Raw genomic sequence first — 137,582 nt, 5'->3', positions numbered from 1 at the left:
GTGGAAATTTTTATTATTTTGAATCAGCAATTTTGTTAAAATATTCCCCTGAAAGCATTTGTTCTAGTACATCTTTTTTAGTTGACCTTCACATTCACTTCTTCCTCCTGCTCAAAACCCCATCTTGAGGTGGTGGTACCTTCCTGCTGTTACCCATCAGAGTAGTCTCTCTAAATCCTGCTGGCTCCTGCTCTTTGTCTCCACCTCCCAGCCACACTTTCTAAAAGGAAATACTGTCAAATGAGTATTAGTGTCAGACACATTGATTGGATTCTCCTATGTGAAAATAAATCTAACAAAGTAGTCTTACTTCATTTGTACCCCGAGCCTTGTGTTGTTTCAGTGTAACAGTATGTGTCTGTAGGAGGATGATTGTGGGGGCAGTGACCTTTAGTTAGAAATATTGCAGTGTGCCTTCATGCCTAGCCTTGGGACAACAACTTTTTTTTTCTTCCCCTCTTTCCATTCTGGTGAAATCTGGTTTCAAATTATGTTAAAAGAGTTAAGGTTTCTTTTATTCTTGATGCTGTCCCAAAGAAATATGTTCCATTGGCAAAACCACTCTTCATTCTTTAGTTACTATTAAAGAGGGTTTTATTCTTCCTTTTCCACCTTTTTTAATTTGGCAGAATCTCCTAGACAGAAAACGATGATCTGGTTAAATCTAAAAATGTTGTTGTGGGCAGAGCACTCTGAGTTCTGGGACACTGTTACCCGATGTGTGTGTCTGATGTGGCTATTATGAAACAGAACTTGTGTGTAAAACTTTCCTCAACTCTTTCATGAATGGTAGTCTCCCTTTGGGGATTAAACTCTCATTCATTGCAGTAAATGTTACGATTAAAACCAAGCACTATTTCAGGATGAAGAATTGGCTCTATCTGATCAACTTTATGTGGCATTTGCCTTAAAGTTGGAAGATGCTTCACACAACCTTCACTAACAAGAGCAAGTGGTGATTAATGCATCTGTAAATTGTTCTAGTGTTGTGTTGCCTTTTAAATTACTTGAACAGAGCCAGCAGTAACCCTGCTGCGGAGTTAATAACTGTGGAGGAGCAATGGGTGCTTGATGTCTTCCTTCTCTGTAAAAGTTTTGAGCGTGTCTGCAAGCAGAAGTAATGTTTGCCTCTTACTGTTGGTTCTCTTCTCCACTGCTTTAACTCAGCAGTATTTCATTTCAGCAAGAGATCCAGAGTCACCTGTACAGAGGCATGAAACTTCTCTTTTTCTGGGCTTTTGGTAGCATTCACACTTGGATGAACAGCCTCTCTGCCAGTGGCAGCTCTCTGAAACTCAGCTTAAAGAGGTGATCCAAGGGTAACTGCATGGGAACCTATTCCCATAGCTCAGACACCTGCCAGTCCTTTCTTCTGGATTTATGCACATTATCTCTAGATTGGTAGTCGGGTTTAGATAAAAATCAAGCCAGGTCTTTTAAAGACAAAGCTGTGTAAAGATGTTGTAACAAAGTCTAAAGCAGCTTTAACTTTTCTGGACCTTTTCATGACGTAACAGAATGAAACGGTGAAACATAATCTGTACAAAAGTACTTGGCACAGATTTATCCATGCAACTTTTCTCTTGTAGACCTCCATTCAAGGGCCTGATACAACATCAGTTTTGTAGTGGTGTAACACTGTTACCGAAAAACTTTGGTTACAACACTGCTGACTTTTTCTCACTGTGAAATTTCAGTGGCATAAAACGAAGCTTGGTAGCAAGAAATTAACCCTTCTTTTTAAAAGACAAGCTCTCCTTGTGCCTTGGGGAAATAATTACATGCAGGTTTTAGTTGATGACTGATGATTGAACCATCCAAACATCAGAGGAAGCATATACTAACTAAATGTCTCAGTAAATTTAAGGACAACTAAGTTTTCTTTACGGAGTGAACAAGACAAGGCATCCAAAGTCCAATGAATGAAAAGGTGGAAAATCAGTGGAGAAATGCTCCTGTTAGATTACTAGGGTGGCATTGAATAAAAATGCAATATTATAGATTACAGTTCATATTGAAAATCATTGTTTTAGCTGGGAAATTATAACCACAGATTTTTGTTTTAAAACACTGCTTGTAGGTCTTACGATACGATTCCAGAAGTTCAAGGTAAAGGACTAGGGTGTGCTGAAAACAGCAGAAAGATTAGATGGAAATTACCAGATTGTATGTAAAATAATAAATATCCTGCAAAGACTGCATTTCACTTGATGCATGGTGTACAACAAACACCATAAACCATAAAAATCTAACTTAGGAGAGCTAAAAATTTTAGTGATATCCCTGTAATTGAGATATACATTGAAGCAACTTGTTATATATCCAGGATAAATGTTAGAAATAATTCAGGTTGAAGCTCTTTGATGAAAAGGAGAGAGCATTTTTTATTGTAACCTTACACAGGAGTTGAGTAAGAATATTAATGTGGGTATAGTTCTGGAGATATATTAGCTGTTCTTAAAATTTGATTTCCAGCAACCTTTTTATGCAAATGCTGAAACAAAACCATAACTGTATAAAATACTGCCTCCCTGTAGCACGTAAAGAAATCCGTGGCTGCAAAATGATACAGATCTATTTTTGTGGTTGTGATAATTTGTGCAGACACCCTGCAAAGACTGCTTTTTAATATTGAAAAAAAGTTTTTCTTCATCTTCATAAGTATAAAAAAGTGTTCTGGACCAAATTTACCCATGGCATAAGTGAGCATATCACTATTCTTCTCTGTGATATGTATCTGTGAATTTAGGCTCATGATACTGAGACGTGCCCCTAATCTACATGTCGTTTCCTTGTTCCTGCCTTCCATCTCCTGGGATTTGATTTCCTCATTCAAAACAACTGCAGATTCCCATCACTTCCAGTGGAGTCAAGTGGAGCAGGATGGAGGACATTTTCTTAATGTACTTATTTAAAGACACTTGCGACTTAATAAAAAAAAAAGACCTCAAACTCAAAACCAAAGAACAAAATCTGCATCCTGCAAATGTGATGGGCTTGGACAGGTGGGATGCAGTGGGGTGTAGTGGGAGGGAGATGGGGGAATGTGAGTGCATAGACAGACTGAGGAGATGAAGGAGATGGCCTGGGAGGGAGCATGAGAAGGCTGATGAAATAAATAGTGCAAAGGAGACCAGAGGTGGCAGGAGAGGTCAGCTGAAATACCCACCTGCCTGGTGTGGAGGGGTTTGATATGCTACATGGAGCTTCCCTCGCATGGAGAGTAGGGGACCATTATTTGCTGCTTCCCTTTTGTAGTGAATATTGAAGTTGAACTCTTTATTTACATGGTGAAGTTAGGAGCCTTCCTGGAAAAATAAATGGACATGGTAGGCAAAGTCTAAAGATACACATATATTTATTAGCGCAGCATAATTAATGGAGGCCTGACTTGTGGTTTATAAATGCTTAGGATGGGCTGTACTGAGGCTTTCACTTGGAGTAGGAGGACAGAGGCTTTTTGATAATCACTGTCTCTGTCAGTTCCTGCATGGGAGATCATATTTAGCTTAACTGGCTGTTTATTCTAGGTGCCCACATATGCTGCTTTATAGCTGATTCTGACTCTCTCATCTCCCATGTAATTGTACTCCTGGCCTTTCTCAATTCTTGGTTTTATTGTCCCAGATCTGTAACTGGTTTCACCTAAGTTTTGCTCAAACTACAACTTCTTTTTGTGAAGCTGAGCCAGAGAGGAGATAGCACAGCACCATTTTGTAGCTTCAGAGATTAGGGCTCATCTGAGGTGAGCAACAGCAGGTGGAGAAATGTGTGAGCCTATGCCCAGCTGGCAGCTGAAAACAACTGAGGCCCAGGGATACTTGGCCAGTGGAAGGTATTCCTTCTTGCCTCAGCAGTTACAGTCCAGCTAAGCAGGGAATCCAGTTGCTGGTTCACCCAGATTTAATTTGCAGTTTTTTGAAAACATCCAAGTGAGCATTATATGTTTGCAGGAACAGCAGACCTGCACACTCCTCTGCAGATGTCTTGGCAGCGCTTTCCTCAATATGTCATTGCAGGAAAAATTGGCCGTGGCTTGTACTGTGGTGCTTCTCCTCCTGCTTCCCTCATTGAGGACAGTCTTAGTGAAATGTGGTTTTTTTGTTACCATTGTAACAAAACCTGTGGTGTGCAGGTTTAAGGTCCTAGCTTATTTATTCTGCTCTTTCTCCTGCCCTAGGAACAAAACCAAAAAAAAAGAGGGAAGTTCAAAGGTGGAAGAATGGAGAAGGCAGAAAAGGTGGAAAGGCTTAATAAAGAGAAAAGAAATGAGGACAGGAGACGGATGAAGAGAAGAAAGCCAAGGAGTGGAAACCACACACATTGACTTCAGCTGTAAGCTGCAGTGGAATAAACTATTAGTGTTACGCCTCTGCCTAATCTATTAGAGTGTGTATCTTTTTTTTTAGCGTAAAGTATTTGGATTTGTGATTGTTTTGAATAATCACAAAGTGCTAGCTACCTAGCACTTGTTGTATTCATCTGTATCATTTGTTCTTCAAGGTAACTTAACCATTAGAGGTTTTATGGCTTACGAAGATTTCTGCAGACACATCACTAAACTGAAGACAAGCTATTTACAGGTAAGGGAATCTTGGCAGAAAGGAGTACCTGACATTTAAAAGGCTCCATCTGCCTTCTTATATGAATTGATGAAGACTTTGCAGCCTAAAAATATTGCACGTCTTTGTTACTGCATCTCTCTGCTATGCTGCAACCAGCTGTTGAAGTCAGCCAAAGTATTGTACTCTGCCCTCACAAATGTAGCACGCTTACATTCCAGGTTAATTCTCACCATGCCATGCTTTACTAAGAATCTTTAGATTTGAGCTGTTTAAATCTCCACCAGCAGTGAATTGCCATGATTTCTTGATCTGCTAATGCTGATTAACATTTTAGTGGTACTTTCCATGCAACATTTCAGCACAGAAAAAATCAACAGATAATAGATATGAAGTGATTGTTTACCCAGCTTACCTTTAAATCAGGTGAAAGCCTCAGCCATATCAGTTGGTCCCATAAAATGCAATTCTAATATTTATTTTTCTCTATCCATGCCTCTTCTAACATGGTCTCTCCTGCTGAAGGAGCATAAGAATTTTATGATGCTTTTAAATCTGTGTGTTGTCCATCTATGTCACCACACTGCACTTTGTCTTTTAGCATTTTGCTGTGGGTCTTTCTTATATTGGGAAATGTTTTGTGGCATTGTTCCAGTCTCAGAGAAACCAGCCCATGGCCTGCAAATCTGAATCAATTTAAGCAGATCAGAGAAAATGGCAGGGCCTCACTATCATGAAACGAAAACAAAGCAATGCCAAAACCCTGCAAGAATGGCGTAATCCTATACATCACTTCAGGAGAGATGCTGGGGGCAAAGGTAAATTCTTTAGAAGGCTGGGACAGCTGGTAGATATATGCAAGGGATTTGTGTGCTGTACAGCTTGCTTTATCATACATCTGTAGACAAGTTTAAACACAACTCTTTTCTCATCTTTCTTATACTTTAAGAATAAAGATTCTCTGGATTTTATAAATAAATTTTGAGGGTTGCAGTTATGCAGTAAATGTTCCATCCTGTCATTTCTAATTAGCAAGATATATTTCTGGCAATGCCTCATTTTACTGCAATCATTCCTTCATATGATATACTATAAATCATATTTATGGCACAGTTCTCCACTCAGAATGAAAAAAGTCTTATGTGTACATGTTGTTAGGGGAAGAATATCACCAATGTTTCTTTGCACAGGGCTTGTCTGTACAACTCTGACATGCATGAACAGTTGAATCCACTCTGCTTGTCTGAGAAGGGGTAGTTAACGTCAGATTGCAGATCCTTAAAAAATAATATTTAAAAAAGGGTAGCAGTGTTTCTTTGAAACAACTCATCCTGTTGGGGGATCCAGTCCTGCTGACAAAGGGTCCTGTTGATACAGCTTTTTATGGGATGGGTTTTTGGGGCTTGGGGGAAGAGTAGTAGGAACAACCTAGTCAAGGTAGGTGGCATGAGAAAGGTTTTATGCTGCTTTTGTTCCTATAAGTCACTCTCCACCCTGAAGTTTTGATCCTATGACATCTGTGCCATAGGGACTGAGTGTCAGAACAGGTCTGCAAAGCTGGATGTTTGCAGGCTCTTCCTGTCCTGGTGTGGTTGTTTCCTCTGGCACGGAGGAGCATGCTACTGGTTGCAGGGTACCAGGGAAGTAGTAAGAAGGTGCCAAGAGAGTAGTAAGCAAACTGCAAAAAGATGCCTGGCTCTGTATGATGTTATCCTTCCTGTTGTCACTTAAATCCAAGCAAAAGGGGACAGAATGACAGCTTTTCGATCCTTTTCCATGTGTCAGAACTGATGGCACAGACCATTAAGAAGCCCGGAGGAAGGTGATCTCCTACTGGTACCACAACAACAGAAGTTCTGGTCTACTGGCACAGCTGCATAAAGAGAAGCATTACACTTCATCTGCTTTAATGCATGTTGCCCTTAATCTCTTCAATTTGACAAGCGTATTTTTTCCCTCTGGTAAGCGAGCTATTCCTGCAGCTTGTAAAGATAAAACTGATGACCATGGTTTTTACATTAACCAAAATCCAGATGTGTTCAACTATAATTTTGGCATAAACCCTAGGGCAGTACTCGACCCCTTACAGGAACAGAGAATGACAGAATGGTTAAGGTTGGAAGGCATCACAAGATCGTTTTAGACCAAAGCCCTTGCTCAAAGCAGGGTCATGTAGAGCAGCCTCTAGGATTGTGTCCAGCTGAATTTTGAACAGCTCCAACAATGGAGACCTGCCCGAGTGTGCTATCAGTCTTAGAGTAAAACAGGGTTTTTTTCTTATGTTTGAACAATATTTCTTATATTTCAGTTTGTGCCTATTGTCTCTCGTCCTGTCACTGGATACCACTGAAAAGAGTTTGGCTCTTTTTTCCCTGCTCTCATCAGGTATTTGTACACATTGACATGATTCCTCCTGAGCCTTCTCTTCTCCAGGCTAAACAAGCCCAGCTCTCTCAGTTTTTTCCCCTATGTCAGATGATAGAGTTCCTTAATCATCTCTGTCACTTTTTGCTGGATTCACTCCAGTAGGTCTGTGTCTCGTGTGTACTGGGGAGCCCAGAAGTGGACCCAGCACTCCAGGCATGTTCCCACCAGTGCTGAGTAGAGGGGAAGGATCACCTGCCTCAACCTGTGAATGGTGCTCTTCTTAATGCAGCCCAGGATACTGCTGGCTTTTGCTGCCACAAGGGCACAGTGCTGGCTCTTTGCCTGCTTGCTATCCACTAGGACTCCATGTCTTTTTGTGCAAAGCTGCTTTCCAGCAGGTCAGTCCCCAACACACATTGGTGCCTGGGGTTGTTCCTCCCCTTGTGCAGTACTTTGAACTTCCACTTGTGGATTGTCATGAGGTTCCTGTTAGCCCATTTCTCCTTTCTGTTGATGTCCTTCTGGACGGTGGCATAACCATCTGGTGTCAAACACTCCTTCATGTTTCTTTACATGGTTTTGGTTTCCTTAAAGAGTATAAAGGCTTTCTATAGGCAAAGTAAAGGTTCGTATTAATGTCCAGATTAGATGATCTTCAGAGTATTTAAAATGTATAAATGAAATACATTTCAAAATAATATATTCGCTTTCACTGAGCCTCAGGAGAGATTTTCTTTTTTAATACTTGTAGCTCATAGTAATGAAAGTTATGTGCACCAGAAAGACAGTGACCTTATTTGTTTCTTGTTAAAAATAGAAAAAAAAAACCCACATTTTTCCAAATGTCTGGTCAAATAGGAACTTGTCTTGGAAAAATTTCTATGGAATACTAGTGTAGTATGAAATGGAAACATTTAAATAATGGCAAAAAAAAACCCCAAACTTCACCCGCTTATGTAATTTTCTATCCTAGTAACTTTCTTGTAGCAAAGCGTGCCTTGTGTCAGAAGAATGAAAGCATAATGAAAAGTGCTTTTGTTTCATGTTTGATTTCCCCTTTCTGAAGAATTAAAATAAAGAAATTATTCAATCTTTCCTGACTTTGGGGCGAGAGACTTTGAACATGTATGAGGCAAGTTGCTTATTTTCACTCATAGTTTTGTTATTAGAATGCAATTTGTTATTAGGGTTTGATTACACACTGGTATAGAAGTAGATGGAAGAGAGAGTAAATTTCCTCAGATACAAGGTTTAGGTAAGAAAGAATGTCTTTGTGAGCTACAGCAATGTGTCTTGTCACAGAAAACTGAGTTTTTGTCTTTGCTGTGACCCAGCAGGATGTTTTCATCAGAGCAGGTCGGGAAGGAAAAACACACAGCACAGCTTGCAGGGCAGCTTCCAGGTGCCCATGCAGGGAGCTGGTAAGCTCACCCCCATGCTCCCAGCTTCTACCCCAACCGTGGCCTCTGCATTCATCCCTCCTTTTAACCTGACAGCCAGCTCTGTAGCAAGTCAAGAGCATGCAAGTATCTCTGTCAGAAGGGCACATCTATTTGGCAGTCCGCAACCCAAGGGGACTTCAGTCCAGGTCCCCATTCAAGGAGTGGCTTTAGAGGAAAGAGCCAGAAGGATTAGAAAGAGGATCTGCGCAAAATAAACAGCATGTGTAAGGAAATGTACTCATTGCATTACACCCTCTAGCGAATCCTTTTGCCTTCTTCCTTCCCATTACATCAAGATGAATTTTTCTGTGATAACTTTTGCTATCCTAAATAACTGCCTGTATCTTACTGTTCTCAGTGAGAAGGAATTCCTTCAGTGAGAAGGAATAAGAAGTATTAGTCCGATAAATGTTATCTCCAGGCTGTAATTGTTTCAGTCAGAAAGCTTGTCAGTTTTATACTTTTCCTGTAAAGAATGTAGGGCTCTACAGAAATTAGCTGAATGTCTGGAGATCGTATGTAATTGATGGGAAAGAAGCATCTCTCTCTATTTTACACATGTTCTTCAGACCAGATAAACGGTCTGGGTGTTTCTCTTTCTTCACTGCCTTTACAGAAAGTCAGGCAGCAAAAACTTCTATGCAAAAGCATAGGCCTGACACATAGGGTTTTTTGGAGGCTAGCATTAGGCTGGATTTAAACAATGCAGCGTTGAAAGAAATAAACTCTATGCATGTAAGTAACAGGCACCATGACCATCTTATCTCACAAGTCTCCGCTTACAAGGAAAAGACATAGAGGGACACATCTACACAGGGTTTGCAGACAGATGTGGGCTTCTCTGTCCATGGAACGTGTGAGCCCGATCAAGTTTAGGGCAGGGGAGCTGCACTACACAGCTTGGTGCTATGCTTAGGCTCAGGTAATCTATTTTTCACTAGGCTTATTTGCAGGTATCCATGACTTTATCCATAAGACATCTGCTCCATAGTTGGCTTACGTTTGACTCATTTGCAGCAGGGACAGAATTCACTCATAACTGTCTGGATAAACGAACCCAGAGCATCTAAGAAGCAGTACAAAGTGTACAGCGGAACCATTTCCTAACTAAGGAAGTGGGTGGTAATGGGTTCCATCTGTAATTGCAGACATAAGTGAAGAGAAGAAAAAGCATCAATGGTTTCAGGAATGTTTAGCTTTTTTTGGCTGTTCTAATCTGATTCTGACAGGCTGATACGAACTAGTATACTGAGGACTGTGGATCAGAAGGAATCCAATTTTTCTCTTGCAAAATGTAGCTTGGCATAGGAAAAGTCTTCCTCTCCAAGCAGTCTGTGAAGCATAGTAAGAGTGTTCACAGAGGAAAAAAAAAATACCCAGGCTTTTTTTTTCGCTGGATGTCAAGAGTGTTATGGGTGATAGAAGGAATTTTTGTGGAGTGGCTTTAAAGGAAGTGCTTAGGAATCCCATCAGAGGCATTCATCTTATGAATGAGGTGTCTCCTGGGATGTCTTCTACAAAGTGTTACTGTATTTTTCTCTTTGTTCTGTAGACCTCTTTCTATTACTAGTGGCTGCTGTCCCAACACACACCTTTACCCTGAAGTCCAGTTTTTTCATACCAACTCAATGACATGCAAGTGCCATGACTAAAACCAGAAACTCAGAATTGTAGAGCATTGCTTCACAGCACAGAGCGCGTGCAATTCAATGAACTTGCCTAAGAAAAGTGCTTTAAGACTGGTGCGCATCATTCTGCATATAGAATACATTGTAACTAGAAATTCCTCCGTGTACAGAAGAATTGCTAGGTATGGAGGTATTTATGTTTTGTACTTGCCTTTGGTTTACCAGGTTTGCACCAAATATATTTATTCTTGTATCTCAAACAGAATATTTACCTGACTGCAGCATACTTAGAAATACTAGGGATAATGAAAATAGACTTAGCTCTGCTGCAGATCTGGAGGTATTTGTATTTGGTGAAACAACAAATATGAATTTGAATTAAGGTTGTGCCATCCGATCCGTAGAAATGCTCTGTAGGAGATGCAGTATAGGAGGGGATACTGGATTACTTCTAAGTGAAAGAGATTGGAAGTTTCTCTGAAAATGTAATGAAATATAAGATAAGCCTGGATGCAACTTCAGTTCCTTACTACCTCTGTTAAGCAACACTTATATTCTTCATAGCCTTTCTCAGTTAAGAGAAATAGGAACCTCCAGGATGCTGTACAGCCTTGATCACACTGAGAAGTACCTCTTTATTTTCTAGGTAGGGTTGTTGGAGTGACAAAGTTCTTAACTTTCAAATGTTGTCTGTGTGCATAACAAGTCTCAGGCTTGCACTTATGCGGGTCACATTCTGTGACTGAATTTCTTGCAAAAATGATACCTTTAGAAGTAAGCAAGCTGGCTAGAGAAAGTATTTGATGTCTTCTCTGCTACTGGTAGATAATTAGGGAAGACTTCTTTAACCACAGAAGGCTCAACCACAGAGACACTAAAACATTCAGAAAGGACCAGGATTTAGGAATGGACAGTCTTCCAAGAAGAATGGCCACTCCATGTCTGTACTTTCTTTGCAAGAAAAGTTTTGCCATTGCTGGCTTCATGCTTAAAAATCCACATGTGATGGCAGCCTTCCTGAAAAAAATGATGTCAGTGGAGAGAAGAGGTAATGGAGAGACTGGACTGATCACATGGCATGAGGAGATGGTGCTAAGCAAAACAGATCAACCCTCCATGGCCCTTTTATTAAACGGATGTAATCTGTAAAAGTGTTTTAAGTGCTAAAGTGGGGTTCATGGTGAGAAAAGGTAAAAAGACCATTGTAATGACCACAGAAGAGAATCTATGGGTTTTGACTTCATGCGCTTTAGGAAATAAAAGTAGAACTGCGTAAGGAAAAGGACATTGTGAAAATGGAAGAACACTTTGGTAGGGCTTGGGGCCTTGACTGTTTTAACTGCGTGATCATTGTACCAAACAATAAGTCCTGTAGTCTGCAGCTGTTGTCTTGTGGAAGGTTGTGAATCAGGGTGCTGGTAGTATTAGTGCTCATAAGCACTGGGCTTCAATTACAGTTTTCAAAAAAATAACCAAGGGTTTTTATGTCCTCTCCTCTCTTCAAAGGAGCAAAACCAGCTAGCCAGACTTTAGGTAGCTAAATGTCTTCTAGCAAGGATGCAGCGTATATGTAACAATCACCTCGTTAGTTATGGGAACAGACTAGTGGTAGCTAAAAGGACAAATTACAGGACTGGGGTCTATTGCTACATTCCAGAAATGCTGGACAGATAGATGAATGTTTGACAAAAGAGAAAATCCAACTGCTGGGCATGTGTCTGAATGATCTATATTTAGGGCAATAGCCTGGGACACAAAAACTCACTGTGTTTAAATTACAACTTAATTTGTTATGATTTTTAAACATATTGCCACGTTATTTTCTGTTAAAGGCATTATGCAGGTAGACCTTTTGGCTGTTGTTTAGTAGCGCTGGTAACTGCCAAGTGCCACACCAAATGTCTTATTCCATTTCAACAGAAGGGTGTTAGTGAAAGATTAAATGTATTACGGGATTTTTTTATAGAGAGAGGATTAACAAACCATATACAAAGAAGTGAGCTAACAGTGAGAACTATTTTGGTTTTCAAAATAGAGTACGATATGTAAGTATATCCAGGAACATTTGCTTTTTTGGTGTTAAGAGAAAAGAAGGGGACATTCAGTGCAGATGTGAAGTTTGCAAATTGAAGACTGATGAAGCCTAATGCTTCTTTTGACCAAAAATGTATTTAGGCCTTGGAATTCATGCCATGGGAGGTTGTTGGTGCTGAGAATATCACAAGATTCATAAACCATCTGACAGAGTTACAGGGTTAATAAGAACATTCAGGGTTGTGGTGGTGATTTGTTTAACAAAATATTAAAAAATCAGAACGCTATTAAACCACATTCTTCTGGGTTTGAGACAGTCTCTGTTAGAAAACAGAAATACAACCTCTCTGATGTGGGTTTTCTTACTTTCCTCTGAAGTACCTAATGCTTGTTGCTGCTTGAAATAAAGATGTTGGACAGTTGGATAGATGCTGGATTGATTGATTTAATAATTCCTTTTCCCTATGTCTCCATTCATTGTATAATTTTCACAGACATTCATTTAAAATGATCCCTGAAACAGGAGATTTGAGTCCTTTTTCTTTTATGGTCATTTATATATGAGTATGCAATGCCTAGCACGTGACGTTCCTGTTGGCATGTTGTTCTCTGCCAGACCACTGTCACAGTAAACCAAAAAGCAGAGCTCATCTCATATGCAAAACTTAGAGCAGTGCAAAACCCAGATGTCTGCCTGAACTGCTTCGGCCTCTCATTTCTTCTGTCTCCACTCCTAACAAATTCCTGAGAAAGAATTGATTGTATACATTCAGCTATTTCATAGATCCCCAATTGCTATGTGAAGCAGTTTCTCACTAATGAAAATAATGATAAGAACAATTTGATGTGGTGTAAGAGGCTTTAATAATTGATTTGATCTCTAAGACTGAAGATTTCTGACAGAAGCCTCGGGTGCAAGCTTACTCTTCAAATGGTTCTGTGCATTCTTACGGATTTGAAAATCCTGTGAAACACAGTCTCAAAGTTCACAAAGCTAAAGCAGGCTCCACTTCTGTGGACTCCCACAACCTTCCTCTGCCTTTGCCTCCGCTGTGTCGGTGAGGTAGTTAACAGCATCATACATGGCCCATTTTTCAAATTAAGATTAGTCTTTACCAGTGTTGGCTTATTAAAAATATAAAAGTTATTGCCTGTCTGCTCCTTTCTACTCATCCTTCTGTCTGTTCCTCATGGTACTGAATTATGTTTACCTGGCCAGGCTCCTTTCCTGACTTTACCCCAGGACTTCTTTCCCAACCCTGTCACTGTAAGGAAATCCCCTCCCCCTGCTACTGTGGAGACCTCACTGTTGCTGGTTCCTAAATTTTTGTCTTTTTGCAAGTCATTGAAGGAATCTGCAGCAGCTCATCACTACTCCTGTGTTGTCTTTTCTTGCAGGTTGTGTTGAGCTTGCTTTTGCTGCCTTCTGTCCTCTCAGTTGTTGGTGTAGGCGCTCTGGCTTTGAATGGGACAGAGAACCTGGATGCTGGATACAGCAAGGAATAAATTAAATGTCTCGGGCTTCCCTCAAAGTGCAGCCATGTTGCAGTTAAAATCCCAGCATGGAGCATGAGCTACATAATGCTTTAGGGGTGTTCTCTGGCTTTACCTTTCAGTCACGAGCCATTATGGCTCTTGACCTGTGTCTCCCACAAAAGCAAGTCTTGAAAGGCTGTGCTAGATCCATTAGTGTCTACATAATCAGTGTCCTATAATAGGAGGTCAGAGATTAAAAAGTATTTTGATCCATGAGGATGGGAAGCCCAAGCAGTATAGGATAAACCATTTCTATTTGCCTCCTTTCTGTGTCAAGGAATTTCTACTATTCTATAATTCTCATATTTTCACGATTTCTGTTGAGGGATGTTAAAAGCAGTCACACCTCCAGCACGTTTGAGACCAGGGAATCCCTCCTGCCCAGCCACTGGAGCCCTGCTCAGAGACGCGCGTGTGCCCGTCCCAGGCCAACGGGTACAGCTGCTGCTTTCCCATTTCCAGCACTGGGGTCACTGGTGCTGAGCTCATCACTCGCTCCAGGCCACCCCAGCAGCTGATGTTCAGGACATGCACCGTTCCTGCTCTGGTGGCTGGCAGCAGAGACCCTCACCTGGACTGAATCCAGGAGCTGGCGCCATATTCACTCATGCCTGCCATGCTGGTTATGGGCACCTCGTCCTTACAGCACTTGCACAGGATAGAGGGTGTGGTAGCTAAGAAAGGATTTAATAAGCAGATAGGATAGACTGTGGTGATCAAGTGCAGGGCTTAGTCAAGCAAGCATACTGACCAGTGATGTTTTATGTGCAACCGGCTCCCTTTATATCCCTCTCTGTCTACTCCCTGTCTCTTCCTCCTCCGTTCCCTTCCCTAAACAATCCTTAGTTTTGACATAGTCCCACTGAGCCCCTTGGAAAATCCCAAATCCGTGTGTTCCTCTTGCTTCCATCTTCTGATAAGTTACAAAGCCCAAGTTGGCCTTTTCCAAATCTAGGACTGTAATTTCTTAATGGCGCATCGATTAGTGACTGGAGACTTTTGGTCTTTGGCATTGCCTCTGCCACTCCTAGTCTATCAGGTTTGTGCGTCTGTGTGTTCTTGTTTATTGCTTTCCCTTCTATGTGGTATTCCCCTTGCCATTGACAAGGTCCTTGGTCGGATAACCGTAATGGAGCAGACACCCTCACCTTCCAAATAACTCTTACAATTTCTGTTCTTTTGTGATCTCATCCTATTAGTCTCAGCACCTATAGCTGTTTTAAAAACTTAGGTAACAGTATTATCCACTGAAATTTGGAACCAGGTCTTCAGGCAGATTTAGAAAAGAAAGGTTAATAAACATTATGATTTTGCATACATTTTCAAACATTCCTCCAAAAGTGTATGGAAAGAAACTTACTTAAAACAAAAAATCAGACGGCTGCGTAACTATATTTCAGGACCTGGAGGACTAAAAAGCAGTAAATACCATGAGACTTAACAACATTGAAATGGTGTATCTCCTGCTAGCAAATATCAGTATTTCTTCCTGTGTTACATATACAAAGCCATACCAGTTTTAGGACCATGTGTTTTCTCCCAGTACAGTCCACTTTCCCTCCCCAAATCTTCTTTTTCAGAGACTTTTTTTCCCCTCAACACGGATTCACAGCACTAGAAGTCTGAGGCGCAGAAGTGAGGACAGTCTGTAGCAGTGGAAGCTGTATGCTTACAGCGGGGCCATTAACCCTCATGGCTGCTGCTCCATCCAAAGACACAACATCCATGATGCTGTTGGTGCTGACGGTTGGGGCGGAAAGGAACCTGGAAAAACCACAATCTCCTTGGCCTGCCTTTCTCTCCCAGACCCTCTCTGCCCCAGCAGCATCCCAGTAAGCACATCGTGTGTGTGTGTGTGGGCGTGTGTGCGTGTGTGTGATTCGCACTAGGGGACCTCTTTGCACACAGAACTCCAACCTGCATCTTGGGTCATCTTAGGTACCACGCTGTAATATGAAGGCCCCTCTATTTTACTATCTCTACTGCCTGTTTGTGACATTCAGCACCACTGTTACTCTGTCTCCTTCTTATTGTATGCATCAGTTTTTCAGATTAAATCCTTTCCCCTAGACATATATTTCTCCCAGACGTGGTTTCACCAAGCTCTCACCCTCTGCTTTTGATCAAAGGCTCTTTGCATGATTTCTCCCTTCTGACTGGTGGTTGACATTCCTCCTGGTTTAGTAACATCTAAAAATTACATTTGTGTGGTATCCCCTTACTTCTCCTGATCAAAATACATACTTTAAATAAAACCAGATTTACACTGATCCCTAAATCTTCCATTAGCTGTCTCCCCTGACCTCTGTACTTCGCTATTTATCATTAACCTTTCCTTGCGTTCATGAAGTTTTTCAGTCCACATGACTGTTTTCATGCTAGCTGTCTCGCATTAATTTTGCAAGTGAGATTTTGTAAGGCAGTTTGCTATAATTCAAGGGTGGTATTTGCTGCATTCTTTTCATCCACTAATCTTGTATTTCTGCCAGAAAGCAGTCACGAAGAAACAATGAACGTAGTGCTGAAAGACAGAAGGTGCAGCTGAGTTCAAGATGTGCAAAATCAGGAACTCACAGAGTAATACAGTAGAAACACTGTTCAAAGCTGAGGCTTCCACTTATATGCATGCAGAAGTGTTTTCCTTCTGCCATTTGTCTAAATACACTCTGTCTGTGTGAACTATTGCAAATATGCCAAAATAGCAAGTAGCGTCGGGAGAGATTTATGGTTCCCCTTGACAGATGGAGCAAGTATATTTTTCCAGAAGGGGGAAGAAAATGATGTAACTGAAATTTCAAAAATCACAGATGCTGTTGAATAGGAGGACTCTGCTCCTGATGCTATACGACAGGTTTTTTGGAAACGCAGAGGGTGAAATTATTTCACCTGATTTTAAAGGTCTCAGCTGCCACTGGAGAAGATAAGGATTCTATTTTTAATTTAGATTTCCACTTTAGCTGAAGCTGAATCAGGCCTGTTGACCTCAGGAAGCAGCTTAGATGCAGATGCCTGCATTTTATACAGCTGCTATTGATCAAATGAATCTGCTTCCTGATGTTATTAGAAAGGAGGAGCTCGAGTTGCCTGTTTTACCCCATGCTATGCCAGAACAGAGAGAACAGGAGGGGTCTCATTTCTTACACCTAAGACATAGCTTTCCACTGGTCACTTTCCACATTAGGTAAGCTATAGGTGGTATTACAGATGTTGCTTCAAAGTGCTCCTCAAACCAATTCATCCCAGCACATTTTATGCGAGAGGTAAACAACAGTCAAACGCCGCTTCCTGTGCTAGTGAATGGTGCATGATCTGTAGGGGCTGCTGCTGCCTTCACATATGAGTTTGAGGTAGGGCTGGAAACCTGTTTCCCCACACATTTTCACAGGACCCAGACACAGAACAGGAGCTGCTGTTGCTACCATTATAAACATAATTAAAAATATTTCTCATGAGGGTGGCACATAAGCAGGTGAAACCTGGGAACTGCCATCCTTCATAGATTTGTTGGACGCCACTAAAAACTAGTTTAAAGCAAGCCTTGTCACCAAGAAGAACGTTGCCTTCTCCAGCATTTTCTCTTCAGCAGACAGTGTTGCCAGGTCCTGTAGACTTAACATGAGGGTGTAGAGTACTTGATTTTTTCTTTTAAAGCCAAACTTCTGATGACGTTTTGTCCATTCGAAACAAAACCTTACTGCTTTCTGGCTGCTGTGCCAGTATTTTCTGGGTCACAGAGACGTGTCCTGGAGCTTATCAACAATTCAGCAAATCAAGATAAGAGTCAACTATTTGTCACCAACATAATGGAGCCAGTTTTTTCAGTATAAGTGCCATGGGAAACTTTCTTTGCCAGAAGACAATTGTTGCTTTGACTCAGTTTATAGAAGTCCATATGGCCTTTTGCATTTTTTTGTAGTTGATAAGGCCATTGCAATTTAGACTGTCATCTCAGTGGAAGGACTGAGTTAATGTTTATTAACTAATCATCACCAGTTCATAACTCCCTAAAACTGAACATTGCATTACCTCTGACATAAGCTCATTCCAGGCACCCTTGCTGCATGATGTAAGGCAGTCATATGTAGCTCCTTCATTTTTATGTATGGTTATCTGTTTTGTAGAAATATATGGCCCTGTGGTTTTATTATCTTTATTAAGAATAATCTTAATGGGAGAAAGAGAAGATGAATGCATATTGAAATAACATTTCTGTATCTACTATTAACAATGTAATTAGATGCCTTTCAGTTTTTCATGGGTTCTCTTATGTGCGATGGTTTAGCACAAGCCCCTCGTTGTTCTGCAGCTGTGATGCTTCCCCTTATCTATGGGAGAGGTGCACTGGGTGTGGGAACAGCTTGGTCCTCTTGATCTGTTTTGTTCAAGCTGGCAGCACATTTCCAGTTGTGACAGTGGCTGGATGATGTTGATACCTTTCCTTCTGTGACTGAGACTTCTGTTTATCCCCCCAAAAAAACCCCAAAAGCAGCAACACTGACAGAGCCAGTGCAAATCTAAATCCCTAAATACCAAAAGAAAGCATGATCCTTCAGGGGTAAAAGTAGTTAGGAAATAACAGCGGACAAGGCTGCAAAGGCAGCACATATTTGTTTGCATTACATTTGCCTTGTATCTTTGCTTTTTTTGTCAATGTAGTGCTAAGGTGCATTATGTCTGTCTTTCATCAGGTGACAGCGCCTGTGTGCAACCACAGTTATGTTGAACACTTAGAGGCTGTCTTCTGTACCATCTACTATATCATTTTTTTTGACTTTGCAGAAAAGCACTTTGGCTGCCTACCTCTCAGATGGTCATGGTCCATCCAACTTCACCTACCGCATTTTATTATAAAATAGATAATAAACCCATGAATTTGCACCAAGCTGTTTTATCGATGACCCTTCCTTGTCTTGCTCCACAATCTCCTGGATATTGATGAGTGGCGTACAGATAAGGGCAGGAGTCTGCACTACCAGATCTGAATTAAGGTGTCACTGAACTAAGCCTTTAGTGGTAGGCAATTGTGGTTACATACACAGCTACATTCCCAATAAGGATCTTACTATCCATACTGGGACAGAGCACAGAAGAATTTGTAGATTAAAAAAAAAAACCTCAGACTTGGATCTGCTCAGACTGGTCAGATTTCATGTCCCTGCTCCCTCTCCAAGACCAGATGCTTGTTCTCAATGTGTGCCTTTGAACCAACACAAGGAAAACAGCAGCTGCCCAGCCTACAAGTAAAGCATGAATTGTGGGGTGGCCTTGATCACCTTTGACAAATGGCCATTGAAGGGTGGGTATTTATACCCAGGCTCAGTAGGTTGTTTGTTCAGTGATCTTGCTATTAGTGCTAAGGAAGGAATAAATGAGAGCAAACAAACATTTGGGCAGGATATGCATTTTTATGAGGTTAACTCATCCTTAGGGAAAGAAGGAAGGCTCCGATCAAAGCATAGCCTTATTGCAGAAATCTGACTGCAGGGGTAGTTTCATTTGTGGAGGATTCAGTCTCTAGCAGGCAGCAGCGTTGAATGATTTAAGAGACCGGCCTAACAGAAAGACAACACACAGGAAGGGGTTACCACTGCTGTGAAGTTTAATAGTTCTGAATTAAACTGGTTCATTTTCAAAGCAGGAAATATACTACAGTGTTGACATTTACTGCCCTCTGGCAAGAACGTAGTGGGTCCATGTGGTAGGGTTTACTTTTCTGTTTTTTTTCCCTCCCTAATAAAAAAGGGAGGAAACCTCTTTTTTTGTTTTACCATTTGTTTATCTTTCACATATCCAGCCAGTAATGGGGAAAAATGCTTGGAAAAAGTCGCAAAACAGGGTGAAACAGAGGGACACTACACCAATTGTTAGGTCTGTTAATGGATAAGGAGGTGTCTACACAGCCAGATAATCAGCAGAAGGGCTGGATATAGAGCCTGATGTCCTGATTTGCTGTCCACAGTGCTCTCTTCAGAATGACCCTTTAATTGCTACTTTATAAAATATCCTCACATAAGCTTCCTTGAAGGGATACTCAGTCAAACAGCAAGAGTATACACAAATTAATATTTTACATTATTTTCACTGAAATCAACTGGGAAAATATCATTACCAGGTTTTTGCTATATTAGAATTCCTAATAATACAAATTATTTTACCTGACAAATTTTGGAGTGAAGTTTTGGCTCTCCTGAAGTCAGTAGATATTTTGCCATCAACAGATGAAGAGAATATTCTGTGTGCACTGCCTGCCTGAGGCAGGTGACATTCAGATACAACTGATTGTGTTATGCCTAACTTGTTCAAAGTCAGAACCTAAGTCATGATTCCTCATTATGAAAACAGAGTTTCTGTCGTTCCTTTTGCTTGTGCACAGTGCAGCATTTTCCGCTTCTTTGGCATTAAACTCTGTAAGACATCTGTACCCTGTAATTGGCAACGACTCTTGTTTTCTAAAAAAGGGATGAGGTAATCAAGTAGTGAGTAAACCAGCTGATTGCTCACCAGAGAGGCCTAGCAGGGCACAGGAAGAAGAAAAGCGTATAGATCACTAGATTTACAAGTAACTAGATGAAAAATTGTATAGTACATCTGGGCATGATAAGTCATTGCTATATAAGGCATTCAGAAGCCTGTTCTGAGCTTGTTGTTTGAAATTATTTTGCTATTAACATACCCATGCGGAGTGCATGGATTAAAAGAAATCCTGCTGTCTCCAACTGTCCCATTTTGCCCTAAGCACATCATCCAGGACTTTCTTGCATGTTCTGAGGGGCAGGTCCCTATGTGCATTAATGAGGCAACCTGGATCCCGCCATTCACCTTGGACTGGTGAGTGCCAGGCAAATGCTGTCTTAATGCACCACTGGGCTACGATAGCGCACTGTGGCTGCACTATGGTGTTTTGTGGTTTTGTTTTTTTTCAGGATGTCTGTGCAGAGAGGCAGCTTGGTAGAAGTTATATTAAGGTGTTAAGATTACACTGAGTGGCTACCCAGCCTTCTTGCCAGACCCAGTTGCTCATGTGCACTTCCAATAGTCTTCCTCATTAGTTGATGGATTAGCTTAAGAGCTTACAAAGGTTGTATCCAGAATTATGAATTTACCCACGTTCACATTACTAAAGATTCCTTTACTCCTTAATAAACCATCTGTTTTTAGGCACTTTTAGAATGATTTATTTGGGGGGGATTTCTTTCTGTGTTTTTCTGTGTTTCAGAAAGCACCTGAGAATCGTTGGTATTTTGGGGGATACTCTTTTCTCTACCTTTTTTTTTTTTTTTTGAAATGCATTGGCTTACTTTGAACTGCATTGATGCCCATGAAGACCTCAGCAAACATATTACAAATATAATTTGCTGTAGTGAGATAATGCATAAAAAAGGAAGAAAGTAATAGAAAAATCCTCTTCTCTTTTTCAAGAAGACAGCTTTGACCCAAACAAGCCTGCTTCAAACTGTTACCATGTCTGCAGCATCTGTGGAAAGAAGTTTTAACATATTCAGGGCACAAAGCTCAGGGAAAATGCAACGCATGGTGTGTGTGATCTTGGTAAGAATACCTTGCTGGCAGCTCCTCTGCAGCGTACCTCAGTGTTCTAATAATTTTTAGCTCTCACAGTATTATGTAGCAGATCTCTCAAAATGGGTAAGCTTGGCTGCCGTGTCAGCCCTTAGGTTGCAGTGGGAACGCCTTGAAGCACCAGCACCAAATGAGTGATCAGTGATGTTTAATTTTGCAGAAAAACTTGTGAGTTCTTCACTAGCTTTATCTTCCCCAGGTAAGGTTTAATATGCCCTTTGGGTAAAATATATTGCAAAAATGCTATCTAAAGTTGGCAAAGCTACAGTGAGACTATCCTTTGGAAAAGGATTGGCTGATGACTAAGCAGGAATATTTGTATCTGTTTTTAAAACTAGTAAAACTAATACAGCTCTAGGTGCAGTCACTGTTCTTTTGAAGACAGTTCTCCTTAATTCTGCTACGCTTTAGTTGTCTTGGATTAGTAAAATTAACAGGTTACTTTTCAACAATTATTTTACTTATACCTTCACAAATCGTTCCCTTTTCAGTTCATAGATGTTCATATATTTTTTCACATACATAAAAAGAATGAGAAAAAATATTTTCTAAGATTAATGATTTAGCTTTAACTTTGGAGATTTTATGATAAAAAAGGCTCAGAGTAATTATCATCTGAGTTAGTCTTACTACAGTTAGTCTTACTACACAATCTTTTTTATCAATAGCTAGGAGTAGTTATATGCTTATGCAGCATATGAGTCAAGAAACTATAGTTCCATAGCAAACTATATATAAACTATAGAAAACTATATATAAATTACAGTATAGTATATATAGTAAACTATATATAAACTATAGTAAACTATAGTGTTTAGAGATTGCTTGGAAGAAATTTTAGTCTCCCTTTGCATATGTTAACATACGTGTGTGTATATGTACCCTAAAACTAACTGGTTGTGCTTTCTATGCTTTGGAATTTTTGTCTTAGTCCTGTTAATACTGGTCAAGTAACCTAATCTCAACAGTCACATACTTTTTTGGACATCTTTGCAGGGAAACCATCAGTTGATTTGGCATGGAGACTAACCTTTCACCCCTTGGGGTGGTCCCTTCGGGACATAAGAGAAAGCACGTAAGTGGATTAGGGCGTGGAGGCTTACATTGCTGACAGTGATTTCTACAAGCATCACATTCTTAGGGTTCTAGCAGGAGCACATCCCTGCAAAAGTGAAAACGTACGTCTATTTCCATGCTATTTTTGTTCTGTTCTGCTGCCTTCTGAAACCAAGGTTTTCTGCTGCGTTCATATCCTCAGTGCGTAGTAACATCAGTGAATGTGACTAATGAAAAGCAGTATCCTAATGGTGTTTTAAGCACTAACGGCCAACGAGATGGCTATTTCCTGGCAGTTAATGGCCATCTGGAGGAGATCTTAATCTGTCTGGTCATTAACCGCCAGGAAATGATTGACTTGGAGGTTGTTACTGCTCTTAAAAATGAAATAGATTTTTTCCTTCTCACTCTCCTCACCATCATGCCACTGGCTTGCAGTCCTTAAGTACAGTTTCCAGTGTGAAATTTTTTCTTGATTACTGAAGTTTTTTTAGCTGTCCAAAGTGTTTTTTGCACTTCATAGAATCACACAAATGGGATCCCTGCCTGAAACAGTCTATAATGTGAGGCTACAATTCTGCATTTGTATCTACATAGGAAGAACAGCGAACTGGCGTGAAATTATGTTTAACTGAAGGGAGTTCTATGTACAAAGAGAGGTTTTGATCTTTCAGATACAACTGATCGATAGGCTGTGATCTTTGCAGAAAGGATATCTGTTGCAAGAGCAGACAGCAGAAAGCAACAGGAGAACGATAAATAGCAAAAATTGTTACCGTGGTCTGTCTTAAGTAAAGTGAAAATTACCATGAATAAAAGTAAGAATTGCCATGGCCATCTTTGCCTTCACCCCACATTTTTTTTCTTTATCTGCTATATATTTAGATAAATTCTAGTGCACCATTTAAAATTTTTTCTTTGTTTATTATGATAGTTATTTAGGAAAATCTGCATTTCTACATCTCTCCATAAGAACTTGCTTTGCCAGGCTGCCTACAGCATGCTTGATAATAAACTTGAGGTTGTGCTGAGCCCACTGCCTATCATCACCACGTTGCCTTACTGGTTCTTTTACTCCCCCATTTGTCTGTGCTGATCTTTGTCCTAAGGGAAGATGAAGCCGTACTATAAGTTCTCTAGGACCTGCAGTCTTTTTGCTTTGTATTTGTACAGGATGTGGCAAAGCTGCATGTGGTTGATGCCTGAAGACCTAGATGTTATGTTACTGCAGAGCTGCTTGAGTAAAGTTGGGTTTGAGACTTAATGGACTTATGGAGAGAGCAGAGAGGCATTAAAAAGATAGGATTACTTAACAAAAAGATAATTATTCTAGAAGATGCAGGATCTAAACGAGACCCACAGAAGCAGTCGTTAGAAGAGTGGGTCTGCCCCTACAGAGCATTTCAAGATGCAAAACTGAAGAAAATCTTGACTGACCCCCATCCAAAAAACCCTCTTTGCCTGCACATCTTATAGTGTTCCTGGAATTATGAATAACTGATCCCAATACAGTATCTGGATGCAAACTATTTGATTTCTTTAGTTTGTCAGGAAACAACTATTACTAGAAGAAACAAAAAAAAAACAGGGAGGGAGACTAATTAATTTTTTATAATGTCTCAGGACATGGTGTTTCATATGTTAGTTGCAAATTATAATTGGGTCAGGAAATTAAACACAATGCTTTGTAGAAATGTAAAAAATGGAGTAAGCTGGAAGAAAAACATTAAATAAAAATATCTTTTAAAATATGATTTTAGAACAGTTATGAGTACACTTGAAGCCACTTGTTGAAAAATTTATGACTGCTCTGGTATGCAGATCCCACTCCACTTCATCCTCTCTTCTTTATTTCACTTTTTATATTTTGGTTCAGTTTGGCAATAAAATGGACATATCAAAAAAGGTTTGGTAAATCAGTTATAATGTGTAAAAGGGGAATTTAGGGTGGACTTAAATATTCTTGCCTCTCATACTTGTGCTAGAAACTCCAGTGCCTCCCTGATGGAACAGCTCTGATTTCAATAGGCTGCGTAGCTTATGTGTGGCAATGTTTTTTTTCCGTATAATTAAGAACACATTTACAAATAAAACCCAAGAAAGGAAGGAAAGAATGTTAGGAGTGATAAAATTACAGACTTCTGAATGGAAACTCTTTGAAGGGCGTAAAGTATAGGTACTTCTTAATTTCAGAAAGGGAATTTATAAGTTTAGTTTAGTTATGATCTCTGTGTTTTGTGTGTTTTGAGACTGTGCATTTGGTTACAGTGTAAGACTGCTAGCTAAGGCCAGTTCCTCAACTGGTTCCGTCCTTCATTAGGGAAATATCTAGTGGTGGTGATAGAGATTGTATGGGTAAAATTACAAGAATTACAAAAATTACAAAAACATCAAAGAGCTTCAGTTTTTAGCATTATTTAATACTTGCTTAGGAGGTAGGCAGCTCCCCCATTATTTGCCTGGACCCAGGGTGCCCTGTGGCCTTTTCTGTTCCTTGGCAGACTCTCCAGTCTGGAGTGATGCCCTATGACCGAGGCAGACTGAGGCATTTGTCACCAGTGAAAAGTCTGTCCACCATCTCCGTCCCAAAATAAATGCTCTGGGAAGTCTGTATGAGCCACAGGAGAAGGAAACAAACCTCTTTGTGTGAAAGGGGATCTGTAAGACTACAGCCTAATCTTCTGGTGTTTTTAGTACAGAACTTTTCACTCTTAAAAAATACAAGTTTGCCTTTCCTTGGTCTGTGTGTAAAATTAAGTCTTAGGGTGTGTAATGAAATTTGTTAACCGTCAAGCAATTTAGAGTTGATTAGGCTGCATGTGCATTACATAATACCAGAATAGGCCTTTTCTATTTTAAATATGAATGAGGAGGATATATTGATTTCATGACTGTCAGGCGCAACAGAAAACAGAGACTAATTATGTGACAATTCCTAGAAATCCTCAGTAAAAAAAAGTAGCCATGTCAGACAACTTCTGACATTTTTCCATACTCATTATTTTTGGGTAATCTCTAACCCTTTTCTCTGCAGAGTGAGGCACCATTCTGCATCCTGTCTTGTCTTATTTTGATGCCCTGATGTAAATGACCATCGTATGAACTGGAACAGGTTGCCCAGAGATGTGCTGGAGTCTCCATCCTTGGAGATACTCAAAACCTGACTGCATGTGGCCCTGAGCACTGCTGTAGCTGCCCCTGCTTAGGCAGTCTCCAGACTGCCTTCCAACCTCAAAGACTGTGTTTCTATTATCTATTCTGTGCTGTAAAGCAAATATTCAAGCTAATTCCTCTTGCGCTTTTTCCTGGTTTCTTTGTTGTTTTCCATTGTTAGACTTCCCTTTAAATGCATGTAGACCAGACCCAGATGTAAAACACCCAGTAAAACTCCTAGGATGTCCCTTAATTTTAGAAGTCCATAGCAGAGGCCTCTGCTGCAGAGCTGGATGCCCTAGATGCTCCTTAGAGTATATCAAGAGATTTTTAGGGTTATATTCACAGGTATATTTTTGTTGTTTATTTTAAGAGAGGATGAATAACCCTATAAAGGGTTTGTTTCTCTCCATCAACTATAAATGCATCCAAAAGCAACTACTTCAGATAATTCAAGCTATTGGCATGCTTTGGATAGTTTTGCTGAGTTTTTACCAGTGTCTTTTTCCAAAGTTTCAACTATCATTTCTGCTCACCGTTAGTGTCTGAAGTTCATCCACTGAAAGGGCCAGGTGAATGGGATACGTCACTTTGTTATTAGAATAATGAAACAACATTGTGTAATCTTGCAGTAAATTCTCATCTTTTGAGGTTTCCACACCCAAAACTTTTCTGAAATATCTATTTTTTGTGGGCAGTCTTTTTTTTTATGGAAAAAGTAGGCAGGTGTAATACAGTTGTTTATATATTTTGAAATATAACAAAACCTACCTAATAGCACTGGAATGCATTGGATACATTTACTGCATGTTTGTAGTACTAGATTAGGTCTAAATTTCACAGAGCATTGCCATTGTGAATTTTAAACTCAATTTACTTCATTTTTATCTGATGTGTATAAATAAAGAGTGTACTGCAGGCAAGGTCTACAAGAAGTTATCTACAAAATGTGCTCTGTTATTTTGGCTTTGTGATTCCAGTAGAACTATCGCTGTAGTATTTTGATGAAATATTTAATGAAAAAGTTAACAAAAGCAACTGCGATATGATCGAGTACATAACTTAGCTCGGGAATTTGTCACTGTCTGGTGAGACAGTCCAAGCTGCCCTGCCCAGGTAGAACAGAGTCTCTGCTGAAAGATAATTTCTTGCCCATGTCCAGTAACCACTGTGCAGCCTGGCACCCATGGAGGCCCACCTGCTCTGTTTACGGACAGTTAACTTTCCTGTCAAACACAAGTATAAGTAGCTGAAGTCAGTCAGCAGAGCCCTGGAAAGATCATGCCTATGGTCATGTGATATATGTGAATAGTCTCTGTGAACACAGAGGGTGACAGTGTTCCTACTTCTCTATCGTCCGGGCATTTATGGCCAGTTCAGCCTCAGCTTTTCCTTGTTGCTGTGTATGGACAGAGTCTTGTGAAGCCTCCTGGGGTCTGTTAGGAATCCTGTGAGGAATATGTATTGTGGGAGGATAGCATGGGGGATAAAACAATAATGCCTTGAGGGCTCCCCGAAAAATTGCATGAGCTTTGAATAGCTTTTAGACCTTTTTAGAATTCTTAAAAAGAAATGTAATTCTCTGTTAAGATAGATAAATTTGTCTCGAGGGTTTTTTCTTTTGCTTTGTCTGTCTCCTAAAAAGGACATGAGCTCAGCAGCAACTTTTCCAGGAATAATCCCTAAATTGTTCACTTTGAAAAGAAGAAAGCTCTACCAGAATTGCAAGGTGATCAAATCCAGCAGCAGCATTCCACTGAGGAAAAGGTGATAGAGAAACCTCTGTCAGCATTTCAGCCTAGGCAGTCTTCTGCTGACCTCCTAACCTTGTTCATTACAGCTGAATGGCCTAATAATGTGACGGTCCCTCCCAGTAACCAGCTGCCCTTCTTTTATTCCGTTGCAGAGAGACAAATGCAGGAGGGCCTTGGGGCTGTTATACAATACTTCAGGAAGTTCCAAAGAATCCTCATTGCTTTTCTTTTAGGGATGACTGAAGTATATTTTGGAAAACTTAAATGTCTAACTTAAATGCACTTACACAGTCTTTTTCTTTGGCGGAGGGATAGAAAGAAAGGCTTTTCTTATGTACATCTGGAATTGCCTCTTAACTAGAAATATTTCCAAATAACAGTAAGCCAAGTAAACACTCACTGGAAAAATTACTTTACTGTGTTTTTATTCCTAGTGGATATTTTCATTGGTTTTATTTATTCAAGTTCTAGTCACATCACTTGCATGGATGAGATTTCATAATTGCTACTGATTTCTATAAAGAATTTTTTTTGTTGTTGTAAACCAGTGTGATATAATGCTTTGAACACCAGCATTTGCTAGTGAGTATCAGTCCAAGGGTGGCAATTGCCCTGGTTTGCCTGTAATCCCTGAAGACAAGTGTAGTATTTCCAGTGAAGGGTAATATTGCTTAAAATTTTAATTCTTCTAAGTTTCCCTTAATTTGTGTCACTATGTGACTGGTGATAGCAGCAAGCCATGTCTCCATACATGCTATTAATTTCTCTCCTTTTTCAAATCTCCTGTTGTTTTCTGAAGAGTTCATAGGTACATAAATACTTAGAGAATACAGAGAAAAATGATGCTGTGCTGGAGCTGTCAAGCAGAAAGGAGATGCAACTGCTGTCCATGACCTCCTTCCTTCATGATGGGCGTTACATACTTCTGCTCAGTGTACCTGAGGACGTGTTCTAGATATTAACCTCAAACAGCTCTAGCTCAGCCAGATTTCTCATCTCTTTGTTTCTGTTTGATATTTTGGCTTTGCCTTTTACAATGAACTTTTCTTTTTCTGTTTCCACATTATGTTTATACAGCTGCCATTAAGCTTCTATTACTACAGCCATAATGTTACTAATGTAGAAATCTCCCTCAACTACTACTCCATTTATCTAGGGTGTAACAGCTAACTTCTGAGGAACAAAGGAAAGTGAACTGGTTTTGAATAGTGGTCCTATTCACCTTCTTACAAACTAGCTTCTAAATATGCAAACAGTATTTTCCTTCCCTCCTTCTTCCTTAGCCACACGCAAGTACAGGATGTGTACCTGGACTTCAGGATGGACAAAGAAGTCAAGCACACGCTGCTTTCTTAAAGGTAAGAAGCTTATTATTTTGGGGGGGAGGAACAAAGTGGGAGAAGAAGAGGAAGTTAATAAACTGGATGTGATTCATAACAGGATAAAGAATTTCACCTTTACCGGGTGAAAAATATCCTATTTTTATAATGTTATACATCCTCAGTGTTTGGAAACATATCAAAAAACGCAGTTACCTGTTCCCAAATTCTGCTTCCAGGACAGAACAGCACAGTGCTTGATGGGAGCTGGGTTCCTGCAATGGGAACAGAATATCTCTATTGATCTAAAACATCACTCAGGATCAGATCAAATTCCACTGAGCGAAAATCAACAGGAACTGGAACATGTAATTCCAGCCTAGTAGCCGTGACTTTGAGATGTTGGACTGGAGAATTGGAAGATACTGGTTACCATCAAGAGGTGACTTGTTTGGAAAGAACTTTGTCCCTTGGAAGGGTAACCATTGATTAACAGTGGAGGTGATTTTGTAAGGTTTTTGTTGCTTCTGGATAACGAAAAGTCAAAGTACACCAGCAAGAGGACTGAACTTCTTTGTCTCAGCTGCTAATGGACTTAATGAGAGAAGAAAATTTGTCTTCTTTATAGAAAAGCATGCCCTTTTATTTCTAGGAATAACATTCAGGTTCTCTGATGATTCAAAAAACCCTCAAGTGAGAGTTTGGGCCTTTGATGGCTTTGGTGAATGCAGGCTGCCTAATTACCGCTAATTAAGCTTAACAGTGCCACTTGGTGAGAGTTAAAAAAGGATGCAAAAGTGAGATGTCTGCTATATAAAATTGTAAGTGAGGAGGCATTCCAAATACCTTCGTACATACCCACTGTATTAATGTGAGGGTGGGTGAATGAGTAGGTGTTTGGGAGAAAGAATTAAACACAGTCAGCTCAAGTAGTACCATTTTTCATGTGGTATTTCAAATGTGTTGTTTCATTGCTTCTTCTTTATTTGGCTTCTGTATATTTGTTAATTGTCAGACTGCAATTGGAAGATTAGTTACAGATGCTAATGGTAATCAGATATTTTCATGTATAAATCTACTACAGATGGACTTTGAAAGAGAAACGGTGTAGGATTGTGATGTATGTTTACCTAATAATATATGCAAATAATGTGTAGTAAAAAATATCTTGTTTGCCATTCTTTTAGGTAGCAAGGAAAGACCCTTACTATGTGGAACATATCTTTGGTGTCAGTCAATTCACATTAGTCTACCCACCGGCCAGCTTCAGAGGGACTGAAGGAGATTGCTCACAAAAAAATTACGCAAGTGATAATGCAAACTTTCTGCAAACAGCGAGGGATGGAGACTCTAAGAGCCCTCTACTGAGGAAGACTGCAATATGAACTCCACTCTTACTGTTCCCATGAGAGAAGGTGTTGCAGGTGCCTTAAAACCAGAGGGAAAATGTCACTCAGACTTTGCACTTCATCAGCATCAGATAATTCCCATGCGAGTAAATGGAAACAATAAATAAAGAGTGATATACATCCATTAGAGACGAGTTTTCAGGAATGAGTTGTTTTAGTTGCCTGGGTAACTCTTTTAAACTAGACACATCTAAGAGTTAAGCAGCTGGTCAGTGATTTTGCTCTCACAGAAAGCAGATGTTTCTGCACAGTGCAGGAACAGCAGCAGCCAGTCTCAGGGTTTGAAGGCAGTATGTTCCACGTGGCTTGGACAGAACCCGGGGCCACATCCTGCAGCCCTCACCCATCTGATAAGCCCTCCCCTTGGGAGCAGTCCAACACTATGCTCTAGCTGCAGCAGTCAAGGGTTGCCCTCAGGATTAACAGGATCTCAGCAATGCGTAGTTCTTTCACACTTGTAACACATTACTCCCTGCTAGCTGTATAAAAGGGAACTCACTATTACCTATTGCAGTGGGTTTGATTTGCATAAGAAATTGATCTTGTTTGCCGTATAAGATTTAGTAACCAGCTGCTTTCATATAAAAGGACAGATGAGGGAGAAGATAATATCAAGCATTACAAGCATGTAACACCACTGATGAACTCTTTTGTCTTTATACGCATAGGTTACAAATTACACACTAGAAGAATAATAAAGATGGGGAGCTGCGCCTAGTGAATCACCCCAAATTACACATTATATGAATTATATAGCTATGTATGAATAGACCTATAGTTGAGTGGTCGGGGCTGTACTCAATTGCTGTAATCAGCATTCCACATCTTGGCTTTGAATTGCTAGAAGAATGACTGGAGGTGGTCATAACGTGTGAAGTAACAGGAACCTAGTGAGCAAATACGTTAAATTTAGCAAACGGTCAGAGCAACATGGCTATCCGTGAATGACCTTGAGGTCATGAATGAGTTAGCAGATGGTTGCTCTGATTTAGCAGGTCACTTTAATCACAAATACACTTGCTTAACTCTTCTTGTATAATGAAGTTTCTGCATACATTTGTACCTAGAACTGGATTTTCTAACCCAGCCCTCTGTGAATGCACAAATGCAGTAAGTGGAGGGAGCTGAGTAGTATTCTAGTTGCTGTAAAAGAAGACACTTTTGACCTGTTGTTTTTGAGGTAAATTCAATGTCATGGTGATTTTGAACTTAACAAACATGAAGATACACTTCATCTTTTAAAATAGTCACCCTGTGTTGCTTCTGTCTCTGCACACTACCATACCCACAAAAGATTGCTTAAAAAAAAGCTCAGTGAGAATTGATGCAATGTCTTACCTTAGCAAAACCTAAAAAGAGAGCAAGGTTTGACTTCATTGATACTTTATTATATTCTTTTGCATATTCTAGCTAAAACTATTGTTAATTTGGCTGCCAATGTCTTTAAAAGAAATTGCATCCCAATTATTGTTTGTATTTCAACTTCACAGCATGGTGGGTTTTTTTACTTTTTGACTAAGTTTTCCCTGGGTGTTTTATCACTCTTGCTGTACTTCTGGTTGTTTGTTACTTTTGATGGTAGACCTGGTGTGTTGAAGCAGAGAAACATTTTGCTTTCCATTTGCCACAAGCATTCTTCAGTGAACAACGTCCTGTAAAATCTAGTTCCAAGATCTGAGGTATTTTAAAAATAATTTATATAAATACTTAAAAGCACTGAACAAGCTCCTATAAATTTTAAAAATTATGGTGAGAATACTTTCCTCCCTCTTTGCAGTCAAAATATCATAGTTAGCAGTTAACTTGTGATGATTTAAAGTGCAGATAAGAAAAACACAAATACAAGCAAAACCAGATAAGGTTGATTTATTGCCATTGCTCAAGGTGAGAGAAATGCAAGATCATGAAGCAATCCCATGCAAAACAAATATGTCAAGTCCTTTCACTTTTCACAATCAACTGTGCTGTTCATCTGATAGGGAAGTTGGAAGATGTTTCTTTAACCTGAAGTACCTTTCTACGAATAAATCCTTTGGGAGGATGTGGTCCTGTTCTCTAGGGTTATACCATCCTTGGACATCTGAGTTGATGTAACACTCTTCAGTCACCCTGGAGAACGGTATCAGCCAACTATATCAAGCCAAAACCAACAGTCTGCAGTTTGGCTTGGGGAGCAGATTGTGTGGCATCCAAAATCAATATGTAAGGTAAGCACGAAAGAAGTGGGTTAGAGCTGGTGTAAACATATGTTCATAAATGAGAGGTTGGGTGAGGGATTTAAAGTCTGTAGTGTTACTTAGGAATCAGGACTTGATTTAGGAGCTAATTGCAGATGGAGATAAGTTATTTTGAAAGGGTCATGGAGGTTTTCCTAATTATGTATTTCTAGACTTAAAAGTATGGGAGCTGGAAAAAAAGTAAAAGAAAATTACTGAGGTATACCCTTCATTTTTATAAATGATTAAGTGGAAGCATAATAGAATGGATGAAAGGGGAACAAATAGGCATTTGGAAGGTATAGAATAGAAGAGATGACATTTTTGAGAATTTCAGAACTTAGGTACTTCACCTCTCTCCCCACTGTCAGAGGTGATCACCAAGAACCAAACGATTCCTTGCACACAGCAAGGGAAGGGAACGTAGAAAATGTGGTCAGTGTAAGTTAGTGGGATTCCTATCAGCTGATTTAGTGCAGATATATTCTTGATGCAGTAGCAGCTCCCAAAAAGGAAATGTGATATTTGTTAGCTTGTTAATAGTTAGCGAATGGGTAGGTATTATTAACATATGAATGTTTCTCACTGTGGCACTCATTGAAAATTTGACGTACCAAAAATCCTTTTAGTGCAAAGTTACAATTTGAAGGCAATATTAATTTGGCTGCATTGAAGAGTAAAGCATAGAGCAATGTGCAAAGGACACACCACACTTAAGAATTTGATTAATAATTGAAAAGAAAGTCCTTCTAAAGCCTTCTAACATCAGAAAACATACACCTGTTGTGGAGTACCAGAATTCAACAGATGTGTATGTAATATTTGGTATAGCATCTCCAGTGAGACTACTATACATCTCAGATAGTAAACCACATCTTCTATTAAGTGTAATTACTTCTCCCAGTAGCAGCGCAGCATAGTTCAATACAGAACAAAAGGTGTTTCCTTATTTCTAAGTAATCTCTGCTGCAGCCTACGTGGTTTTGGTGTGACTGTGAAATAAATGTAGTTAACCATGGAGGGAAGCTTCTAAACATGAAAGCAATATGTTAGGCCAAAAGAAAGAGATTGGATCAAGTAGGAAGTAAACTGACCTAGCGGGAAGTCCTTTGCTAGAGATTAATGTTACGTGACAGCAACTAAGGCAGAAAGTGGGGTTATTAGAAGTTATTTAAGAAACAGACAGCATGTCTAAAAGCCTAAGGGACCTGCAGAAAATTTTGGAAGACCTCATTTACCTTGAGGGAAGAAGGACACAGGGTTGAAATATTTCAATTCAGATAAAGCAAAAACTCCAGATGGGATACTTTGTGAATTCTGTAAGAAGTAGTAAGTCATTGGCTTATTTGGCATAATAATTTAAAATGTTTCTAGGAAATTGACATTTTCTTGGCAGTATATGAGAAGCAGAAGAAAAATGCATCTGGAAAACACTGATTTTACTACATGGCTGAAGGACATCTGAAGGAGTTGCTTGCAACCCTGAAGACAGAATCTATCCATATCTGGGTTTGTCACCGTAGACTCGCTGTAGAGTCAGCGGAAGCAGTCTAAAGTTAGAGGAAACTAATCCAGTCATAGTACCAGTAATTTCCTTGGACACTGTGTGATTTGGTTCAGCCCAAGGAGTTTCAGAGGTTAAGTTAGACTTCAGATTTTCAATGCACAAGAATGCTAGGTTCCCCAGAGCAAAAGCTGGAACTACTGCATTGATGTTTACTCTGGTGTGTTTATTCAGAGCACATGCGTCAATGTGCTCATGGACATATATGCATAAAACTGAGAAGCAGCACATACAGAGCTGCAGTTCTCTGATAGGGCTTACACACACACACAAATGTACCCTTGGCACTGCCTTTGACAGAGGTGCTAGACTCTCCTGGGGAAGTTGGTCTTTGTTAAAAATTACCTTGCTGACTGCGAGTTGCAAAGCAGTGTTAAGAATACCCTGAGTCTGTTACGCTGCCTCTTTTGTGTCTGTGAGGTTTGAAAGAGCAGACACCTCTGTAAACCTCTTATTATGCATCCCTCAGATGGCAACTGTACCTAAGGCTTACAGACATTATCCGAAAAGGCATCTCAGCCTGAACAGCTCACTGTCCAAGTCTGTGAAACCTCTTGGCCCAGTTCAGTGCGGTCCTCTCCGTAAGTTTTTTTAAAACTCTGTAAACTAACCTCGGTTTTTGTGTCTCACTGTATTTCAGTGCTGACACCCTTTATTCATACCAAGTGTGGCAGTGGGTATGTTGGTAAATCTCTGTATTCAACTCTCCTTAAGGCTTCTGTTCAGCTTTTGGAAAATGGCATTCTGGCAAATGGCAAGATGACAAGATTTGCAAATATGTGAGATGCTGCTCTTAATAAAAACAACAAAAGTCTGCGGTTGAGCAGAACAACGTGCCAGTGGATTGACAGCTCACTGCTTTCATTTCCTCTTCAGCCTCTGAGTACTGCTGACACTGACGTGCTTTAAAGAAAAATGCCCGCAGAACAGGTTCATATTATGAGATTATTGTTTACATGCTCAATGTCATCTATCTGTTTTGCCACCTGCTGGAACTAATTTAGGACCCAACGCCCTCCACCCTTTTATCTTGGTAGGGCTGCACGCCTGCACAGTGTTAGGGGAGCGCAGGGGCCACCCACGGGGAGCAACCTGCGGGGAAAAGTACCCCCAACAATATGCTTTCCAGCAGTCACCTAGATTTTGTACTGCAGCAGCCTACTGCTTAGCTCTCCTATACTCTCTGTGTAGTAAATGGACGATTAGGATGATCAGAACACAGGGACACAGTGTTTTGAAAACTGACTGCAGACAGACAGTTTTCAGGTCTGCAGTTTTAATTCCCTTGTTGAGAGATTTAGGACAATCTATAAGTCTGCACTTCCAGTCAAAAGAAGAAGCAGTAACCAGAGTTTTAAAACATATGCTGGAGTTTAACTGGTCTGGTCTGCATGTCTCGAGATACTGGGAATTATTGCTTAGTCCTCATCACTGGAAGAAGGGAAGGGAACCCAATGGGGATTAAATGCAGTAGCCAATGAAAGTCATAGTCTATGAAAAGATTACAATTAGAAATGAAAGACAGCCTTTCTGGATAGCTTTTCTTGTGTTTTTACAAATGTTTAGACAGCCTAATCTACCCACATATTTATAACAGCTATTTTCAGTGAGACCCTTATGAACTGTACTGTTAGTTAGCATTCTTGGCCCAGGTTAGCGATGGAAAATATTTCTTATCTGATTTGGCTGTATTTATAAATGAAAGACATGTAAAATACATATTGTCTTTTGAAACTTTTCTGATTTACAAAAAATAACGTGGTTCTTTATTTGATTCGGATCATTCCACATCAGGAAAATTGCCTGTGAACATTTATGTAGTTGTCTTTGATCCTACTCTGCAACTCTTTTGTAAGCGTTTTATGTATAAATAGCAACACATTTTACATATGTAATCTAGGTTTATATAGCTAGTTTTCTGCAGTGTTACAAACAGGCTTCAGTGTCTGGGGATACAGTCAAACCTCTGCCACACAGCCATGAAGCCAGAAATCAACAGACCAGCAACAGGCCATAGGAGCTACATTTATATTTATATGTAATTTGAAATTATCTTTCATATCACAACGTTGCTGTTTCCATCCATCCCTTGGAGGAGCAAGGAGAGGAAAAATGATCCCATATAAAGATGGAAGTTCAATATTTTGGCCAACAGGTACTAGTGATATGTAAATCATAATTCTCAGAAAGGACCTGAGAAAATAAATTTTCCATTAAGTATATGTGCCCTTTATTAAAGGGACATGGTTGATATGTCCAAATAGCAGATTACTTCATATAAAATCCTATACATCACTTTGAAAAATGGTGTTCAAGGCTTAAATGAAGACAGAGTGAGAGTGAGATCCTTCTGAGACAGTTCTGTGCAGACAGTGAAACATATGTTGTAAGAGCGTATGGTCTTATTTGAATGGGACTATCCCCCTTTTAGTCTCCTCTCCTTTGAATCATCTTCTCCTGCATTTTAGAATACGTACTAGAGTATTTCAGCCATTTCTTACCCATAGCCCATGCAACAGCAAAAGATTTTGGGCCATCCTTCATATCCAGTTTTTGAGAAGAGGCTGGATACACAGATCTAACTTGAAAGTGGAGGGAAAATGGCCTTCTTTCATGGTAGAAACATTTTGGGTCAACACTGAGAAGAGTGAATCTGAATGTATTCTAGAAAAAAATCTTGTAATGATTTTAAATTTGTTTTCAGAGAAACATAAGTATTTCTGAGCAAAATAAATTTCAGAAGTGTTTAGAAAGGATATACAACTTGGTTCCTACAATTTCTTTTCGTATTTAAATGTCTGTTTTATTTAAACGTCCTGATGATGCTAAGCAAAAACTAGAACTTCTCCACACAGTGTATTGACTGATGGTGACTGTTTAATTTGAGAACAAGGTAGCTCTGCCCTAATAATTGCTGCTTGAAGGACACTTCCTGATAAGACTTAAGATGAGGATTTTTGACATTTTTGCCATAAGCCATAACTGTGGGCTTATCACCCCTGAACTTCCCTGCAGCCTTCAAAGTATAAATTTATAAACATACTCAGAATTTTAGATCAGAATTTTCCTAAATATTCCATAATGCTTGTGCTTTCATTAATTGGTCAAATTTTTCTTAATCTTCACGATACACATCAATGCCTCAACCTCTCCATTAATTGCAAAGCTGGAATTGAAAAGGGGACCTGTCAATTGAAATCAGTAGGAAGAGAATTTCATCTGAGCTAATTGTTCCTTTTAAATCTCTTTTGCAATTCTAAAAATTTAACTATCCCAGAATAAAGTTCTTTTTCCCAAAATAGGACAATAAGACAACAATAAGAGGCCTGTAATCACGCTCAACATGCTAACTATTCTCCGGATGAGTTTGCCTTTTGCGTTGTCTACTTTTCCAGCCTTAGGGACCATCTGTGAGACTGTAATGGGGAGATAGAGTGTCTCTTTGGGGAAGCAAAGGCGGCGCTTTAAGTCACTATGAGCCTTGATGACTTTGCATCATAGTGGGATCCTCTCATCCTCTCTCTGTCTAATCTCATCTTCTGCTGTGTTCTGCTTCTTCTTCTGCTAAGTGCTCTTTATTGTATTCAGAACAATGGTGGGTGGGGTGGTATGCATGCCAGAGAAATATTCTTAACGTGGAGTCCAGCTTGGCAGAAAGATTCATAAGTAATTATCTGTTGAAATGTGTTTACTGTATTTGCTTTGGTCCCTCAATAGCAGAAGACAATTAGAATCAGGGAAGTCAACGTGGCTTACATCAAAGGTTATAGAAGATGCAGATCTGCACAGAACATTCCTAATAGCATACATTTTCTAAGCCCCAGGCAGTCCCTAGGACTATATGTATAGCATTGAATAAAAGAGGGACTGGCCCTCTCCCTGAGGTCAAAAGACTTATATTCAAATTGCTTTAGGCCAACCCATCAGGCTAGTATTTATGAGCAAGTTGGCTGAATCTGGGCTCTGCCGTATTTGGCCAGGCATCTCCTCTAAGCTCCATGTGATGTTCCTGTGTCTTTAAGTCCTAATTATCCCTTTTTATGACTTTTTAAACATCATTATCATTAATGACTTAATTATTAGATCATAATTATGTATGTACCATGCCTTGGGGCATGGCAGGAAGACACTTGTGCATGTTTGAAGACACAAAGCTTGCTTGAAGACTATTGTAAAGCTCTGGGTGAGGCCAGTCAGGGAATCCCCTTGCTACAGTCTTGCTCATAGATAAAAAGATCTCTGGAATAACTTATTGCCAGAACCATACCTGGGTGTTGCCTTGGAGTGAGCTAACCAGAGTGGTGCAAAACATGGCCAGGGAGCAACATAACCATGAACTAGGGCAGAAGAGCAGGGATCCAATACTCAAAACTCTCTGACTGTCTCTTTTATATTTAACAATCTAGAGGTATCCTCAGTTCCCAGTTAATCCTGAAAAAAGGGGGATTAAAACCTGCTTATTGGGTTAAAACCTGCTTCTTAGTGTCTTTTATGGACCACTGATAATTATTTTTTGAAAACCTGAAAATATTTTACTACATCTCCAGCTCTTTAAGATTTGGTACCTCTCAGATAAGGACTGATTTTATTCCTGAAGAGTTTTCTGTCAAAGTGAAGGCATCAGAAGAGTAATAGTTGAAGATTTAGGTACAGATCGTGTACTTTTTTACAGTGTTTAAAAACTTGTTGAAAATATGATATTAACTACTGTTTAATAACCTGTCGCAACAGTAATAGATTCCCAGAAGTTTTTTAGCTAATTAAGGTTTAATTTCCTTCGGACTCATGTCAGCCTGTTTTCTTTGGGGTTTTTTTATTTGTTTGTTGGGGTTTTTTTATTTCTTACTTTTAATAAGTAAATGCTAATTCAGAGTCTAAATAGTGTTCACTTTTTATATTAGAAATTATTCTATCAAATTTCTCCACTGCATTTGAAGATTAACCTAGCAATTGATACAAACTTAAGAATATAATTATTTTCCTTCATTCTTGTCTTTTCCCTTTTCTTTTAAACAGCATAGGTTTGCTTGCTATTCCCTGACTACGCTCCTGGGCCTACAAAATTTTGTTATGAATAGCCTGGCCAAAAGACAGTGCTGAAGGCTTAAATTCATGGTGTATTCATCAAATACCACCAACAGGGTAATTCCCAGATGGATGAGGAGGTCTCTCAGAGCTGTTGTAAAACCTTATGGTTTATATGCCCAAGTGAACTCTTCTACTCTACAACAGCGTGACTGCAGGGTGAGACATTAGGCTTTCTGTATTATCTGAACACAGTCACAGAATCTTACACTTGGAAGCAGATGTGGGGAACAGCAGGCAGGGTTCTCATCCATTAAAAAAATAGGCTTGTATTGGGTGTGAAACCAGCAGGCTCAGAGATGAATGAATGCCAGGGCACTCCGAGCTGCTTCAGGACTCCTCCTGCCCTTTGAAAAAGCTTGATGGCACCTAGTCTTCTGAACCCTGTGTCTGCAGTGGATGGGCATTAGAGATAAGTAGATCATTTCGCACAGACAACTGACCAGATGATGATGGATCTTGGTATGCAGGCAGACAGATCTGGAGTAGTACTATCAACCTGGGGATTTAAACTCTTTACAAAAGCCGGTTGGCCAGGACATCTTTTATCTTGCTTTCAGTAGGAAGTGCAGAGTGAGGCTGACAAACTCTGTTTATGTTTATACATTATTGATAGCAATAGGATGTAATAGAGACAGGAAATGGGGCTTCTTGGAAAAGCACAGAAGTGCTTTTGTGTTTTAAGTGTGAAAAAATCATTCTATTAGAGCTAGGGATGAACTTTGTGATATACATACTTTACAGTAGACATTTACTTCTCTAAACATCCTCAAGCGAGAGATCATTAATTCTCCCCCGCTGATGTCAGGGAGCTTATTTACCCTTTTCTTGGCCTAGTGTTTGTGAACATTAAAGCAGTGAAACTAAATGTAAATAATACACATTTCAGCCCCAAACTTTAAGTTCTACCAGATGGGTTTTATTTTCAGATTATTGAGTTGTTACTCTAAAGTGTCCTTAAATAGGTATAAGTGCTGAAATTAACTTTTAGAGTTTTGACGTCATTCTAAAACACTGTGTGCGTACTCTTAGGGTGTTCACTGCAAGGTTGATTATGCTGAACCTTGTACTTGTTCTCAGACCACCTGTTACATATGCATATGTTGTTTCAAGGATGTTGCTTCAGGGTGCTACAGAAGCCAGCAGGGAAATGACCTGTAGAAAATAAATATATAAACCTCTCTATTGTCACCCTCTTGCTGTCATACCTCCCACAATGTGGTTTCGGTTTGTCTAGGACTTGTATAAAAATTTGCTTCCTCTGAACTTCTACTCGCTTCTACTTCTCTTCCTGTTACCTCTGATCTGTTCGTTGCCTTCACTTGTGAAAATGTCCATATGTGGGGTGTGAGTCTTACTTTAGGAGAAATGCTGAGTGAAGGCAGTTCTTCCAAGGAATTTTTACTGATGAAAGTTCCTGCAGAAAGCTGCTTTGTTTTCGACGAAGACAGGGAGAGGCAGGGAGGGTGCATACAAGTATCTTTTAGCTATCTTGTGTTTCTGGCTTGGCCTTGGAGTTCCTTGCTGGCCTTGAGGGGCAGGATGTTTTCACAGTATACTCTGGCCATACCCACTGGGTCAAGAGTCTGGGACCTGGGCACAGAAATTGTTCCCAGGGGGTTGTTTCTGCTAATTTCAAGGCCCAACTCCCTGACAGGACATCAGAACCAGGAAGCAAGAAACATCTGAGCCCTGGAACTTGGCCACACACTGGAACTTGAGGTATTCTGTATTACTTCTAAGAACTTTATTGAGTAGACTGCATATGATTAAAATGTCCAGGAAAAGACAAAAGGCAAATTTACATTCTAGGTAAATACATTTGGTTGTGAGAGTAGTTTCTTCTTTTGTCCTGTTATGATAGACTAAGTCATGCATACAGTTCCACCGACTGCTTACGTTGGTGAAGGCTAGCCTGGTGTCTAAAGTGCAAAGATGGAACTAATCTTGCATTTTCTACTTCTATCGCAAAGCCTGACTGCCTCAAAGAAGTGTCATGATGAGCTGGGTGAAGCTCTCCAGGAGCACTGGAAGGTGATCCTGTGGTAAGTACTGCTTCATATAGTATTCTTGCATGAATTCAGCTTTAACAGACCAGGCCTGTAACATGTATTTGCTCTTTGGCCTCTGATAATGCAAGAGTCATTAGACTAAATGAGTATTTTCTCATCTAACAGATTATTTATAATGCTATTTTCATCATTATAAGGCTGTGTCAGATCTTCCTGAAGTCTTGTAGCTGCTCTTCTGCCACCATCCACCCTACAGCCACTTGAATAATATTGCTGTAGTACCCTACAGTATCGGAAGAGGAAACAGGAAATGTTTAAAGTACAAGCTGTGTTGTTGCTCTTCCACGTGGAAATATCTAACATCTTGTTCTGACCGAAGAGTAATTGCCAGCTGGTGCTACCTTGTCCATTGCAGCAGGAGTACAGCAAGAGCAGATAAGACTCTCTTACTTGCTCAAGACTTTACCAGAGACTGCAAGGTTAAGGATGTTGGTATCATCTTCAGTCACATCTTTCTCTTGAGAAATTCTAGGCTTGATGTGCCTAATACAACAAATGTCTGTTCAGTTACACAAGTTGATGCAAGCTGCGCATACCCTTAAGTCCCAGGGTGATTTAGCAACAGTGCCACGTGTGCTAGAGAAAATGAGAACCTATTGTCATTTTCTTCTTTACAAGCACCCACGACTTCATTTGTTCTGCTTGCAACCCATTCAGGATTTAGCAGAACTGGATATTCACGGTACTTTGCAGTTATACCTCTCTTTCTTACTGTACAGTAGCAGAGGATGAAGTGTCTGATTGAATGTAGACGTTGAACGGTTGATGTTGAATCCATCCTCTTGGTATCTGCTTCCTTTCTGGGCTTTGTGAGCTGTTTCAGATGTCTGACTTGAACAGGTAGTGACCCTCAGATGTACTTAAACACCAGCCAACTAGTGTGTTGCAGTCAGTCTGGAGGCAAGGCCCTTGCCACAATAATAGGTGTGGAGGATAGCATCTGCTCCCTGGTCAGAGCTCCCCTTCTGCCTCCTCCTCTCTCCTTCTCCTCTCCCCTCTCCCTGCTTTTTTCTCTCCCTTTTTTTCTCCTCAACTGTGAGACCTCTTTTATTTTCTGTTCATCTTGCCTCCTTTCTCTCTAGAAAGAAGCAAGGGCTTATAAAAGTCACAAGTGAAATTAAGGCTTGTGGATGCTATTACATGCCTGTAATTAAAGTTTGATTATCGTTCCAGTTGTGCCCTCATTAATGGTTATGTAAACACAGATGGATGCAAAGACAAGCAGACACAGAGCTCCCATTACTGTACTGTAGATAAATATGAATTATAGGAATCCAGAGACAGGTCTTCTTCTCTGGATCAGTGGCCATGTAGGTTAGACTCCTTAGAAGTTGGAGTTACACAAACAGACGCAAAGGAAGCACTGAAACCAAAGGAACACCAATTTCTTCGCACCTGGGCTAGCTAAAGGTGTCACTCAGCACAGCAACCATCCCCACAGTGGTTTTCCAGGCATTACATATTACAAATGTGAACTAGAGAAGGGTAAGAAGGCAGCTGTGCTCTTCATGAGGTTGAGGCAGAACCTTTCAAAGACACAGCAATTCAAAGGTGTGTTCATCACTCAAAAGTTCAACTAAAAATGTTTGTGATTTTTGTCTGCCTCTTGCTGACAGTGCTCCTCCTGCTGCGTGCCATTAAAACAGCATGGCATGGCCGAGAACTGAACCGGTGGATGTTGCGGTTCCTATTTGCTAAAGCTAAGAGTATGCCTGCCCTTCAACCAAGGCTGTGTTTGTAGCTTGTGTGGACATTCCCTAGTAAACTTTAAGCTAGCTAGATTGGGTATGGTTGGCAGTTTAGCCACTGTAGCCTGGAGTACAGTAGAAGCACAGCACCCCGTTGGGCTGGCCTGCTTCTCAGGCAGGTTTTTCAGCCTAGGTTTCCTGCAACAAGTAGACAATTAGACTATCTAATTTAAGGGTAGCTAAAATATAACCTTATGTGATGAAGCAGTGTTCTGGCTGGCGTGAGGGCTGGCTTTGGAGGTGGCTGGTTGGTACTGCCCCCATCACTCCACTAGCACAGCTTTGGCAGAGTCTTGTCATGCTCTAAATCTGAGACTCTGCAAACTGGATTTTGCATAGTTTTCTAAATTTCATCAATCTACCTTATTACTTAGTGTGATGTTTCGAGCATTCTGCTATTTGATAGAAATTCTGATGCCAGTAGCCATTACTCTAAACATTTCTTTATTTTAAAAAAATATTTTTAATTTAATAATTAATTGTAATTAATTTAATAATGTGTACTAAGTGACCTTGAATTGCCATATAATTGCTATGTCATGAGTGTCTTATTAAGTCTAAGTTAGATTCTTATTTGCAATATTTGAGATAATTGACCCAATTTTTCTATGTCATTTTCAAGAAAACAGAAGTTCCTCTGTGTGTGGATTACACAAAGGGAATGTACAGATCTCCTCATAGAATCATCTTACAAATATTTACTTAATTACCTTCACTGGGAATTATGATATTTCCCTGAACATTGTGCCATGCTGAAACTTGAAATTGTGCAGAGTTCTCAAGTGCAAAGTATCTGGTGAAATAATACTTTATTTGAAGTAAAGGCAGTCAACTGCCTTTACTGATCTCCAATTTTAACCTTGCAATCTGAGACTGAACAATTTAATTGGAGTTTATTTAGGGCATATCCTCACAAAGCTTTTGTGATCTGAGTAGCCCTATTGATTTGTGTCTTACTCTTTTGTTAAAAGGTCCAAAATATCTTCCCTTTGTGTTTTGTTACATTTCTTCAAATGAAGATGGGTTTTGTTTGAGATGTTTCCCTTTTCGTTTTGCCTGGCAAATAGTGACACTAGTCTGGACCTATCTGTGGGTGTAAGTTATTTTCAGATAGCCAAAGGAATTTACTGTCTCACCTGAAAGAATTTCAGCTTGGACAATATGAGTTGTTTAGCACTGTCAGGAAATTCTTCTGTTCCTTGGGTGTGTATGCATGCAAGAAATGTGTAAGCTAAATATAGTGTTATTTTTTGAGCTCTAGTCACCTGTACTGGCCTTTTTTTATCTTTATTTGCTGTGAACCCCAAGTATAGAACCTGCAATGCATGATGGTAAGACATTCTGGTAAATAAGCTGCACTTGGTCTGCATATTCTACCTTAAAAATTATTGGAAGGTACCAATAAAGTATGATTAACCTGATCTTAGAAATATCTAGCGAGTTCTGTGTCTTTTATATGTTCTCTTCATCACAAAAACAGGGTATGTGAATCAGTGAATCAGGGTTTCTGTGCAATGTATCACAGAATCACAGAATCACAGGTTGGAAGGGACCTCAGGGATCATCTAGTGTCCAGCGTGGCTGAGTCAACCACTTCCCTGGGGAGATTATTCCAATGGTGACTGTCCTCAATGTGAAAAATTTCCCTCTCATGCCCAGTCAGAATCTCCCCAAAAGAACATGTGTCCATTCCCCCTTGTCCTCTCCATGTGACTCTGTGTAAAAAGGGAGCCTCCATCTTCTTTGTAGCTACCCCTGAAATACTGGTACATGGTGATGAGATCCCCTCTGAGCCTCCTTTTCTCAAGGCTGAACAAACCCAGTTCTCCCAGCCTATCCTCGTATGGCAGGCTTCCCAGTCTTCTGATCATCTTGGTGGCCCTTCTCGGGACCCCTTCCAGCCTGTCCACATCCTTTTTGTATAGCGGGGACCAGAACTGGACACAGTACTCCAGGTGTGGCCTGACAAGCGCTGAGTAGAGCGGGATAATGACTTCTTTCTCTCTGCTGGAGATGCCCTTTTTGATGCAACCCAGCATCCTGTTGGCCTTCCTGGCCGCAGCAGCACACTGTTCGCTCATGTTGAGCTTCCTGTCCACCAGGACCCCCAGGTCCCTTTCCACAGAGCTGCTCTCCAGCCAGGTGGATCCCAGTCTGTTCTGCGCTCCTGGATTATGTTTTCCCAGGTGCATGACCTTACACTTCTCCTTGTTGAACTTCATAAGGTTCTTGCTGGCCCACTCTTCCAGCCTATCCAGATCTTCCTGCAGAGCACTTCTGGAGTGTCTACTTCCCCACTCAACTTGGTGTCATCAGCAAACTTCATCAGGCTATGCGAGACTGTTACTTTGGAATAAAGACTCATATGCTTAAAATATTATTGAATAAAATATACATAATGTTTACAGATTTAAACGTTTTTCATCTGTATTGTTCATCCATTTGAGACATAATCAGTGTTGATCAATGCTTGAAATAGACTTAACTAAACTAAAATTTTAAGCTCTTCTTTCAAAGACCTGACTCATTGCCATAATATTAATCTATTAGCTGCTCACCCAAAGGTGACATAAATGTTTGAATTCTCAGATCATTACACAGTATTTAGTATTATTGATGTTAATAGAGCTGCTTATTCAGCTACTAAAGCAGTCATGTAAATAGTCATGTAAATTTTATTTAAGTACTTTTTTATACAGTGCTAGGTTTTAAAAGGAACACAAATCCAAGCCGTTGACAGAACTGCACAGGTGGTTCTACAATAGCAAACTGAGATAAAACAAGAAACTAGAATGTGAGTGTTGTTAACTTGTGTTCCTATATTAAATAAAAACATAGAGCATAGTCCTAGGAGGTGTCTGGTCAGATAGCAAGACTCTTCATCCCCGATGCAGGCAGCCTACAATATAATCTCAACATACTTCTGAGTTTTGAACCCCAACACAAAAGTATTTAAATTGTTCTCAGTGCAGCAGTAGTCAGGAAAAATCACAAGAAAGCTGTGTGAGGAGCAGGGCTGAGATGGTGCTGGAGGGAGCACTGATTCCTATCCTCAGTTGGAGGACAAAGATGAGCAACAGGGAAAGGGATGAGGACAGTATTGCAGGTGGTGAAAACGCTGTTTCCCAAAAATCCACCATTAGAGTCACTCTGCTGTCCTGCCAACTGATTTGTCTTGGTTTGCTTGTGGTTTCACTAACAGCTTTGAGCTAGATTTAAAGTCCTCTGCAGTTAACAAAAGGGTTTTTCTCATTCTTTGCTAATCTTGTGTCCGACTGTTAAGGGAGAGACTAGGTATTTTTTGTCTTCTGCCTGCAGCATCTAACTTGTTCTTGTAAATGAGTTTGATTCAGTGCCTGAGGGTCAGTTCAGTCTTACGCAAGTTTGGTCTTCCCAAACGTATTTTTAATTCAGTGTTCAATTTGGTAAGTAACGGTGATTAACTAAAACACACACAAAATATTAGTGAGGTGTTTCCCTGCAGCATTTGCAAAACAAACACCCTTGGATTTCTAGTGGTAGATTGCTAAGGGTCCCAGAAGTGCGGTTTATGGGCCTTGCAAGGGCAGAAAGGGAATCACCACCCTCACTGTGAGGCTGTGAGGATGTGAGACCCCTTGGGTTTGAATCGCTTTCCTCCTTGATTTAGAGCAGAGACCTCAGCTCTGCTCTTGTTCTCAGAAATGTGTCTTCCTTGCTGATTTGCAGAACATACCACCACAGGTGCTTTTCACTCTCCCTGCTGAAGCTGGTTTGCTTTGTGTAAGCAGATAAACGCTTGCTGGGCTGATGGGAGAAATTCCATTGCTGGTGTTTAAAAACCTCAGTGCTGCTTCTGGGCTTTCCCTTGCTTCTGCCGACTTATGAAGTGGAGAAGTGATGCCTGTGAGGAGGACAGACGTAGTCTGGCTGACGGCCAGAGGGAAGGCTTGTTCCAGGTGCCTGGTCAGGCTGGTGAAATTTTCCATCCCTGAATTGTGCTGGAGACAGGCTGTATAACGATCCCACTCACTAGGCATCAGGGCACGGGGGCGTGTATTGCTTCTCGCCTGTTTTGTGAATCTGGGTCTGTGTTTCAAATAACGATTGCCTTAAATGAGAGATGTTAATGGCCAAGCACTCCCTCCAGTTAATTACAGGTCAATAGAAAGTTATTATCATGCAGCCCTGAGAGTACAGTGCTTATTTTTTGTTTGGTCCCTAACCTGAAGCAGTCCATCCAAGGCTGAGGAGTATTCATTTATTTTAGCAGGCTTTCAGTTCCTGTAGGGAGATGGATATTACTGTCAGAAGGGAAATGGGACATTAACTGAGGTCCAGATGCTGCACATAAGCATCAGTTAATATGTTAATTTAAAATGATGAATGAAATAGTTACAGTATTTTAATGGTAAACTACAGTACAGACACAGAATATCCCTTGTAGCATGGGGCCTGTGAAAGCGTGCGAGTATCACTGGCAGCCTGGGTGTGGGGAAGCTACGAGGGGGAGAAGCAGGTACGCAGAGAAAAGGAGCTTTTTCACACCCAGTTCAAAGAGGTGAAATTCCTGCTGTCTTTGTGTGAACCAATGTGGGCTAGGAGAAGGAGGAAGCCACTAGCTAGAAAAAAGTGGGTATTCCACAAAACAAGTGGCAAAAGACAAAGCTAAAAAACAATACAGTTACATATATGTTTTAAAAACACAATGGCTCAGTTAACTGACAACAGCTGGAAAGACTGAATTAAAATAATTTTCTCTCCAATGTCCATTTGTGATGAATACTTAAGATGAAATTATGCAAGCTAATGATAGTTACAGAAGTGTGACTTGTATTTAAGAGAGCTACTGCTTGGACGTCAGAGGTAGGAAACCAGTGCTCTGAAATATTAGGCATGTGACTGTTTCATGTTAACAGCTGTAGAGCCTGATTCTGCAAACCCTAAGCCATGTGGAACTACTCCCCTGAACACAATATATTATATGAGTACAGCAATATAGATTTAACATGCATAATCATCAAAGCCTTTTTCTATGTTATAATTTTAATGTTAGATCTCCATTTTGGTTTTAAACTGTGGAAATATACAGAGAAAATGCATGCACATCTTAGGGCAGAAATAATGATTGTGTTTGCTGCAATAAAACCAGATTTTTTTTCTTCTTATATCTGTAGCTTCATGAGCTTTCATTAAAAAAATCAAAATCCTGTTTGTTGTCAAAGGTAGTTTTTAACTTTCCTTTTTAAAATCTATTTAGAAAACCCTATGCCGCATAAGACAGAATATATTAAAGTTAGCCAGTCTTTCTCTTTTCCTTTCCCTCCCTCTCTTCTTTTTAAAGAAGTAACTTAAAAATATGTGTGCTGTGTAACAACGTGTGCTGAAGTTTCATGTTTCAGGTAATCTTCTTTAAAATAATGGGATTCTAGATTGCATCAGTTAGTTTAAAAACTGCTATGCTATTGGTAGGGACAAAATGGGATTAGAGCCAAAATTTGACTGTGTTACTGCCAAAGTCTGTATCAGATTTAAGACACATGCTTCTGCAAGCTTCCATGAAGGTTGTGAAAAAAGTTTTAATACAGAGTTGGATTACGGCTCGCGAGCTCAAAACACTGGCCATTACACTACCATCTCAAAAGGCTGCTGTAACACGGAGCAGAGAATACAGCAGATTTCTTACATTTTCTGGACCACAGACGGATTTTGAATGCCTCTTTGTGCCTTGATGGAAGAAATATTAACTTCAGTAACTGGAATCCATACCTGATCACTTGTGAGCGTGTATGCCTATACATACAGATATATATATCTATTTAAACCCTTATCATGATTTTCTTTCAAGTGTACCTAAAATCTGCTCTAAGAAATGACATTCTCTAGATGAACTTACAATTGTTTTGAGCAGTGAAGAGCCAGATATTTACTCTCGTATGTTGGAATCCTGTGTGAGTTTATAAGAGAAATTCTGGAAGCTTTTCTTTTCTGTATTGCTGATAGAGAAATGCATTTCGAAACAGACGCCTCTAGCTGTATGACGACAACTGCATAGTAACCTGTGGATTTTAAACATCAGAATGTACAAACCGTGGGCAACTTTGAATATTTTCATAGTTTCTTTTCTACATCTGCTGCAAGGATCTGACTATGAGAATGGATCTGTGAAGGTAGGTAATCTTTATTTACTGCTATTCTTAATAACCCAGATTGCCAGAACTACATACTTTTAATGTGCAAGGTGGTGGTCTTTTTGCTCTTTTGGTGTTTGGGATTTTTTTGTGATCATTTGGTTGCACAGATGTTTAGCAGCCATAGAGGAAAGAAAATCTATAAAGAAGTTAAATCCATATCAACTGTTTAATATTTTATGTCCTTTTACTAGTTATTTTTAAGTACTTGTATACTTTGTTCTAAATTAAACTTTCAGTGTCAGTCATGTAAAATAGAAGCAAAATCTAAACAAAAATGCAAGTTGGAGCATTAGAATACTTGTTAAATACACTCTTTTATTTCAGATATTTATAATTGCAGGAATTAATATCCTGGTACTGAAAATTTTCCTCTAAGAGCACGTGTTCTTCAGTTGTTCACTTGTTTGCCAAAAAAATCAGAGAAATGTTTTCCTTTTGTTTTATTAGGAGATGTAATCCAGGACTTCAAAATAAGCCGCAACTAGTAATAATAGAGCACATTGTCTGGGAATTAACATTTCTTCTGAATATAATTCATGCAACAAAATTTAAGCTGAAGCCTCACCTTGAGAGTAGCATTTTTCAGATCTGACTTTCTTAGACAGTGTGAGAACATCCAGGACAATCATTTGGAAAAATCAGAACAAAAACTGGAACAAGTTTCTACATCTGCAGTGCGTCCAAAAATGATTAATTTGGTGGGTGGTCCAGAAAAAATTATTTGTTTTTCACTAACAGCAAAACAAGATAATAATTTTGTTTTCAGTTCAGAAAACCCCTGCTTGCAAGAGATGACCACACATTAGTCTGTGAACTGCACTGCATGCACTGTGTTTTAGAAAAGAAATGCTAAGTTATGTGCTTAATTGCAGACTGCTGTTGCCAGCACAAGAAGTTAGCAGTGGTGAGCGGTGTGTGCCTCAGGATGACTAATGGCTAACTCCTTTCCCTCCTCACCATTCACAAGCTTTTAATTTACAACCTCAGCAATGAGTTCTTTGAAGGCATTACGACCAGAGTAATCAGCCTTGTATACATTACCTTTATGCACTGCATGGCAAATCACTGGTTTCTTACATGTAGGAATCACTTTATTTAAACCAGAAAGCGTTTTCTAATATAGAATAGTAACCATTGTATAACTGGCAGTGATGATAATTTGTCCTCACATGGGACGAAAGTTTATTCAGCATGATAGTAAACTAATAGTTAGTCCTTTAATTAAATTTTAAAAACATATCCACTTTGCCTAGAATAAATGCAAGAGCACTTCTAGTTTATTCACTGTGATAGGATTGTCCATCCAACGTATATACAAATGCCTTGGCTGCTGATTGCCGCACGGAAAAGACTGGTTTTCCGCTTGGTCTGGCTTTTTCCAAGCAGACAGAGATTTTTGGCTAAGCTGTTGATTATTTTTCTTTTAATGTTTTACACAGCATGATAGATTTCTGGGTTGTTTTAGCATGTATGACCTGAGGGCTTTTGTGTGTGTACATATATATATTGGATATACCCCACAAAACGTCCTTCATGTTACAGTGTTTAATGGTACACAGGGTTATGCCTTTTCTTACCGATTGCACCTCAAATTGAATTTGCAGGACACAGAAATGATGTATTGCATTCACCTGCCATACCTTTTTTTTCTTAAGTTCTTTAAGGTCAATGGCAGTATTGCCTGGATAAAAACCACAAGGTCAAGATGCAGGTGATATGCAATTAATGAGACCTAAGAAGGGTTAACCACCAGCAACCTGCTCTTCCCCCATTATATGAGTTCAAGTAGCTGAGCTATACCCACAACACCTGATGTTTTAAACTTGTTGATGGTTTAAACCATCAGGTGGTGTCAGTGTGGTATCTTGTGATAAGAATTTTGGGATACTCTTTTATCCTCCTTCCGCAAATATCCTAATTAATGCAGTGAACATTAAAAGGCTGGTGTACAAGCTGCTGTATTTCAACAAGTATCTCTGTTGTGCTTGACTCTTCTCAACCCTTCAGAAAAGCCATCCTCTTCTGGGTACAGGAGTCTCTTTTCCCCACAAGTGTGCACCAAGGCCGGTTGTCCTTTGCCCATCAGGCCCAGCTCTTCCTTCCTCTCTCCATTCTCAACCTATTCCAGTTCTGGCATTTGACCCATGTTGCCTTACCTCCAGGACTCAGGGTCTCGTTTTCCTTACTGGGCTCCCTTGTGTGCTCTCGTGTGTTGACCTCCTTCCCACTTGCTTCCTCCTGGTTGGGGATGCCCTGCTTCTCTCTCAGACCGTCAGGAGGTCTGTCCAAGTTCCTCAGAGACAGTTGTACTGGACACTTTTGCTTTCCAGTCATGTCTGACCATGGTCCCCCCTTGTCTCCTCCATCCCTAGCTTCTCACTTTGTCTCCATGGTCATGACTTCCTGGCTTTCCTTTTCCTGACCCCAGTTTCTAGTTCTGGTATCTCCAGATGTCCTCAGCCCCCTCAGCCAGGTCTTGCCCTCTTCCATCAGTGTTCACCTCCTTCCTCTTCCACAGCCAAATCTGGCAGCTTCCCTTCTCTGGTTGCCTGACCCCTATGGCCTGAGGGAGAGGAAGGGCAGGTCCTCTGCTCTCAGCCCCATGGGCTGGACCTGTGGTGGCCTGCACCCAGGTCCTGTTCTGCTCCTGAATGGAGTAGGGCCAACATAGGTCCCATCTGCTGAGCTAAACCTGGTCCGGCTACTAAACCCTGGCAGGTCTCTGCTGTTGTTCTCAGAGATTTTTGTGTTTGGTTGGATTTTTGCACAGATAGCAACAGACACATCTGGGCCAACAAAGGTTCCTCAGGTGTCAAAACTTTACATCTGTGATCCACAGCAGGAAACACCAGATATTTGCAAAGATGAGATTTCCAGAAAATATTTTTTCATGGATAAAAGAGCTTCACCCTCAACTGTGGTCAAGACACTTTGACAGAGAAAGCAAAAAAATATTAAAATTATTTTGAGGCAGACATCTGGCATGGAAAGTTTCAGCCTGAACATCTAATAGCTGGCAGTGTTATAAACAACTGGAAAACAGTCTCATGATGGGAAGCGGTGGGCAGCCTCAGACTGGGACAGCGCAGCCGCGCAGGTGTCAGGCTGGGCTCCTTAGCTGAACACACGTCAAGGCTGGCAGCAATCCCTCTGCCTCGCACGCCAGTTGCTTGGTTCAGGGTGCCAGCCTGACATACAAAGTCCTCACTGAACAATTAGATTACCACATGGGTTTTCTGAAGACTGAGCATTATTGTTTTGTCCCAACAGTCTCTTATGTTTTGGAACCCCTCAGCTATGGAACCGCAAACTTCGTTGTCTCTTTTCCTGTCTCTCTCCCACATTTTTCCTCTCCTAGAGCAATGACAGACATAGGCTACTTTTTCCAGAATTTTAAAATTAGATGCAAAGAGCTATGTCCTATATTAATCAGAGCTGAGGCAATTTTTTTTTGCCAAGAAAAGGCAATGATCTGTCAGAGCTGCTCCTGCCTTCCAACACTAAAACTGCCTCTCTAATGAGGCTGCAAGGTCTTGATCTCTGAGAATTTGAGTGTCACTGCCCTATTCTGTCCCTTATGTTATTAATAAATCGTTAGGGGGAAGGCAAGAGAAAGGGATGACTGGTAATGCCCAGGTTATAACAGACTCAAAGCCTTTTCTTTTTGCAGAGGTCTTCTCCCCATGGTGAACCCTCCTTTGGTTCATTAGAGAGAAACCCACAGCTGATAGGCCTGAGGAGTACCACTGAACTAGAAATGTGCTTTCTGATCAGAAGACCAAGGGGTTAGTTGTGCTTAGCCCTGGACGTAAACATGGCTGCTCTCTGCACCATACACTCCTTTTCCATGGCTAGGCCTTTTTTGCTTCTGCAATAAACATCAATACAGCCTTGAGTGGTCATTTTTGCTCTAACAGATCTTAGATTCAATAATATTGTGCAGCCGCTGTGAGCTGGACAGAGGTGGAAGCCACTTTCCAAACACAGCTGGTGCATTGTCCCTGTCTGCTGGTGAGTGTGAAACAGCACTTTGCCACTATCCTCAGACCCTGGACCACCTAAGTGGAGAATGTTTTGCCCCTGGGAAGGCATGGAAATATTGGAGAGCCATCACACCGTGAGCGGAAGTAATCAGGAAGGAATTTGCATCTCTCCCTTCCTAGAGCCAGCTGCAGCCTGTCCATCTGTACAACTAAAACAGCCAGAGCTCTGTAAAGAAACCTAAGCAGCAGAGCTGGATGTAAGCTTTTGCCTCTGTAATTATGACTGACACTGTTTTGCAGATAGATCTACACAGCTCTCTAATAACTTCTTGCAAATATTGCTCAGTTTCTAGAAAAGAGACATTTTCAGAAATCTTCTCTCTCTCATGTGTTATATTCCTCAAAGGGAACTCCTGGAAGTACAGCAAACTGCTCAACAGCTAGAGAAAGCAACCTTAAAGGTAGCTGGAAACAATTTCTCTGTTTAAACTAGGCTTTTCATCCTCACATCCAGCTTCCTTTCAAAGTTAGCAAGCTCTTTTAAACAAATATTATGAAATTGTGGCTTTCATAAGTGTTTTATTATCCCAGATTTGTCACTGCTGCTCTTGATTCTCTGTGATTACCATCTCTGATAGGCACTATGAGCCAAAAATGTGTGAAAATGTACTTGCCGCATTCCTGCAGAAATGATTGTCTGTGCTTTTCCTTCAGAAGTGGGGAACTGTCGGGGAGGTTGCAATGAAAGCCAGTTTGTTCTGACTTATCTGCTACTGCCTTGACAAGGTACAGTGAAGGATAAGAGAACAATTCTGTATTGTTGCCATGCCACACAGCATCTGTCCTTGGCTCTTATCAATTTGGAAAGGAAACTACTAACACGCTGCTACTTTATCAAGAGCAGCTCTTGCTTGTGAGAAATAGCAAAAAAATCTCTCCCAGCTGCTGTTCCAGTCCAGTCCATCTCAGCTAGGACTGTAACACCCAAGTATAGAGCGGAGCTCTGCAAAGTACATCAGGCTGTTCAGATTAATCAGATGCAGTGTTTGAGAAATTCATGCTATTAATCAGCTGTTTGAAATTAAGACAGAACTAATTAAACTTTGACATCAGTCATGGCTCACATATGAAACTCTGTGAAACCAAGGAGAGGCAGGAAGGCAGGTTCAGAGGGCAGTGGAGCAACTTTCTATTAATTTGTGGTCACAAGGTAACAAAAACAAGCAATCAGCTCAGGCTCACTGAATGTTGCTTGTCTCTGTTTTCTGCAGCCTACTTGTGCTTTCTCCCTCACAGGCATTTGCACTATTTCTAACCACTGATGTGGTGGTATTGATGCAGGCTCCCACAGGAGACAGGCAAAGAAAGTCTCCCTGAAATGGGAAAAAAAAAACCAAACCCAAACCTGGTGCAAACTCTGGCTTGTGAGAGCTCTGCTGTTGTGTCTGCAAATTTTGTTCTGATCACTACTGTCCCTACTCCAGACTAGATCTGGGTAAAGTTTACTTGTGTTTTATCTCCTGTGGGCACCATATTGGTATTTGGGAAAAATAAATAAGGTACAGTTGTTATAGGTGATAACTCTTTTATACTTATTCCCATTAAAAACCTTGTACAGTAGTTTTTATCGTTATCACTAAATGGCTGGGATCTGTGTTTCTTTTAGACCTTTCTCTCAGGGCAAGTAAGTCCAGTCACAGAACTGACCATTGCTAGTTCTTGGGCTTGGCTTTGAGACGTAGTCCAAAAATGACTGTATTCCTCAGCTTTGCTGGGGGGGAAAAATGACCTGAGACATTTTGCGCTAGGGAATGAAATCTGATATTATACCTTTCTTACAGAAACCCTTATTCCTTAGGAATTCCTTATTCCTCCCACTATGTGCCAGTCCCTTATCTCCTTCTCCACCTGATCCCTACCTCTCTAGCATGTTTTGCAAATCTTCATAATTCTTGTTAGGATTTGAGGAATGGAGACAAAATGCTATGTGCCCCCACTACAGCCTCAGAGACCCCCTTTACGCATGGGAAGATCAATCAGAGTTTGCTCTTTTTTTATGTCCTTGTGAAAGAGGTATATAAGGGCTTCTGCATCAATGACTAGCAGAACAATTGAGCAGGGTAGTTTAGTTTGCTCTCATTAAGAAAAATTCAGCTTCCTGAAGGACATCTGCATATTTTTTTTCTATTTTCCCCCCAAATGTGACTTAAAGTGTGAGACCACTCAGCCAATGGTAGGTCGCCACCTAGGGTCCTTGGTGCTTACAGCAGAGTCATACCGAGTGCAACACTCGTGCAGTTGAACATATGGGATTTGGCTATCCAATGTGGGCACCACATGGGTTTGGAAAGGGGTGACTGCTCTCCTTATTATCAGGATGTCAGGACGACTTTGTCTGAGCCATGCTTTCAGGTGGGAAGCATGCTAGGTTAGTTTTGAGAATTCATTGTCACCGGCTGCTGCGTGGTCACTATTTGTGTGCAGCCGGGAGGGAATTCTATTTGAGTCGGACTGAATTGCAAAAAAGTTGCATCATGTTACTATATCGTATGTCACATTGCAAATAGAGAATGTGCCATTCAAATAGGCAAAACTTTTCACTTTAATTAGCAGTGTGACTCAGAAACCACATTAAGACATTTTCTTGAACTGCTAGGGAAATATTACTTAAGAAAAATTACAATTCCAGGAAAATGTGTGCATGTGATTGGGGTAACATAAGTTCATTCAGTATTGGCAATGGCTTTGCTTTGTGAAGTGACATTTTGAAACCGGGCCGTCCAATTGGCTAGTCACACTTCCAAAACATTTATTAAAGAGTCTTGGGGCAAACCCAGAAACCAGTGAAAGCACTAACTGAAGGAAACTTCATCACATTAAAAAATATTTTCAACTATTAAAAGAATACATAGTTATCTGATTTCATTCAGGTCTCTGTTACCGAGCCATTCCAAAATCACTGTCCAAACCCCAGCAACTTCCTAAGAATAAACAAATAGCAAAAGAAAGTGACTACAGTCTGGACATGCTCTTTATAAACACATATAATATGCTATTTCTGACCTATGTACCCTGTCACAGTGTTAAGCTAGCACCTAACATTGCGTGTGATGAAGTAAGTGCTATGTATTATTTCTAGCTGTGCTCTGTACTGAGCATCACGGCTGCTTGAACAGACTGCAGCAATGCAAGATGATATGAACAAGCATACAAGAAGAGGCTCAGAAAAATGTACTGTAAGACTCCCAAAGCTGACAGTAGCATTTGGGCTATATCAATGAGTTACAACCCTGGACATTTATGGCAATCCATCTGTGTCCTTTCACTGATCAAGCAAATATACTTTGCATGATCACCATAGGAGGGACCTAGGAGTAAACTCTCAAAGTAAATGACTAGGCTTGAACAGGGAGGAACTCCATACCATAGTAAACCTACTCTTTTCTTCCATCTGCCCACCCGGCTTTTCCCTCATTGCTGACAAAATGATGCACAGTGAATGTTGTTACCTTCAAAATCACACTTCAGCTGCTGTGAGAATGTTTCCCACGAGTGCCAAAAGACCTGGCTGTGGGAAGAAATATTTGTTTCATGAGAGTTGTAGTTGATTCTCATAGTATTTGCTGGCTGGAAAAAAAAAACCTTCCTATTTTGGTATAAAGACCTAGCTGGCTAAAAGTAGATAGTTGTGAGAGGTATTTTGATAAAATATTATGAGTGTCTGATTGCTTTGGACAGGAAGAAATATGAAATAAATATGAAATAATCTGAGATTTATGCTTTTACAAAATAATGTACAATTCTGATGTTTTCAGTTCTTTGCTTTGAGTATTTTGATTCATTCAGACCAAGAATACAGCAATCAAAATGTCTCGTCTCTGAGGATTTTGATAATGTAAGCATGCTACTAAAGTACAAGAAGTTTGATTTGTTTGCTGCAGCATCACAGAAGATCTGCTCTAGTTCAAAAGGCCATTCAAAATATATAACAGCTCTTCTCTTGAAGCCATAGGGTAGCTAATGTGATTTACTTGTCAAAACAGATAATCTTCAGCTAAAGTAGAAGCTGTTTTATCACCACCTTGACCACTAAGTTTAGGAAAGAGGTAATTAAGTCTCCTGTCTTCACTGGAAGTAAGGCTGGAGCCTAAGGAGACAGGCTTCCAAGGAGGGGAGTCTGGAGGCAACTGTTTACCACACAGAACATCAGAGGTTGAGCAGTCTAGAAGTTGCTTGTCCTCCAGTTTTGGGTCTTGGTCAGATGATGCACTGACAAGGTTTTAGCAAAAAAGGCCCTCAAACATCACATCTGTATCAGTGAGAACAGTGGCAGTCTCAGATAAACGCCTCCCTGTCAGCCCCCTAAAAATAACTTATTTGTGCACTACTAATGCATAGATAATCATGCTTCCAGAAGGGATACAGTCAGGGATGGGACTTCATATATCAGAAGTTCATAGCTGACAGAGAATAAAAATTCTGAGTTTCTTTGAGCTGGTGAAAAGTAGATGTTCCTTCTGTCCTCAGAAATTAAATACAATGGTGATGATAAAATTAGTGCAACCAGCATGTGTCAGGCATGTGATAGTTAGAATCCTCATGCTAGATGTTCATACGGTGATGCAGTTCCTTGTTCATAAGGTGATAAGTTACTCCTGCAAGCCTGATGTTTTCAAGCTGCAGAAGATTCTCTCGCTATTTTATTACCCATTGTGCAACACCCCAAGGATACAAGGTGCTGTATTATAGACAATATTTGTTATGATAATATTTGGCAATGATAGCCCCTGCTATCTCAAAATCATGGCCCATCACTCTGAGCAATATTTTCTGTGTTTCCTTGGTACTCCCTTCAGATGAATGCCTTCCTCTGTTTTCTGTCATCTTTTACTTTAGTTGTAGACACCAGGTTACGGATCATCTCTTTATTTTGTGTTTGTACCTGACCCCATACTCCTACGAGCCACAGTATTGCTAAAAAATACTACTAATAATGATGAAAAACCTCAAAAGGAGTTCCTCTTACTGCAGGGACTGGACACAAGCTTGTCATCCTCACCAGGAAAGTGGTCAAACAAGAGTCCTTCAGACACCATGTAGACCTTTGTGTTGGCCTCATGATGGCAGGAGCTGCCCCCTTTTCCTGCCAAGGCAGAACAAGATTTTTCCACAGGAAATCCCTTGCAGTTCTCTGGCCACATCAGCTCACAGTCTGTGTGTTGTGAGGCACAGCATGGCTGGGCAACCACCCCATGGCTTTGGAGTGGGGAATGAAGTGGCTTCCTCTCCCCAGGCAGCCACCAGTGCCGGCCTTCAGCCAGTCCCAGGTCCTTCAGACCTTGGTGCAGTTGTACTTCCTGGTTCTTTGTATTTGCGTACCTGAGAAAAACTGACTGTTGTCACTCATAAATTGCTTGTGCTTTGGATAAGGAGAGGGGATTTAGTCTCACTTGACTGCTCTCAGCTGAGTGTGATCCATGTCACTTAACTACATCTGAGCTAGTGACCTGCCGACTCCTCCTTCAGCATCAATGGAGAGAAAGATGTAGTTTGGAGGCACAGTTTATCCAACTGACTTCAGAATGAGATGAACATGCACCCAAAGGACCTATTTTTCTCTGTTAACTATATTAGGAGCCTCAGATAACTAGTTCATATTCAGTCAGGTGAATGATCCACAGGATCAGATCTTTTTTGTTTTTAATGATCATAGGGTGGCAGGGAGCTGTAGGCACTCTACCTCTGCAAGATGAGCCTGTAACTATGATCAGTTCATACACTGTTGTAAAAACAACTTGGGAAAGAAAAGGAGGTTACTTTCAGGGTCAGCATACATAGCAGCAAAGTTCCTTGGTATTTTCATGTGGTGATGAATCATCTACCTCATTTTAAAACTGGTTTGAGTCTAGTTCTGAGACTAGCCTTCAGGCAGCACTGGAACGGGGGAGTTCAACTTCTGGTTATGTCAAGTCTTTGTCTTCTACATGTCTTCTCTTGAACTGAATGCAGCTGCTACTGCTGCTTTAAGCACATGACACTCACATAAAGGTTCAAAATGTCCTCACATGCTGCCAGTACTCTTTGTTGATGTTCAGCTGCCCTCATTTTGTGATGAAATGTGTGTCCCCCCCCCGATTGGTTAACTTTGAAAGATTTAGTCTGAACTTAGCTTAAACCAGTTTGGCCGTGCTTGTGATACAATGGCATTAAGAGAATCATCACTCTGCGTTATGCAGCTACAATCTGCTTTCGCTGGCAAGATGAAGCTATTACCTTCTTTTTATTGCTTAACCGCTGAGAGGATGGATCATAAAACAGTGCAAGGTTATTGAGAGGTTCCTTAATCATTTGTCCTGGCCCCAGACACAATGATAATGTTGAAGATTTCCATTAGTATTTATGCAGCACTTGCCATAATAGTATCTGTGACCCTAACTCAGAAAAACATTCCTTTTCAGAAGAGCTCTTACATGTGTTTAGCTTTAAGCAGATGTTTATGTCCCCCTGTGGATAAGGACTGTGAGGCTGGGGCTTAAGGAAAGCAGTCCTCTGTGCAAGCTTTCAGGATGTATTTCCTGGGTCTGTGGGTGTGCTTGAGTACAGAGTGAAATGCAAGCAGGACTTTCCTCAGATTGAGAAAAATATGGATTTTGATCAACCTTTATTTTTGCCTTCTCATGCACACAAAATATTATTCACCATGCATCTGTTTTCTGAAATAAAAATACAGATAGTTACTGATGGCCTTGAAAAAAATTCATTTTGGGTCCTAGGCATGTATTTGTGCTATAGGTCCTCAAATACATTTAGGACTTCAGTGGGCCATTCTTTTACTATTGTATTCTACACATCTTTCCTCTGTTGTTCAACAGAGGAATTTCAATTTCAAATTGAAATTCAGTTTCAGGATCAGGAGGTCCTGAAACAGCATTAATGGAAAGACCATCTGTGTCAGGCTGGGAAGAGCAGCACATACAAATAAGGAGTTCTGTAAACATGGGTTCTGTTGACTCAGAATCAGTTTGAAAAGGGTAAGGTATTTTTATTTACGCAAGAGACCTCAGAGCTTGTCAAGCAAGTGCAAACTGCTGAGCTGCAGCACCTGATACAAGATTGTTAATACTAATTCTCAAGAAGGGGCCCAGTCTGAACAGTGCATACTATGTGTAGGATTGTGCATCTGTATGACATGATGCATAAGCCAAATATGTGACTAGCATAAATCAATGGGGTAATGAACTCAATGTCTGATTTAAGCCAGAGTCCAAGGTGGGAAAGACCACTGAATGAACCACTGCTTTTTCTCTTGTTCCTTTCCAATGCTAACTACTTTTAGGGTTTTTCTGCCATTTGAGATTGCTAGGAAGAAGACAGATAGCCCATTATGGTTTCTTTTGGAAGGACAAAACATGTAATTATCCAAAAATCACAATGCTAACCCACGTTATCATTTCCTGATGTCAGTGATGTTGCTCATAGCCCAAATAGAGGAAAACAGATACTCCTCTCTGAGTTGAAGAATGGTTTTGGAACATATGAGAGGTCAGTGTTATGAAAAATATACAACTTCATTTAAATATGAATCTGATTTTTATTTCTGGGTATGGGATCCATTCTAAGATAAGATACTTAGAAAAATGTTATGAAGAGTAGCAGTAAGCTGAAGAGATAAGAACGAACTACTTAAACCTGCTACTTTGGTATTTGTTATTGATGAGTTCTACACAAACATTTCTTTTAGGCAATAGCATTATGTATTTGGTTAACTACAGGGTGTACATTTATGGGTGCTGAAAGTTTAGTACATTTGGAGCTTTGCAGTGATATGGCTCCACAGGTAATTTGTTCATTTTGGGAGCGTGTAAAGGATTGCCCTGGCCCTTTGCCAATGGCTCCTTCTCTACTTCCTTTCTCTCTCAAGCCTTAATATATATTTTAAGCTTTCTGGGGCTTAATGACGATGATCTCTGGATCTGATCTGATGATCTCCAGATTATCATTTTGCTACCTATGTGAACTATGCCAAGTGCAGTGAATTCCTGCTCCACATCTAGGTGGCAGCCATTACAAGCAACAACTACCACAGTCGTGATGGCTCACCCCAGCTGACTACTAAAATCTGAGCCAACCTTAGGGAAGTGGAGTGAGGGCACGGCAGGGAAAAATTGGTGTTCCTTTGCACCAGGAGGCTGAACAGCTCAGCCTGAGGTAGACTCCCTCATTAGACTCCCACCTGGCAGAATATGGGGAAAAGAGTAAAAATAAACAATATAAGAGCACAGTGGGATCCCAGCAGTACAAGATGATGAGAGCAGAGTGAAGAACGGGAGGGCAACCTGGAAGGAAGGACTGTAGTTATCAGAGAGAGCTTAAAAAAGGGAGGTAGGGGTATCTGAAAAGTGGGAAATAGCATGTGCAGATGACGACAGTCAGGAGAAACAGACAGATGGCGGCTCTGTTCCTCTTGCTTTTTGGGAGGAGCTGGATGTCCCAAAATTATCGGTGGAGGTTTGACCTCTCTGTATGCTTCCCCCTGCTCTGTGGCTGAGCGGGGAGCTCCCCTGCTGTTCAAATGCTGATTTTAACTGCTGTCCACCTGATATCACTGTGAGAGGGGATAGTCCTTGACCATCACTGGTGGGGCCGATGCACCTTCCACTTTCTTTTCATTTTTTAAGCTTTTAGTTTTGGATGCTTTTAAGTTGTGGATAGCTACCTCTATGGTCAAAGTGTATAAGGATGAGGGACCACCTTCTAGATGCTGAATGCTTTGCTTTAGCAAGTGTTTAAAAAAATATTTTTGGTGAGAATATTGTAGTGGTCTTAAAGGAGTCAAAACAAACACATAAGGCAGTATTCACTGTTCTTGTTTTTGTGCTTCGGTAGATTGGAACAAAATTAGGTGCTTCTCTTCAGATGTTTTACACCCCAGATATCTGCGGTGAGATTTGTTTGACCCACAATCCACCACACAAGTATCTTTTGTGATCTGGTGAGCCTGGGCTTGCTGGGCAGCCAGCAAGAACACTTTCAAAGTGATTTCAAATGAAACATGCTCTAAAAGTGTTTATATTTCTCTGTCTTGGCTATAGAGGGAGCTGAGAGTGACTGACTCACAGGCAAAATAGATGTCCACGCTATAAAAACCTACAGCTCTCTGGGATTCAGCCCTCCCTTAAAATCTAGCAGTGCCTTCTGCTTACCGTCTTGCCTAGTGCCCAGCAGTGTTCCGAGGGAGAGTCTGCACTTTGTGTCGGTGCTGTTGTTGTTAAAGGAAAGGGCATCAAGAAATTAACTGGGTAGGGATTCCTGGGAAGGGGTTAGAAAATCAGCTGTAAAAACTGTTACCTCCAGGAAGAAGTCAAATATAAGATGAAGGAAGACAATTATTCTGGCATCCTGCTGGTAGGCAACTGGCAATCCCATCAAACTGCAGAGCTTGGATAGTTGTTAGGAAACATGGGCAGAGTAGAGGCAACAGATTCTCTTCAATGTTGAATAGCCCAGGCAACATTGAGCAGGGCTGGAGTTGACAGAGAAGTGATAACTCAGTTCCAAGAGCCCTGTATGAGTTTTGGATAATCACAGTTTAGTTAATTAGGATACATTTCTGATGACTGCATAGGGAATTCTGTAATGAGCACTGCTCCCTCCATTTCCTTTGGCCGTACCCCTCCAGTTTCCAATATATGAAAAACAGTAAAAGAAGAGAAGGAACAACCTGCACTCATAGGCAGGCTTTGTCAACACCGCTGTGATGCAGCAATATCAGAGGTACATTTTTTTAATTACCATGTTTCAAATCCTATTGGAGATGCATTTTGTGGGCATAAAAATTACTTCTACTACTTGTCCCTCTTTCTATACAGTACGAATTGTGAAGGCATAAAATCAGTTCATTTCAGTGTATTCAGTCCACATTAAGGAACTTGTATAGCTTTAAAAATACAAGAATCCTTAAAGCAGTACAAATTCTTGCTTTAGAAAAGCCCAGAGACTTTTTCTTATCATAAGGAGGCATGTATACTTTTTCGGTTTTCTTTGGTCTTAGTTTTAAAATCTTTTTACTGTAAGAAAGAGAAAAAAAGTCTTGTTAATGGTTAATAGAGTTCCATTTTAATATCTTTGGTCCCATTACCACACCAGCCCTGGTCCTACACTCGCATGTTTTGTAGGGTCACGGGCACAGTTTGTGAATGGGAGTGAATATAAGCTGTGGTTCTTAGAACAAATGAGTCTCGACGCATTGACCTCGAACTGAATTTCAGCTTTCCTAGATCAGCAAAACTCTAGGTAGCTTGTTTATAAAACTATCTTGAAATTCAGTTACCGGTGCTAAGTATTCACATTCCTTCTGACCTATTTGTCCATCAGTATTGAGATGGGCTTTCCAGTTTTCACCACATATGAAATATATGAGAAAACATTCACCTATGAAAACGAGCCATCTCTGTAATGAAACATGGCAGCTTGCTAGAGTGCAATATAATGTTCTGTATGGGCATAAAAGAAGAGCAAAAAACTTATTCTGAGTTAACTACACAGGGAATTTTAGGTCAGTGGAAGGTAATTACCCAAAAACGAACTTGGCCCGTATGTTCAGGCTAACATCTGTATCATTGCAAAATAAATGCCACAGATGTTTTAATAACAAACAACAGATGCAGTCAGTGCTGGGTTTCAGCTCTCATCTAAAAGTGTTCCTCTTATAGGTGACCCTTTCTCCCACCCCTTCCCCCGTCCTATACAGAGCACCCGCTTGCTACTGGTTCAGAGTGCAGGCTGCTACACACCTCCTCGCCAGCTTCCTAAATTTCAGCTTTTCCTGTAAGGACTGGGGTTTTATATATGACAGCAGGCAGTGCAGCCCTTTATTTGCAAGTCAAAAAGTACAGTCGACTGCATGACCAGAGAGTGCAACTGAGAGCACCAGCCCAGTGCCACACAGTAATTTACAAAGATAACCTTTTACTTGGGTTGGAGGCAATAGTTTGCAGCACATATGGTGAGTCAGTGAAAATAAATACTCAATGCCTTGATAAGGCACACAGATGTCAGAAAGCAGCAGTCAAAGAAACCAGTACTGTTATGGGGTGCTGTGCGATATTAAGTTTCTGTTAAACAGGTACATTTTAAGTGAATAATGAGTTTAAACTGATGGGGTAGGACTTTGTAGGGAGTGTTCCCCCATGGGAGCAGAGAATGGTCACGTACACCACGCCAGTGGAAAATGCAATGACTGTGCTAATGCAGCTGCAGAGCCACAGCACTGCGGCTGGACTTGAGGCCACTTTGGCTGACTTGGGCATGACCCAAACGGTAGCTGGGATGGGAAATGGCGGGCGCATCCTGTACTTTGCAGCGCGTTGAACGTTGTGTTTGCCTGTCATGTGGATGGCCTCTTGTCCTTAGGGCAGCTTCCAGCTGTATCACCTGCCCCTGCAGTGATGTCTCGTGGTTGGCACCAGAGTTTTGGCACCTGAGTTTTGGCACCTGAGGTGGCTTGCTGCAGAGGCATGTGGGTTGTGCTCACCAGCTGGACTCATTCAGGTTGTCTATAGGGGTGGCCTGGGATTCATGCTGGCATGGCTGGCCAGTTCAGGCACAGCAACGATGTGATCGGTGTCTGCCAGGTTTCCCAGGGAGCTGGGATATAGGGAGCACAGCCTGCATTTGTCAAATAGCTGTAGTGGCTGTGATGGAAAGGGTGAGGAAGTGGGCATCTCCCCTTCCTAATTTATATGGGCACAAATCTTGCAGACTGGTCTGGCGCCGGGCACTGTCAAAGCCCGGGACATCTCTGTGTGCACCTGTTTTCCCAGGTATTCTCAGCTGTCCTCAGTAATGTGCTGCCTTTTTGTACAAGCATTCCATGTGCTGTATTAGGGACAGGCTGTAAAGGTACTGGCTTTCTGACTTCAACCTTCCCTTCCAGAGGACATCTCTGTCAGCATTGGAGCGGTCAGAACAGCAGATCAGGAGAGCATCCAGCCTGGAAGAGCTGCTTCGCATCACTCACTCTGAGGACTGGAAGCTGTGGAAATGCAGGCTAAAACTCAAAAGTCTGGCCAATTTAGATTCCCGCTCTGCATCACATCGCTCCACCAGATTTGCTGCTGCTTTCTATGATATTGATACACTGAAAGGTAGGTGCCGGTTTGCAGCTGAATGAGCTCACCTTCAGGACCACTGATTCTTAACCAGTAAAGGGTTAAGTACCAGTTTCCTAGAGAAACTGGAAACAACAGGGCATTCATGGAAAATTACTTCGTATGAAAAAAATGTCAGGCAATAGCCTGAGCCTGCCTCCCTGTCTTGTGGCCAAATCAGGCTTATTGTTCTCTGTATACTCTCCAAGGGGAGGATGTATTATGTATGGATTTGTTAGTCCACAGAAAGGAGGGAAGTCAACATGCGAAGAACAGGTTGGAATGACTGGCTGAGGGGCTGGCCAGCAGCATCGGGATAAATCTCAGATTTTGTTTGCAGGCAGAAACAAATGAGCTTTCCTGCAGCAGAGCAATCCCTTCTTTTTATTAGGTGTGCTGTCATATAAGGCGCTGTATCAGCAGCAGTGTCTGGGTGGGAGCTGCAGAGGAAGGAGGTATTGCTGTAATCCCAAACTATTTGAGGAAGTCTCCCCAGAGAGAAGTAGATCTTGAAAGAACCAACCAACACCTGAATGCGGGGAATCACAATCTACTCCCTCACCTGGAGCAAAAATGAATACTATTCCTTGTAGGTGAGAGACTCAAGAGGCTTACATGTTCATTGATGTAAAATAAAGGATCGGTCACTGTACCTTGGTCTAGCAAATGGATATCCTGCAGCAAAACTACACTGTAGCCTAACAAAGTAGAGACTGAGCTATCCCTTTTTGTTCAGTCTGTACCCTGAAGTTATATGATCATATCACTTTCCTTTTGGGAAATCAGATATTGCTGATCCTGTTCCAATACCACTTTTACAATAACCACAGCCAAATTTGCGCACCATTAGTCAGCTAAATTATGGCTGAGCAAAGGTCTTGATTTGCTTCTCTGAGCCACAGCACAGAAATGCAGATATGACTGCCAGTCCAAAAACAGTTTTCATATGACAGGCATAGTTTTAAACTTCTCACAGAAATTTTGTACAGAAAAAAATAATCTAATATACACTGCAAGAACAATTAAGAGGGCTTTAATTAATGGTACACATTTTGTTTGTTCATCTTTAAGTCTAGGACTCCATCAAGCTGTTATTAAAAGTAGTGCCCAGTGTCAAATGCTGCAATTCTCTATTCACTACTGCTTATTTAGTGAGCACCAGCATTTCTGAAAAATTGAAAGATTCCTTTTGTCAATGCAGTGAAACAACAGAGGATGTTGTCAAGTGTTACTGCGTCAGTGCATATTGCAACGGGCTTTTTTCAATGGCAGAATAACGTAACTGTTCAGGTAATAAAGTCAGATGACTTATAGTTGCTTGGAACAGCTGTTAGGTCTTTTCCTACTTTTCCTTTAGAAGTCTAACTCCAGACATAGAGATGTCAGCTTTCTCATTCAAAGTCAAGGCACTGAAACTTAAGTTAAAAAAAGCCTATTGGGTCATCTTCTCCATTCTTCCATCCAAAGTGAAATTATCGCAGGACATAAACCACTTTGTTCTAATATCTTAATACGTTCAAGGTACTAAAGCTCCTTTTTTAAAAAAACAAGCCTATAAACATGTATTTCTTTCCCACACCCTTTCCAGTCATTAAGCATTGATCATTTTAACAAGGGCATCTGTTTTGTTTTAATAAAGTGTTTTGACAAGAAGGCTGGGTCAAGGCTCCTTATTGTTTCACTGCTAGACCATCTTCCACAGCACCCCAAACTCCAGCAGAGCATATTCAGGACTATTCCTCCTTTCTAGAGCTTTAACAATGAACCCACTGAAAGCTCATGTCACCCCGTCTAACCACAGCCTCCCTGGAGAAGCTCAGCTCACTGAGGACTGCGGTGCTTTCAAGCTGGAGTCTGTATCAGAGCCAAAATTCTCAGCAGACGCCCTACACTTGCTCAAGGAAAAGATCCTTGTGACCACAGTGCTTCTGAACAAAATGTGGCACCCACTTTGATGGCCTGTTCCTATAACAGCCCTTCTGCTACAGAAGTGGTTAATAAAGCGAGGATGTGTGCAGTTGGAAAGGTCATCACCGCTTACACTCATTGAAGCGACATGTGAAGTGATTACATGCACATACCTTAATGAGTTTGGCAAACACTTTATTTTCTATTTTAAGGCCTAGTGTTGGATTGCTGTTTTGATAGACTAACATTGCTCTAAAAAACTCCATGGATTTTAGTGACTCTTAATTTATGCTGTAAAATCAGCATCCGACCCCAAGCTTCTATTTCTTGTACTGTATGCATGACTGGAAAGTGGACTGAATCAACCATGGGGAAGCACTTTGCAGGAATAAACAAACTGATTTAAATATACACAGTCAGTTAAAAAAAACAAAATAAAAGGAAGGAAAGTCAGGCAGGAAAGAGATAAATAAATGCTCATCTGAAGACAAAGTATAGCATCTAGATTAAAAATCTTCCAGGAATTTTATCTTTTTTTTTCAGAACTTCCCTGTAAATGTATGCACTGATTGCACAGTCGTAGGGAGGTGGACTGCACTGGAAGAGAGAGCAATTTTCTTAACAGTAGAGAAGTTGCTTTAGATCTTTCAGAAGCCTGCTGGAGGGGGACTGACAGGAAAACTCTTTTTATAATTTTAAGGAGGACTTAAAGCGTAAGCATCGATGACTCTCAAGTAATTCCATAACTTGAATCAGGTAAGAAAAAGCCAAAAAAAGCAGGGCCACCTCTTAACAAGACTCGAGATAATATTGTCTAAACATCACTGCTTTCTTCCTCTGGTTCAGTCAGTTAATGCATTATTCCTTCTTGCAGTCAGAATTTGACAGATCAGTCTAAAATAAATTGCTAGTCGACAACAATTCAGTATTTGAAAGATGTCACAGTGTTTTGAATAGATAAATCATGCTTGAATTCATATTCCTGTTATTCAAACTTGAACCCCCTGAGGGTACTGAGGTGTGAGAGTGTTTGTCTTGGATTCCATTAGACATTTTGGAAACGGTGCTCGCTGGCTGACATCCAGTAGGAGTATTAATACCCTTTGACCAGAATCTGTTAATCATTAATGTGCTTTTGCAGTCAGGCCCAGGCTCTACTGAGTCCACAGTGGGGTACATGTGAAGAGAGGATAAAATGACAATAAAGAGGTCTACCCCGGAGAAAAGGAGAACAGGGTGTGGGCCAGCTTTGTCAGGCCGAGGCTGTGGAGCTGACTCTCAGCTAGGGGAAATCGATGCAGCTCTACTTAACCCACTGGAATTAATGGAGATTTTGGTCATCCACATTGAAAGCTAAAGGCATATAAATGCAACGACCTCTCTGCCAGTGCAGCTGCTGTAAGTTACTGGGATAATTTTGCACTCAGACACTCTCTGGTCCTTAGATCGATCCAAGTAAGTCCAAATCAATCCAAGTAAATGCAAATGGCCTGCCAGCACTTCATTTTTATTTATATAATGCTTCTGCCTCACTAATCAGAGGTTTAACTTTGCCATGATTGCTCACAGAAATGGTGTTTTCTCCAGTCATAGATGAGGAATGGCAAAAGACTCAATGCGTGCCAAGGGAAACCTGCGTGGAAGTTGCCAAGGAGCTGGGTACAACAACCAACAAATTCTTCAAGCCTCCCTGCGTGAATGTGTTCAGATGTGGAGGCTGCTGCAATGAGGAGAGTCTGAGTTGCATGAATACAAGTACAACTTACGTGTCAAAAACGGTAAATGAGGCTATTCATCTGCTTTCTTTTTACCCTGGCTCTCCGAGAAGGGAGGGGAAAGAGGATGTTTGGTTTCTGAGATCCTGTTATGAAAGATCTGTCTGCACTATCATAACAAACAGAAGAATTAATTTCTTATCCATGCAGAGTGAATGCAGGCATGTGCAATAACGTTTTACGTTCACGTTGCATTATTAAAAATGGCTATATATGCGTAGAGATGGAAAACCAGGCCCTGAGAAAGTGACTGCAGGCTCACGTGATGTTAAGGAGTTTAATCTTTCATTAATGTATTGTTACTTGGACCTGGAACCTCTTGAGAGTATTGGCTCATGGGAATCTTCTGCACCAAAGGTTTAAGAGAGACTCTGGGAAAATTTTTTGTGTGAGGCTACAAGTCTGAGAGCTGCATTTTCAAAATTGCCATCAGTGCCAAAACACCTGCCTATATAATTTTGGATATGCAGTTTTGCAAGCCTAAAAAGGGGACATTTTCAACAGGAGAGGACAGATCCTTTCACTTTGAATGCCTCAGGATCTGAACATCCTAAATCACAAGTCACTTTGGAAAAGAAAGGCTTAAACCAGTAGTCGATTACTGCTTAGTTGCAACAGGCGACAAATACCTGAGTTTTAATGACCAGTGCCAAAATGTGAGCACAGGTTATCCAGAGACCTTCTTTCTGTAGACTCCCTCTAGCGTCTATGTACAGAGATACCTGGCTCCGGTGGGTGACTGAGCAGAGCTCCATTTAGCACTTTCAGTCAGCTCTACAGATGAAACCCTCTGTGTTCATACCTACAGAAGGAGCACCGGAGACTGGTCCTCCTTGATTAATCTTCACCTTACGCATCCCTACTTATAGCTGAAAAAACCTTTTAACTTGGAGTAATATATTCAATTCTAGTTATGAAAAAGGCTTTTCTTCAAATCAGAACAAAGATCCAGGGCAGTTGTTTTAAAAAGAAGATGGAAGTCTTCATGGGGAGCAGGTCTGATTCACTTCTGTATTTGTTTCAAGTTTGTTGGAATGTAATTCCACTGTGTCTGGTTGCACTGGAATATAGCTGGAGTAAAATAAATCAGGGCCCATCCTTCTTGCGTCAATGTTCATTAATTGCTTTCATTCCACACCAGAAGGAGAAAGCTGTTATGACCTATTGGCCACACACAAAAGACATCTGATCAGCTCAGGTTGCTAGGTCAGGCTAAAAAGTATTTACTTATTTATGTGTTTTTGGAGCAGCACTCCATAAGTTTGTTGAAAAACTGCAGTTCTGCAGAGTGTAGCATTCCTTTAGCATCCTTCAAAATAAAGATTCCCTCAAAAGCCCCCAGCTAAATTCCACTCCTGGATACACTGCCATCAGTCCAGATTTACTCCTCTAAAATGAATGGAATTACTCCTGTATTAGAAAAAGCATTTTTATCACTTGGTACAAAATATCCACTGAAGGATATTCATGCCACCTAAGGTTAGACACTGCAGCTTCTAAATTTAAATGCCTAAGTAGCCAGGCTTAGGAATACTTCTCAGCCCCTGCATGTGGATGCAGCATTAAGCCAATGCATGCTGCACATGAAGATGTAGCCTATGCTTTGGTTTCCATGGGAAGGAAGCTGGCCTGGGGGAAGATGTAGTGTGGGTCATTTCAACAGCTCCTGCATGTATCTGCCCAAGGAAGCAGGGCTTCCACAACACTACTCAGAGATCACCCAAAACAATTTGGGTGCACTGAAGGTAGGCTGCTTGGTTCCTTAGGCTTTTGCTATAGTCAAGAGAGAGATGTTTCCAGGATGAAGACCTGTAGGAACCCAGCTGAAGTGGAATGAACTCTCCTCTATTTACTCCTGTTTCTTCCCTCTCTGAGGAGGCTAGGGGGGTTAAGTTAGGCCCCTAAAGATGTGTGCTGTGATTATACCGTAGCACAGGTACATAGCTGTCTCCATAAGTGATTGAGATTCAACTGATGATATAATTAAGAACAAAGTTTCCAACACCTGTATCTCTTCCATTTGGCCCTAGCATCCAGAATAGGCTTTTGAATGTGTTTGCAAATAATTTTGAATTATCTTGGGTGCTTAATAGCTGGTAATACAACACTGGGACTAGCATTTTGGTACGTTCCTACCTTGGTGGGCATTGCTTACTCTTCAACACCCTCAGTGCCCACCTGCTCATTTATATCTATTGTAACTATTTCTAGAGAAGAGCAAGGGTGGGGAAAATGGTGGCAAAGGATAAGAGGTTTTGATTTAAAACTCCAGTTATTAACTGCATAATGGAAACTGAAAAATAAATGTTATTTCACCCACCTAGCTCTTTGAGATCTCAGTTCCCTTGACAAGTGTTCCTGAGCCCGTGCCAATCAAAATTGCCAATCACACAGGCTGCAAGTGTCTATCAAATACCCAGCGTCATCAGTATGCCATCATACGAAGATCTGTCCAGTATCCAGAAGAAGATGGGTAAGTTCCCTCATTTACAGACTTCTACACATGTTGTGAAGTCCAAAGTATGAAAACTATTTTGTTTGGATTTGGACATTACAATGCTCCCTTCACTTTCTTCCCAACTGTCTTTCCAAATAACTTGATTATTACTCAGGGTTAGAAAGCTTCAACAAAACCTGGTGAATGGACACCAGAATGGTGCGAGTGGGTGAACAGACCACCAAATTATGAGTGAATGAACATCAGAATCCAACAAACAGCGGGCTTGGCTAGTTCAGCAGGATCTGGAGTCATTAAGACACGCAGGTGTTTGAACAGGGACTCAAAGTGCACGTATTAGCCCTACGCTCCACTGGAGCTATTTGGATATCTGTGCATAGACTTTTTCAACCTGACACAAGCAACTCTGCTTGCACATTATTTAGCCAGGGCACACAGAGCACTCTGCTGAAGCTAAAGGACTCTGGCATACCTCATGGTACATCAGGCCAAGAAGCAGTGCGAACAGTGGCTTTGCACTCTCTGGTCCAGTCCTGGTTTGCATCTGGCAGGCTCATTGGCTGGAGAAAAGTGATCTCACATCTAACTCCATAATACAGTATAGAATACCTGTAGTCCTGATAAGAACAGGCTACCTTAATTTAACAAAGACTCTAGAAGCACAGCCAGCTTGAGTGACTCATACAAAGTTAGCTCAGATGTCTCTGTCTAGCCTTGCATGTAGGTTTGCCCCGATAACTGCCCTTTAGTTAGACATTTAGGCTGGGGAGAGGTGGCATTTCAGCAAAACCATTCCAGCCCTCACTCAGCCTGCTGGCCACTCTGAATCCCCTTCCTATGCAAATGCAGAAGAACCTCAGCCTTCTTCCAGTTTGTGATTTCTCCTTCCAGAGCCAAGTGCCTAAAAGTCAAACTGGCCCCTCTGACCCTGAAGACAGTCCACTTTACAGCCTTAAGCATGGGCAAACTTAAACTGGACCTTTAGTTTCTGATAGCATGGCAAAACTGAATACAGTTATGTGGCATGAATACTGTAAGACAAAGACTAGCCCGGGTCGGGAAGCACTCTTTTATGGAAAAGTGGAGCTGCGAAATTGTAGCCATTTCCTAAGGATGTAATCTGAAATATGTGCTGAACCTGCTCCTTCTAGCTGCTGGGAGCCAGAGAGCTCAGTCCTATCAGCAAAACCATCCAGTCCCAAAGTTTTCTGTTTGTGGCAATAATGTACACAGATGCTGTACCTTCACGTAGTACAAGTGGCAGGCCCAACAGGCTCATTTTGCCAAATGACTGCACTGATGCTTATAATTATTTCTTTAATTGCTATCTTATTTTCTTTTTTCTTCTAGATGCCCCTTTACCAACAAACTTTGTCATAATGGATGGATCTGGGATAGTGACAAATGTGAATGTGTTGTAGATGTACAGCACCCCAACAGACGAGAAGGTAAAGATGAAATTACAAATGGGTATTTTTGCTTACTATCTTCAGGCTGCTTGTGTTTCATTTTGGTTGTGTTTCATTTTTACACTGAGAGAGTTATAGTTTTGATTCCACACCCCTGGATAGACTTGGTTTATGGTGTAGGAACTCACCTGAAAATAAACACTCGTATGCACTTATCCCCTTCTCATGTTTTTTGCTTGGATGTTTTACTCCCTCTATATTAGCAACCTGAATAGGAAATAGGAAAATATTGAAAAGAGGTAGTGAAGTAGGCACCACCCTTGATATATTTTTATTTTACATGGGCCTTAAAGTGTATGATGTGCATTAGGGAAAACTTTTTAACTGTATCAAAAATTATACCCTGGAATATATTGCTTGGGGAAGGCGCTGATTCTTTATCGTGGGAAATTCTTAAGAACAGACTTAATCAGGAATATGATAAGCAAAATCATTCCTGTCTACTAGCTGTAGTCAGTGCAAAAGATTATAAGACCTTTCAAAGTATTTCACTACTTTTTATTATAATATTAAGGTATTAAGGAAGCTTTCAAACTGATATGCCATACATACTTGGGAGTGTGCACATATACCCCTCCAGGTCAGTGGAAGGAAATGGAAGAGGGTAAAATTCGTAGAAGCGTACACTACTTCCCTTCTCCCTCTGCTTTTCCTGTAAAACTTTAAACTGTCAAAGAAATTTGCAGGAAGTATTCCGAGGGTAACTGTATAAGTCTAAAGATACTCAGTAGCAGTAAACACTAAGAGAAGTTAAAATTTCTCCGAGCATGTATAAAGTTTTTAAAAAATTGTTTTTCTCAGGAAAATGTACTGGTCAAAGTAAAATTATCATAGCACTAGAGCAGACGGACACGGAAGGAAGCCATGCCTTTGTGGTTTAACCTACCTGCAGCAAGCAAAAGAACAAACCATCCAAGGTGACAATAAAAGCAAGTTGGCAAGCAATTCCTATACTAGCAAGCTAGAATAAAACTAAATAACCTCATAAATTGGTCTGTTGATTACAATGTCCTGATGTTAATAAGAAAGAAATCAGTTGCACAGTGGTTTCTGTAGGATCTGTTCTCACTCTGGATCAGATCATCTGACCATCAGGTTAAGTTGTTACGCCCAAGTTAGACTTTTCACTCACAAAACAATTAGTAGCCTATATTTCAGAGTAAATCCAAAGGACTGTGAATAGCCAGAGTTATCCTAACTCTTAGCCTTTTTTAAGGTCAGCTTGGAGCATTAAAATTTGTGGCTTGTTGAATTGTAGCTTTTGTTGGCACAGACTCAATATTTCCTCAGATAAAATATCATTCTCTGAAGTACATTGTGTTTGGCTGTGGCTGGGAAAAAATAACTTAAAATCTGTCTCTGAGGTTGAAACAAAGTGAGACTGAAACACTCTATGCCGCTTCACACACGCCAAGCTTTATCAACCCAAGGAAGGGTTTTGTCTTCCAAGGATCTGGGAGCAGATTCCTTCCTCCCTTCCAATAGGACTTGGGTTTTATTCTGTCTGGATATTGGTTTTCCAGCATTAAGTAAATAATAATAATGCAGGTTTCATTTCCAGTAATGTGCAAGCCTTTTCTGGCCACTGAGATCAGAGCTCAGGCTACAGAGGTCACAGATGCAGGTTATATTCCACATTCCGTAGGTTAAATCCAATAGCTAATTGTAAAACCTACAGGAAATTACCTTCCCAATGACACATTATATGACATGACCTTTAAGCAGGGATGGGCTGCTAGCATTTTCATAAAGCTTTCACAAAATATGTTCCCTTTTTGCTAGGATTAGTCTCATATTGTACTCCAGATGTGTATTTTGAGGGAAGATAGATGATGTATTAGACAGCGCGTTCACTTGGCTAGGGTTTTGTTTCTGAAACAAAGTATTTTCTTCTATCTTTAACTGACAAGTGTGCATATGCTTCTTACTGAATCTCTACACCAGCTCACACCTTACTAAATGTAGCATTACTTTTGCAAAATTTCTGCAGTGTAAGGATAGTGAAGTACTTTGAGTGGTGAGTGTGACAGTTTGCGTGGGTGTGCATTTTTGTCACAGGTATAGACTAAATCCTTTTTAAGATTTTCTTTTTAAAACCTGTTGTCCAGTAAATATTCAAGCATTCCAAAACCTAACACCAGGCACTTTTCATACACAGCCCCAAAGGAAAGTATTTTTATGCAGGGTTCAACCAACAAGAAACAGCAGCATTGGCGTAAGTGAAATAGCCAGCCCAATCCACTCAAGTTATTTTCTGCACTGTAAGTTACAACAGAAATTCTGAAAACTAGAATCTATCAGAGACTGCATGTGTGAGTCCTAGTGATTGCAAAGAAAAAGTCTCTTCAAAAGCAGCATTTAGACATGTAAAGCTTACTGCTAAAAGGTGTATGTGCTGTTGCAGGACTCCCTCCTCTTGCTGAGCTGGCTATGTGTGGACAACATATGGAATTTGATGAAGAAAATTGTGAATGCATCTGTAGACAGAAGTGTCCCACAGATTTCTTTCAAAGTAAAGAGAACTGCAGCTGCTATTTGTGTAGGGAGAGCCAGGAAAGCTGTGCTCTAAGACACAAAATCTTTCATGCTGAAACCTGCAGGTAAGTGCTCCTTGTCATTCAGTGTCTATGCTGGCGAGATCTAAATTAGCTTGCAGAGATGCTGGAGGTGCAAGTGCTGAATTAGCTAGGAGGTCCACCCATGATGAAATACCTTGCTGCAGTTAGGGAGATAATAGCAACAGTGGTGATGTTTATAATACTTTCTTGATAGAAGGAATCTAAGATTTATTTAATTAATGTGTTTTAAAGAAATCCGGACAAGGATGCTATTCAGCTACCAATATTTATTACTTTCCACCCCTTAATCTTAAGGGCATGATGGTTAAAACTGTTCTACAGTGAGATACTGAGTCTTGCATTTGTAGGTAGGTAGAACCCATCCTGTGTTCTCTGTTACAGCTGAATGCAGACTCACGGACATCTAGGGGCAAAAAGCTCCCTAAGTCGGCACCCACACCATACAGCTTATTCCTTATTCAGTCTGTCCTCAGAGCAAGTGATTTTCTAGACCTAATGCAATTTTGTACACATACAAACCACTCAATCAGCTCTGATTCCACTGAGAAGCTGGAAAATTGTTCTGGGGCTCTCACACTCCACGTATTTCCCTAACCCTTTTGTGTAACTAGTTTCGAGGTTTCTCTGGCAAAACTTTGATATAAAATACCCTTTTAAAATACTCCTCCTTCATGCATTACTTCATTTTCAAAATTTCCTTCTCCAAAAGACTTGGCCGCATGTAGAGACCCAGGGGTATGCAGGAGCTCTGTCTGAAAGCTCATGTAAGGACAGTCAGCATCCAGTTTCCCTGGGTACCTTAGCAGAGCTGCAGTTCACTGAATGATCACCCACAGGGTCCATTCTCTTAGACTTCATCGGTCCATTCATGGTGAGGAAGCTGTGGAAGAAGCAACCTTTGCATCTTACGGTTCAGCTTTGAAAATAGAGACAAGCATAAAATAATTGACAACAGTACAAAAATAGACTCAGCAGAGTTGAAAGTCAGCGTGAAAGACTTGGTCATTTATGTGTTTCAGACAGGTGGGAAGGGATCAATGCAATCATTTGTTTACACGAGTCTGGCTTCAGCTTCTAGAAATTACTATAATCTGGACACAGGATTTTTTATGCCAGACATTTATGCCCCAAAGCTGAAGCATCAGGTGAGTTAAAGTACTTTTCAGAATTTGAGGGCAGCACTATCCAGTGCTGACGCTCTAGTCTCCACGGCTCACAAGAAATGAAAGCATTACTTAGGTCGTGACTGTGGACAAATGGACAACAGCAAGACATGTTGCTGTAGTCAAGAACTGTCAGGCAGCAGTCTCGTCTCCCTGTCTTGCAGGGTCTTAACACTTTCCCAAAAGTTGTCTAGAGAGCATTGCAGTGTTCAGTGATGAAAAAGTTGAGGTCTGTGACAGTGAGGAATTATCATAACACAATGTTTCTCTCTTTTTCCTTTTTTGTCCTTTATCAAACAGCTGTGAGGACAAATGTCCATCCCAACCCAGAACATGCCCAACTGCAAAACCAGTATGTCCCAGGCATTGTCGCTGTCCGAAGGAGAAGAGAGGTTCTCATGGGTCCCAAAGCAAAGAAACTCCTTGACTGAGCTTCCCCTACTCTCCAAAAATCCACTGCTTTGCAAAGTAGCTGTCACTGACTTTCAAACAATAGTAAACATGAACATCTTTCACACTAATAGCAGAAGAATGAATCCAGTCTGCATTTATTTGAGTAATCACTAACTGCAGGTGAATCCTCTGGGACACTGGTAATTGTGCTCTAAGAGGTAACAACAACCGATGAATTGCTGGCTGTGCGGAAGAAAGAGCGGGAAGTTCCAGTTCAATGTTACGTCATAGAAGGTGAAGCTGGTACATTGGTAATAGAGTCACAGACACCAGCCAGTCTTTCAGAAATTGAGACTAGATAATCTTAGCCTCTGAATCCTTAGCTAATGCAACTCCTGGGTGAACTTTCTTCAGAAATTCAGTGTACAGGATTTGGCTTCTAATAGGTTCAGCACTGAGTTATTTGATCTACTGTCCAGCTTTGATTATCATTTTGAGTTTATTGTACAACTACTGTCAGATGTGCCATATTTAAGTGTATATAAGAAAATAAATACATCAGTTATTCAAGTGGATTTGATTTTTCTCTGTTATTTTAAAAGTTTGCCCAACAAAAAGAAAATAAGCAAAAACCCAAAGCCATCTCAAGTACAGCCTTCTTATGTTTGTCCCACTGGGACTGGCTTCTGCCCAAACCCAGGTCGAAACAAGGTCACTTAATCCAACAGTTTCAGTAAAGAAGAATAATTTTTCCCATGTCTGCCCCGACAACCATGTGTAATTTATTTATTTGTTCCTGGTGTCGTGTGTTAATCTCCCTAAGGGAATAAGAGCCACATTAGTACCAACTCTTAGTGATTTTTGGAAAGGCACCATTCACTAAAATGTGGTTTTCCTTTTAGCTCACCATGCTATGAAAATATCTCCTTTGCACTGAAATTCCTTTCACCAGAGTGAGGCCCAAGTAGCAGTGATTTGACCAAATCAAGTACAAGGACAGCATTATTTTCTGAGCCACTGAAGTCTGGACTGAGCCAGACCAGAGAAAATATTGTGAGCAATAATCCTGAACTGGAAGTGATAGTCTTAATGACTGAATCATTTTTTCCCCTTTGCTGAATTCTCCAAGTCTACAATTCAGTGTGAATGAAGGGAATAGAGCAAATGAAACAACTGCTACAGAGATGGAAAGGTTGACAAAACACAGGGAATAGAAAATGGCTTTTTGATGTGAACCTGAGATTTTTTTACATTTATATAGGGGAAAAAATAGATTACTTGAAAATAAAATTAGAGCCAAATCCTGTAAGATTGATTAAATTGCTGGACAAAGCACTGTACAATTTAATCTGTCTTTTGTCTGAGTAAGGCATTTAGGATTCAACCCTGGACGACTGCTCCGAGCACCTCCTAAGCTGTCTGCAATCTAGGTCTGTGCAAACATACCAGCAGCCTGTTTTTGTTATCTGTGCTGGGAACTGGCCTGGGATCTTCTGACCAAGCAACACAGTCTGACCTGTGAGCGTACTGGGTGGAGCCCCTGCAGCAGGGTGACCTACGGGTCTGCACTGGGCTCGCCTGCTGATGGTTTGTCCTCCAGAGTGCAGGCCACATGCAACTAGCATGCACTCTGCATGGGCAGGAAGGGGAATGTGATCCCAGTGCAAAATCAGGTGAGCCAGTTTGGCAGCAGAAGCACACTCTTACATTTCCCTCCCTCTTCTGAGAGGCTCTAAATTCAGACACACGTTACATGGTGGGTGAAGTCCCTGAGCTATACAAGGGCCCATAAAAGGAGTGAACTGCCCCATCACTCCTTGCCTAGCTCAGTCAGGGGCACCCCGACCTCATGGTTGGATTGCGGATAGGCTACACCATTAGCACATTCCTCAGACAGCCAGGGAGCTGCAGAGGCAAACCATACACTGAACTGGTGGCACCAGAGGCATATGGAGTAAAACTACACCTTTGTGTGAAACTATATCGCAGTACTTGTACAGCTAAGTTCTGTGGAAAGAGTTTAAGCTTTTGCATTTTCTAGCTTTTCTTAAATTAAAGTTTAGCAACTGGAACCCTGTATTAATTATGCCTGAGTCTCATCAATATTGATCTGTAGTGGCTTCCTCAGTTTTCTGTCCAGACCAGTCAATAGATATACTTTTAATTTTTTATAAAACAGAACTACTCCAGTCTGAGAGACAAATATGTCTGCTTCAACTCCAGAAGGGTTTTAGATAAAGCAGTCACCTAGGGGCAGAAAACCATGTTCAAAAGCTTTTCTCACTGAGGCAGAGAGGGATTTGGACATGAGCCATCCAACTGCCAGGAAAGTGCAGTAGTCGTTAGGATATCTGATAACTGGGATAGAAAAATACCATTGCTGACCACCACTGTGAACCCTGCTCTGAAGTTTTGACACCTCCCTAGACCACTAAAAAACAGACCTGTGCCTGGAGGTCTCACTCAGGACTGAAGATCACAATGGGAAGGGCAAGATGTAGACATGTCCACAGGCTTTGTTCAGCCTAAGCCTCTGGGTGAATTTAACCCTTAATGTCAAAATTTTGTGTGATCCTCTTGCAGATCACTTTGTGAAATGCTTAGGTAAATAGGCATATTAGGGTATATTAGGGATTTTAGGGTATATTAGGGATACAAACCTACTAGAGAGTGTCCAGAGGAGGGCCACAAAGTTGGTGAAGGGTTTAGACGAGAAACTGTATGAGGAGCAGCTCAAGTCACTTGGTTTGTTCAGTCTGGAGAAGAGGAGACTGAGGGGAGACCTCATCATGGTCTACAGCTTCCTCACCAGGGGAGGAGGAGGAGGGGTAGGTGCTGATCTCTTCTCTCTGGCGACCAATGACAGGACCTGAGGGAATGGCAGGAAGATGTGCCAGGGGAGGGTTAGGTTGGGTATCAGGAAAAGGTTCTTCCCCCAGAAGGTGGTGGAGCACTGCAACAGGCTCCCCAGGGAGGCAGTCACGGCGCCAAGCCTGATGCTATTCAAGAAGCACTTGGACAACACCCTCAGAGATATGGTGTAAATTTTGGGTTGTCCTGTGCAGGGACAGGAGTTGGACTCTGTGATCCTTGTGGGTCCCTTCCAACTCAGGACACTCTGTGTTTCTATGATTCTATCCTATAATACATGGCACTGTCCTGGGCAGAAAAGCACAGATGCCCAAGAGCTCTGAATTTACCTGATTCATATTTACCTGTGCAGGAATATGAAAATATCTTTCCCTAGCCCTACAAATCAATTGCTTTAGTATGAGCACTGGCCATCCTTCCCCTCCTGTTGGTTCCTGTACAAGAAAGGCACTTGCACCTTCTGAAGCCTTGACCCACCTACGTTTTCGACTGCTCTCGTGCACTGCTGTGTTTGCAGCATGGGATCATACAGCTTCTTTCCTTTACAATAAATTCCCCTCCTAGCAGATCATCTCCTAACGCCCTGTGCCAGTCTCTGCATTGCCGGGTGCTGCTTTTTTCCATCCTGCTCTCCTGTATGATTAGAAAATGACCAAAGCTAGAGCATACACTGCATATTTGTAACATTCATTGAAATACTATGTGAAAAAGCTCAAGAGTTTAAGCACAACACTGTAAATGCCAGTGCTGCATGATGGTCTTCATTGCCACAGCCCCAAGAAGATCCGGCTGTCACTAACACCATGGCACAGCCATGAATCCTTTACCTGGAAAACCATGACTAAAAGGAGGCTCTGGGGGAAAATGCAAACACAAGCAGATAATTAGAATTTGATGAGGATTTATAAAAACTCATAATGTTATTTTATTTGAGAAATTCTGAGTTTTTGAACCATTTAAACATATTCAACAAATTTTATATAGTAATGCTTTATGTTATCTTTCATACTGATACATCAGAATTTAATAACAGAGATTTAATATAACAATTCAGAAGACTTGGGTATGTAAAATTGATAGCAGATCTGTTTTTTAACTAATGTCATTAGCTCTTAACCTATGACTAAATGACCTTCTCAGAGGGAAGGTTACTGAGCAGAGGAATGTTCTCTTTCAAGTTCGAAATGCCTTTTATTACTGTGTTCAGCGTGACTTGCTTTTTAAGCATATGGACATGATTTACAGATTTCATAGCCAGAATAATAATGCTAAAACTTCCTATTATAGTGTGTCTTAAGTTTTATATAGTGATGGAGGTCTTTAATGTGATATTTGGATTATGGCCTATTATACATATTCATGTGTATAATAGGTATGAGGATGCTTAAATAATAATTGTTATTTCTAAACAAATGCACAGGAAATTTCTAAAAACACCAGTTTTTATGAGTAGCTAGCTTTCACTTGCATGTGCTTTTTGCAGGGAGAGGGCAGGGAAAAAGACTGAGTGAGAATAATGACAAAATACACCACATTTGAAAGAGTCAGGAGTTCTTCAGCTACTGGCAAAAGAAGTACTTGACTCCTCGAAGGACTAAGTGAGGTATGTGTGTTCTTACAAAATGCTGGTGACATGGAAGAAATTCAAGTCAATCTTGAAAGCACTGCTACCACTTACTTTGAAAGTCATCATATGTCATGTACTGTGACTTTGTTTATAGCAAGCATTATTCACAGGAAGGCTGACAGACCATATATAAATCCTATCATACTCATATACATTGCAAATGTATAAATCTATATGTATGCTTTGGGCATCAACTCCAGCTGACACTTAAGGTCCCTTCCTGTTTTCCAGCCAAAAACCATGTGAAACTGTTTGGGGTTTGTTTTGGTTTGTTTTGTTTTCTTGTACCACTGTAAGCCAGGAGTGATGCTATTTAAATCAAGAGTTACTTTGCCTTACAGTAGTGTAAAAAAGGAAAGGGAAACCTTGAAACCCCAAAACAAAGTTTGTAGAAGCTCCTTCAGCTACCAGTTTCCTTTCTAAATAACTGATAACTACATTTCAATTTTAAAATATCGAAGAGGCTGTTACCTTCTAATTTTGGACTCATGGAGTGAATTGGTCTCTCTGGAATTACAAGGTGGTTACCAGGACAAGTGAATCTATGTTCTCATTTATTACACTCTACATCAAAAACCAAACAAGTCAGGGGTTACAAATGATGTACTGCCATTCATTTTATTTCTGTCAGACTGTTACATCAGCAGTGACTCAGAAACTTCAATAAAGACTTTTCACTTGGGGTGGGAGGGAAAGTCTGTTTCAAATTAAGTTAAATGGAAACCATTCCTTTAGCCAATAAAGCAAAATAAGTATATAAAAAGATGATGTCAGGGTGTGGTCTGTATTTTGACTTCTACGCCATTAACACCCTTCTTCGTTTCCACTTTTATCATAGTTTACAATACTACTCAATGTGAAAGGTCCCCCAGGTTGAGAGCATGGACTGCTTCATTTCTTAAACATCAAAATCTACCTTTAAAATGTTAATGGCTACATAATCAATGATTTAATTCTAGTCTGCATTAGTATATTCTATATATTTAAAAATATAACAGTGGTTACATAAGAAATATCCAGTATTTGAGTGTGATTACAAATCAAGTGACAAGAAAAGAAGGTAACAAAACAGGAAATGTTCCACCTAGTCTTCTGCCCCACTTGCTTTGCTAAGTGGTATTTTGAATTGGTGAAGGTTGTATCTCTAACGTGTGGCCTAGTATCACAGGTCCAGCTGAAATCATGATGCAAGACACCCGGACTGACCCATCAGTTTCTGTTAGGTGACTCACTGGCAGAGCATTTACCCAAAACTTTCCCCTGACCCCTGATCCCACTGTCTAAGTGCACTCACGTGCCTCCTTTGCTCTTCTTTCTTTCTCAGGAAAGCATTTCTTGCTCCCTGTGAACGGGCCAACTCTTCAGAATTGTGTTTGAACACTCAAATATGGTTGCATAGCAGTTATTTAGCTTTACTTCTCAGAATAAAATTACCAATACAAGTGATGAAACACAAGGAAAAGCTCAATGTATTCATAAGTACTATGCAACACTTATCAATGTCGTCTTCATAATAAACAGCAATATTTTCCTGTAGCTCAATAACAAAGGCATATGTCATGGTTTTGGCTGGGATAGAGTTAATTTTTCTTCATAGTAGCTAGTGAGAACTCCTTTAAAATCATCTGGCCTCTCTGATCTGGCATTTCCCTGTGCATCCTATTTTAAAACCACCCACAGCTTGCTCCTAAAGATTCCACAGCTAATAATGGCCTTTCCCTCTCTACCTGTCCCCTTGAGGCCAATCACCTTATCACCTTGCTCTGCTCCACGTTAATTAAATTAAACTCAGAGCACTTATTTCCAAGCTACACAAAGCTTGAGGTCTGTGTCTTCCGTTTCAAACCTCAAGCAAGGTTTGCATGGCTGGAAGCCTCTCTGAGTCTTGCGAGTTCTAACAGTCAAATTAAAATTACTTCTTCCTCCATGGACCTCACCTTGTTTTTAATCTTTAGATATTTAAGGTTACAATAACACTATCAAGTTAAAGGAAAGGAAACTTTGTTTCATGGACTTTCAAGTATAACTACAATGAATTATTCTTGCTTTACAGTTTAAATCCGGACATAAATGATCAAAATATTGGATAGTTCATGTTTAGTTTTTGTAAGAAACTCAGTTTTCTTTTAATTCAAACTATAGAAAACAGGCAGGTACTACACTGTTGGGTATCAGAGAACAGTGTTGATAATGTCCTGGAGCAGATGTGTAGTAGGAGCATTAGTAGTAGGAAATATCACATACCAGGTGCAGGTTCTTCAGCTTTGCACAGAGAGTATTTTGCACCGCACTAGGACAAACACATTTTAAGTTTCCAACAGCTCCATCTGCTGTTGTCACTGCACCTTTTTTTCCCTCCACTGAGAAGTCCTTACACTTGTTGAACTTTCAGTTAAACCCATTTTGTTAGCATTATAATACTGAAACTCATCTGAGAGTTCTGGGACTTCAGTTTGTATTGACTCTACAACATAAATTCCCAGGATTTTTTAAGAGTTCATCAAGTACAGTCTTAAAGGTGATATCCCAGAGAAAATGGAACTTTTGGAATTTTTTGAATTTTCTACTAAGCCATAACAATGAACCATGTGAGCTTGGCAAAACAGAATCTGACGCCAGAGAAGAGAACTGAGAGATAGGGAAGCACTTTTTTTAAGACTACATCCTTGAGGAGAGCTGAGAGACTGGTCAAAGCAAACATCCTGACCCAGAAGACTATGAGAATGGGGTGATAAAGTGTATAGTCAAGGAGAGCTAACTGGGATGTTGATAAGAACTAAAACAAAGTGCCCTTCAGGTGAGCCATCCTCATCATAAAACTAAAAATCAAGCCTATAGGCCAGGAAAGCCCCCCTCAAATAAGCCCCTCACAATCCGAGCATGTGTGGTAAATTAAGAGAGAGCTGTACCTTTTAAGCTGAAGTGAGAAAGAAATTAACCAATTATTAGCTGCGGTGTGCTAGCTTTGTGGAGTTATCACCTAGTAGCATCAATCTTTGCACAAAAATGAATTAAATAAAATACCTCCGCTCTGTGTGTAGTTTGGCGTCTTGCAAACCAAGCGAACGATCCAGCTTTTCAGGATAACAAAGGTACAAACAGAAGACCTCTAAGACAGGCCTCCTCTTCTAACACAGCTGATGCATAAATGCTAAAGCACTTCGATGTAGCCTCAAGGCTGCAGAAACAGAAATTTAGATCTGCAAATAAATAAATAGTAAAATCTAGCCAAGCTGGGCGGGGGGGGGGGGGGAAGTAAACCCAAACCTAGTCTGGTCAACAGGCTGTGGCTTGATAATAACTGATACCAGAACTGTGTGTCACTGCATCTCATTTGATCCAGATCAGATACAGGCACACGCTTGCATTTCTGTAAAATAAGCCAGATGACTTGCTAGAGAGCTGGTGCTGGTTGTGCGCTGGCTGCAGGGCACATATCCCTTAGGTCTGGCAGTACAAAGGTCCTTCTTACTGACTTCAAACGACAGGGAGAGGACAGCTGTCGTTTTGGATTGTGCGCCCAGGAATTTCTTCTGCCCCATTCAGGGAGCCCTTAAGCTGGATCACTGACTTGGCTGACAAGGCAGAAGACAGCCAGCACCCAGGCTCTGTTTGCAACAACTGCTCCTGCTAGGGATTGGGAAGGACTCTGAGACCAGGTGTTCAGGTGCCAAAATGGTCCCTGCATGGAAGTGGTGAACAACTTAGGCCTAGGTGTTGGAAAAGAGGATTATTTGCAGCAACTGTCAATGCACTGTGAGCAGTGGTCCTGTACTGATAAGGACAGGGACGTGACCTGAGAGATGGGAAGCCACTCCTGGGATATACCCTCTCCCCCGACTGTTCCCAAATCCTCGTGCTCCTCCCCACCCTCACTGCCCTGATTTGAGAGGAAAGGGAAGCTGTGCTGTGGGATGGGAGAGCGTTGTAGTACATGGAGGGTGACTGACTGATCCAGACCTCAGGGTGGGCGTGAAGGGCACAGGTCACATACAGATGTGAGACCTAAGACACACAGACTGGCAAATCAACTTCTCACTTCTGTTAGTAAATTCATCTGCCATTGATGAGTTCCGACCTTCTTGGAAGGGAGATGTGCCTGTAAAGAGGAAAACAACTTATTTTCTGGCACCTAAGAGAGAAATCCGGCTTAAAGAAAAGAAACCATTTTTACAGTTTGCATTTAATGGTTATTTCCTTCATGGACTACACTGCAGTCTGTTAACCTTTCAGTTTGAAACTTCATTTTAAAAGTACATTAACATGCCATTTCAGCCAGCTTCTGTGGGCTTTCGCAAATACAGGAGAAAGTTCCTAAGAAAAACCCAGGTGCTTGAATAAGAAACCCATGATTTTTCTTGGCTGCTTTCTGGGTGGTATTGCAGCCATGTATGGGATTGGCTGCATGCAGTAGAAACAAGGCAAAAGGGACCTTTTTAAGATACTATAGAAACCTCTTAGATCCTGGTTTTAATTCCTAGCATGAAAAGTAACTGCTGAGGTAGACAGCTGGGCCCTCACTCCCTCTTCACAGGAGTCTTAGGAGAAGTGACAGGCTCTCCAGCCTTACCATATGAAAGTAAACCAAATGGAAGGACAGTTCATCCTTTCCTTCAGGACAAGATTCCAAATATTGCTTTCCTCCTCATTTTGGAGCATATTTAATTAGAAACTGAAATCACTGTGGTTTTTCAAACAGGGTGTTAGGCTGTCTCTGACTCTCTCTTGCTTGATTTCACTTACCAATCTACTCTATGCTTGCACCTATAGGCACAATTCTCCATCCAGCAGTACTATTTTTCACTAATGTCCTCCATTTGGGGCTTCCAACAGTTTCTGCTTTCGTGAATCGTAGGAGAGAAAACATCCTTTGCTGTGAGCCAGTTGTGCACTCTCACACCACTATTCCACGTCACAAGATTTCTTTTCCAGGAGCACTACGGCTCCCTCACTGTGGCATCAGGCTCCAGAGCAGCACTGCTTCCCAGTTCTCTTTTGAACCATTTTGTAAACAACTGATCGCCTGTTTTTGTCAATTACTAGTGTTTTGAAATAATAGATATCAGGCTTTAGGCATATTAAGTGTAAACAAATGCATTAATTTAATACACCAGCTTATTACACACAACAAAGCCACTGCACCGAACTGATAGTTTTTGCTCAAGAGGGACATGCAATAGAAGCAACATCATCTGCCAGGTTGGGGACAGAGTAGCAAACTCAGCATGAGAGGAAGCTGCGAGGGAGAGGCACCTGGCAGAAAGTTTTTCTGCCTTTTCAAGAACACTGAAGTGGTCTCCTTGAGGCACGACGGCATATGCTACCAGAACAAAGCCATTGGAGTCTCTAAGTATCCTCCATCTTCTCTCTCCATTAACTCGATTTATGAGGGTGCTTTAGGGAGCATTAGAGGACCAGGCTTGGAAGCAGTAATTACTCTGCTGTCACTGGTTTAACGTCTGTACCCTCTCCTTTGCATATCTCACAGTCTCATTCTGACCTTGTACGTGCTTTAAATGAGGGAGTGAATGCATTGAGTTTCAGGCACGTAGAAAGGAAGAAAATTTGTTTCTCTCTTCGACTGTTGGTCCCTTCACAACAGCTTCACCTCAGATCAGGGCAGGACAGATACTGGATCTGCCCAGGATCAGTGACAATTTTATGAATAAACACCACAACAACACAGCCAGCAAAAAGTGTGTGGTACCCCATCCTTGTGAACCAGCCATGGACAGAAAATTTAGCAGCACCTTTGCCAGCTTTGCAGTGGCAAAGATTCTTTCCCTTTCCATTAAGGTTTTTCCTAGGCTCCTTGGAAGACATATTTTTCAAGGCCATTTGAACATGACAACAGGAGGAGGCTGTTGATATAGGGGGACTGAGTTGTACTACTGACAGGTGTGACATAAAGCACAACTACACATCCTTAATGAAGAACACAGATGTCAGACCACCACAGCTAACATGCTGGGCCAGAGGCAGGAAGGCTTGGCCACAATGCTTTTCCTGACCTCCTTCAGAAAGACATTCTTGGCAAGCTGCTGAGAAAGTGCCAAATCCTCTTCACAGTTCAGATAAATATAGAGGGCCAAAAAATCACAACTGCTGTGGCATAAAAAGAGATTTCTGAGACTAAGGGGATCTGTCCTGTGGAAGGTTTTGTAGGTCAGTGCCAGTATTCCGTACTTGCATGGTGGCTGGCCAGCTTCCGCTTGTGGAACATGACAAATCCCGCCTCTTTTGCTGAAGAGAGGGGCTGCTATGTTGTACACCAGTTACAATTTCTCTTCAGATTTTTTAAGCTTGCATACCAAGAGCTATGGTTCTTGGGGGGAGAAGGACAAACTGGCAATGCTAATGCCATCACACACAATGGGGGAATAAGACAGGACAATCTGAGCAGTGATAAAGGTGCCGTGGTGGCCTCATGCGATGGCAACCTGGTGACCAACTACCTCAAGGGTTTGCATAGCTGTAGTGGGTCCTCGTACACCCCTCCGGGGAATCCTGTGTGCTCAAGCACCTTTCTGAAATGCCTGTACACCAACACAGGCAGCATGGGGAATAAACAGGAGGAACTAGAGGTCTGTGTGTGGTCACAGGGCCATGATCTCATTGCAATCACAGAGACATGGTGGGATAGCTCACATGTCTGGAATGTCGTCATGGATAGCTACAGGCTTTTCAGGAAAGACAGACCAGCAAGGCGAGGTGGGGGAGCTGCTCTTTATGTGAGGGAGCAACTGGAATGCATCGAGCTGTGCCTTGGAGTGGAAGGAGAACAGGTTGAGAGCTTGTGGGTAAAAATTAAGGCACAGCCAAATATGGGTGACACTGTTGTGGGCGTTTGCTACAGGCCACCTGATCAAGAAGAGGTAGTTGATGAAGCCTTCTACAGAGAGCTGGAAGTAACCTCGCAATCGCAGGCCCTGGTCTTATGGGGGACTTCACCCTGATATTTTCTGGAAAAGCAACATAGTGAGCCATGCACAATCCAGGAGGTTCCTACAGAGCATCAAGGACAACTTTTTGATGCAAGTGGTGGAGGAGCCAATGAGGTGAGATGTGCTGCTCAACTTTATCCTAACAAACAAGGAAGGGCTGGCTGAGGATGTGAGAGCTGGGGGTTGCCTTGGCTGCAGTGACCATGGGATGGTTGAGTTTCGGATACAGCAAGGTAGAAGCAGGGCTATGAGTTGGGTTACAACCTTGGACTTCAAGAGGGCTGACTTTGGCCTCTTCAAAGACCTGCTAGGAGGAATCCCATGGGCTAGGGCTCTGGAAGGCAGGAGGGTCCAAGAAAGATGGACAGTATTCAAGGACCACTTCCTCCGAGCTCAAGATCGGTGCATCCCCAGGAGGAAGAAGTCAGGCAAAGGAGCCAGGAGACCTGCATGGATGACCAACGAGCTTCTAGAGAAACTCAAATGAAAGAAGGAGGTTCACAGTGTATGCAAAAAGTGACTGGCGACTTGGGAGGAATATAGGAATGTTGTCAGGGTACGCAGAGATGCGATGAGGAAGGCCAAGACCCACTTAGAATTAAATCTGGCAAGGGATGTCAGAGATAACAAGAATGGTTTCTTTAAATACATCAGCAGTAAAAGGAAGACTGGGGATACAGAGGTCCCACTGCTGAACAAAGAAGGGGCCCGGGTAACGCAGGATGCAGAGAAGGCGGAGTTACTGAATGCTGCCTTTCCCTTGGTCTTTACTGCTAAGGCTGGCCCTCAGGCATCTCAGCCCCCAGAGAAGAGAGGACAAATTGGGACGAAGGAAGACTTACCGTCGGTTGAGAAAGACTGGGTCAGAGATCACCTATGCAAACTGGATCCTCGCAAATCCATGGGCCCTGGTGGGATGCACCCACAAGTGCTGAGGGAGCTGGCGGATGTTCTTGCTGAGCCACTCTCCATCATCTTTGAAAGGTCGTGGAGGACAGGAAAAGTGCCCAAGGACTGGAGGAAAGCAAATGTCACTCCAATCTTCAAAAAGGGCAAGAAGAAGGACCTAGAAAACTATAGGCCAGTCAGCCTCATCTCCATCCCTGGAAAGGTGATGGAGCAGTTCATCCTGGAGGTTGTCTCCAGGCATGTAGAGGACAAGAAGGTTATCAGAAGTAGTCAACATGGATTTACCAAGGGGACATCGTGCTTGACCAACCTGATAGCCTTCTACAATGGTGTGACTGGCGGGGTCGATGAAGGGAGACCAGTGGATGTTTATCTTGACTTCAGTAAAGCATTCAACACTGTCTCCCACAGCCTCCTCACAGACAAGGTAAGGAAGTGTGGGTTGGATGAGTGGACAGTGAGGTGGATTGAGAACTGGCTCAGCAACAGAACTCAGAGGGTCGTGATCAATGAAACACAGTCTGGATGGAGGCCTGTCACTAGTGGTGTTCCCCAGGGGTCTGTGCTGGATCCAGTCCTGTTCAACACAGTCATACAATGATAGAGTGTAGCCTCAGCAAGTTCGCTGATGGTACCAAGCTGGGAGAAGTGGCTGATACACCAGAAGGCTGTGCTGCCATCCAGCGAGACCTGAGCAGGCTGGAGAGCTGGGCCGAGGGGAACCTCATGAAATTCAACAAGAGCAAGTGCAAGGTCCTGCCCTTGGGGAGGAACAACCCCAGGCACCAGTACAGGCTGGGGGCTGAACTACTGGAAAGCAGCTCTGTGGAGAAGGACCTGGGAGTGCTGGTGGACAACAAGCTGACCCTGAGCCAGCATTGTGCCCTTGTGGCCAAGAAGGCCAATGGTATCCTGGGGTGCATTAAAAGGAGCGTGGCCAGCAGGTTGAGAGAGGTTATCCTCCCCCTCTACTCTGCCCTGGTGAGACCACATTTGGAGTACTGTGTCCAGTTTTGGGCCCCCCAGTTTAAGAAGGATGTGGAACTGCTTGAGCAAGGCCAGTGGAGAGCTACCAAGATGAATAGGGGCCTGGAGCATCTCCCATCTGAGGAAAGGCTGAGAGGCTTGGGTTTGCTTAGCCTGGAGAAGACTGAGGGGGGATTTCATCAATACCTATAAATATCTAAAGGGTGGGTGTCAGGATGATGGGACTAGGCTCTTTTCAATAGTGCCCAATGGTAGGACAAGGGGCAACGGGCACAAGATGGAACACCGGAAGTTCCACCTCAATATGAGAAAAAACTTCTTTCCTGTGAGGGTGCCAGAGCAGTGGCACAGGCTGCCCAGGGAGGCTGTGGAGTCTCCTTCCCTGGAGAAATTCAAAACCCACCTGGACACTTCCCTGTGCCCCCTGCTCTAGGTGTCCCTGCTTGAGCAGGGGCGTTGGACAAGATGCTCTCCAGAGGTCCCTTCCAACCCCTACCATTCTGTGATTCTGTGAACTACAACTTCTCTAGACAGCACACAAGAACAAGTCACCAAAAAAAAAAAAAAAAAGTAATTTTCCAAATAGTTAAAACCATAAGCATTATTTACTAGGGTTTTTTTACTACATGTTAATTAAACTCCAATTACTACACACTGGAGTCACTAGTACAGCTTTATTCTTCAGGGTAGCCTGACACTGAGGGAGGTCACCACCGCCATTTACCAGGGATCACATCATGGGGTGCTGCAACTGAGAACCTCCAAGCACTTTCCTCCTCCTGGCACCTTGGCACTACTTTTTTTTTAATTTATTTTTTCCTACATGGAATTTTAGGCAACTGCTTTACACTCAAGCTGCAGTATCTGCTGAGAACTAGGATCCCCATGGCCCTTTCATCTCCAGTCTCTTCTTTCACAGCAGGATATCTGCTGCTGCAGGTGAGAAGCCTCCCCACTTCTGGCCCCATACTCAGCTTCTCATCTGGAAATTCAGGTTCTTGCCACCCTGAAAGAGCACCTGATGATGAAGTCAGATTTGCCAATACTGGTCTCACCTTTCAGAACACACGAGAACAATTCAGACAACAAGGAATGTATTTCTTATGCAGCACATAAATGTCTTTCATGTCTTCCAGTCCCAGAATTAAGTGCCTGATTTCTATCTTGGTCCTTCTTGGGGTCAGCGCCTCCAAACCCTGCCTGTCTAAGCTTCGACCTACCCAGGAATCCAGCCAGTGCTGCAGCCTAGGTCAGCTTGTACTGTCAGTCATGACACATGTATTTGCATAGGAGTGATGACAGAATCAAATCTGACAAAATTCGTGCCAGAAATCTTGGCAAGGAGAAGTAGCTGCCAAACATAATTTTGAGAACATACAGGGAAGGCACAAACAACCCTAGCCTGGTGAGGTAACACCATTCTTGGCAGTCAGAAGCAGTCGGGTGGGTGCTGGAGCTGCTAACAGCCGATTGCAAAACTCCTTGAGAAGACCAGAAATATACAGCCAAGTGATGCCAGCCTGGGGTGTCAGAGCACAACTCACACAACCCAGCCATGTTTCTCAAAGCTCAAGCATTTGAACCCCATCTCTCTTTATGAGGAAAGGATGAGAGACCTGGGTTTGTTCAGCCTGGAGAAGAGAAGACTGAGGGGGGATCTCATCAATACTTATAAATATCTAAAGGGTGGTGTCAGGATGATGGGGTAGGACTCTTCAGTGGTGCCCAATGATGAGACAAGGGGCAATGGGCACAAGATGGAACACAGGAAGTTCCACCTCAACTTGAGAAAAAAACTTCTTTCCTGTGAGGGTGCCAGAGCAGGGGCACAGGCTGCCCAGGGAGGCTATGGAGTCTCCTTCCCTGGAGAAATTCAAAACCCACCTGGACACTTTCCTGTGCCCCCTGCTCTAGGTATCCCTGCTCGAGCAGTGGGGTTGGACAAGATGATCTCTAGAGGTCCCTTCCAACCGCTACCATTCTGTGATTCTGTGAACTGCCTGTAAAAATCACGGTATTTTTATTTCCATGTAGAGATAGCAAGCTTCCAGCACTTGCGGCAGAAGACTTGAGAACTTTTTGGGAGTTCCAGCTGTGACCGAGCCAAAAACCACAACAGGAGAGCTTCTCCCTTGGGGGCGGGGCAAAGCCTTTGGAGTTTTAAGGCAATTCTACCACCTTACAGCCTGCAGCTCACTTTTTTCAACACTTCGGACCACGCTTTTTTGCGTACAAGGTTTTATTTTTGGACAGCAAGCAGCGGAAGCGCCCTTCCTGCCGCAGAGGGGGCAACGCTGTTGCAGAGGAGCGGGCTCCCCGCTGCCGGAGCACCGCGAGAGGGGCTGAGGTGGGGCCCTGAGGCAAGCCCCGCCGCGCGCCCAAGGTTCCCACCCCTCCCCGCCCCGCCCCGCTCAAGGCCCCCGCCCCGCTTCCGTCACGTCTCTCCTCCCCGCCGCCCGCGCGCGCGCGAGACATCCCGCGGCCGCTCCGATTGGCCGCTTCTTTTCCCGCGTGACGCGGCGTCGGGCGGCGATTGGCCACGGCGCTGGAGGGGCTGGGGGGAGGGGCGGAGCAGCCGTGCGGTTGTTGTGGTGACCGGGCGGCCGCACCCAGAGATGGGAGGGGGGCCGGGGAGCGCCCCTGGAGTGCCGGCAGCCGGCGGGTACGTGCACAGGCGCGCGCGGGCGCCCCCGGCCCCCCCTCCCCCCCCCCCGGAGGCGGCCGCCGGTTGCCGGGGTGATCTCGCCCTCTTAAAGGGCCCGCGGCGGCCGCCCCTCGTTGCGCGTTGCTGGCGGGGGCCGCGCTGCGGCCTGCGGGGGGGAGGGATGGCCGGGCCCGGGCCGGCGGGGGGACGGGGGACGCGACGTCGGCGGTGAGGGGAACGGGGGGCCCGAGCGGGCGAGTGATGGCGCCTTGTGGTTCTGCCGGCAGGAGCGGTGCCGGGATGGCGGCCGGCGGTGTCCCGGCGGGGGAGGCGCACAGCGTCTGCATGGTGTCGGACTTCTTCTACCCCAACATGGGGGGCGTGGAGAGCCACGTGTACCAGCTGTCGCAGTGCCTCATCGAGCGGGGCCACAAGGTCCTGGTGGTCACGCACGCCTACGGCCGCCGCAAGGGCGTCCGCTACCTCACCAACGGCCTGAAGGTCTACTACTTGCCCCTGAAGGTCATGTATAACCAGTCGACGGCGACGACGCTCTTCCACAGCCTGCCCTTGCTCAGGTACATATTCGTGCGGGAGAGGGTCACCGTTGTCCACGCGCACAGCTCCTTCTCCGCCATGGCCCACGACGCCCTCTTCCACGCCAAGACCATGGGGCTGCGGACGGTGTTCACGGACCACTCCCTCTTCGGGTTCGCTGATGTCAGCTCGGTGCTTACCAACAAACTGCTGACGGTGTCCCTGTGCGATACGAACCACATCATCTGCGTCTCCTACACGAGTAAGGAAAACACGGTGCTGCGGGCAGCTTTGGACCCTCGCATAGTCTCTGTCATCCCCAATGCTGTCGATCCCACCGACTTCACGCCAGACCCATCGAGGAGGGATGACAGTACGATAACAATTGTTGTTGTCAGCAGACTTGTTTACAGAAAAGGTAATGGCGGCTAAAACGTAAGTTTATTTTGGTTATTTTTCTCTTTAGGGTATGGTAAGAAAGGTCTCGGTTAGGTACCACTTACGCTGTACCTGTGGTACGGACCGGATTTTAAATGGGAGTTGTGATGGTTCTGAGCTTTTGCATCTGCGCATCAAGAAGAAATGTACGTTTCAGTTTGTGCATGTTGGGTTCAGAGATGCATTTCTTTTGTAATACTGAAGATATTGAAGATTGAAATTTGTAAAATGGAAGGTTTGGCATGTACTGGGGATATGACCTAGGCCCTAATCTGTATATTCTGTTAGAAATGGTTTAACTGTTTTTTATTTAATCAAGCAACAGCAACTTCAGTTTTTTTTTTTTTTTTTCACATTTGTCTTCTAATAGATCACAAGTTGTCTCTTTTTTTTTTTCAGAATTTTGTGTTCAGCAGCACAACTGTCTTCAGGAGACATTTTTTCTTTTTCTTCTCTTGAATAGAGTTATAGGCTACATCGTGGTTACTTCTAAAATCAAATACAATAACGGCTTGCCCTAAATTTTGTACTCTTAGGTGTAGATTTGCTTAGTGGTATAATTCCTGAGCTCTGTCAGAAATATCCAGAGTTACATTTCTTAGTTGGAGGAGAAGGACCAAAACAGATCGTACTGGAAGAAGTCCGGGAAAGATACCAACTACATGACAGGTTCGTTCATTGCATGTCTATGATCCTTCAGTGTACTTTTGGGGTGGGGAAAGACAATAGCAACACCCTTTCCGCCTGCCTTCCGCCCCCCCCCCGCCCCCCCGCCCGGAAAACACAAACCCCCAAAACTTGAGGCTGGAGAAGATGTGAACCGTTGAAGGCAAGGCAGATAGGGCAGATGCTAGCTGAACACTTATGGAGTTAGATTATGATCCTGCAAGTTAATTTGTAGACCCTGTATGAACCTTCACTTGAGTCAGAGAAAAGCTGACTTAGACGTAAATATATCATATTCATCTCTGAAACTGTGATGCTTGAATCAATTGTTACCAAATGGCATAAGGTGTTAGTTAGACATCCAGTTCATGTCACTGCTGCTTATGAGGATGACTGTAGTAATTTATTTTGTTATTTCAGTATGAAAGTCTTCAGGGTAGTGCTTATCTAGTATGCATTCTTGTGGCACTACAAACATGTTCCTGTGGTGCTACTGTGTTAACAAAATGTTTCCGTGATGCAGATGCATTTGCGTGTTTCTTTGGGGTTTTCTTGTTGTTCAGACAGTTTTTATGTGGCCAGGGCAAGGCTCTTAATTTTCTGTTTCCTTTTCTCTGTTTTCTGTTCCCCATTCTATACTTCAGTCAGTGATTCCTCTGGATGGGCAATAAAATTGTTTAATAGTATCATTCTTTTTTCGCCCCTTTCTGTTTCCAAATACCTCTTCAAAATGCTACGTCCTGGTCATTGTATCCTAAATACTTTTTTGCGCCCCTCAGGCTTTGGAATTGATTAGACCTCACATTGAAAATTCAGAGAATACATCTAAACAAAGAAAGGATGACAAATCTTAATTGTTAACTGCATGAAACCATGTTCTCTTGCAGAACTAGGAAGCTCAGTAACAATGTTTTGAAGTCAGTTGCCATTAAAACAAACAGAGCAACTTCTCCCCCCAGGTGTATTTTCAGAAGACGTTTAGTGTGAAATTAAGAAATAGAGTCTCCTTTAATTTTTTCCAGCAATGAAGGAATAGTAAATGGAACAAACATGTCTGTGTTCCTTCTCTCACTATATAAATATGAACCATCAGTACATTTTTCAGAATACGTGTAACATGACACAGCATTATTACAGTCTAAAACTAGTGTTTGTCTGATTTTTTTTTTTTTTATTTTTTTTTTTTCCCTTACATGCAGGGTACGTCTCCTAGGAGCCTTGGAACACCAGGATGTTAGAAATGTTCTAGTCCAGGGGCACATTTTTCTCAACACTTCCCTCACTGAGGCCTTTTGTATGGCAATTGTGGAAGCAGCAAGCTGTGGTTTACAGGTAAAAAAAAAAATAATCTCAACTGCCTGGAACGCATATATCCAATTTAAACAAAGTTTATGATTAAATAATATGCCTGTAGCATTTTATTTCATTTGAGGCTCTGTCTTTACAAAGGTGAACAACTATTATCCTGATTTATACATCACCTGGAAGCTGAGACAAAAGGGTTAACCAAAACTACTTAAGCTCCCAGAAGAAACTGGTGCGGAATTGGAAATAATATGTAGATTTGCTAACTCTCAGTTCTCTGAACTAACCAGACTGCCTCTGCAAAATGCTATTTTGTATGTACTGCTTTACAGAGTTTTGGGGTAGTTGATGTTCAGGAAGGTTTACTTTGACAGTACTTTAAGAGGAGCTGCAGAAAATGGCTCGTGAGCATGGGTGACTTTGGTCTTATTCATCAGGCATATTGAATTACCAGACTAAACCATTGTACTAGAACTGTTTGCTTCCTGCACCAAGAACTGGCATTAGTTTTCTTCCAGTAACTGAGGATGTATTTGCCTCACCATGTAGGGATTCAGGGTAAGACTTGGGGAGAGAAAGAACAGTAAAAGCTGTCTCTGTCTAATTTACAACTCAGATTGACAACTCAAAAAAGTCAAACCAACAGCCATAAAGAATTTAGATTCTTACATTAAAATATCAAGAAACTTCTTTTAAAATACAAACTGATAAAAGTTGTGTGTTGTTTAGTATACAAGAAATGTAAAATATGTGAGGGACTTTGTTTTTCCACTCCAATATCTTTTGACAGTAGTTACTACCTAGTTCTGGTAGTTATTCCCCTGTCACCTGTTTTCCTCTCAAGAGGTGAGGAAGTTCTGCAGTTTTCTTATTGTTGCCTGCTGTTTAGAGATGACTGCATGATGTGAGTCTTAGTTATTTCTGATTTCCCCTTTAATAAATCAGATTAAAATTACTGAACTTCTAAAAATATTCTTGTAAATGTTCAGTAGCCTAGAAACTGCAAATTGAAGGTGGATGTGGTAAAACTGTCCTCTCCAAATAGAGGTAACCGTTTTCATGAGGGACTATGGAGAGAAAGTCCAAAATCCCATTACACAGGTTTAGTTGTGTACTGTGACACCTTTAGGAAAGATGTCTCATAAAACACTCATTAGACCAAGTCTTCTGTCTTACCATGCTACCAAAGGATCACTCTGAACATCATTAAAGCTAATCTGCTATGCCAGGTCTTTTCTAGGGCCTAGACCTTCAGTTGTGTACAGGTAAAATTCCCAAAGCATGGTATCAGTCTTTTGCCTTTCATGGCAACCACTCGTATTTTTTTTTTCCCCTATTCATCCATCTTAAGTGCTGCATCTAAACAGTGTAATAGCAGTGTCATCATTCTACTTTATTGTTTTGTGGCATATGTGGTCTTTCTTTTGTTTCTTTCAAAGGTGGTGAGTACAAGAGTTGGTGGGATTCCTGAGGTGCTTCCAGAAAATCTCATTATTTTATGTGAACCCTCTGTGAGATCTTTGTGTGATGGATTAGAAAAAGCGATTGCCCAGCTCAGATCAGGAACACTACCATCTCCAGAAACTGTTCATAATAAAGTAAAGACATTTTACACATGGAGGAATGTAGCAGAGAGAACTGAGAAAGTACGTATAACCACTTCTTTTAAATTCTCACAAAGTACATTTTTTGAAACAGCTGCTGCTTTGCAACATTACTATGTACGTTCTCTGGGTAATTTTTCAGTGTGTTTCCTGTCAAACACACGTGCTTTAAAAAGGTTCAGAAAATACTTCCCCCCCGCCCCCCACCCCAAGTACATCCCTAGATAGGTGGGGGTTTTTCTATTTGCATTTTTTTTCTGTGACATAACTGCTGATAAATATTCTGAAGTGCAGTCTAGATCTTTAGTTCCATTTCTACTAATATATTTTTCTAGTCTTCACACTGAGTAAGTCGTCTGACATAACTGGAAAACATGCTGTATAAGATGTATGAAAAGGAAAAGACAGAGTTCATGACAAAGTTTTGTCTGCCACATGCAAACAAGTGGTTTAAAATTATGAGAGGTGGTTTAATGCCGGTAGGCTGAACATACCTGAATTTACATAAGCTATGTGTGTAATGAAAATAAATCATCACACTTTAGAAGTCTCACTTCAGAATTAGAACTGTGCTTCAGCATAAAAACTCTGCTGTTAGTGAAGGATGTTAACTGCAATAGTGTTACGAATGCCTGTGGAGATGTGTCTCTTCTAACTTCAGCCTCTGTGTTTTAGGCAAGAGAATAGCTGAATCATGTGCCTCTTAATTACATTGTAGTGTACTTGGATATGTCTCTTAAGTCTCCTTGAAGTATCATGTACTTATTTTATTGTCTTCAGGTACCATCAGTATAATTCCTCTTATAATTTTGTAACTGCAAGCAACATTTCAATTGCAAAGCTTTTTGTAGAAGTTAGTCTAGATTTCTGTTTCCTTTACTGCCCTTTCTTAAAAACAAAACAGAACAAAAACAAACCAACCCCACACCAGCTCTGTGACGGAAAATGTTAGTATAATTGGAAGAAATATGCATGGAACTTAGGTTGTACCTCAGCCAGTTAGTTGTTTGTTAGCTCATTGTTAAGTTACCTGTAGGATGAGGTCCGTAATGTTCTCAAGGAAAAAGCTCTGTATAAACACAGGACTATAGTTTTTAAGTTGTCTTTTTTTTTTTTAAATTTTGTTTTTGTTTTGGATTTGTTTTTGTTTGGTTTTTTTAATAGTGGTTGTGGTTAATATGTATATGAAGTCACTAGTAGCATGTATTTGCTTTTCACATTCATTGCATTTTAAGGATTTTACTAAGAAATACTAGTGTTTCTTTACATCAAAATTGGTACCCTGTTATGATTTGCTTGGCTGTTCAAATACTGAGATTTGGAAGATTACCAATTCTTTTGTAAGTTCAACCGTCTTTGTGTAGAAAATCTAGTAATTGTATGTTCAGCCTTTTCCTATGACTGGTGTGAATATGTGATTAGAACCCATTCAATTAATTAAGAAAACCTCAACCCTCTCTGCATAACATTACACAAGAGATAGATTATACAGCCTTCCTATTCAATGAAATACTCTAGAGGTCCATCGAAAAATAGAATGTTTCTTTTCCTTTTTCTCCTTAAATAAATTAATGAAATCTCTAGAACAGTACTCATAAATTTAAAATTTGCACAGCTTTTCTTGAAAAATATTTTTCCCACCTAGTAGTTAGGAATAGAAAATGTATTTTGCACGCTAACAAAGTACTGCCTGATTTTTGAGGCAGAAGCAACATGGTTTTAAGGTCTTACTTTCTGTGTCTTCTCCATTTAGGTGTATGACAGGGTTGCAGATGAAGTGGTTTTACCAATGGATGAGCGACTTAACAGACTAATGTCTCACTGTGGCCCAGTGACTGGGTATATTTTTGCTCTTTTTGCTGTTCTGAACTTCCTTTTCTTGGCATTTCTGAGGTGGATGACTCCAGATTCCATTATTGATGTTGCAATAGATGCCACAGGACCTAAAGGCGCATGGACTAAACAGTATTTTTTGGGGAAGAAAGGAAGAGTTAAAGAAGAAGTTCCAAGCTCCTCAAATGCTCAAATGGAGAGGAAAGAATGCATCAGTCACTAACGGTTTTAATGCTTGCTGACAGAGACATTACTCTTAAAATTCTTCAGTTTCTTTCTGCAGTTCTTGGAAAGAAACTTGGTTAAATGTGCTACCTCAATTTAGGATTATGTTTTCATTTAGTTTTGGATACATGCAAATTTATGGAAATCTCTTTTGCACTTAAAACTGGGAGGAGAACAAGGGTTTTTATATGTGTCAAAAGCCTTTTAGACAGAAATACAAGATTTTTCTTGACACCTTGAATATTACAGAAAGCGACTGTAAACTTTAGTGGTATTTGGGAAGGCAAAACACAAAAATTATTAGCCTACAGTAGTCGCTGTTATTTCCTGATATTTACTGTGATTTTTATTTTGAGACCAACTTAAAAATATTTAATTAAAAATCCAACAAAGCACACCTTTTCTTTCTAAGATGAAAATGGCACTTGAAATTAGTCATGAAGTCCATTACTATGGAAATTTCAGAGACTTAGTTCTAACAGTTGTGTCCCAGTGAGTTTTGCCTGCACAGTGTTATTATTTTGAAGTTCTTCCCTAGTCAAAATTGGATCATCCTGTTGCTAAACTGAAACTCCATAATGAATTTTTGATATTTTCAGAGGTGCTAAATTTGTCCTGTTCATTTACATGTGTGAAAGTGAATTAAGCTTATGGCGCTTTTAAAAAAAGTACATAGGTGAAGATATTATATTACTTAGAGATAATGTAGCCTTCAGAAACAGCTCAGGCCTGAAAACTCCTCCAGCAAACTATGCCAAAGCATGAAGTAACACGTGTGTGTGTGCGCCCGCACGAGAGAGAAATTTGTGAAGGGCTTAACAAGTACCGTCGTGCTTGCTCTCCCCTCCAACCTCCCCTCTTTTCTTCTCCCCCTGCCCCCCACTGTGCCCGCCCCACCCCCAGTTATGACCAAAATGACCCCTTAGTTATGACCAAAATGGCATTTCGGTCCATCCCTGGGAGGGGCAGTGTTTAGTGTGCGTGATTTCACCTAGACCTCATCAGAGGCACTGTCAGACAGGTTCTGCAAGTTAAATCCTGAGAAGGTATCCCTTAAATGGAAATAGGCAATAGATCTGCTTTTCCTGGAGAGAGAGAGAAAAAAAACCAACCAACCAAGTGGGTCCTTGCCTCTGTCAGCAGTGCTAAGTAGTCCTGGGACAATAGGCAGCACAACACACCCATGCGTGAGAGGAGGCATTTATCTCATTTATGTCAACCACCTCTTAAAACTGCCCCCTGCCTAATGCACTGGGTTAATTTCTTTTTCCAGCATCACTGAAGACTAAAACTTCTACAATTTTATGACTGAGTATTACGTAGTGTTGGACACTATGAATTCTAGAACTGTGCAATATGAAAATGCTGCCTCCAAACCCTTGAAGGGCAGGCAGTATTTAAAACGCTAGTGTCAATATCATCTTGTTTGCGTAGAGATGTACCCTAACATCTGACATTTTATAACTTCATTGAACATATTTTCATGAAACAGAGAAAGGTAAAGTGAAATAAATGCCATATGCAAAGTCTATTTTGTTTTACTAGAATTTTTAGCCTTTGATACATAGCGTACAAAATGCATTGTAATACAATTTGAATTTGTCAAACTGCATTAGAAGTGGAGGTCAGCTAAAATGGTGCCACACAGATTATGCATAAATGGGTGGAATTAAGGTAATATTTTACTTTTCAAAGTTACAGACTTGAATGTTTTTTTAAAAAAAAAAGTAACAATTAAAAAATGCTGATTATCATTCCAGGGAAATCTTATTATTAAAAAAAAATATATATTTTGTTGATTCTCATTTATTTCTCTTTGGTTTCCTGCAACATCTACAACAGAAATCAAATTTGCAACAAGATTATGAGAATCTGTTTGAAGTACTTCTCACTTTTCTTTTGTGGAACATTTGAGTTCTTACGAATAACCTAATTAAACCGTGTTATAGTCTTGTTTACAAGACAAATTTACAGTTTATCTAGAAGTTTACTTACCTTCCCATAAAGAATGGTTATTCTTCAGTTTTTATGTGGAAACATACAATTAGCAAGTATAGAAATACACTCCATATTGCTGCTTCTCATCGCTGGTGGCTGGACTTTTTTTTGAGAAAGATGATGATTAAAAAACATTCTGCAGAAGCTGTCACGAAAATTCAATCTGGAACTGGATTAACTACAAATATGCGGTTTCTCAAGTAACGCAGCTTGTGTTGCGCGTAACTCTTTGCGGGACTGATTAATTTACCAGCCTTGTGCAGTGGAGTAAGGGATGGTGTCACTGAATCATTTAGTTTTAAAAAGCATCAGTGGGTAAAATGGAAAGGTTTAAATACAGTAACAGCAACAACTGAAAAAAGCAAGCAGATAATGAGTGCGTTTTAGGAATATGTATTCAGAAATTAATAAAATAACTCTTTAAAAAAAATCTTTAACTCTTTAAATAAGTCTGTTTCAGTTGTGCTTGTAGGTAATGTTTGATCATTGTGAAATACTAAGGAAGTGTTACTGGAGAGCTGAGTTACTTCTTGCACAGAGCGGAGCCTCCTGTGTGGAGGAAGGGGAAACACCCAAAACCCTCCTATGTGGAAGGTTCCCCCCTCCCCTTTCATAGAAGGGTCCATTGATCAACAATGAAAGTCCTTCCCACGGGCACAAGGAGAAATTGTGTTTCCAATACATTATATGCAGACACTGTGAATTAAGGTGTGGATGGCACGTTGATAATGGAAAATTGTGTGTTAAGCCCGAACAAGTATCAAGTAAAGTATGAATGTAGGATTCATCTTTTGTATTGTGTTTCAGGGGCTGTGAATAGATCTGTAAGAAGGTAACTACACTGTAATGTACTTATTTTTGTGGTCAACTTTTTCTGCATCTTTTTAAAATAAACTTATTTTTTCCCCTTTTGGTATTTATTTCTCTTCGCTAGTCCTTTTTTTTTCATATATGCTTAGGCTTATAAACACATAATTGTGAAGTTGCATCTTTTTGATACTCCAGTAAAATACAGACTTCATGTAAACAGATGTAAGAACCATCAGTCTCAAAAGAAAATGTGTTTACAAACTTTTTTTAAATTAAACACTATTTAAATATTTTAAATGCTTGACTTTCTATCATTAAACTCATTTCAGCATATTTGCTGTACATCTTTTATGACACTCAGTAGTATGTCGGCTTCCACAGTTTTTCCTAATTATTTTAGTGTTGACATAGTTGGATAAAAGGTGGATATTCTTTGTTAAGGGAAGAAAAGTAAAGGCAAGATGTGGTTATACATCTGAATTTACCGTTGTACTGAATTTACACATTTTTCTTGTAAACTTAACAGATAGATTGGATTGTTTGCAGATTCTGACTTGCTTCCACACTTGCATAACTCCGGAGGTGAGGTTTGCATGGGTCTCGCTGACCTTTAACTGTGCGTAAGCTGGTCGTCTAGTACATGCTAGTTCTCTAAGGTGGCTGTTCAATGGGGGGGACGATGGCAGGCATCTGGAGAAGGAGCCAGCCCCCGCTAGCACAGGCGTTGGAGACAGGCAGGGGGAAATTCATTACCTGCTGGAATTTGCCGTCTTCCTGCCCAGGCAGCAGCCGGGTTTTAGATAACCAACTTTATGTGGTGCGATGGGCAGCGGGTAGGTGAGATGAATCCCACATCTGCTTGTGTAAGAGCAAGCAGTGAGTCACCATATACATCCCTTTTGAAAGGCAGGAGTGTTGTAAGTGTGCTGACCTAAGGGTGCAAGTGAGGCAAGGCTTGTACAGGAAGTAGTGTCATTTATTAGATCAAACTGGTAGAAAAGAAATAGCTAGGCTCTCCGTACGTCTTTGTTCTGATCTCTTCCCTTCGAGGTAAAGGGTTTCTGTCTCCTTTTTACCCCCAGTTGTCTTACTTTGATTGAATATATTTGGTATTCAGACTGTCAGCTATATACATTAGAAATACAGTGCTGTAATTCAAAGAGTGTCTAGTGTATGAATAGACCAATACCTCTTTTAATTTCTTCGAGAAGAGGATCCCCCTAATCTTTATTTCCTTGCCAAAATCTTCAGGTCACATCCAACATTTCTCACTCTTGGCTAAAGTTCAGGTGAACAGTAGGGAAAATGAGTTGTCTCTAAGCTGGACTGCCTTTCCTCTTGTGCTTATTCCTTGTGCGTTCGTAAATTCAGGGTATACAAGCACTAGCTTTCCAGTTCTTTGGAGGATATAGCTGAACTATTCATTCTCTATCTCATGACCATTTTATTGAAGGATTAATGTATTTTCTGGATATTTTGATTGGACAATTTAGTAATTAGCTGAAAGCTAGAGTGATTCATGGAGTTCTCAATAAGGCATGGGTTTTTTTTCGGAGGGCTGACTTGTTCACTCTAGTCTATCGATGGAGCCGCGAAGTCCATCTCATTCAACTCAACAATGATGCTGCCCAAAACAGTGAGGGAGGAAAGATGAGATTCCTGTTGCTCTTCCATTGTGTTATCTGCGTTCTCATGTCTATGTCATGTTGCTCACCTTTCTTTAGTTTCAGAAATACCGGGTGTTTCCAAGTGATTACACCAGCTTTTGCTACGGCTTACCTGACTACCACCTTCACCAGATTAATACTTCCCACCAGGTGGTTCAGCCATCTTCCCACCAATGACTTTAATCCACTGCAGTAATTTTGCTAGTGTTCTTGTACACTAAGAGCAGATGCAGGGATTACATGAGTTCTTCTCAAATGACTCCATCATTTAACTGAAAATCTCTAGTTGTCTTGTTCTGAAGTCAGGAGGGTGATTTTGCTACTACACAAATGGAGCTTGTCCTTCTGGAAGAATCACGTTCCTGTGACTTCTTCCAAGTGGTCAAACTTCCTCATGGTTCTTTAGACCACCTGGAGAGCTCTTCAGTACTCTTGGAATTTCACCTTCCTTTAGGGATAAGAGAATTTCAGTGGAAATCACCTGATCTCCAGTTTCTTGTATTTTTCTGAGGGTTGTGGACATGAACAATTCTACCTACAGTCTGGAAGGCTGATTTTGAAAGAAGATCACTGGATTTCCTTTGCAACCAAAAGTCTGTTTTCTGGTCTTTCTCTTAAAGGGTGCTACGTCCTATGGAGTGCCAGTTTTGTAGATCCTACATGAGAAAGGGCTCTCTGTCATTTAGGCTGACTTTTTTTTTGCAATGATATTTTTGTTTGTTTGTTAGTTCTTTTTTCTCTGCATCTTTTATTCTGTTCTTTACACCTTTTGCTATTCCTCTGGCTTCAGGAGTGTTTTCATTATCTTCTTTTTTTTTTTTTTTTTTCTTCTAGGACTTACTGATCATCCCTTTTTTGGTCCACCTTTGTTTGCTAATTTCTCCTTTTTGTTTCCCAGCTGAGCAAACTTAACTGTTTTGCTCTGATTCCTTAACTGAACTTCTCTTGCCATGTAATCTATGTCTTCATCTGTCTTGTCCTGTGACAAACAGTATTAAAGTGACTAAAAATAGGCAATTTTCGTCTTTTGGATTCATAGGTGTTATAGTTTCTACCGGTGTATTATAGTACTGTGGAAGTAAAGGTATACATAGTATTTATGTAAGGTGCTAAGTTATTAGTAAAGATGTAATATATTGGTTTAATTAAAAATTTTAGAAAAACTGGTTCACTTGAAAAATGAAAAAATAGCTTGGGGTGCTTTTTTCAGTCTGTCTGCATATATTTTATATAGCATTCTAGTGCACCTGGGAGGGCGGAGTGCTGAAGACTGCAAGGTAGTAAGCCAGCTATATTACTACAAAACCAACCAAATTGCATCTAAAATGTCCAGGGAAATAATTCACTGTAAACTTTCCTTCTGCGTATCCTCCATCTCCTTGGGATCTCTAACAGAGGAGAGTCATCCTGCGCTTGCCTTTGACAGGTGTGTAAATTGAAGGGTAAAAGAACCTGGGCAAGGAGTGTATTCAAAGAAAGAAATGAATCTCCCTCCTACTGTTCATATAGAAAAATAGGAATCAAGAAAAGTTTAAATGAAGAGGAGATGGGGTATTCTACATAGATTCAGTTAATTGCATGCAGAAAAAAATACTCTATTCTCTATGGAAGCCATGTGCCTTCAGAAAGAAAAAAGGGCAGTTAAAGAATGGGTGCATCTTCTTCAGTTTCAAATATTATACCTTTGAGTCAATGGTGGATAATGTGAAAATATTTACATTCTTTCAAAACAGTAAGATGATGTTTGCAGGATATATTAATGGACACCAATCTTTATCCCTGAGTGATGAAAAATACCAGTATGTTGTCATGTGTTTCTGATTACACACTTTCAATGTATTCTTCCCTTCCCAGAATAACTTTGACTTCTTAGCCCTGGCTTTGAAAATATGTGGTTTTATTTCAGATTCTTTCATGATAATGCTTTTCTTTGATAAGCTTGCCTTTGTTCTGTACCTGAGTACCAGCAAGGCCTGCTACCAAGACGGGAAAGACAGAAAAGTATTCTTTTTGCAGTATCTCTGAAAAATTTCTGCAACTTCACCTGTGCAGCCTTTGTAAATGGAACTTCTACATCGAAAAATAAATATAATGTGGGTGTATAGGCTTTCAGGTGCTATGGAGAGCGGCTGTCTGAAAATTTGTTCTAATTCATGTGTGTTTGGAAAGGATTTTCTGTTTATTTCCTGTATGGCACGAGATGTTCAAACTCTCTTATCCTTGGTATTGTTATTTAGTATCAAATAGCCCGTACCAAATAAAACCAGAATGTATTTTTGGTAACTGAGGAACAGCAGGTCCTGGAGGGTTTAAAATAGATGATATATGATACCAAGAATAGCCCGGTACAACTTAGCCAACCTGAGAAACTATTCAAAGAGCAAACCAAAATGGAGGGCAGTTCTGTTCTCCATGCTTTCACTAACATTTATTTTGCCATTTTTGCTTTGTTTTGCTTCAAGCTTTTAATTAAGATTTCCTTGGCTTTGCTGACCCATTTCTATATTGTTAAAGGCAACAGGAAAGAAGCTGCCAGGATAGCAGAAGAGATCTATGGAATAGTCCCAGGTAAAGTGAAAGTATGTACACTCTAGCATTTAAATGTGCATTTGCTACATTTTTGTAACTTGAGGATTTAAATCACTGAGTTGCCATGAAATGAGGAATCTGTTGCTAACTGCATAGGTGAATGTTTGAAACTGAAGCGCCTTCCATTTCTGGGGTCTTTACAGTGTCAGTATGTGTTGGCATGATTTAGGTGTGCAAAATATGAGACTCCAACAATTACCCAGCTAGAATGAGGACAACAAGGCACTATAGTAAATAAAAAGATTGTTCTTGGAAGCAAGGCATTCTTTAGCAGGTGTTACAGATGGTTTTACTAAATAACTAGCTTTACTGCCAAAGAATATTTAGGGTAAAGTTTTAGCGTGTTGATTTTCTGAAAGGAGATACTAGGAGGATATAACTAATGACTTTTTGAATCCAAGCCAAGAACCCCTGTTTTGTTAAATCAGATGATAAAAATGAATACAGCTAAAATTATTCTGAAAAATATACAGCACGGGAATATACAGTATTTAGTAGGCTATTTAGTAGGTAATTTATTGGTTTTGGTTGTTTTTTTTAAGTGATTTTACTCCTTCACACCACTGCCATAATAATAAGTAGACACGCGTTTGCATGCCCAGTAATTCCACTAATTAAAATGACACAGTATTTTACATTTACTACTAATGAGGCCATATTTTCCTACTTGAAGATTATTATCAGCATTGTGACATCACAGCTTTTTATGTGACTTATTTGTTGGGCACTTGCTTCGTGATGAATAGTGCCACCATGAACAGGCACATGAAGTGAGGAGAACATGGGTGGTGCACAATGGCCACCCAAAGCAGACAAAGATCTGGCCAAGAGAAATACTGCAGCAAAGAATTTTTAACAAAGCCTTTCTATAGAGGCATGCCTAGTTTATTTATTTATTTGTTATTCTCCAGAATATAATTCCAATCATTTATTATTGTCATTTTTTTCCAAGTGCCTTCATGCAATTGTAGTCAGACAAGTGGCAAACAGCAGGTTTTCCTTCATGGAAAGGTTCTTATTGAAGCACCTTGAAGTTTAGCGGCCCACAACATATTTTTATTTTTATCTGCAAGTTGCCATTTGCAAAAAGCCATTAAGGATAATCTTACAAAACGTAAGATCATGTGATGCTGTTGCTGGGGCACTGTATTGGATTACAGGCAGAACTTCACAGCCTTTTCTCTTTGCAGTGAAGTGGGGCAGAAGCAGCAGCAGCAGGGCTGCTTCATTTGTCTTGTACACATTTAAAAAGACACAGTGTTTTCAGACATGTCGCTCACAACTGTGAAGGGAAGATGCGCCCCGTATGGGAACTATATTTGCCACACATTTCAGGGAGGTAGGTTGCTGTGGCTAGCATGGAAGTATGCAACAGCATGTGTTTTCATGGTGAGGCATATGTGTGCATACACATGCATCGTAAATGCATGTGATGTGCGCTTGCACACGCTATACTGAATGCATAAAAGGTTAAATAAGGCACTGTAGCTCTGTTGTCTCAGTTACTCCCGAGTCTTCCTGCTGTATAAGGGCCCTGGTTTTTGTCACTTGCAATGTCTTCTGACTTTCTGAACTGAGCTTGCCTATTTCAGTCACCAGCATGATGAGGGATGTGGGATTTTTTGGATGTTTTCAGGAAAATGTTTTTCAGTCCCTACCTGGTTCTTGTTTCCATCGTTTTGCCTGGGGTGCCCAACTTGGTCCTTAGGAGCCTGGTCATATATTGTGCCAGCTGGTCTTTCCGTGCCAGCTTCCTGCCTTAAGAGCCCAGAAACAGCTCCTTAAACAAATGGAAACAAAAGTAATAACTATTGCCAAACCTATAACCCCATGAGGTGAAGTGCATCCCGGTTCTCAGATAACAAAAGGAGACTCCTTGGCCAAGGCTGAAACCTCTGCTGCATCCTTGGCCTCAAGTCCCCAGGGATGTGCCTGTGCCTCTCATTGATTTCTCCCTGCCTCGGGTAACACCCGAAATGGAGGTAAATCACCCTTTCCATTCTCTCTAGTGTGTGGCATAGCTGAAAAAATTAAATAGGACAAGGGTTTCAAATGCAGTGCTCAAGAGGTTGCTGTACAACAGAGCATGAACGCAAACACTGGCATTGCTTCTGTCCTGTGGCTCTGTAAATGTAGCTGGCCTTTGGAGAAATACACACTGTGCTGCAGTATGGTTATAAATTTTAATATAGAACAAGTAAATATGCTCTTTACTTGAGTTGCAGGGATTTAACCTGGGCTGACTGACTATGCCTGCAGGTAGTAGCTAGGCTAAGGAAATTTTTTCTTGACACATGAATAGATTAAGATAACAAAAAGGGCAATAGGCTAGCCTACATGAAGGAGTCTGAACAGTTCAACAACTCAAAATTATTAAGGAAGAAAAGTAAAGCCTCAGGCAGAATTTATTTTTCCATATCTTTTCTGCAGCCTTCTAAAGAGGAGGAGGATGAAACCTGTTACCTGGTAGTCTGAGCTGGAGGATATTATTTATGAAATTGTCAGATCAGGAAATAAAACTGCCAGGGACATGCCAGAATTTATCTGATTGACAAGTCATCCCTGTATCTCCCCGCTATGAGTCTCTGAACAAAGTACACCAGAAGCTGGAATATGATTTGTGACAAAAGCTCCCTAGGAAAGATGGAGGCTGATACAGTTTTGGATAGGAGAATTGTAGGGCTCTGAAGTCCCTGGGCAAGTCCAAGCAGCACTAAACTCGTGGTTTTTGCTGAAGCATGTTTTTAGCTATTTTGAGAAGTTCCGCCAAGAAGCTTTTGTTTAGGTCCCTGAGCGAGTGGCCAGCTCTCTCAGGAGTGCTGAGCCCTCAGCTGCTCTGCTGAAATCAATTTATCAAAGAGTTTCACCGCTGACCCCACATTGATTTCAGTCCTAATCTGCATTTGCACGCAGCTGTTTTTCCCCTGTCCTCCCGGGATCTGCTTTTGCTGCTTACCTGAATTAACTTCTATGCGTTTGCTGTTTCAGGCAGCTGGGCAGACCGCTCCCCTCTTCATGACGCTGCCTTCCAAGGACGCCTCCTCTCTTTGAAAACCTTGATTGCACAGGTAAAAGCCCACAGGTAAAGAAAGGGTTGGGAAGCAGCGTAGTTTCTGTTGAATTGCATCTGTGAGTTGGTGAGCTGGTACGAGACTGCAGCAGGGCATAAGAAATACAGTTGCATAAAAAATATATCCTCGTACATGCCTTTGGGCATGTATTAGTTTGCTCAGTTGGGATGCTGGGGACAAGCCCAGGACAAAAATTGTTATAGCTTGTAGCTTGCTGTACGATAAACAATGATCCTTGGGCTCTTTCTCAGTGATAAACTGTGCAAACTGGGCTTGAGAATAGAGACAATATATATATATCAGCTATTTAAAAAATCGGTAGAAAGCTGTAAAAGTACATCTTGCTGTATAAAACAGCAAGCGTGGTCTTCCTAGAGGGAGGCCTGTCAGCCTGAAACCCTCTGCTCCAAATGAAACCAACAGTTCAGGCAAAAGAAAAAGATGAGGAAATAATGTACTAGAAAGGACAAGAAGCTGGGTATGAAAGTGGGAATCTTCCTTACCACCTTTGCTTAAACTCAATGCCATCATCTGGTACAAATAAGCAACAGTCCTCCTTCCCCCCCAGTCAAGACAGCTGCAGGGGAATTAATTCCCTGAGCGTAAGCTTTGTGACTTGGCCATCAGACTTTTTATATTCAAGGTAAATAATTTTTTACCAGTGAGGTTACAGCTCAAATGGACAACATCCTCAAGGAGAGGAGCTGCCAGTGCGAATGCCTCTACTCCAGACATCTCTCAAGGCGTGGCTGCAGCTCGAAGAGGTTGCTGTTTACAGCCAGTATTCCCCCTCCAATTTTGCTGATCCCTCTTTCCTTCACCTGCTGATATCAAATGATTTTTATGGAAAAGGAAGTGATGGAGGTTAGGGATAACAAGAAAGAGGGCTTATTCATTCAGGGCTTTGCTGGTTTCCTGACCCCCTCTGTTTCCATTTATGCTGACCTTACACCATCTTATTAGTGGGGCATCTGATGTTGTGGTTATACACTAGGTGCCCTGATTATACACTGGTCACGGTTATACACTGGAGAAGCACACAGTGTTGTGGTTATACATAATCTAGTTAATCCACACTTTTTCCTTCTCCTGAAGACTTTTGATTTTGGGAGTGAAGGATGAAGGCCCTTGCTGATGGAAAGAGATCAAGGCCGCAATGTCTGTAGAGACTGAATTGGAGCTGATTCACCACAGCTTGATAAATGTAGGGATGAAGCTGTTCATGGAGCTGCATAATCATTGCTCATTGCCTCTAATATAGTTACACTACTAGCCTAAAATTAAATATTGATCTATACTTCAGGGTATATGTGGGACACTCAGAAGCCTCTGCCATAGGACCACAGCTTTCAAGAAAGACAGTGAGGCTTCTGCTCCCCAGGGGATGCCAGGATATAAGGGGACTATGGAGCACTGGAGTTTTAAAAGAGCTCAAGAACTCACCAATGCCTGTTCCAACACCAAAAGAAGAGTATGATTTTTCACATATGTTGAAAACAAGGTTTAACATGAGCGATATTTGGCAAAGAGCTATAGTAAGATCTAGAACTCATTCTCCATTTTGTAATGGAAGGGATTGCTGTTTTGCCCAAGATATTAGTACTTTTTGACTTGCAATATCTGAGTTTCATTTGTTAAATATAGATATCTGAATAACGATTCAGAATAGGTCTCCTGACCAGGAACCTCTAGAAGACATTACTCTTGAAGGAATATGCCGACCATTAAGTATGAGATGCCTATGCAATTAGGGAATGGAATAATCTCAACAGTTTTTCAAGGTTTTATCTATTCGCCTGGCACTGATACAATGTACAGGAAATTTCTAGCGAGAGCTTTTACATTAATAACACTTTCACGTGTCTGAGAAACAATTGTTTTTATTTCATAGAAATTCTAGCTTTAGCTGATTGCAGTGGTTGCTTTTAATGCTCATTGCGTCAGGGCTGGTGACTTTTTTACAGTTTTACATTGCTCACAGACACGTACTTCTCCCCATTGCGTTTGGTCCTGCCTGCTAAAAAGTGCATTGCTGCCATCTTGTGAGCGGCCTGGTTTATAGCACATCAGGTAGAGACCAACTGTGTTACAAAATATGTCAGGTGGAAAATGGAGCTGTTTCCAGGCCTCTTCTCACACGTGGTTGTAAAATCTTAATTACCAGGAGATTTAGCTGCTTTCTGGGAAAAACACGTGTGACAATTGGTCTCCTCTGTGAATATGTCTGATTTCTCTTTGTGTAGGAATAGATGTAAGAACTGTCATTTAGGGAAATACCTGTAATAAGGCGTTTGTAAATCATAGTTCCTTCTTCCAGTGTAAAAATGTTTCCTGAGTGGTCAAGTAAGAGGAACTGATTAATGGGTAGGATTTGTCTCATCTATCTTATGGGTTTACGAGGTACTCACTGCCTCTGAGTGAAACACACTGGGCACCCCATATAGTCAGTGGAATTATTTTTAGGACACAATTCATCATCTGACCTACTAGAAACAGGTGGTTTAGCATGGGGTGAATCATATCCTAGGGGAGCCTGTTTCTCCCCATTGAAGGAGTCAAGGGCTCCAGCCAAGCTACAGATACCTGTGCCAGAGGCATCCCTGTTCAGAGAGATGAATCCCACTAGCTGTAGCTCCTGGTGCTGGACTTAATAGGGAAGGTAATGCCACCCTTATAGGTTAAAGAAAGACAATGTCTTTCCTGTGATTGATGATGCATTATAAAAAACTAGAAATAGAAGGCATAGCTTGTCCTTGCTTCCTCTTTAGCCGCATCACCAGCTGCTGTCTTTGGGGATGAGCACCAAAGCACTGAACAACATTAATCCAACCCTAACACCCTCCCTGGACACGCCCCTAGTGATGTGGCTCCCCTCCACCACGGTCCACCACCTGCACCAGCCCCAGGGGAGCCCTGTGGGTAGGGCAGGGCTTTCCCCCCATGCCCCCCACCCTGTGTTGCAGGGTTTCAATGTGAACCTGGTGACAACGGACCGTGTGTCAGCTCTCCATGAGGCCTGCCTGGGCGGCCACGTTGCCTGCGCGAAGGTGCTGCTGGAGAATGGTGCTCAGGTGAGTCCTGGGGAGGCTGGTGGGGATGCGGGTGCCTGGATCACAGGTGCTTCCTGCCTCAGCAGGGATGTTGGATGGTCTGTCCATGGGGCAGGGCCAGGCTGTGAATGGACAGGAGCATCCCGGGCAGAAATGGGGAAAAATAAAACAGTGCTTTGTTTCCATGGGTAATGGATTTGCCTTCCCCTGGTGGTTGCTTGGGTCACCGTGTTATTCCATTTTGTTTTCCCTCTGTATGTGAAATGTAGCCATGATTGATGGAAAAGAAATGAGAGATCCTAGGTGAAAATAACCTTGAAGAAAATGATTTTTCCCTTTTTTCCCCTGTAACAATCACTGGGATTGCCTCTGCTTTTCTGTGGGATGGTTTTGGAGTCTCACGTAAGTAAAACTAGACGTGCTTAAAGAAATGAAACGTTTTATCTGCTAATAAAATAACATTTCCCCCAGTTGGACCTAAGGTAGAATACATGTTAAAAATGGAGATACAGGAATGGATGAAATATATATAATATATTTCATTCAGCTGGGTTTTCAAGTACAATTTATATGGCAAGAAACTGAGCAGCACCATAACGGGCAATCAAGCTATCTTCTGCAGAAGAAAATACATTTGTCAACTTCCTAAACTGTATGCCAAATTTCTATCCCTTAGAAAGATGAAAGAAAAACCCCTTTCTGGTTGGTTTTACTTGATTTTGGTATATTAATGACATTGTCTTTTTATAACTCAAAGAAATAATCTCTGAACAACCTGTTGCTTTCCTAAAAAATCAGCCTGTTCCTGGTAAAATATATAGCTCTGGTGTTTTTTTGTTTTTACTCTGTTCATAAATAAAGCGAACAGGTTGTTGTCTACCTTCTGGAAGAAAATGTGCCATTCTGCTGCTCTCCTTTATTGCTCTGCTGTTCTTTATATTCTTTTTAACCAAACTGCTTACTCCACAACAACTGTTTTACCATTCTTTCCTCTTTTACTGGTTAAACCAATGCCCAGTAGAGGGAAAGCAAGGACGTAATGTCTATTCTCCACTTATCTCCATGCTTACCCTTGGTTATCAGCTTGCCTGAATCCCTGGACCTGTTGTGAAATGATGCTGATAGACCCCCAGTGCCTCCAGCAGCTCCAGCTACATCTGCCAGATGAGACTCAGGGGAGGTGGGGGGCAGTGATGTGCTGCAGTGCTGCAGCATGTCATCTGCCTGAAACACAGATACCCCCGAAGCATATCTATTTCTTTCCTTTTGCGGTTTTGGAAGCTGTGCAGGGTGAGGGATAGTTTAGCTCAGCAATTAGCAGGAGGGGAGGAAGATCAAGGAAGAGGCTGGGATCTGCAGTGATGATATTGTTGAAAGAGTCTTAGTTGGACCCCTGCAATTTCAGGAAGAGCAAGCTTCCTTTTGGGCTCCAAAATCTGAGCAGGCAGATGTCCCCCATGCTGCAGTACCGGATATCTCCCCATATCATGCTGGCTTGTCCACCTCCTGGCCCTGTCATGATTATTTTCTAGCCAGGTCTGTTCCCCACATTGGTTTTCCATGAAGGTGAGCAAGCAGAGGAGGCACCAAGGAACAGGGGCTGACTCCTCCAGTGTACCTGCCTAATTTGCAAGCACAGCTTCATGTTGGGGAGCGTACCCTTGCTCTGGCTGCTGCGTAGTTGGAGCCTGCTGAAGACAGCAAGGACTGAAACACTAGAAATGGCAAGGACTGGCTTGTAATTGTGGGAAAAGCACCTTGTGGAAAAGGTGTTAACTCATACAGCATCGTAAACAAGTCAGTCAAATGAACAAGGACAAATGATACCTAGGAAGGTATCAATGGCAGATGGTGCACTGCTTAATTACTCAGAATAAATAATAGGTTCTTAAACATCACTGCCCTTCTCTGCTTTAAAGGCATAAATATATTGCTAGTTAAATTGTGTGAGCTAAGATATTTCTACCCTGGTGTTCCAACCCCTTTGCCATGCAGCTCCTGTGCTTGCACTGGTGGCAAAGTCCTTCAGCTTCCCCAGTGGCCCAGGACTTCTCCAGCCCTTCCTCTCCCATCTCTTTTCTCCCTGATTTGGAAATCGCCCATATTGCCACATGCTTGCATAATCCATTGCTCTTCTCCAGTGTTCCAGGGATTTAAAGACACGCAGATTTGCTGCACGAACTGCCTCTGAGTGCTGGCTACGTAGTTAAACATAGCAGCTACAGCGCTGTGCACAACACAAGCCAGGGACTGTGCTGTCCCAGTGGAGAATGACGGATGGTGGTTCTTGCCAGGTCTTTATACTGGAGGAGGAGGAAGGAAGTTCCTTCTCTCTTACACACACACACACACACACACACACACACACGAGTATGAACACAAACTCTTTCAAACTCCTTTTCTGTTCAGGATCAAGACTGTGTTTCCACAAAAATTTCTTTTGCTGGAAATGTGTTTTCAGGTGAAAGTATTAAACATGAAGTGTTTTCATTAAAAAGCAAAGCCATTTTCATCTGAGTGTATTCTGGCTTTGGGTTGGTGCAAAGTAGACGATCATGAAGATACTCAAGTTCTCCACTTAAAAAAAAAAATTAAAATCTGCATTCTCTGAGCAACTCTAGGAGCAGAATATGTAGCAGGCAGTGTCTCTGCCTTATGGCACTAGGTTTCCGGGAAAGAGGGCCGATCTCAAAGGAGAAGGTTATATATGTTGTGCCACAACACATAACTCAAAAAGTTGTAAGCAAATTCAATTCTGAAATTAAACAATAGAAGCGTCGTTTTCTGGTGCATTTCTGGTGTGCACATGGGGCATGCTGCAAGGGCGTTCCTCTTAAATCAGATTATCCTGAGTGTTCTCTCGCTGTTCCAGGTCAACGCAGTCACCATCGATGGGATCACACCTCTGTTTAACGCCTGCTGCAGTGGTAGCGTGGCCTGTGTCAACATGCTGCTTGAATTTGGAGCCAAGCCACAGCTCAGGAACCACCTTGCATCACCCATTCACGAAGCAGTCAAGAGAGGTAACGTTCAGGCTGTGAGTGAAGCTAATAACAACTAAGTGAGGAATACATCTTCTATTAATGTTAAAATATTTTTTTAAAAAAAAACCTTGTCCATACTGGTAGGGATAAATAGGCTTGGCTTATTCCCAGCTCTTGTGCCTCATTGGTTGCATCTGGGTGTATTCTGCTCTACAGAACTTCAGTGACGGCTCTTCTTCTCTCCACAGGTCACAGGGAATGCATGGAGATCCTTCTGGCCCATGAGGTTGACATTGACCAAGAAGATCTGCAGCACGGGACCCCGCTCTACGTGGCTTGCACGTACCAGAGGACAGACTGCGTCAAGAAGCTTTTGGAGCTAGGTACACCTGGAAAAGGGGCCAGGGAGAGCTGTGGTGGGAGGCAGTGCTGCTGGTCTCTCTGAGCTGCCTCTCCACTGCAAACTTTAGGGGTTATTTCCACAAGAGGTGCTTTGGGCAGTCCAGGTCTGTGAGACCCATTTGAGGCTATTAAAAATTTCGCCTGCATTCATGAAGAATTTGTGATTTCCTCAGCAAAAAAAAAAAAGCCCTAATTACAGAGACCTCCCTGAGACTCTCTGAATGTGAAAATAAAATACTTCTAGTTTTCTAAGATGATAACAGGAAGCACAGGCAATGCTGGCTAGTATTAGTGACCAAAATCAACTCTTGATTATGATAAACTGCCATGCTAAACATTAACTTCACCTACTTTGTGGTAGATGATGAAGACAGCAGTAAAGCTGCTTGAAAGAATAATTACTGCAGGTCCAGGCACAGCCTATGAGCTAGCATAAATTTTTTGCTGTCAGTGTACATTAACTGACTTACACCTGCTCAAAATGTGGCCCTGCTGTGCCTGGAGAGCCCAGGGCAAGCATTTTGCTTGCTCTACTCCTGGAGTTATTTCAATGCGGTACCTAAAGGGTCTTTTTTTCCTCCCAGTAATTAAATTAACATAATCTGTGTTAGATTTTATGTTGTTAACAAATTTACAGAGCGTATGGTAGGCTTTGAGCATCTGTTGAGTTGAAGGTCAAGCTGCTCAGTCCTGTCCATCACAGACAGGGTTCAGTGGCTCAGAGGACATTTATACAGCAGGTATTTGACCTCGTGAGTTTTGTACTGCTGCTATTGAGAGAAATAAGGGAGGTTTATGTGCCATCCATCCCCTTCATTTATTGAGGCTACCGGTGAAAACCCATCTGTGTGATGTGGGTTTAGATGGTTCCTGCTGGATCTAACCATCCACTCTTCTTCACTCAAGGAGCCAACGTTAACGTGGGGAAGCGATTAGACACCCCCCTCCATGCAGCAGCAAGGAAATCCAGTGTGGAGGTAGTGGTGTTGCTGACAGACTATGGTGCTAACCCAAAATGCAGAAATGCTGAACTCAAATGTGCCCTGGATCTTGCGGTACCCAACAGCAAAGTGGAGCAGGCGCTTCTGCTTCGGGAAGGTAATGGTTTCCTTTCTTCTCTTTTTCTAAGTACAACTGTATATATTTCCTTTACCTAAGTAGATTTTCTTAACTGCTTTTATAAGTAATGCTCTATGTAAGTTCCCGTATCTTCTCGACTGATTTCAAGCCTGCATCACATGACATAGAAATGAGTAAGAGATCTCTGTTTTGTTACTAGATCTGCCACCAAGTGTCAGGGTTTTAGTGGGTCAATTGGTCGGTTGTTCTGTGCTTTTCTTTCCTGTCTTCTGAAGGAAAATTATATGTATTTACCTACAGGGACTCTAAGGATTAAAAGCTGTCATGAGAGTTTATTCATGGATAATATTTTAGTACCACCATCTTGTGTTCAGCTTAGTGTCATGGCCCAATGTCCTGCCTCCTGCAGAAAAAGCAGCATGAGTGTGTGTGTCCTTGGTCACCAGGAGAAAGCAGAGCTATTTGCTAGGTGGCTGTTCAGCTTCGCGGCATGAGCTCTTTAGTGCGGCTGATGGTGCTGCAAACCCAGCACAATCCAGCAGTAGCCTTTGCAGCTTACTTTCAGCCTTCCTACAATATTTCTGATGATCTTTCCAGTCTACTGGAAGAAACTTCTGAGCAGAAATGAATCTAGATCTTCTTGTGCCATTTTCACCTGCACCACATGCAGCCAGAACTTGATGAATCCAATAGCAATATTCTTGGGATATGGATATGCTGAATTAAGTCCCCACCCTCCTTCCCTAACCTCTGTGTTTCCCAGCTCACTGGTACCCTGCTAGTCAGCCTATGCTCGCCGGGGCTTTGTGAGCAGGGAGGGTGAATCGTGCTTCCCCAGGCAGACAGCCTGCTGCCTTCCCGGGCACCAAGGAGCAAAGCACGATGTGCACAGAAAGCCTGTTTCCAGCTGCAAAATAGCTCTTGGATGGTGCCAGCCCTCTGCACACAGGTGGCTTTTATAGGGGAAATGAAACATTGGCTTAATATCCTTCTGCCCTACTCTCTTTCTCCATGGTTTTTCATGCAGAGCATTAATTTGTCATGTCTGAAACCTTCTGGTAGGACTTCTGCTCAAATGCTTCTCACCTCTTGTGACTTCTGTCCCCATATCTGAGGTGTTCAGGGCTCAGCGATGGCTGTGTGAGCAAAGGCAGTGCTTGCAGTTGTACTGCTCCAGACGCCATGTGTGACTGAGAGTTTGTGTAGATAAAGAAATATTCCAATATAAATATTTTTTTCTTCCTGAACCTTCTTTTTGATTTCCGCTTTCTGCTTGTCACCCATTCCTCCCTTACAGTCAAAGGCACTAAAGGACACTTCAGGTCCTGTTGGCTCTTCACTTTTCAGAAATGAAGCTCCCTCAGTTTCCTTACCTATCTCTTCAGTCCTGCTTTCAGATACTTTGCTGTATCTAACATCTGCAGCTGCACTTTTCCGCTACTTCTGTGTTTTCTGAAACCCCCTTCTGTTTGAAATAAGCACCTCAGGGACTTCTCTTGAAAAGCTTTCTTTCTACCCCAACTTTTCTGCTGTGGTTACATAGATGTTTCCCTTTAATTGCTCCTCTTCCTAGCTATTAAGTGACGTGAAACAGAAAATGTTTCTGTTCTTTAACTGCTTTGGGAGATGGTAGCTTCTTTCTTCACTTCCAGTGACAGTAGTACAAGTGCTCTTTTCTAAATATCCCATATTTTTCTATTAATTTCTTCTCAGAGGGGCCATTATCAGCCTCTTCAGGCTCCTAAATTTTCCTGTAGTGAAAGTATATATTTTGAAGCTTGCCTGGAAGATATAAGGACAGGCTTTTTAGCGCACATCTCTACCCATTGCTTGCTAAACACTGCTGTGATCGCTACTGTTTGGCCAGAAACCAGAGGGGCAGGGCTGATCCAGGGCTTGAAAACCAAGCACCTCTGAGCAGGTGTAAAGGTTCAATGTGGAGCAGCTCCAGCAAGAGGAAAGCAAAGGGGAGGCAGGGACACATTCACTAGCAAGTTGCATTTGCACTTGCAGGCATGAGATTGCAGAAGAAACAGAGCCTTGTTTCCAGTGGGTTTGTGCCTGGTGTGCCTCTCACCTGACCCGCGGTGGGGTGGGCTGGGGGCACATGCCTCAACACCCTGCGGGGAAGCCACTGGGGCATCACCGTGGTGTGCAGTGCTGTGCAAGCCACTCCCAAGCCGGCCTCCCCGTTGTCCCAATGAGTCTTCCAATCTTCCAACAGCTTTCCTACCAGTGGACTCTCTGATGCTTAACAAAAGTTTAACACGTCAGCCTTTCCCTCAGGGCAAAAAGGCCTCTCAACTTTTTATTCTTTATTTTCCTTTTTTTATTTTTTTTTTTTTCTTTTTACCCTGGGTGCCTTTTTGCACAAAAATTTTGGGGACATTCTATCTTCAAGACATTCTCCTTTCAGTCAGACTTAACTAAAATTGGATGATACATTAAGAAATTATTTTGGGGAGCACTGACAGACTGACTGACATACATAAATATTTAGAAATAGTATGGTCATATTAAAAGGCTGAGTTGCTGTTACTACTTCTGCAGGTACCTGCTGAGACACCAGCAGTTGGAAGAAGCACATTCTTTATATATGAACAGCTAGCTGTATTTGCCATAACCACCTTGTTATGGCTGGTCTACACTGAGCACCTCTGCAACTCCTCGTAATCCCTCGTCTTTATCCTCACAACACTGCTGGGAGTGTCTTATTTCCTAAGCAAGGGCTATGCATCCTCTATCTCCAGTGTAGATATCTTTATAGCATTTTAAGTATTTTCTCAAGAAAAGATGCAGAAAAGCCTAGCCATGCATGCAGAAAAAGGATTTTAGTGCTCATAGTTTTCAAATTGCTGAACCAATTTTAACAACATAAGTTAAATATGAACAATAATGCATTTAGCTCTCCCTGACTTCAGCAATTAATTTTATAGTGCTAGATCTGATTTACAAATCTTGCTGGTGTTTGTTGCTTTCTGACTTATACTGGTGGTGGGATCGGGGGTCCTTGTTCTTGCCTTTTTTTTTTCCAGGTCCTGCCAGCCTTGCCCAGCTGTGCCGGTTGTGTATCAGAAAGCATCTGGGTCGGTCGTGCCTATATACAGTCCACAAGCTGCACCTGCCTGAGCCACTTGAGAACTTTCTCCTTTATCGATAAGTCTGTGACGATCTTTAAAGAAAGAGGAACAAATGGTTGTTTACTCCAAAATTATTATATCAAAGAAAAAAAATCAAAGACATAATTTACTGTCTACTGTGGATACCAAACATTAGCTGCTATGTGACAATGCAAATTGAAAACACCTTTTCACAGACAGTGAATGGTGTTATGGATACAGTTCCCCCACAGTTTAGTGTAACATCCACTTATGCCAGCCTGAGAAGTTGTAATACATGAACAGCTCACTTGACGTGTTTGTAGATGCACATGCACACAACCCACCCACAGACACGCAAAGAGGTTTTCCCTGCATTTAGTGTTACATTTATTCTTATAGTATCTTTGCAACTTCTTCCTCTCATCTATCCAATCTCACTGGCAAAGTCAAGGTAGTGGCTATTATTCTTCCACTAGTGTGAGAATGAAAGCCTTCAGTGCCCAACATCAGCTGTATACAATATCTTTTGTCACACACATCTTTTGTCAGCTTTGACTTTGCATCCTGCCACCTCTTTCCCATGATCTAGTGGAGCCGTAGCAACTTCCAGCAAGCTCTGGCTGTCCAGCCACCATACGCCTCCTTGCCCTGAGCCCAGCTGCCACCAATGCTAGCACATCTTGTCCTCTGAGGTGCAAACTGTGTTATCAAAGCAGATGCAGAGGTTTAGATTAAGCCCACAAAAATGTCTGAAATTCTTAAAAAACCCTTCATCTCTTCTAAAAGAAGTTCTAAGCTATGTCACCTGAGATCTGGCTGTGTTCATTACATGAACTATTTTTCTTAGCTGAATTCCAGGACAGAACTGCAAGTCTTTTCATAGGCACAGTAGGTCAGCTTTCAATGTCTGTCCTTTGCAAGGTTTAAAGATAACCAAGGGAGTGAGTTGCTTCTCTTGCGGTTTGCATGCTTTGATGTTTCTTAATATAAGTCCTCAGACTGCAGAGCAAGAGAGAAGCAGAGCCCCTAAGGATGGTTGTGCATCACTTGAATATTCTCCTTGATAGGTATTGCTCACCAGGAAGAGAACTTTGCATGCTTGTCCACTCCCTCATCCCCTACTCTAGAGGCTTTCATCACCCTCCTGTGAGAAGGGATTTTGAAAGTGTTATGACTTTTCCCATTGTGGTATTAGTTCAAATATCATCAGGGTTAGCAGCTTGGACAGAGCGGAGCTAAAAATGTGCACCTCTGAGTTGAGAAATGTGGGATACAACAACTTGTGGAACACCTGCATGACTCTCTGAAGGTTTATTTTTCCCATGGAGGTTGTTCTGAGAGCGGAAATGTTTCTTCAGACTCGCATTTTGGTAAACTTCTGCCATGAGACAGGCAATGGTGTTTCACTAGTTGTGGTAAATGGGAAATAGAGGTAAAAGAGAGTCTCTCTACACTTAGCTCAGCTTCACAGGTCCCAGAGGCCGATGACACATTTTCAGGCTATGAGATGTAGTGGTTTTTATTGTGAGCTGTGCATGCTGGTACCAATTTTCACTGCCCATATATCTGAAGTCCGGGGGAACTGGCCTGCTGGAGGCTTCCATCATCCTAGAGCTCCTCTTCCTCCTCCAGCAGCAGCAGCCTCTCTGTCTGATGCTAATGCTTTCATTTCACCATGACAGTTTCCCTCTCTGAGACATAGGTCTAACGTTTCCCGTACTTTCTTATGATTAATTCAGCACAAGTAAGATAAATTGTACTCCCAGCAGTTCATGAGACTGGACCTGCAATGTTACAGCCAAAAATGAATGTAGTTTACAGACTGTGTTTGCACATATTGAATGCTATCTGACAGCAAAAACTATTGCCCATAAAGTTTTCAGTGACATGAATGACCTTGTATAGTACAGTATATAATGAATCTCAGAGCTTTGAACTGTAAATTCTCAAGAGCCTCTGAAAATCAAATACTATCAAGAAGGAAATGCCTATATTAATCTGATGTCAGGAGCTCTCTCTCAGTCTTATCTTTACTGCCAGCTCACCTGCCCTGTTTATAAGCTGGCAGTCAGAATACCATCCGCTATGTAAATAGAGAGATAGAACCTCAGCCGTGTGGTTGTCAGACTCACGTTGCAATCAGGGAGATAGAGCAATTTATGGGATCTATTTCAGATTGTGTAATAGTGAATTGATTTCCTACTGCGATCATCAATGAAAGCAGTATTTCACTTGCATAGGATTTTAAATTGAAAAAATGTATCTTCATTAAGGAAATGCAAAGACTATTCAGCCTCTCAGAAAGGTTTATGTTAAGAGGCAGCAGAAGCTGCCCTATATTTATTGTTGATATTAGCTTCCCATCAGAAAATCACCTCACCTTTGCTTCCCCCTGGAGACATCATTCTTCCTGAAATTCTGTATATCAGAGAGTCTGGAGGGAACAGAGCCTTAATAAATCAGGAGAGAAGCTCAGAAGTCCTGATGTTAAGCAATTTCGTTAGAAACTTTGCTTCGACTTCCTTGCTCTTATCTGAAAAGATTAGTTACCCATTTAATTTTCATTGACTGTGCTTTGTGTTGTAACAATGCAAGGAAATATTACTGAGGAAGTAGCTGGAGGAGGTATTTCATTTTTTTGCAAAAATGCTGTCTCGTGTGAGGACAGGGAAGGACTAGGATGATTTGCTAGGTGTCTACTGAGTCTAGTTGGTGATTTTTCAGAATGAGTTTGAAAAACTTCTGTCAGATGTGGATACACCAGCTTTTTTCCAGGCAGGAGAAGGGCTAGCTAATCTCACAAGGTCTCTTTCCTTCAAAATAGGTGTCATCTCTGTCATTCTATGATCATTGACAGAAACCCGTTATTTGGGTAAAATATGGTTTCCTGGGAAAGCAGGCATTTTTCTGTGCTGCAATGTCCATTGCTATACCACATCTGTATGACTTTTTCCCCAACCAGTGCCAGTACTACCTGCTTCAGTGCAAAGCGCTGCATATCTCAACATGAACAATTACACAATATCCTGGCTATTGGAAAAGTGTTTCTGAACCGCAAACACTTACTGATTCCGAGTACAGACAGTGACTTGCAAAGTAAAGTGCAAGCTGGCTATGGATTTTCGCTAACCATAAACTCCTTGGTCCTGGGTATATTTTGCAGAAGTAGCTTATATAAGTGACTCATGCACAGTATAAAACCAAAAGTCTTCCTTATATCATTCTTAACGTTTGGCCACTTTTCAGTTTTCTTATCCATCTATTATAAGGGATCCAGTGTGGACTCGGAAATGCCAGTGATGAGGACCTCACAGATCTCAACATAATCAGATACTAACTTCAATTTGTCATTAATTACTCAGTATATCTCTATCATTGCTCATGATCCAAAGCAAAACAAAATTAAATGGGCTTGGTATCAGCCCTGTCTTTATCTTTTCTCTAAAATAAGCAGTCTTCATATCTACATTATTTTCACCTGTAGTTGCATTCCTGTGCTTCAAAACATCATTGCAATCTTTTTTTTCCCCTCACTGTATCTTTTCTCACATCATTAAGCTCCTGTTCATAAGCATGTTTCTCCTGTTCATCTTTCTTCTGGACTGACATATTTCTCCTCTGTCACTAAGAAAATAGCTTTTAGTTTCCTTCTTCAGGAGTCTAACTCTTTGACAGCAGGCATTTTAGCCAAGGTCAACCTGTCTTCTTGTTGTCTGTGATATTTCTGCTGTTCACCAGGCTGTGGTTTTGGGTCCCCCACTCTAAACCTGCACATCTCGGCCTTCCCTAGACCCAGGGGAGGGCACTGGTGGCTGTCACCCCTGTGGCATGTGTCCTGCTCACAGTGTCCTCAGATGGTGCATCCCTGTGGGAGCTGGACTGTACTGGCCACTGTGTTCATGCACAGCTGGAGCAAGTAATTTTGCCATCTTGGGTGCTGTCTGGGCTAACTCCAGGCACAGCACCACTATGTGCTGGCAGGCTGGCGGCACGTAGCCAGTTTTCTCTGTGTCTGATCATTGTGGGAGACATGACACTGTTGTTCACAGTTTGCACTGATTTGTAAAGACAGTTGTGGCAATGATCTTCTTGCTCTGCCCTTGTTGCTATCTCAGCACCCTGGCCCAAAACCTGGCTCCACAAGTTTCCGTGTAGCTTGAGAGCACCTTTTCCCAGAGTATCATCTGCGAGCAGTCTGGCTAATGGGCGATTCCTCAGGGACATGCAACAGTGAAAGTAAATAGACCAACACATTTTGAAATGGTTTAATGAACAATGTTGCGCACAGTTGGTAGGAAAAGAAAAGTTACATTCTAATCTGGCCCCTAAAAGACCCCCGTTATAGTCTCTTGGCCTACCTGTTGGGTTCAAGCTGACCTCTGTCTCCTGCAGTGCAGCTCTGCTATTGGCATTTAACTACCCTCCATCACCCTCTCTAGGACTCAACTTTTCATAGCAGATGTGCCAGTCCCTGATTTTCTGTCTGTCCAGCTAAATCTCCCATTCACAGAGTGAAACTAAAAAGGGGAGGAAAATGCTAAGCTGCTGAAATTTGTGGTAATACTGTGGGAACTGAAATTCTCCACATCTGCCTTGAGGTGCTGACATCCCACCTTCCTGGGCAGACACAGGCTTAGAGGGAGGCTGTCCATCCATCCATCCATCCATCCATCCATCCATCCATCCATCCATCCATCCATCCACCCACCCATCCATCCATCCATCCACCCACCCACCCACCTGTGTGTTCCCTCTTCTTGTGACAAGACATACCTGTGCCCCTTCAGACAGTGGGACTGGGGGCTTACCTCTCCTCCCAACTCTGTCTTCCCCCAGGGAACTCAAACCTGGTCAACACCTACCTCATGGCATTTAGACTTCTTCTTGTCACCCATGCTAGAAATTAGTGCTGCCCCTGTGCAAACCCTTGTGAAGGGGTCAGTGTCCCCTTCATCCCACTCTCTGTTCTTCACTTGCTGCCTACTCTGCCAGTCAGGAGGCGCAGGGGCTGCCCAACACATTTCTGTCCCAAACCTGACCTCTGTCTCCTGCAGCGCAACTATGCTATTGGCTTTTAACAACCTTCCAGTCCTCATTGGATTGAAAATACTAGTGGTGCATCCCAGCTAGGGCAAGTCTGATACTAATGAAAATTAAATACATTCACTGATTCTTAGTTGAAGAATCTGGCTGACCTATATGCTGGGCTGACAGTTCATGATGCCTTCACACATTTTTTTTTTTCAGAAATTACCTTTTTTCACACACCAATTGCTCCTCACTGTGATTTTTTTAATGTTCCACAAGAGATGTATAATATATTAATGTCAAATACAGCTTATTCCACACAGACCTTCTGTCTAACTTGATTTCTATCTCTTGAAAATTCCATTGCCCTTCAATACCATTTGTAGAAACTCATGATGCAGATTGCAAGTGAACGGAAAACTACATCGGGTTGGAAATTGAAAAATCTTCAGTAAAAGGTACCAGGAATTGTGGAGGAAAGCGTAATTTGCATATTCAGTTGAGAATAACATCTAGAAAGGGAGAGAGAGATGAATCAGCACAGCATGCCATTCTAGCACTTTGTTTAACAAGTCAGCCGAAGCAACACATTAGTCAGCAAACCATTGCAACTAATATATATACTTACTAGCAATGGATAAAGTTTCACATGTGAAAGATTTTGAACTTATTTTTCAGTGAATTAAACTTATATATCCAGAGCTTTCATTCACAGCAATCAGAACAAGACTCTTGTAAATGCTAAAACCCAGCACATAGTCAATATAGCAATTTCTGTCATTATGTGTCTAGTCTGTGGTATTATCTTCTACAGGTTTGGGTTACCAGCACCACAAACACTAACCTAGCTCACTTTCATTCAAATGCAAAATGAGGTCTGTCTGAGAAATACAATTACATTCCTGCTATGTAAAAGAATGAAGTTATTTTGATATTTATGGTAACAAGGTATTTAATACTTTTAGGTACAAGACATACCAAACTCTGTGGTGATTAGGAATAGGGGAAAAAAATGAGACTCCCAAACCAGTCTTTGTGGGGAAGGGAGGGTTTGGGTTTAAATCCATGTTTTTTTGAAACAACCTAATGGAATAATATACAGGGCTTTCTAGTTTTGTCCTTTCCCCCAAATGTAGAGATTCAGTGGAAAAGATCTGAAGAGGGTGAGAGAGGAAAAATCCTGCCCTTTAAAAGCCTTTCAGGCCTGCAGGCTGCGGCTATTTCATCTGATCTCCTCAACAACACAAGCCACAGGGACCTGGCCCAGTAACTGCACGAACCAGGACCGTGCTTTGGGCTACAGCGTGTTTTACAAAACGCGGAGGTCAAGCAGGCTCCCTTGCACAGCTGACATCCCCGGGAGCCACACTGCTGCTGTTAGTGCCCCAGCCCTGGGGAGGTGGTGGGATGGAGGGTTGTCTTCTCCTTTGAGTACATCTGTTCTTGTCCAGAGCCAGGAACTGCTGCCACCGTTGCCGCCAGTGAGACGGTGCTTTGTGCCAGAGGGTGGTGCCTGCCCAAAGCCTGCTGAGTTAGTGCCTGCGATACTGGTAATAAAAGCTAATAGAAAATGAGATGAAAAATAAGTTCAGTAGCGACAAAAATTGTTATATTGACTATGTGCTGGGTTTTCTTGCATCTGCTAGGTGAATTTTGCAGCATCCTGCTATATTTTTAGCTGTATGTTACCAGAAACTTGCTAGCAGCAAGTTTTTGTGGAGTATGGCTCATTTTCTGCCAGGTCTACCTGCTGGCTATAGAGGTTAATATGCTGTAACAGTGTAGGAATTAGACAGGATGGGAGGGGAGGGAGATTTGGAGACTTCCAGAGAAAACTTGTTCTAATTATTTTCTGTTCTATGAGTGTCTGTGAGTAAAATGTTCTTTTTTTTCTCTCTTAGGAAGAGAAGAATTAAAGACTCCATAGGCCTTATGACTTACTCATTCCATAATGCCTATGCTCCACCAACTTCACAAACATTAATCCCAACTTCTGTTTTTTTCTGGGGTGGTGAGGAACATGCATTATGTTTAGTATTGGGAGAAGGGAGATGTATGAACTTACTGAATCCTGGAGTAATTTAGTTTAGAGCTAGGATGTTAAAAATATTTGTTCCCTGCACTCTTCTCACACTACATGTCGACTAAATACTCTCATCGCAGTGAACAAATGGCTATAGGTAGTGACAATGGCCCTGTGTTTCTTTGAAAGCTGGTGTAGCAATCCCCATGAGGGTGACAGGGTCTATCAACAGTGGAAACAAGGCATATTTTTTCACATTTTATGCATTAACAAAAAAAAATATACTGACTAGTTATGGCAACTGGGGGAAAATATTAAACGAAGAGTATTAACGGTATAACACTGAGGACAGGGAAGGTGACGGGGGCACAGAAAGTGTCGTGACTAAAAAGTTCAGCAATTTACTGCATTTTCAAGTATTAAATCAGGGTATAGCTATCCCCAAATATGTTTCAAAGAACATGTCCATTTTACAGATAGACCTTAATGAATTTGCTAAATGCTTAAAGATTACCCTCAAACTCTGTGTAAACAGAGCCACTACTGTTCCCTTTCCATGCGTCTCCATCACAATGTGAGCTGAAATATTTTTAAGGACACTGGCCCAGAGGCACATCCTTTGCTTCTTTTTTGTATCTCATTATCCTGCAGATAACTGCTTTTAGCAGTTTCAGAAGATGAGTTTCTGCTGCCTGTAGCCTGAGACAGATACAAAGGTGCTTTGGCTTTGTCCCAGAAGCTTTATGCCTTTCTTCACTGAGTACCTGTCAAACACCACTCATCCCCAAACATCCAGAATGACTCCTAATTAATGAGTGAGATAATTTTGGTTTGCTACTTGTGCTTTCAGTGTCGCTACAGAATTAAAGAAAGGCATATATATGAAACATGGCATCCTGAGTAACTACAGTGACTGAGGAACAGATTTTTTGGGTCAGGCTTTTCCAAAACATTAGTGAAAAGTTTCCTTTAAAACGATGCCAACAAGGAACGTGAGCTTGTTTCCACAAGCAGGTTCCTACAGCCTGTTGGTGTAGATAGGGCAAGAAATTTCACCCTGAGCCTGACACTGCTGTTTTGCTAGAAGTGCTTTCTGGTGCTGCCCCCGAAGCACTCCCCTCCCACCCACTGTGGGCAGCCGCAGTAGCAAGGCACCACAGCTGCTCTGCCAGGTGTCTGGAGGCATGGCAGCTCGTTCAACATTTATTAAAATCTTTGAGCTGAAATGACTCATTCTGTGGACAAAATTTCCCTGTCTGCTACTTACCCATTGTAAATGGATGAGAAATACCTAGGCTTTTCACACTTGCAGCAGCTTAGGAAGAAATATATTTTTGCCACTGACCATGAAATCACTTGTTAGCGATTATTTTTTTCTGTTTGGATGCATCTTAGGTGTAGCAACTAAAAAGGCTCACCCTTGGGACATTTTGACAGATAATACTCTTTGCCAGTATAAATCTCTAGCAAACTTAGTTGTCAGAAGAAACAGTAAGCTGAGTGAGGAGGTTGCTCCAGACTTTCAGATCTGCCTGCCCCAATAGTGTCATGAAGAGAGGTGATGAGAAAATAATATCTAGGTGCAACCCACTCTCCTTTTCAAGATGTAGAATGTTTTAGGGAGCTCTTGTTTTGTGGTCTGCAGCTGCATGCCACTTCCAGGTCTGCTCTGAAGAGGGTGGGTGCAAGGAGAACTGGTCCCTCCAAGCAGTCTGAGAGGGTGCTCAGGCTGGGAGGGCACAGGAGCATGTGGGTCTGGCCCCCAACGCCTCCCTGCACCACTTCCAGGGCGAGGGCTGGGTACAGACCTTTTCCTCACCTCCACCAACCAAAGGGTAGTTGGGGTCCTGGGAATCTCTGTTGTTCCTGGTCTGGGGCATGGCAGATGACCCTGGCACCTGGTGTGGTGTGTCCCACATGCCAGGTTAGGTGCAGCCTTGGGAGAGGTTGGCTGGAGCCTACCATGCACCAGGGATGTCCCCACAGCTGGGGGAAGTGGAGGGCCAGGCGGTCCTGCCACACACTTCTGTCTTTATGCTTCAGCTTCAGGTAAGCCTTGCACTCTATACATCAGTTTCCAGTGCTGATTTCCCTTCTGCCATAGTATCAGTTATTCAGATAAGTGGCCAAGCTGGATGAGTGGTAACTTGGACACGCTTGTGTGCTTGTCACTGTGCTCAGATCATAATCCTGTAGGAAGGGAAATTCTTATTTCTGCAATATAAGCATTGTGAATCAACATCTGTTAGCTGTTTCAGAGGATTTACAGCCTCATGCAAATCAAAAGCCAAGCTGTACTTGAGGGCAGCAAAGGAAACATCTACCTGGGCACACTGCTGCTGGGTAGATGGCTGCTTACTGCAGTCCCAACTTTGCATTTTCAAGACAGAAAATATGGATAGAGCCTGATGTGAGCAACTAAGCTGTCCAATACCGAGTGTGTGGATTTCCTAGGACTGAAGATAACACTGGGAACAGTTCAGATCCTGTGGGCTTGACTTAGGCTATTCCACAAGCCCTCTTCTCCAGAGCACCACATGCCATCTTCCAGAAGCAGGGCAGGGAGACAAGTATGTTGTTCAGGAGAGTCTAGTAATTTCACCCACCTTAGTAATTTGCTAATAATCCTTGCCAAAAGAAAATGAGAGCACCTGCTATGCCAGCATGATGCTGGAGGGAACAGAACTGTTGTGAGGTCCAGGGACATTTTCTCTCTCTGCCAAGCAGTTGAGCTGGCAGTGTAGCTATCTGCAGGCCATTTTCAGAAGTCAACAGAAGCCCCAGTTCAGGACAAGTGTTTAAGGATCATGGACTAATTGTTGTGCAAGCCCACAAATTGCATTTTGCAGTACTGACAAAATGTTGGTAACTGCCCATGGGGAAGTCCTGGGAGGCCATGGTTGTGAGAACAGCTGGAGCATGCCGGCTATTCCCATCACAGGCAGAAGTGTGGGAAGAAATGTCACGTGAGGGAAATTTCTAGAGGTAAGTTCCTACAAGGTCTGGAAAGCAGCCCCTGAGTGTGGGTGGAAAAGCTTATTGCAACACAACATGCTAGATAAGCAGTGAACATCTAACCCCAGTGAAACTAGGGAAGAGAAGCACCAGAGCAGTGGAGCTCCTTAAATAGATACCTCCATGCCAAAAGCCTTTTATCACCCTCCCATCTGCCTCTCTGATACTCCTCAGCTGTTACTGCCGTTGTTGCCTGGTACTGATAGGCAGCAGGAAGAGAGGAAATAGGGGGGGACATGGAAAGTTGCTTAGTTTGGTAAGACCCACCATGGGCCTTCAGGCTTGGGAAGATGACATGTTTACTGGCAGTCTACATGCTGGGGAATATGATTTGAATAGGACCTGTGACCATAAATGCTGTTTAGCAAGGCCTACTCGACTGAGCTCTGTGGCACTGAGCTTGCTTATGATACACTTGGGTTTTTTCCATCTTGGTCTAATCACTGGGATTTTTGGAAAAATATCATAACTTTTTTTTTTAAATGGAAATTGCTTTTCTGACAAAATTAATGTCTTTGTGGAAATTATTTTGCTTTTTTCAAAAATGGCTATTTTACACTGGAAAGTTTAAGGACCAAAAAGATTTGTCAGCAAGCCAAAAAATCTCCACTGTTATTCAAAACTAATAATGGGAAGTTAGAAAAGAGGCAGAGAGAAGCATTGAAATGTGCTCTATGCTTGAATTTGGGTTTCACTTAAATGTGGTATTGGATGAGACTACCTTACAGTTAGCCAAAATCTAGAAGAATGTGGCAAAAAACCACCACAGCTCTCAAGTACCAGGTTGAGGTTTTTGATGTCGTTGCACCTACCGGCTGCTTACTAGTGTGTGCTTGGCACATGAGATCATTTCACCACTAGTAACCTGGCAGTGTTGACAAACCCATGATTACAACCCACTAGAGAAGACAAAAAAAAAAAAAAAAAAAAAGGCTTGGAATCACAATGATTTGAAACAAACTTTCAGGGTTTGTATTCTTTTTGCATGGACTGTTAGAGTACAAGTTTTAAAGCTGGTTCAGAAAGCTATGTCAGGTTTTATTTTGCAGCATATGAAGATGCTTATGCAGGTGTTCACTGCAAGACGTTTAGCACCAGAGGGTGAAAAATGGAGTGTTGCTGCTCTCTCTGCAAGGAGGATGTCCATAATCCCCTCTTTGCCACAGAGGAAATACAAGAAACTTGTGTGCAAGCTCTCATGCTAAGTTTGTCCTGCTCCCTAGGAAATCTTGGTGCTTCTGTACATCTGCAATGAGTTAAAGTACAGATCCAGGTGCTACTGATACCAAGACATGTTTGCTACTTCAGGGTTTATCGGCTTTAAGATACTCGCTTCTTAAGTAAAAAGGTCAACCTGCATAAGGGAACAACAGTTACTCACAGAAGTCTGTTTGGTCCCCAACCAGGGTGACAGGATGTTTGCAAAGGGAAATTTCTGTGCTGGTGAGAGGAAGGGAAAATGAAAACACTGCATGCTCAGAATGACTGTAAGAAAAGGAAAGTCTTTGGAGAAGAGTCTTGATTTGAAGAAAGGAAAATAGGGGTACAAGAACTTATTACGTCAATATTACGAATTTCTCCAAGGGAGAACTCTACCCTGTGTCTGCTCAGAGATTTCACAGCAGCTTTCCAAAGAAAACCCAGGTACCTCAGGAAATGGTGCTGGTGATTTAGTACCCCTGTGGACAAGCTTTGGCAGATTTAACCGTTGTGATTTAAAACATGGCTGTCCCAGATGTTTGCCTTGCTTGTAGGCTGGAAATTACTGCCTTAGAGGAGAATGTGACATGTGCTAGTGTCCCAGGACTCAGGTTTACAGGCTGGAGAAGAAAACTGCTTTTATGGGATTTTGAGCTAACATAATGGACTATGTACTAAGACAGTTGTGGCATCAGTTTATGACCAGTGACGCCATCCCTTGTAAGGGTGTGAGTAATCTCTGCTGAAGGTGGGGAATGGGGCACGGGGCAACAACTTAGACCACTGAAGCTAAATGTGCCAGAGCTGTCTGCCAAAATCTTCCACTTTGAGGTGTAGGTGCCCCAAAGTCAAGGTTTTGTGGTTCAGACATTGGACTATGCTGGCCTTCTGCTGGAGTGAAGACGTTTCACCCTGAGCGGTTGCATCCAGAGGCTGTGCAGTACAGAGTGCACTGTAGCACTGGCGGGTGGTCAGAGTCGGGTCACTTGGTTGTGAATTTAGCCATACTCTTAAGGTGGGTTTCAGCTGATTAAACGTACACACCTACATCTCTGCTCATCATTTAGGGCTCTCTCAGAGTCAGTGAAGGCTGACTCTGAAGGCCCAATTCATGTCCTCTCAGAGCAGACATCTAAAATAGGTCAGATGAATCATGGTCTTAAAATGTCTGTTTCTCTTCATTAGCTCTAAAGGAAAGCTAGGATTTCTAGATCTGATACTGAAGTTAAATTGAACAAAAATCCCATGCTTTGTGCCCAATTTTCCAAACATTTTCTGTAATTCTGTGGTTTGCATCCTCAGAAACCAATGCTGAATTTGCATGCCAAGACAGATTTACCAGCAGCGCATTTTCACTGTTTGTAGCAACATTTGTGCTAATAATAATAATTATTATTATTATTCTTGTCCAAAATAGTAAATAATAATGAAGTATTTTCTGCAATGAATAGTTGAAGTGCACAATTTAAAACTGATTAGCAAGTGGGAGAAAATATTAAGAGAGTAGAATATTTCACTGAATTACTTATAAAACTTTAAATTTTAGAAGGAGAAAAAAAAATGTAATTCCATTTATAAGATATGCTGTAAACAGAAAAAGTAATATTGAGTGTTGTAGTTTCAACTTTACTGTGCACTTTTATCCACCGAGGATGGTTCATTTGAATAACGATGAAGTGATTTCTGTAGCTAGGTCTGTTTACTTAGAACTTAGGGATGTAGGTGTTATTTAAATGGAAAATAGTATTGTAATGGCTCAAAGCTCTGGTGTGTCTCTGTGCTGTGTAAGCTATTTCTGATCTGTATTTGAAGTTGTGTGCTGTTTATCTTGAGATCCAGGCTGATGTTAAAACATGTTCCCTTGTTGCTGGAGAATTTTCTTCTTGCTTCCAAAAAATATTTGTAATTAGGGAGATTAAATGAATCAAAGTTTTCTTGTGTATTCCTAGCATGCAGCAAGGCTGTATAGACCCTATAACAATCCCCTGACTTTGGGATGTTTTATTTGGGGAATTTCATTTAGCTTGATGAAGCCATTCATATCAAAATGATGCTTAAGAAGCAAGTGGTGCTAGATGGTAAATAATATAATGCAAATAGTATTATTTACCACACCAGGCCAAAGCCAGCATACCGTCTCTGCAGGTATGTCTGAGCTACTGGCTGAAGCAAGAGCTCAAGAGACAATTAATGCCCATCGAACTCTTAACCTACGTGTTTTCTAGCTACTCTCTGCTGTAATCTGGCTGCATATCAGCATCAGGGCATCTACAGTATAATTCAGAGAAGCATGAATCTTGGTCAGCAGAGGTGACTGCACGCTCAGCTCTGAGCATGCCCCACACTTCCAAATGAAATAAAGGAGAGCTTGGGCTCACAATAAAGCTACAATAAAGCTATTTTTTCAGGGCTTGAATCTCCCCTCTGAAGGTCTCTAGAGCTCACAGCTCCAGGGACTCATGCTTCATTGCTAATGTAGGCATAATCAATACAGCTTTAATCTTGCGAGAAAACGGTACGTGTCTTATAATGGAGGCTGTAGGAACCTCATGTGTTGATTTCATGGCTGCCCATACAGTAGTGAGGAAAATCTCAGCAAAAAGAAAGGAATGAAACTGTGCAATTTGGAAGAAAAAGTGGTGTGTTTTTCTTTTTCACTCTGTTCCTAATTCAGCCTTTCTATTCATTATGCCTCTACTATAAACAGCAGAAATTATAACTAGACTCTACAAATGTAAAAAGTACCAGCCTTATTAATTATGTGACAGAAAATTGTTGCAAGGTGAGCTCTGGCCAAAGAGAAAATAATTGTTTGAGGAGAAGGTGTGCATGTGCTGGAGAGAGGCCGTGGTGGACACCACGCAGGACAAATGTAAAAGGTGGGGAGACCCAGGAACCTGCATTTTCACAAGCTGCAAGAAAAATATTTAAGGCCCTATGATTTGAAAACAGGGTCTCGTTCATCAAGGATGAGGACCGCAGATGCGTTCCCAGAAGTGACAAAGCCTGGGAACTGTCACTGCAACCACCAGTTGAAGAGAGAGAGCATGAGTCAATGTTTCCTTCACTTCTTGAAAATCCAGGTAGATCATCTTGTCCCTTAATAAGTGCAGAGGAAACTGCACTGTTCTGGTGTTCACATCTAATAGGTCCCTTAGCAGGTACTTTTCCTGCTCTCCCATCATGTGATGGGAGAAACTTGGTTTTAAATGAAATGGGTAGAAGATGCAATTGGGTTATATATGTGTACGCAGACCTACACAAACACACGCACGCATACGCATGGAAATATACATACATATCTATCTATATATGTATGTACACACACACATATATACATATACACATACACATAAACATATATATACACACACACACACACATGAAATGAATCCCAACTTGGGCAGAGCTGCCTGGCCCACCTGAATCCTAATGGACAAAGGGACCTGTGCTGTCCTCCCCCCGTACTGTCCTAACCCTGCAAAGATTGCTGTGCAAGATGGCAACGTAAGATTGACCCATGCGGTTCCAGGGACTGCAGCATTTCTTTCAAATGGTGGTTTTCCCCACACTGTGTGCACAGAGGTAATAATCTATTCTCATCACTTACTGATTCTATGAAGTTCCCACCTAGTGGCTCAACACAGTCTATGACTGTAAGCTCTTTAGTATGCAAAGATAGGATAAGATGCATTTTGAAATAAAAGCAGTGCACTTGTTTGAAGACTTTGAGTGTCAATTCTTTAAATCCTATGAACTTTTTGTAGATTTGACATTACTAGCTGTGCTGTCTTCTTACCTCATACTCCTAATAGAATAAGCCAGAGTCCTTTGAGTGCTAAATTTTGGGTAGAATTGCTGCTAGGACTATTAATGCCTGAAGAAATTCTGTTTGCACCAAGAAATCAGATGGCTACATCCAAGGTAGGGTCACTTTTCTCCAGTTTGGTAGCAGACAGGTAGGGTTTTGTAATGTATGACATTTCCAGGCTGGAACAAAGACAGGGGGAATCATCACACGAACTGAAGATGCTGTGACTAAGCAAGAACTTCAGGACTAGCCCAGGGGACAAGTGTCTAGTTATTTGGGAATATACCATGATCCAAAAGAGATATCATGCCCAAAGAGTAAAATTATGGAGTGTGGTCCTGTAGCCCTGAAAGGAGCCCTAGTTCTGAGCAATGGATGCAGAAACTGGATCCTGCCCTCATTGTGGCTTCACCCCGGTCTTTGCCTCTCTGGTACTGTCAGAAGACATGTGCGATCAAACCAGAAACCCCTTTTGTGAACCCTGTGTCTATTTACTCCATGAGATATAAATACACATGGACCAGGACACCAACAGTCTGGGACAAAGTATGCCTGTGGGCTACCAACATGCTGGGGGGATGTCAGAGGCCCCCCTTTCAGAAAGGGTGATGGAGGACAGGGATGTCCGCCCCCAGGGGGAGGCCTGCAGGATCATTGGCCCTATTAGGTGCCTTACCAGCCTCCAGGAAGACCAGGCTACAGCTCATCTGTCAAGACAGAGGCTTATGTAACACAACATGACCAAAACATGTGCAACCAATACCAGACTATTCAAACGATTACCTTGTACAATCGGTGGGTCTCTCGGTCAAATGATCAAATGGCCAAAGTCTCTCTATCCATGAGTGACTAGGGACTAAGGAACTTCTCTCTTGCACGCTCCTTCTACTATAGTTGAATTTAAAGCCCTTAGCTAATGCTTCTTCACTTGTAACCCTAATTATTGCATATTTGGGTACATACTCTGATTCCTTTTAGGGGCAGAATTGCTGACATGTTTGCTAATACTGCTAAGGATAAGATTAAATATAAGATGTGGCAACCTAGCCACTAAACTCAACCAATACTAAAGGGGAAAAAATTGTTTTACCATTCACCATTTTACATGCTAATCATGGAAACCAGCGTTATACCACTTTCTCGATTTACACATTCTTTTTTTCCCCACAACATTTTTGATGCCAAAATTTCAATGGCTAAGCCACAAATATAATTTCCTGTCAGACCAAAGTGTCAGCTTGCATGCAGCATGGGGGGTGAAACCCAGGAGCTGGGAGGGCATTCAGCAGAGAGAGCCCTGGAAGGGGCAGGCCCTATCCTCATCCATATTTCATTGGCAGTTGTGGACTGACATGTGCCCAGGTTGCCTTCTCAGATTCCCTGTTGGCAGGGTTTGTGGATGACGTTCAGCTGCTGTTTGTATCTTTTAACAAAACTGACTGTTTTTAAAGATATGGATAAAGGAACCCTAAATATGATTCCAGATCTCTTTCATGTGTTATAGATAAGGATAAAAACGACACCCAGTTGCTTAGGCCCAGCTGAGTTAAGATCAGAATTAGCCCAGGATTAGCAACTTTGTATCTCCAAATACACAAACACAAATTTGGCTCTAGTAGACAAATTGGGAGAAACCCAACTTAATTTTTTTTTACCTGGTTTAGACTTTTGCATGGAAGTTCTGCCTAGTTGCACTTGTACACAAGTGAGCAAATATTCATGGACAGAAAAAGAATTTTGTGATTGTAAATTATACTAATATGGGAAAGAAAAAACTGCAAATGGAGATGATCCATGAGAACAGAATTTTTGCAAACAGACTCAGAGGAATGAGGTGAAAGTCCTGCTGAAGAAACATTGCCATTTGTTCACTGCTGGATTAGTGATGTTTAGTTTGGACCAAGAAATTGTTTAAAAATAACAGGGCACTGCTCAGATACAAAACTCCTGGTGTGAATGAGACTGAGTGAAATTGTTTGAACCGGGGGAAAAGGAAATGAGCCCGCACAGTGCTGCGATTTCCACACCATGGAGACAACACAGGGCCTCCAGCGGGAAGCGAAGCTCCCCAGACATGTGGTTTCAATTTCCGTAGGGTATGTGGCGACCACTGCTGCACAGCAGGCATTCAGCTCTCTGTTTCTTGCATACCGTCAGGGCTTGGCAGATGGAGGGGTGGTTTTGCACAGCGTACAGCATCCAGGGAGGCACCCAGCAAAGTTTCCTGCAAACAACTTGCTCAGGAGTGCTGCAGATCCGTGCGCGCTTGTACCTCTGCGGGTTTTCTTTGCTAATCCCCTGCAGGCAGCGTTTGCTCAACTAGTTGAACTGGCTCTTTCTGTCTTGTTTTTTTGGCAAACTAAGAATTTCCTTCCTGATAAAAACGGACGGCAGGCGTCCCGATTGGGTGCTGTGTTGGAGAGGATGTGACATCAGGCACATCTCTCGCTTCGCCAGATCACTGGCTGCCTCTCAGGGCAGCCAGGGAGCTGTTTTGTTAAATCCCAACCCAGGTGCTCGAGTTTCTGCACAAAGTGCTGCCGGCACCACGTCCCAGTCTGCTGCAAGGTCTGTTCCACTCGTGCGCGCA

The 137,582-nt window shown here is 41.7% G+C and overlaps 4 protein-coding genes across 7 annotated transcripts in view; all 4 read left to right on the top strand.

Moving 5' to 3' along the window:
• Nucleotides 1-48,024: 48,024 nt before the first annotated feature.
• VEGFD (vascular endothelial growth factor D) lies at nt 48,025-77,148 on the top strand. Its single transcript, XM_075096003.1, has 7 exons — nt 48,025-48,672; nt 64,615-64,825; nt 68,324-68,514; nt 70,836-70,984; nt 72,320-72,417; nt 74,843-75,038; nt 76,481-77,148. The coding sequence occupies exons 1-7, from the start codon at nt 48,583-48,585 to the stop codon at nt 76,605-76,607; spliced, it is 1,062 nt and encodes a 353-aa protein (XP_074952104.1). The 5' UTR covers nt 48,025-48,582; the 3' UTR covers nt 76,608-77,148.
• A 15,316-nt stretch (nt 77,149-92,464) lies between these two features.
• On the top strand, nt 92,465-102,081 carry PIGA (phosphatidylinositol glycan anchor biosynthesis class A). 3 transcript variants are annotated; one of them, XM_075095991.1, is made up of 6 exons: nt 92,465-92,573; nt 92,843-93,510; nt 94,067-94,199; nt 95,396-95,528; nt 96,941-97,147; nt 98,859-102,081. In XM_075095991.1, the coding sequence occupies exons 1-6, from the start codon at nt 92,527-92,529 to the stop codon at nt 99,159-99,161; spliced, it is 1,491 nt and encodes a 496-aa protein (XP_074952092.1). In that variant the 5' UTR covers nt 92,465-92,526; the 3' UTR covers nt 99,162-102,081. The 3 variants fall into 3 exon arrangements, with proteins under 3 accessions (XP_074952092.1, XP_074952077.1, XP_074952083.1); XM_075095976.1 differs by having other exon boundaries at nt 92,478-92,573; nt 98,999-99,095; XM_075095982.1 differs by lacking the exon at nt 92,465-92,573 and having other exon boundaries at nt 92,765-93,510.
• Nucleotides 102,082-105,997: 3,916 nt separating this feature from the next.
• On the top strand, nt 105,998-120,656 carry ASB11 (ankyrin repeat and SOCS box containing 11). Of its 2 annotated transcripts, none has more exons than XM_075095928.1 (7): nt 105,998-106,206; nt 109,216-109,295; nt 112,262-112,369; nt 115,221-115,371; nt 115,581-115,715; nt 116,641-116,832; nt 119,850-120,656. In XM_075095928.1, exons 1-7 carry the CDS (start codon nt 106,029-106,031, stop codon nt 119,972-119,974), a joined length of 969 nt encoding a protein of 322 aa, XP_074952029.1. In that variant the 5' UTR covers nt 105,998-106,028; the 3' UTR covers nt 119,975-120,656. The 2 variants fall into 2 exon arrangements, with proteins under 2 accessions (XP_074952029.1, XP_074952039.1); XM_075095938.1 differs by lacking the exon at nt 105,998-106,206 and adding an exon at nt 107,414-107,566.
• A 16,746-nt stretch (nt 120,657-137,402) lies between these two features.
• Nucleotides 137,403-137,582, top strand: part of ASB9 (ankyrin repeat and SOCS box containing 9) — an 18,804-nt gene continuing 18,624 nt past the window's right edge. Inside the window, exon 1 of the mRNA XM_075095953.1 lies at nt 137,403-137,582. This exon is cut by the window's right edge and continues 208 nt beyond it. The gene's annotated coding sequence lies outside the window, so the exon portion shown is untranslated.

Source organism: Phalacrocorax aristotelis, chromosome 1, assembly GCF_949628215.1.
Source record: "Phalacrocorax aristotelis chromosome 1, bGulAri2.1, whole genome shotgun sequence".
Taxonomy (NCBI): domain Eukaryota; kingdom Metazoa; phylum Chordata; class Aves; order Suliformes; family Phalacrocoracidae; genus Phalacrocorax; species Phalacrocorax aristotelis.
Note: the sequence above shows the minus strand (reverse complement) of the source record. Positions and strands in the feature narration are given on the sequence as shown.

What these genes read in the sequence shown, in the direction of transcription:
- VEGFD (XM_075096003.1), top strand. Translation starts at nt 48,583, where the DNA reads ATGTACAAACCGTGGGCAACTTTGAATATTTTCATAGTTTCTTTTCTA. An exon ending in CAGTATCCAGAAGAAGATGG is followed by an intron (nt 70,985 to 72,319) that starts GTAAGTTCCCTC and finishes TTTTTCTTCTAG; the next exon opens with ATGCCCCTTTACCAACAAAC. An exon ending in GCACCCCAACAGACGAGAAG is followed by an intron (nt 72,418 to 74,842) that starts GTAAAGATGAAA and finishes GTGCTGTTGCAG; the next exon opens with GACTCCCTCCTCTTGCTGAG.
- PIGA (XM_075095991.1), top strand. Translation starts at nt 92,527, where the DNA reads ATGGGAGGGGGGCCGGGGAGCGCCCCTGGAGTGCCGGCAGCCGGCGG. An exon ending in CAGACTTGTTTACAGAAAAG is followed by an intron (nt 93,511 to 94,066) that starts GTAATGGCGGCT and finishes TTGTACTCTTAG; the next exon opens with GTGTAGATTTGCTTAGTGGT. An exon ending in AGATACCAACTACATGACAG is followed by an intron (nt 94,200 to 95,395) that starts GTTCGTTCATTG and finishes CCTTACATGCAG; the next exon opens with GGTACGTCTCCTAGGAGCCT.
- ASB11 (XM_075095928.1), top strand. Translation starts at nt 106,029, where the DNA reads ATGGAGGGCAGTTCTGTTCTCCATGCTTTCACTAACATTTATTTTGCC. An exon ending in TGAAAACCTTGATTGCACAG is followed by an intron (nt 109,296 to 112,261) that starts GTAAAAGCCCAC and finishes CCTGTGTTGCAG; the next exon opens with GGTTTCAATGTGAACCTGGT. An exon ending in GGCGCTTCTGCTTCGGGAAG is followed by an intron (nt 116,833 to 119,849) that starts GTAATGGTTTCC and finishes TTTTTTTTCCAG; the next exon opens with GTCCTGCCAGCCTTGCCCAG.